Here is a 140950-nt window from a genome sequence, read left to right as displayed (position 1 = left end):
TTCACCTGGATAAGGATTTCAGTATTTAAATAAGAATTTATAAAAAATACAGATGAAAATATTTTTAAACCTTGGAGCAGAGAAACCTTTCCTAAGAAAGCTGGAAAGAAAATTTAGTTTTTTCCATCCTCCTTTTTCCCTCTTTTCTTTTTCCCCTATGATATTGTTCTATAATTTCCATCTTCAGTTGAATCACCTTTCTTGGAAATGGGCGGGCATAAATACGGATCTCTTCCAGTTGGTTGGCCAAGTAGCTGTCTTTCAAATTTCTTGGCATAGACGAGTGAGTACTTCCAGTGCTGCATCTGTTCGTTGAAACATCTCAACTGGTATTCTGTCAATTCCTGGAGCCTTGTTTTTTGCCAGTGCCTTCAGAGCAGCTTGGACCTTTTCCTTCAGTACCATTGGTGCCTGATCATATGCTACCTCCTGAAATGGTTAAATGTTGACCAATTCTTCTTGGTATAGTGAGTCTGTGTATTCCTTCCATCTTCTTTTGATGCTTCCTGAGTTGTTTAATATTTTCCCCATAGATTCCTTCAGTATTGCAACTTGAGGTTAGAACTTTTTCTTCAGTTCTTTTAGCTTGAGAAATCCAGAGTGTGTTATTCCCTCTTGGTTTTCCATCTCCAGGTCTTTGCACATGTAAGTATAATACTTTACTTAGTCTTCTCGAGCCACTCTTTGAAATCTTCTCTTCAACTCTTTTACTTCATTTCTTCCTTTTGTTTTAGCTACTTGATGTTCAAGAGAAAGTTTCAGAGTCTCTTCTGACATCCATTTGGCCTTTTCTTTCACTCCTGTCTTTTTAATGACCTCTTGCTTTCTTCAAGTATGATGTCCTTGATGTCATTCCACAGCTCGTCTGGTCTTTGGTCATTAGTCAGTAGTGTATAGACAGGGAACTGCCAGAAATTCAAGCTGGATTCAGAAGAGGATGTGGACCAGGAATATCATTGCTGATGTGAGATGGATCCTGGCTGAAAGCAGAGAATACCACAAAGTTGTTTACCTGAGTTTTATTGACTATGCAAAGATATTTGACTGTGTGGACTATAACAAATTATGGGTAAGATAGGGAAGAATGGGAATTCCAGAACACTTAATTGTACTCATGAGGAACATGTACATACACCAAGAGGCAGTCCTTCAAACAGAACAAGGAGATACTGAGTGGTCTAAAGTCAGGAAAGGTATGCATCGGTGTTGTATCCTTTCACTATACCTGTTTGATCTGTATGCTGAGCAAATAATCCGAGAATCTGGACTATATAAAGAAGAATGGGGCACCTAACAACAATAAGATGATAAATGTCTATTACTTTTTGTACCAAAGAGTAAGGAAATACACATAGAATGATGGGGACATGTAAGAAGGACACAGAAGCCAGCTTGCAGAGGTTCCCACTGGCCAAATCTAGGAAAAGCTGAGCACAAAAATAATTAATGGTAGTTATGAACTGAAATATTTTGAATAAAATGGGAATCCATAAATTTATGTATATAATATAAATACATGAATAAATACATAAATGAGGGAGAAGAGAAAGCTCTACCTTAAAATAGAAGTCTCAAAATATGACGCCACAAAATCTTTATTAAGAATTTGTTAGTAAATAAATGTTGTTGTTGTTGCCAGGTGCCATCAAGTCAGTTCTGAGTCATAGTGACCCTATGTACAACAGAATGAAACATTGTTGGGTCCTATTGCATTCCCACAATGCTTGCTATATTTGAGTCCATTGTTGCAGCCACTGTGTCAATCCATCTCATTGAGGGTTTTCCTCTCTTCCACCGACCCTCCACTTTACCAAGCGTGATGTCCTTCTCCAGGAACCGGTCCCCTCTGATAACATTTCCGAAGTATGTGAGATGAAGTCTTGCCATTCTCACTTCCAAGGAGCACTCTGGCTGTACTTCTTCCAGGACAGACTTGTTCGTTTTCCTGGCAGTCCATGGTATATTCACTATTCTTCATCAACACCATAATTCAAAGGCATCAATTATTCTTTTGTCTTCCTTAATCATTGCCCAGCTTTTAAATGCACATGAGGCAATTGAAAATATCATGCCTTGGGTCAGGTGCACCTTTAGTCCTCAAAGTGACATCTTTGGTTTTCAACTTATTAAAGAGGTCTTTTGCAGCAGATTGGCCCAATGCAATCCATCATTTAATTTCTTGACTGCTGCTTCCATGGGCATTGGTTGTGGATCCAAGTAAAATGAAATCCTTGACAACTTCAATCTTTTCTCCATTTATCACGGTGTTGCTTATTGGTCCAGTTGTGAGGACTTTTGTTTTCTTTATGTTGAGGTGTGTCATGGATTGAATTGTGCGCCCCCAAAATACCTGTCAACTTGGCCATGCCATGATTTTCAGTATTGTGCCCACCATTTTGTTATCTGAAGTGATTATCCTACGTGTTGTAAATCCTACCTTTATGCTGTTAGTGAGGCAGGATTATAGCCAGTTATGTTAATGAGGTAGGACTCAATCTACGAGATTAGGTTGTGTTTTAAGCCAATCTCTTTTGAGATATAAAAGAGAGAAGCAAGCAGAGAGACACGGGGACCTCATTTCACCAAAAAAGCACCACCAGGAGCACAGCATGTCCTTTGGACCCAGGGTCCTTGTGTTGAGAAGCTCCTAGTCCAGGGGAAGATTGATAACAAAGGACCTTCCTCCAGAGCCAACAGAGAGAGAACCTTCGCCCAGAGCTGGCACCCTGGATTTGGACTTCTGGCCTCCTAAACAGTGAGAGAATAAATTTTTCTTTGCTAAAGCTATCCACTTGTGGTATTTCTGTTATAGCAGCGCTAGATAACTAAGACAAGTTGTAGTCCATACTGAAAGCTGTAGTCTTTAATTTTCATCAGTAAGTGCTTCAAATCCTCTTCACTTTCAGCAAGCAAAGTTATGTCATCTGCATATCGCAGGTTGTTAATGAGTCTTCCTCCAATCCTGATACCCCGATCCTCTTCATATAATCCAGCTTCTTGGATTATCTGCTCAGCATACAGATTAAATAAATACGGTAAAAGGATACAATCCTGATGCACACCTTTCCTGACTTTAAACCACGCAGCATCCCATTGTTCTGTTTGGACTGCTGCCTCTCGGTCTATGTACAGGTTCCTCATGAGCACAATTCAGTGTTCTAGAATTCCCATTCTTCACAATGTAACGCATAATTTGTTATGATCCATCTGACATCAGCAATGATATCCTTCGTTCTATGTCATCTTCTGAATCCAGCTTGAATTTCTGGCAGTTCTCTGTCTTTGTACTGTTGCAGCCACTTTTGAATGATCATCAGCAAAATTTTACTTGTGTGTGATATTAATGATATTGTTCTATACTTTTTGCATTCTGTTGGATCACCTTTCTTTGGAATGCACACAAATATGGATCTCTTCCAGTCAGTCGGTCAGGTAGGTGTCTTCAAAATTTCTTGGCATAGAGGAGTGAGCACTTTCAGGGCTGCATCCGTTTGTTGAAACATCTCAATTGGTATTCTGTCAGTTCCTGAATCCTTGTTTTTTGCCAGTGCCTTCAGTGCAGTTCCTTCAATATTACTGGTTCTTGATCATGTAATATAAATTAAGTTTCCCTCTTTTTTGCTGACCCCACTTTATCAAGCATGATGTCTTTTTCCAGGGATTGGTCCCTCCTGACAACATGCCCAAAGTAAACAAGACAACGTCTCTCCACCCTCGCTTCTAAGGAGCATTCTGACTGTACTTATTCCAAGATAAACCAAAAAACCAAACCCACTGCTGTCAACTTGATTCTGACTCATAGTAACCCTATAGGACAGAGTAGAACTGGCCCATACAGTTTCCAAGGAGCCGTGGTAGATTCGAACTGCCAACCTTTTGGTTAGCAGCAATAGCTCTTAACCACTATGCCACCAGGGTTTCCTATCCCAAGATAGATTTCTTCATTCTTCTGGGAGTCCACGTATATTCTGTATTTTTGGCCAACGCCATAATTCAATTGCATCAATTCTTCTTCGATCTTCCTTTTTCAATTGTCCAGTTTCCACATGCATACAAGGCAATTGAAAATACCATGGCTTGGGTCAGGTGCACCTTAGTCATCAAAGTTACATCTTTCCCCATTTTGCTTTTTAAGATTTTACGGAGGTCTTTTGAAACAGATTTGCCCAATGTAATATGTCATTTGATTTCTTGACTGCTGCTTTCATGATTGTTGATTATTGATTCAAATAAAATGAAATCCATTTATATTATCAAGATTTTAGCCACAGCTTTAAGCTTCTCATCCTCACTCATTTTCTCAGGGAGGAAAATCTTCCCCAGGAACCCCCCGGTAGACCCCTGAGATTCTCATTGGCTAAAGCCGGGTCCCTGGTGGTGCAGTGGTTAAACAGCTTGGCTGCTAACCAAAAAGTAGGCAGTTTGAATCCATCAACCGTTCCTATGGAGAAGTTCTACTCTGTCCTATTGGGTTGCTATGAGTCTGAATCAACTCGATGGCAATGGTTTTTTTTTAATAGCCGGGTCACATGGAGACCCATAAACCAAACACTACAGAAGGAACAGGATCCCGCATTTGGGTGACATCAATTAAGATTTATCCGCTGGATCTGGGCAAGGGCTGTCCTTCTTTTAGCACATTGCCACCCATCTACCTGACAACCAAACCAAATTGGGACTCTATTAGCAAGGAAGAAGAAGGACATAGCTATTTAATAGATAGCCGACAGCATATGCCTTACCCTTCTTCTAATATCACCCAAATTTCCTTTGGAAACTCCTGTACATCAATCTCAGTAGTAGTAGTTCAAGTGGGGGTGACCCCACCCCCCAGGATTCAGGAGTGGACAGGTGTGGCCAACCAGAGTCACAATGATGGTTCAGGGATGAGCATAAAACGCCAAGTCTAGCCAATAAGAGGCATTCTTTCAACTTTTCTGGAATTTACTGGACAAGATACATTTCTTTGTTGAGCTTGCTAAACTACATTATAAGCCTAAAGTTACCATGGTGTTCATTTTTGCCACCACATAGTGGATTCTACCTGAAAATGAAGCCAATGCATAAGACACAGCCAAGAGACGGAGAGAAATGACATTTTTGCTAATATCATATATGCTCCTGGATCCTGCTGTGCCTGATGCCAGTACAGTTCAGATATTTTCAGACATATGAGACAATACTTTCTCTTTTTCACTTAGCCAAGTTTGCATTTGGTTTCTATCACCTACAGTTGAAGAGTCCTGAATAACACAGGAGATAAACAGAGGCCAGATCATGTGAGACTCCTAAGTTTGGACTTCATTCTGGGGTAACTGGGAATGAGGACAATTTTGTTTTGTTTTTTAAAATTGTTACGCACTTTTTTGTGCTAAATATATATAACAAAAAATGTGCCGTGTGAACCATTTTAAGTGTACAATTCAGTGACATTCATTATATTCACCATGTGCAATCCTCACCAATATCCATTTCCAAAAATTTTTCATCGCCCCAAACAGAAACTCCATACCCCTTAAGAAATAACTCCCCATACGCCCTCTTAGAACCCTCCATCCTTGGTAACCATGAATAAACTTACCTCTCTGCATTTGCCTATTCTAGATATTTCCTATAAGTGAGATCATACAATATTTATCTTTTTATACCTGACTTATTTCACTCAATATAATGATTTCAAGGTGCATTCATGTTGTAGCACGTATCAGGACTTTGTTCCTCTTTATGTTTGAATAATATTCCATTGTATGAATATGCCACATTTTATTTATCCATTCATCTGTTGATGGACATGTGGGTTGTTGCCACCTTTTGGCTATGTGAATAATGCTGCAATGAACACTGGTGTACAATTATCTGTTTGAGTCCCTGCTTTCAATTGTTTTGTGTGTATACCTAGGAGTGGAATTGCTAGGTCATATGATAATTCTTTGAATCCTTGGAAACTCTATGGGGCAGTTCGACCCTGTCCTATAGGGTCGCTATGAGTCGGAATCAACTCAACGGCACTGGGTTTTTGTTTGTTTTTTATGATAATTCTATGTTTAGCTTTTTGAGGAACCACCAAACTGTTTCGCACAGTTTACATTCCCACTCATGACAGGTTTTAATCGGGGGAAGACCAACCAGATATATGAGACATGGTCACCTTTGGAGAATTTGGTTTTTTTTTTTTGTACTTTAGATGAAGGCTTACAGAAAAATTAGTTTCTCATTAAACAATTAATACATATATTGTTTTGTGACATTGGTTGCCAACCCCACAATGTGTCAATACTCTCACCTTCTCTACCTTGGGTTCCCCACTACCAGCTTTCCTGTCCCCTCCTGCCTTCTCGTCCTTGCCCCTGGGCTGGTGTGTCCATTTAGTCTCGTTTTGTTTCATTGGCTTTTATAATCTTTGGCTTAAGGGTGAACCTCAGGAGTGACATCAGTACTGAGTTAAAAGGGTGTCCGGGGACCATAGTCTCCGGGTTTCTCCAGTCTACGTCAGATCAGTCAGTCTGGTCTTTTTTTCTGTGAGTTAGAATTTTGTTCTACATTTTTCTCCAACTCATCTGGGAACCTCTTTTGTGATCCTTGTCAGAGCAATTGGTGGTGGTAGCTGGCACCATCTAGTTTTGCTGGACTCAGTCTGGAGGAGGCTCTGGTACTTGCGGTCCATTAGTCCTTTGGATTAATTTTTCCCTTGTGTCTTCGGTTTTCTTCATTCCGAAGACGGGATAAGACTATTGGAGTATCTTAGATGGCCGCTCACAAGCTTTTAAGACCCCAGACGCTACTCACCAAAGTAGGATGTAGAACATTTTCTTTATAACTATGTTACACCATTTGAGCTAGATGTTCCCCGAGACCATGATCCCTAGCCCTCAGCCCAATAATTTGGTCCCTCAGGGAGTTTGGATGTGTCTGTGGACTAAATCTGTGGAAAGAGACCATGTAAAAGATCAATATCATCAGTCAGAACAAGGCCAGGGGCCAACTGCAAAACAGACCATCAGTTGCTCATATGCAAGTTCAAACTGAAACTGAAGGAAATTAGAGAGCCAAAGTACGACCTTGAGTATATCCCACCTGAATTTAGAGACAATCTCAAAAATAGATTTGATGTATTGAACACTAATGACTAAAGACCAGACGAGTTGTGCAAGGACATCAAGGACCTCATACTTGAAGAAAGCAAGAGGTCATTAGAAAGACAGGAGAGAAAGAAAAGACTAAATGGATGTCAGAAGAGACTCTGAAACTTGCTCTTGCACGTCAAGTAGCTAAATCAAAAGGAAGAAATGATGAAGTAAAAGAGTTGAACAGAAAATTTCAAAGGGCAGCTTGAAAAGACAAAGTAAAGTGTTATAATGACATGTGCAAAGACTTGAAGATGGAGAACCTAAGGGGAAGAACATACTTGGCATTTCTCAAGCTGAAAGAACTGAAGAAAAAATTCAAGCCTCGAGTTGCGATATTGAAGGATTCTATGGGAAAACATAAACAATGCAGGAAGCATCAAAAGAAGATGGAAGGAATACACAGAGTCACTATACCAAAAAGAATTGGTCGATGTGCAGTCATTTCAAGAGGTAGCATATGATCAGGAACTGATTGTACTGAGGAAGAAGTCCAAGCTGCACTGAAGGCACTGGCAAAAAACAAGGCTCCAGGAATTGATAGAATACCAACTGAGATGTTTCAACAAACCGATGCACCACTGGAAGTGCTCACTCACCTATGCCAAGAAATTTGGAAGACAGCTACCTGGCCAACCAACTGGAAGAGATCCATATTTACGCCTATTCCCAGAAACCGAATGTAGAAATTATTGAACGATATCATTAATATCACATGCAAGTAAAATTTTAGTGAAAAACATTCAAAAGCAGCTGCAGCTGTATATCCACAGGGAACTGCCAGAAATTCAAACTGGATTCACAAAAGGACATGGAACCAGGGGTATGATTGCTGATGTCAGATGGATCCTGGCTGAAAGCAGAGAATATCAGAAAGATGTTTCCCTGCATTTTATTGACTATGCAAAGGCATTCAACTGTGTGGATCATAACAAATTATGGATAACATTGCATTGAATGGGAATTCCAGAACACTTAATTGTGCTCATGAGGAACGTGTACATAGATCAACAGGCAGTCTTGCAAACAGAACAAGGGGATACTGTGTAGTTTAAAGTCAGGAAAGGTGTGTATCAGGGTTGTATCCTTTCATCACACATTTCAATCTGTATGCTGAGCAAATAATCCAAGAAGCTGACTACACGAAAACGATTGGGGCATCAGGATTGGAGGAAGACTCATTAACAACCTCCGTTATGCAAATGACGCAACCTTGCTTGCAGAAAGGGAAGAGGACTTGAAGCATTTACTGATGAAGGTCAAAGACCACAGCCTTCAGTAGGGATTGCACCTCAACATAAAGAAAACAAAAATCCTCACAACTGGTCCAATAAGCAACATCATGATAAACGGCGAAAGATTGAAGTTGTCAAGGATTTCATTTTACTTGGATCTGCAATCAACACCCGTGAAAGCAGGAGTCAAGAAATCAAAAGACACATTGCATTGGGTAAATCTGCTGCAAAATACCTCTTTAAAATGTTGAAAAGCAAAGATGTCACCTTGAGGACTAAGGTTCACCTGACACAAGCCATGGTGTTTTCAATCGCCTTGTATGCATGTGAAAGCTGGACAATGAATAAGGAAGATGGAAGAAGAAATGACACCTTTGAATTGTGGTACTGGAGAAAAATATTGAATATATCATGTACTGCCAAAAGCATGAACAAATCTGTCTCGGAAGAAGCACGACCAGAATGCTATTTAGAAGCAAGGATGGCGAGACTATGTCTCACATACTTTGGACATGTTGTCAGGAAGGATCAGTCCCTGGAGAAGGACATCATGCTTTGTAAAGTAGAGAGTCAGCAAAAAAGAGGATGATCCTCAATAAGATGAATTGACACAGTGGCTGCAACAATGGGCTTAAGTATAGCAACAATTGTGAAGATGGCACAGGACTCAGCAGTGTTTTGTTCTGTTGTACATGGGGTGCTATGTGTTGGAACTAACTCGACAGCACGTAACAACAAAAACAGGAAGCTTCCATGACTTTGACTTGGTCAAATTTTGCTGGCTTCTCCAGTATTTTGTACTGTCTTATCCTTCACCAAAGTTACCACTTATCTATTGGCTAGTTAGTGTTTTTCTCTACCCACCCCTCCCTGCCCTGGTAACCATCAAAGATTGTTTCTTTTTGTGTGTAAACCTTTTCATGAGTTTTTATACCATACAGTATTTGTCCTTTTGTGATTGGCTTATTTCACTCAGCATAATGCCCTCCAGATTCATCCACGGTGTGAGATGTCTCGAAGATTCATCATTGTTCTTTATCATTGGATAGTATTTAGTTGTGTGTGTGTACCACAGTTTGTTTATTCATTCATCTGTTAATGGGCACTTAGGTTGTTCCTAATTTTTTGGTATTGTGAATAATGCTGCACTGAACGTGGGTGTGCATATGTCTACTCGTGCGACAGCTTTTATTTCTCTCAAGTATATTCCTAGGAGTGGGATTGCTGGATAAGATGGTATTTCTAGTTCTATTTTTAGCTTTCTAAGGAACAGCCATATCGTTTTCCAAGATGGTTACACCATTTTGCATTCCCACCAGCAGTGCATAAGAGTTACAATCTCCCCGCAGCCTCTTCAACATTTGTTATTTTCTTTTTTTGTTTTTGCCAGTAATGTCAGGGTGAGATGGTATCCCATTGTGGTTTTGATTTACACTTCTCTAATGGCTAGTGATCAAGAGCTTTTCTTCATGTATCTGTTAGCCGCCTGTAATTCTTTTTTGGTGAAGTATCCATTCATATCCTTTGCCCATTTTTTAACTGGATTATTTGTCTTTTTGTTGTAGAGGTGTTGGATTTTCCTGTAGAATTTGGAGAGTAGATCTTTGCTGGATTTGTCATAGCCAAATTTTTTTTTTTTTCCCAGTCTGTAGTTTCTCTTTTTTCTCTTTTGGTCAAGTCTTGTTGAGCATAAGTGTTTAATTTTTAAGAAAATTCCAGTTATCTAGCTTATCATCTAGTGTTTGTGTATTGTTAGTTATGGTTTGTATCCTGTTGTATCCTGTTTATGCCACATATTAAGGTCTGTAGCACTGACCCTATTTTTGCTTCTATGATCTTTATAGTTTTGGGTTTTACATTTAGGCCTTTGATCCATTTTGAATTAGTTTTTGTGTATGGTGTGAGGTATGGGTCCTGTTTCATTTTTTTGCAAACTGACATTCAGCTTTGCCAGCACCACTTTTTAAAAAGATTGTCTTCTCCCTGTTTGATAGACTTTGAGCTTTTGTCTAAGATCAGGTGACCATAAGTGGATGGAGCTGCTGTTGAATTTGAGGAGCCCATTCCTCTGCTCTTGGACAGGCCTGAGTCAGATCCACCATATGTTATTCTGTTTGAAGCAGGAAATTCCCCCAACCTCACTACTATCAACTTTACCAGAGGGAGACTAAATCAAAAGAATGTAATGAAAGTTGATACCCCACCCTTGGTAATAAACAAAGCAGCCATTGAAAGCAGGTGTGAATTTATGCTGCCCACAGGCAGTGCGAGAAGGGACTGCTGTCTGAAAAGTCCCCTGGGTGGCACAAGTGGTTTGCATGGGACTCCTAACCTAAAGTTTGGTAATTCAAACCCACCCAGTGGTGGTGGAAAGACCTGAAACCTGTTTGTATAAAGATTACAGCCCAAAAAACTCTGTGGAACACATTTCTACTCTGTAACACATGGTGTCAACATGAGTCAGAATCAACTTCCCAGCAATGTTTTTTTTTTTTTTAATTATTTCTAAAACGTTTTGGGGGTTTTTGAAAGATGTGATTGTTTACGAAGTCACCTAGTAAGGGAACCAGCAGTCCATGAAGCTTTCACTCTCCCAACTGAGATGAAATTGGACGGTCGATCACCCTTCTCCTTGCTCAGGGTTCTAGAGGCCATTCATCCCCCGGAGCTCACCGGGCTGGCAGGAAATGAACATTAGTGTCCTTCTGGCTAAACTCCAGGACCCAGCTCTAGACATAGGATGCAGGAAGGAACCAAGAAGCAAAACGTCCTCCTGTAGAAAGGGGTGGAGTCTTCCTTAGGAAGAGAGGAGTCCTCTTGGAGACCTAAAGAAGGAAGTTCCTGTACCCATGCTGGGTAAACCTGAGGGCACGTGGGTCACATCAGAGGGGGAGCATCTGTGAAGATGCCCTCCTTGAGAATGCCTGAGTCACATGGTGCTTTTCCTTATGGGATGCAAGGGAATGTTCGAATGAGCCAAAATGGTAGCCTCTGGTTCTCTTATGATGTAAATTCCATTTGAGAACCAAAACCAAACCCATTGCCATGGAGTCGATTCCAGCTCATAGTCATGACCGTGTAGGACAGAGAAGAACTGCTCCATAGGGTTTCCAAGGAGCAGCTAGTGATTCAAACTGCCGACCTTTTAGTTAGCAGCTGTAGCTGTTAACCACTTCGCCACCAGGGCTCCACTAATTCAGTGTTTCACAGACTTTAATATGAATGTTGCTGTTGTTAGTTGCTGTCAGGTCAATTCCGACTCATGACGACTCCATGTGTGCAGAGTAGAACTGCTCCATAGGGTTTTCAAGACTGTGACCTTTCAGAAGATCTCAGACTTGTCTTCTGAGTGGCTACTGGGTGAGTTCAGACTGCTGACGATTCCCGCTACCACTCAGGGACCCCTTTTAGCATGCATAGGAATCACCTATAGTGCTTGTTACAAATACAGGTTATTATAACCCTTCTAGAGATTCTAATTCAGTGGAAATGTGGACAGCTGTTGTTTATATCTGTTCAGCATCCTTCACCTCTTCTTTTGCCATTTGTTATGGATGGAATTATGTCCCCCCAAAATATGTATTGGAATCCTAATTCCTATATCTGTGGATGCAAGGAGCCCTGGTAGTGCAATGGTTAAGCACCCAGTTGCTAATCAAAAGGATGGAGGTTCTAACCCACCCAGCAGCTCCATGGGAGAAAGACCAGGCAATCTGCTTCCATAAAGATTACAGCCAAGAAAATTCTTTGGAGCATCCTTGATCTCATTCCACAACTTGTCTGATCTTCAGTCATTAGTGTTGAATGCGTTAAATCTAGTCTCGAGATGGTCTCTAAATTCAGGTGGGATACACTCAACTACCGATCCTTCTTCTTTGTTTCCAACTTTCACATTCCAATTACCAGTAATTATCAATGCATCCTGATTGCATGTTCAATCAATTTCAGACTGCAAGGGCTGATAAAAATCTTCAATTTCTTCATCTTTGGCCTTAGTCGTTGGTGCATAAATTTGAATAATGGTTGTATTGACTGGTCTTCCTTGTAGGTGTATGGATATTATCCTATCACTGACAGCATTGTACTTCAGGATAGATCTTGAAATGTTCTTTTTGACGATGAATGCAACAGCGTTCCTCTTCAAGTTGTCATTCCCAGCATAGTAGACTATATGATTCTCTGATTCAAAATAGCCAGTACCAGTCCATATCAGCTCACTAATGCCTAGGACATTGATGTTTATGTGTTCCATTTCATTTTGGATGATGTCCAATTTTCCTAGATTCAAATTTCTTACATTCTAGGTTCCTATTATTAATGAATGTTTGCAGGTGTTTCTTCTCATTTTGAGTCATGCCACGTCAGCAAATGAAGGTCCTGAAAGCTTTACTCCATTCACATCATTAAGGTTGACTCTACTTTGAGGAGGCAGCTCTCCCCTAGTCGTTTTTTGAGTGCCTTCCAACCTGGGGGGCTCATCCTCCATCACTATATCAGACAGTGTTCCACTGCTATTCATAAGGTTTTCACTGGCTAATTCTTTTCAAAAGTCGACTGCCAGGTCTTTTTTCCTAGTCTGTCTTAGTCTGGAAGCTCAGCTGAAATCTGTCCTCCATGGGTGACCCTGCTGGTATCTGAATACTGGTGACAGAGTTGAACTGCCCCATAGAGTTTCCAAGGAGTCCCTGCTGGATTCGAACTGCCGACCTTTTGGTTAGCAGCTGTAGCTCTTAACCACTATACTACCAGGGATCCATATTTATGCCTATTCCCAAGAAAGGCTATCCAACTGAATGCGGAAATTACTGAACAATGTCATTAATATCACACGCAAGCAAAATTTTGCTGAAGATCATTCAAAAGTGGCTGCAGCAGTATATCAACAAGGAACTGCCAGAAATTCAGGCTGGATTCAGAAGAGGATGTGGAACCAGGGATATCATTACTGATGTCAGATGGATCCTGGCTGAAAGCAGAGAATACCAGAAGGATGTTTACCTGTGTTTTATTGACTATGCAAAGGCATTCGACTGTGTAGATTATAACAAATTATGGATAACATTGAGAAGAATGGGAATTCCAGAACACTTAATTGTGCTCATAAGGAACCTGTACATAAATCAAGAGGAAGTTGTTCGGACAGAACAAGGGGATACTGAGCAGTTTAGAGTCAGGAAAGGTGTGTGTCAGAGTTGTATCCTTTCACGATACCTATTCAATCCGTATGCTGAGCAAATGATCAGAGAGGCTGGACTATATGAAGAAGAACGGGGCATGAAGATTGGACGAAGACTCATTATCAACCTGCATTATGCAGATGACACAACCTTGCTCGCTGACAGTGAAGAGGACCTGAAGCACTTACTGATGAAGATCAAAAACCACAGCCTTCAGTATGGGTTACACCTCAACATAAAGAAAACAAAAATCTTCACAACTGGACCAATAACCATTGTCATGATAAACAGAGAAAATACTGAAGTTGTCAAGGATTTAATTTTACTTGGATTCACAATCAACACCGATGGAAGCAGCAGTCAAGAAATCAAAACACACATCACATTGGGCAAACCTGCAGCAAAGGACCTCTTTAAAGTATTGAAAAGTAAAGATGTAACCTTGAAGACTAAGGTCCACCTGACCCAAGCCATGGTATTTTCTATCGCATTATATGCATGTTAAATCTTGACAATGAATAAGGAAGACTAAAGAATTGATGCCTTTGAATTGTGGTGTTGGCGAAGAATATTAATATACCATGGATTGCCAAAAGAACAAACAAATCTGTCTTGGAAGAAGTACAACCAGGACGCTTCTTAGAAGCAAGGATGCTGAGACTGCGTCTTACATACTTTGGGCATGTTGTCAGGAGGGATCAGTCCCTGAAGAAGGAAATCATGCCTGGTAAAGCACAGGGTCAGCGGAAAAGCAGAAGACCCTCAACAAGATGAATTGACACAGTGGTTGCAGCAATGGGCTCAAGCATAACAACAATTGTAAGGATAGCACAGAACCGGGTAGTGTTTAGTTCTGTGGTACATAGGGTCCTTTTGAGTCGGAACCTATTTTATGGCACCTAATAACAACAACAACTCCTGCATTGAAATCTTTTTTTAATATAATTGATTATATTTTAAATTCTGTTTATAAAAGTAAAAACATCGGACAACACAGAAAAGTTTTTAAAATGTTAATTATCCATATTCCCACCATCCAGTATGTTAAAGAAAGAAACTAAGGACCAAGCCGACAGATTCCTTTGAGTGCAGAGGAAAATTTACAAAGGTCACTAACCATTGTGGAATGTGCCCAAGAAAAGACAAACAGAAATATAGGAGACACAGTGGAGTGGAGACACTGTGACTATAAAATCACGCAAATACCGCCTTGTGACAAAAGTTCTGTTAACCGTAAACATGCTCCAAGTTTACCTTGTGAAAAGAATCCAAGGTAAATATCATACCAAACTTTAGCTGATGTTTAATTTTCAACTCTGTATCTTCCCTTTTCTCTTTAAAAACTCACATATAGAAAGTGCAAGGGACCACAAGTACCTAAAGCAATCTCTGAGAAGGAGGAGGAGAAGGGGAGGAGCAGGAGGAGAAAGAGAAGGAAGAGAAGAAGAAGAAAAAAGTAGGAGAACTCACAGTTCCCTGACTTCAAAACATACTATAAAACCACAGTAATTAAAACAGCCTCTTACTGGTATGGAAACCCTGTGGCATAGTGGTTAAGAGCTATGGCTGCTAACCGAAAGGTTGGCGGTTCAAATCCAGCAGGGGCTCCTTGGAAACTGTATGGGGAAGTTCTACTCTGTTCTATAGGGTCGCCATGAGTCAGAATCGACTTGACAGCAATGGGTTTGGTTTGGTACTGGTATAATAACGGACATTTACACCGGACATATAGACCAATGGAATAGATTTGGGAGTCCAGAAATAAATCCATACATCTGTGGTCAACTAATTTTGGACAAGGGTGAGAATTCCATTCAATGGGGAAGGAAGAGTCTCTTCAATAAATGGTGCTGGGAAAATTGCATTTCCATCTGCATAAGAATAAATCAGGATCCATGTCTCACACCATACACAAAAACCAATTCAAAATGGTTCAAGGAACTAAATGTGAAAACTAAAACCATAAAATTCTTAGAAGAGAATGTAGGGGCAAGGGTGTGGGACCTACCGTTAATTGATAGATTATCAGATATGATAACAAAATCTCCAGAAGCGAAAAGCAAAATAGTTAGATGTGACCTCATATAATTTCAATACTTTCGTACAGCAAAGGGCTTTATCAATAAAGTGAAAAGGCAAACTACAGACCAGGAGAAAAATTTTGAGAACCATGTATCAGCTAAGGGATGTGTAAGGAAATTTTAAAATCTGTGGGACCCTGAGAAAATCTGAACTGGCCGGCTTGAGATTTGAGACGATTCCTTTGTTGCTAGCTCCATTTTCATCCTAGCAACAGCCATCTTCCATGCAGACCTAATCATGAAACAAAGGAATGTCCAGTAATTCTGATGTAACTTCACTGTGACCCCTGCCCTGTCATATACTCTTGTAATTACCATGCTGTAAACAATCTAAGAAAGGTTCACTTAAAGATAATGTTGAAATTAATAGTAACATTGGTCATAAGACTATAATTTGATATAGGAAATGCTGGTGGATCTGAATTTTCACACTCAGGTTGCAGATGGGAATGACATACAACATTCAGTCAAATTGCTGATGCTAGCTACTGAATGGGCTAATTTAATAAATGCATTCTCTTCTCATGCAGTGGAAGATGCCACTGAAAAAAATAGAAAGACAAAAATTAAGTGGACCTTCATGTTGGATAAAATTACCAAGGAAAAAGACCATAAGTATGAAGTAAATCTAATAACATAAGAATAGCTACAATTATAAAGCAAAGTCCACAAAATTCAGCAAAATTCATGGAGTCTTGTTCTGTGATTTTGGGATAAGCTGTTTACCTCAGATGTCATCTGCTTCTGGCCACTAGGGCATTTTAAAGTGAGTTTTAGTTCTCCAGAGGGTCGACAAGTCCACGGGGGTGTCTTGGCCTTCTTTTATTGTTATTGTTAGGTGCTGTCAAGTCTGTTCCAACTCATGGCGACCCTATGTACAGCAGAAGGAAACATTGCTCCGTCCTGTGCCGTCTTCACAATCGTTATTTTGAACCCATTGTTGCAGCCACTGTGTCAATCCATCTTGTTGAGGGTCTTCCTCTTTTTCGCTGACCTTCTACTTTACCAAGCATGATATCCTTCATCAGGGACTTGTCCTTTCTGATAACATGTCCAAAATATATTAGATGAAGTCTTGCCATCCTTGCTTCTAGTGAGGTTTTGGCTGTACTTCTTCCAAGGTAGATTTGTTTGCTTTTCTGGCAGTCCGTGGTATATTCAATATTCTTCACCAACACAATAATTCAAAGGCATCAATTCTTCAGTCTTCCTTATTCGTTGTCCAGTTTTCACATGCATATGAGGCAATTGAAAACGCCATGGCTTGGGTCAGGTGCACCTTAGTCCTTAAAGTGACATCTTTGCTTTTCAATTCTTGAAAGACATTTTTGCAGTAGATTTGCCCAATGCAGTGCATCGTTCAGTTTCTTGACTGCTGTTTCCATGAGCGTTGATTATGGATCCAAGTAAAATGAAATCCTTGACAACTTCAATCTTTTCTCTGTCATGATGTTGCTTACTGGTCCAGTTGTAAGGATTTTGTTTTCTTTGTGTTAAGATGTAATCCATACCAAAGGCTGTAGTCTTCGATCTTCATCAATAAGTGCTTCAAGTCCTCTTCACTTTCAGCAAGCAAGGTTGTGTCACCCGCATATCACAGGTTGTTAATGAGTCTTCCTCCAATCCTGATGCCCCGTTCTTCTTCATATAGTCCAGCTTTTCAGATTATTTGCTCAGCAAACAGATTGAATAAGTATAGTGAAAGGCTACAACCCCAACACACACCTTTCTTGACTTTAAACCACCCAGTAGCCCCTCGTTTTGTTCAAACGACTGCCTCTTGGCCTAAGTACAGGTTCCTCATAAGCACAATTAAGATGGAAGGAAAACACAGAGTCACTGTATCAAAAAAGACTGTTCGACATTCAACCATTTCAAGAGGTAGCATATAATCAAGAACCAATGGTACTAAAGGAAGAGGTCTGAGCTGCACTGTAAGCGTTGGTGAAAGCAAGGATCCAGGAATTGACAGAATACCAATTGAAATGTTTTAACAAACGGGTGCAGCGCTAGAAGTGCTAACTAGTCTATGCAAGAAATTTGGAAGACAGTTGCCTGGCCAACTGACTGGAAGAGATCCATATTTGTACCCATTCCCAAGAAAGGTGATTCAACAGAATGCTGAAATTATCAAACAATATCATTAATATCACACAAAAGTAAAAGTTCGTTGAAGATCGTTCAAAAGCAGTTGCAGGGAACTGCCAGAAATTCAAGCCAGATTCAGAAGAGGACGTGGAACAAGATATATCATTACTGATGTCAGATGGATCATGGCTGAAAGTAGAGAATACCAGAAGGATGTTTGCCTGTGTTTTATTGACTATGCAAAGGCATTCGACTGTGTGGATCATAACAAACTATGGATAACGTTGTGAAGAATGGGTATTCTAGAATACTTAATTGTGCTCATGAGGAACCTGTACTTAGACCAAGTGGCCTTCTTTAGTTGTGACAAATGGATCCAGGTTTTCACTGCCTGTAATTTGGCGGCACCTGAATTAGTAAGGAGAACTAGGTATAGCCATTTCCACTGAGGTTCTACTGAGTCTTTTAGTTGATATCTTTTCCAATACAGTCTCCTGGGACAATGTTAGGCAAGTTTTTGGATTCTAACTTTTGGTCATAAAAGGCTTCTATAACCTGTGGAAAATATTCTTTAGAGTATTGAATTAAAGATTGATGATATTTTCATAATTCACGTTGAACAATGTTAGAGCTGGTAGAGGCAGCATGAGAGAGGGCTATAGGTGTTCCTGTAATTATCTCATATGGAGTAAGTTTATGGTATCCAAATGAGGTAGATCTTAAGCTCAAAAGGACTAAAGGAAAACCTTAATCCAGGATAAATTTAGGGCCTCACAAAGCATGACTGAGTTTTTATTATACCATTAGACCTTTCCACTAGGCCAGGAAATTGAGAGTGATAAGGCAATGTAATCTCTGAAAGATGAGAAAGATTTGACATATTTCTTGAATGACTTGATCAGTGAAATGGATCCTTTTATCACTAGAAAGGGTCTTCAGTGCTCCCCAGGCAGGGATGATGTTTTCAAGAAGTTTCTTAGCTACGTAGGCCACAGTTGCATGGTGGCAGTGGAAAGCCTCCACCCAATATGAAAATCTACAGGTCGTCATTCATACATATTTATAACCATTTGAGGGCAGGAGCTGAATGAAATCTAGCTACCATTCAAGCATAGGCCCAGAAGGCAAGGGATATTGTCCGTGTAGGATTTTAAGATGTTTTCCAGGATTGCAGCAAGGGCAAATGGGTTGATGGGAGGCAACATGTTCAGAAACTTCAAAAAATTTTCACCACCAATATTTCTTTATGGTCTCAATAATTTTATCGTAACCCATGTGGTTCCCTTCATGTAGGGTCAGCATCATAAGAGAATGCAAAAATTTGGGTAGGACACGTTTATGATTAGGCCCTGTCCATAATTTAGTGACAGAATCTTGACAACAATCTGCATTCCTCCATATTTCTACCTCATTTGTTTTGGCTAATAGTGGTGCTTTAAAATTTTTTCTGAAGTTAATTCATAAAGGTTGAGATGATCAATAAACAAGTTCAAGTGTTCATTTTCTTTATTCATCATTAAAAATTAAACTCGTTGCAGTCAAATCAATTCCGACTCATAGCGACTCTACAAGATATTGTAGAACAGCCCCATAGGGCTTCCAAGGAGCAGCTGGTGGATTTGCACTACCAGCCTTTTGGTTAACAGCCAGATGCTTAACCACTGTGCCTCCAGGGCTCCTTATTCATCATTAGGACAATAGTAATTTTAGAAGCAGCTTGTTTGACTGCTCCGTCAGGAAGAGTATTCCCTCTAATCACTTTAGTTTGGGGTACTCCTTTTGTCTTGTGAGCTTGTGTTTTTATTACAGCAATTTCAGATGGGAGTAGCAGAGTATGTAAAAGGTCTGCCACTAAAGTTCCCTTTATCATGGCAGTCCCAGAATAGGTTAAAAATGTTCTTTGTTTCCATAACATGCCAAAATTCTGTATAACCCTCAAATAATACTTAGATCCAGTGTAAATATTAAGACTTTCTTCTAGGGTTTCCAAGGAGCCCTTGGTGGACTCGAACTGTTGACCTTTTGGTTAGCAGCTGAGCTCTTAACTAGTACACCACCAGGGTTCCTTATAAGCTCTAGGTGTTGTTGTTAGGTGCCGTCAAGTCGGTTCCAGCTCATAGCAACCCTGTGTACCACAGAAGGAAACACTGCCCAGTCTTTCACCATGTGCACAATCGCTGTTATGCTTGAGCCCATCTTTGCAGCCACTGTGTCAACCCATCTCATTGATGGTCTTCCTCTTTTCCGCTGACCCGGTACTTTACTAAGCATGATGTTGTTCTCCCTCCTGACAACATGTCCAAAGTATGTGAGACATAATCTCGCCATTCTTGCTTCTAAATAGCATTCTGGTCGTAATTCTTCCGAGACAGATTTGTTGGTGCTTTTGGCAGTCCACGGTATATTCAATATTTTTCTCCAATACCACAAATCAAAGGCATCAATTCTTCTTCCATCTTCCTTATTCATTGTTGAGCTTTCACATGCATATGAAAATATCATGGCCTGGGTCAGGCACACCTTAGTCTTCAAGGTGACATTTTTGCTTTTCAACACTTTAAAGAGGCCTTTTGCAGCAGATTTGCCCAATGCAATGCATCTTTTGATTTCTTGACTACTGCTTCCATTGGTGTTGATACAAGTGAAATGAAATTCTTGACAACTTCAATATTTTCTCCATTTATCATGACATTGCTCATTGGTCCAGTTGTGAGGATTTTTGTTTTCTTCATGTTGAGGTGTAATCCATACTGAAGGCTGTGGCCTTTGGTCTTCATCAGTAAGTGCTTCAAGTCCTCTTCACTTTCAGCAAGCAATGTTGTGTCATCTGCATAACGCAGGTTGTTAATGAATCTTCCTCCTATTCTGATGCCCCATTCTTCTTCATATAGTCCAGTTTCCCGGATTATTTGCTCAGCATACAGATCGAATAGGTATGGTGAAAGGATACAACCCTGACACACACCTTTCCTGACTTTAAACCAAGCAGTATCTCCTTGTTTTGTCCAAACAACTGCCTCTTATTCTGTGTACAGATTCCTCATGAGCACAATTTAGTGTTCTGTAATTCCCATTCTTAGCAATTCATTATGATTCACATAGTCGGATGCCTTTGCACAGTCAATAAAACACAGGTAAACATCCTTCCGGTATTCCCTGCTTTCAGCCAGGATCCATCTGACATCAGCAATGATATCCCACGTCCTCTTCTGAATCCAGCCTAAATTTCTGACAATTCCCTGTCAATATACTGCTGCATCACCTTTTGAATGATCTTCAGCAAAATTTTGCTTTCATGTGATATTAATGATATTGTTCGATTATTTCTGCATTTGGATGGATCACTTTCCTTGGGAATAGACATAAATATGGATCTCTTTCGGTCAGTTGGCCAGGTAGCTGTCTTCCAAATTTCTTGGCATAGATAAGTGAGCACTTGCAGCGCTGCATCTGTTTGTTGAAACACTTCAGTTTATATTCCATCAGTTAATTCAGCTTGCTGGGCAGAAGTAGCTTCAGGAAAAGTCTGACTCTTAAGGACTTTTCAGCAGAAGTTGTGATGACATATATAGCCTGGTAATGACAGCTAGCAGAATTTGGTCTTAAGTAGGAGCTGTTCACAAAAAAAAAACAAAACAAAACAAAACACTAAATCAGGATCAGTTAAAGGAGTTTCTCTTAAATCTTTTCAAGGGTCAAAAGTTGTTCAGTTAAATACAGGCAGTTATGCATAGGGTAATTATTGTGAGTTTCATGGAGAAGGGTTCTGTATTTAAACAAGTCACAGAATGTAGTCTAACATTAGATGCGGTCAGAAGACCTTCATAAGAAGTGAGCCAACTGGCAGAAAGGTGTTGAGTCACAGCAGAATTAAGTATGGCAGATACAGCACAGGGCCCAGAAATATCTAAAAAAATTCCCAGCACTATATCTGCAGTGCTTTCTACCAATTCGGCTGTAGCAGCTACAGCCCGGAGATGGGGGGCGAGGGGAGTGTATCCTTCAGCTCCAAGGTCAAGCTGCAGGCTGTTATAGCCTACAGGTCTTTGATATCCTCCCTGTTTCTGGGTCAACACTCATAAATTGTTTCCAGACACTTTATATATAAATAAAGAAAAATCTAAGTGATAGTTGAGAAAACCTAGAGCAGATGTGTCTTAGTCATCTAGTGCTGGTATAATGGAAATTCCGTAAACGGATGGCTTTAACAAACAGAAGTTTATTTCCTCACAGAAAGTAGGTTAAAAGTCCAAATTCAGGGTGTCAGCACCAGGGGAAGGCTTTCTCTCTCTGTCAGCTTTCTCATCAATCTTCCCCTGGACTAGGAGCTTCTTCATGCAGGGACCCTGAGTCTAAAGGATATGCTCTGTTCCTGGCACTGCTTTCTTGTTGGTATGAGGTCCTCCTGTCTCTCTGCTCGCTTCTTTATATTGCAAGAGATTGCCTCAAGACACAATCCAATCTTGTAGATTGAGTCCTGCCTCACTAACGCAACTGCCAGCCATCCTCCCTCATTAACATCAGAGAGGCAGGCTTCACAACATCTAGGAAAATCACACAATACTGGGAATCATGGCCCAGCCAAATCGATACACACATTTTGGGGGAGACATAATTCAATCCATGACAATGTGTTTCTGTTAAAGCCCCTTTTAATTTATCTATAACCTCCTGATCGTCTGGTGAAATTTGGAATGAATCAGCTTAACAGGCCTTTAAATATTTATATGAGAGTTGGACCAACAAGGAAAAATTAGGCATCCAAGTCCTACAATAATCACAAAGCCCTAAAAACCCTCATAGCTGTTTCTTTGTTCTAGGGGTAGAAAACCAAAAAAAAAAAAAAAAACCAAACCCAGTGCCGTCAGGTCGATGCCGACTCATACCGATCCTATACCCCGGTGGCCTAGTGGTTAAGTGCTACAGTTGCTAACCAAAAGTTTGGCGGTTTAAATCCACTGGGCACTATTCTGTCCTACAGAGTCTCTATGAGCTGGAATCAACTCAACGACAGTGGAGTCTAGGGGTAGGGAAAGCAAAAATGGCCTCTTTTCGTTTAGGGTCGATAGAGATACCTTCTGCAGAATATATGGCCCAAATATTAGAAAGAAGTTCAGGACAATTGTAATTTCTCTATGGAAACTTTATGTCCAACAACAACAAAATGCCTTAGCAAAGCTATGCTATTGTCAATGCAAGCCTGCTGGGAGATTGAGCATACTAATAAATTATCAACATATTGCAGCAATTTGGATGTGTTCAGAAACTGCAAAAGCTGCAAGTCTGCATGGAAAATTTGGGGAAAATAAGTGAGAGATTCAGTAAATCCCCGTGGCATTACAGTCCAGGTAAATTGTTGATTTTCCTAGGTGAAAGCAAACAAATACTTGCTTTTAGGATGCACAGAAATACTTAAAAAAGTGCTGCAAAGATCAACAACTGCAGTATGGGTGACATTTGGAGGGATATCGGAAAGCAGTAAATGAGGGTTTGGTTCTCCTGGAAACCTAGGAATAACAATGTGGCTAACGGCACATAAATCCTGAACAATCTGCTAACCCTTATTATCTGATTTCTTCTTAAGAAGAACAGGGGTGTTGCAAGGGCTGGGACAGGGGACAATCAAGCCTTTAGAAAGGAAATCTTGTGTGGTGGGAGCTACTCCCTTCTTGACTTCTCATTTTAGGGGATACTGAGGAATCTTTCACAAGGGTTTAGATGTATCTATTTGAATTTTTTTTATTTTTTCTTAATTGAACTTCAGATGAAGGTTTACAGAACAAACTAGTTTCTCATCAAACAGTACACACCTTGTTGTATGACATTGGCTAACAACCCCACAACATGTCAACACTCTCCCTACTACCCTAGGTTCCCTATTACCAACTTTCCTGTTCCCTCCTACTTTCCGGTCCCCGCTCCAGGACTGGTGAGCCCCTTTAATCCTGTTTTGTTCTGTGAGCCTCTTCAATCTTTGGCTGAAGAGTGAACCTCAGGAGTGGCCTCATTACTGAGCTGGAAGGGTGTCCAGAGTCCATACTCTCAGGGTTTCACCAGTCTCTGTCAGGCCAGGAAGTCTGGTCTTCCTTTTTGAATTAGAATTTTGCTCTACATTTTTCTTCAGCTCTGTCCAGGACCCTCCATTGTGATCTCTGTCAGAACAGTCAGTTTTCTTCATTCTTCCTTGCTCCCAAAGGGGTGAGGCAAGTGGAGTGTCCTAAACGGCTGCTCACAGGCTTTTAAGACCCCAGACGCTACTCACCAAAGTAGAATGTAGAACATTTTCTTTATAAACTCTTATGCCAATTGAGCTAGATGTTCCCTGAGACCATGGTCCCCACAGCCCTTAGACCAGCAATTCAGTCCCTCAGGGAGTTTGGGTGTGTCTATGGAGCTACCATGGCCCTGCCTTGTACAGGCTAGTACTGTACAAGCATTGTGTACTCTCTTACCCTTCACCAAAGTTACCACTTATCTATTGTCTACTAAGTGTTTTTCCATCCTCACCCTTCCCCACCTTCGTAACCATCAAAGATTGTTTCTTTTTTTATGTAAACCTTTTCATGAGTTTTTACAGTAGGGGTTTCATACAATATTTGTCCTTTTTTGACTGACTTATTTTACTCAGCATAATGTCCTCCAGATGCATCCATGTTATGTGATACTTCACAGATTCATTGCTGTTCTTTAACATTGCGTAATACTCCATTGCATGTATGCACCACAGTTTGTTTATCCATTCATCTGTTGATGGGCGTGTAGATTGTTCCCATCTTTTTGCTATTGTGAACAACGCTGCAATGAACATGGGTGTACGTATATCTATTCACGTGATGACTCTTATCTAGAATATGTTCCTAAGAGTGGAATTCCTGGATCATACAACATTTCTATTTCTAGCTTTCTAAGGAAACACCATATCATTTTCCAAAAATGTTGTGTCATTTTGCATTCCCACCAGCAGCGCATAAGAGTTCTGATCTCCCCGCATCCTCTCCAACATTTGTTATTTTCTGTTTTATTGATTTGTACCAGTAATGCCAGGGTGAGATAGTATCTCATTGTGGTTTCAATTTGCATTTCTCTGATGGCTAGAGATCGTGATCATTTCCTCATGTGTCTGTTGGCCGCTTGAATGCCTCCTTTGGTGAAGTGTCTATTCCTATCCTTTGTCCATTTTTGATTTGGACTATTTGTCTTTTTGTTGTAGAGGTGTTGAATTTTCTTGTAGATTTTAGAGATTAGACCTTTGTCTGATTTGTAATAGCTAAAAATTTTTTCCCAGTCTGTAGGTTCTTTTTTACACCTTTGGTGAAGTCTTTTATGAATGTAAGTGTTTAATCTTTAGAAGATTCCAGTTATCTAGCTTATCCTCTTAAGCTTGTGTGTTGTTGGTTACAATTCATATCCTGTTAATGCCATGTATTAGGGCCTCTAGCATCAATCATATTTTTTCTTCTATGAACTTCATAGTTTTTGGCTTTATATTTAGATCTTTGATCCATTTTGAGTTAGTTTTTGTATATGGTGTGAGGTATGGGTCTTGTTCCATTTTTTTACAGATGAACATCCAGTTTTGACACACCATTTTTTAAAAAGGCTGTCTTTTCCCCATTTGATGAATTTTGGACCCTTGTCAAAGATCAGGTGACCATAGGTGGATGGATTTACATCTGGGTTCCCAATTCTGTTCCATTGGTCAATGTATCTGTCATTGTACCAGTACCAGGCTGTTTTGACTACCATAGCTGTGTAGTAGATTCTGAGGTCAGGTAGTGTGAGTTCTTCTACTTTATTCTTGTTCTTCAGTAGTGCTTTACTTATCCAGGGCCTCTTCCCTTTCTATATAAAGTTAATGATAAGTTTTCCATCTCTTTAAAAAATGTTGGTATTTGGTTTGGTATTGCATTGTATTTGTAAATCGCTTTGGGTAGAATTGTCATTTTCACAATGTTGAGTGCACCTATCCATGAGCATGGTATGCTTTTCCATTTATTTAGATCTCTTTTGGTTTCTCGCAGTAGTGCTTTGCAGTTTTCTTTGCATAGGTCTTTTACATGCCTGGTTAGATTTATTCCCAAGTATTTTATTTTTTTAGGGGCTATTATAAGTGGTATTGTTTTCCTGATTTCCTTTTATTGTTCTTTTTATTGTTGTACAGGAATCCAACTGATTTTTATATGTTGATCTTGTATCCTGCTACTCTGCTGAATCTTTCTATTAGCTCCAGTAATTTTCTCGTGGACTCTTTTGGATTTTCTTAGCATCATCTCATCTGCAAATAGGGAGAGTTTAACTTCTTCATTACCAATTTGGATGCCCTTTATTTCTTTTTCTTGCCTTATTTCTCTAGTTAGGCTTCCAACACAATGTTAAATAGGAGTGGAGATAAAGGACATCCTTGTCTTGTCCCTGTTCTCAAGGGGAATGTTTTCAGCCTTCCTCCATTGAGAATGATGTTGGCCATTTGTTTTGCATAGATGTCCTTTATTACATTGAGAAATTTCCCTTCTATATTTTATTGAGAGTTTTTATCAGGAATGGGTGTTGGACTTTGTCGAATGTCTTTTCTGTGTCAACTGAGATGATCATGTGATTCTTTTCTTTTTATTTATGTGTTGGATTACATTGATTAATTTTTCTAATGTTGAACCATCCTTGCATACCTGGTATGACTCCAGCTTGGTCATGGTGTATTATTTTTTTTTTTATATGATGCTGTATTGGCTAGAATTTTGTTGAGAATTTTTGCATCTATATTCATGAGAGACATTGGTCTGTAATTTTCTTTTTTTTGTGGTGTCTTTGGTTTTGGTATCAGGGTTATGCTGGCTTCATAGAATGAATTCAGAAGTATTGCTTCCTTTTCTATGTTCTGAAAGAGTTTGAGTAGTACTGGTGTAAGCTCTTCTCTCAATGTTTGGTAGAATTCTCCAGTGAAGCCATCTGGGCCAGGGCTTTTTTTGATTGGGAGTTTTTTTTTTATTATTATTATTACCTTTTCTATCTCTTCTTTTCTTATGGATCTGTTCAGGTTTTCAACATCATTTTGTGTTAGTTTGGGTAGGTAGTGTGTATCTAGAAGTTTGTCCATTTCCTCAAGGTTTCCAAATTTGTTGGCATGTCTGTTGTAATGCTCCCCACTTCATTTCTTATTTGGGTTATTTGCGTTCTCTCCTGTTTTTCTTTTGTCAGATTGGCCAGTGACATCGATTATGTTGATCCTTCAAAGAACCGACTTTTGGTTTTGTTGATCAGTTCTATTGTTTTTCTATTCTCTAGTTCATTTATTTCTGTGCTGATCTTTATTATTTCCTTTCTTCTGGTGACCGTGGGCTTCTTTTGCTGCTCTCTTTCTATTTGTTCAAGTTGTATGACTAATGTTTTGATCTTGTCCCTTTCTTCTTCTTTGATGTGTGCATCTAGTGCTATAAATTGACCTCTAAGGACTGCCTTTGCTGTGTTCCAGAGGTTTTGGAATGTGTTTTCATTCTCATTTGATTCTAGAAACTTCTTTTTTTTAATAATTTTTATTGTGCTTTAAGTGAAAGTCTACAAATCAAGTCAGTCTCTCCCATATAAACTTATATACACCTTACTACGTACTCCCATTTACTCTCCCCTTAATGAGTCAGCCCACTCAGTCAGCCTTCCAGTCTTTCATTTCATGACCATTTTGCCAGTTTTAACACCCTCTACCCTCCCATCTCCCCTCCAGACAGGAGATGCCAACATAGTCTCAAGTGTCCACGTGGTGCAAGTAGCTCACTCCTCATCAGCATCTCTCTCCAACCCATTGTCCAGTCCAATCCATGTCTGATGAGTTGGCTTCAGGAATAGTTCCTGTCCTGAGCCAACAGAAGGTTTGGGGACCCTGACCGCTGGGGTCCTTCTAGTCTCAGTCAGACCATTAAGTCTGGTCTTTTCATGAGAATTTGGGATCTGCATCCCACTACTCTCCTGCTCCCTCAGGGGTTCTCTGTTGTGTTCCCTGTCAGGGCAGTCATCAGTTGTAGCCGAGCACCATCTAGTTCTTCAGGTCTGAGGATGATGTAGTTCCTGGATCATGTGGCCCTTTCTGTCTCTTGGGCTCGTAATTACCTTGTGTCCTTGGTGTTCTTCATTCTCCTTTGATCCAGGTGGGTTGAGACTTATTGATGCATCTTAGATGGCTGCTTGCTAGTGTTTAAGACCCCAGACGGCACTCTTCAAAGTGGGACACAGAGTGTTTTCTTAATAGATTTTATTATGCCAATTGACTCAGAGGTCCCCTGAAACCATGGTCTGCAAACCGCTGCCCCTGCTACATTGGCCTTCAAAGCATTCAGTTTATTCAGGAAACTTCTTTGCTTTTGGTTTAGTCCAGTTGTGCTGACCTCCCCTGTATTGTGTGTTGTCTTTCCTTTCACCTAAAGTAGTTCTTATCTATTATCTAATTAGTGAATACCCCTTTCCCACCCTCCCTCCCTCCCCCCTCTCATAACCACAAAAGAATGCTTTCTTCTCAGTTTAAACTATTTCTCAAGTTCTTATAATAGTGGTCTTATACAATATTTGTCCTTTTGCAACTGACTAATTTCACTCAACATAATGTCTTCCAGATTCCTCCATGTTATGAAATGTTTCACAGATTCCTCACTGTTCTTTATCGATGCGTAGTATTCCATTGTGTGAATATACCATAATTTATTTATCCATTCATCCGTTGATGGACACCTTGGTTGCTTCCATGTTTTTGCAATTGTAAACACTGCTGCAATAAACATGGGTGTGCATATATCTGTTTGTGTAAAAGCTCTTATTTCTCTAGGATATATTCCGAGGAGTGGGATTGCTGGGTCGTTAGGTTTTATGGTAGTTCTATTTCTAGGTTTTTAAGGAAACACCAAATCGATTTCCAAAGTGGTTGTACCATTTTACATTCCCACCAGCAGTGGATAAGTGTTCCAATCTCTCCACATCCTCTCCAACACTTACAATTCTGTGTTTTTTGGGTTAATGCCAGCCTTGTTGGAGTGAGATGGAATCTCATTGTAGTTTTAATTTGCATTTCTTGATTCTAGAAATTTTTGATTCCATCTTTGATTTCTTCTATTATCCAGTGGTTTTTAAGCAGGGTGTTTTTCAGTTTCCAAGTAATTGATTTTTTTTCCTTACTCTTCCTGTTATTAATTTCTACTTTGATGACATTGTGGTCAGAGCAGATACTTTGTATTATCTCAATATTTTGGATTTTGTTGAGAGTTGCTCTGTGTCCTAAGACGTGGTCAGTTCTGGAGAACATTCCATGTACTTTGGAAAAGAATGTGTACTTTGCAGCTATTGGGTGGAGTGTTCTATATATGTCCATGAGGTCAAGTTGGCAATTGTGCCCTTTAGCTTTTCTGTATCTTTGTTGAGTTTCTTTCTAGATGTTCTGTCCTTTACTGAGAGTGGTGTGTTGAAGTCTCCTACTGTTATTGTGTGTCACAGATCTAACTGTGTCCCCCCAAAAATATGTGTCAATTTGGTTAGGCCATGATTCCCAGTATTGTGTAGTTGTCCTCCATTTCGTGATTGTAATTTTATGTTAAGAGGATGAGGGTGGAATTGTAACACTGCCCTTACTCAGGTCACCTCCCTGATCCAAGGTAAAGGGAGTTTCCCTGGGGTGTGGCCTGCGCCACCTTTTATCTCTCAAGAGATAAAAAGGAAAGGGAAGCAAGCAGAGAGCTGGGGACCTCATACCACCAGGAAAGCAGCACAAGGAGCACAGCATGTCCTTTGGACACGGGATCCCTGCACCTGAGAAGCTCCTCAACCAGGAGAATATTGAAGACAAGGATCTTCCTCCAGAGCCAACAGAGAGAGAAAGCCTTCCCCTGGAGCTGACGCCCTGAATTTGGACTTGTAACCTACTAGACTGTGAGAAAATAAATTTCTCTTTGCTAAAGCCATCCACTTGTGGCATTTCTGTTATGGCAGCAATAGATGACTAAGACATTGTAGAACTGTCAATTTCTGTTTTCAGTGCTGTTAGAGTTTATGTGTTTTGGAGCCTTGTCAATGGGTGCATAGATGTTTATTACGGTTAAGTCTTGGTGATGGGTCGTCCCTCTAATCATTATATAGTGCCCTTTTTCGTCTTTTATGGTGGATTTTGTTTTAAAGTCTATCTTATCTGAGACTAGTATCGCTACTCCTGCTCTTTTTTGGTAGTTGTTTGTTTGATTTTTTTTTTTTCCATCCTTTGATTTTTAATAAATTTATGTCTTTGTTTCTAAGGTGTGTCTCTTGTAGACGGCATGTTGATGGATCCTGTTTTTTAATCCATTCTGTCACTCTGTGTCTCTTTATGGGTGCATTTAGGCCATTTACATTCAGTGAAATTATTGGTAGGCATGTGTTTATTGCTGTCATTTTGTAGTGCTTTTTTTGTTGTTGTTGTGCTAACATTTTCTTTGTTCCTCTTCCTCTCCTGTGCTGAGTTCCTTTTGTTTGTAGATTTCTTTTTCATTTCTGTTGTTTTTGTAGATTTTGTTTTTATTGAGACTTTATGTTTTTCTTCTTTATTTTGATGAGGTTTGTTAACTTTCTTTGTGGTTACCTTGAAATTTACCCTTATCTTCCTTGGTTTGAACCAGTCTATTATAACTTGTTATCACCTAGCCTTCCTCTCCATTAGAAAGTTCTATACCTATACTGTTTATACCCTGTTTTATTGTTCTGACATTGTTGTCAATTACACGTTAGCCTCTCTGGTTCCCTGTTGCAGTTGTTTTTGCTTTGGATAGTCCTTGAGAGTTCATTTCCTAGGTTAGTATTCGGCTGGTACAATCTTGCCTCCTAGATTCAGGCTGTGGTCTGATGTTGTTTGTTCTCAGACTGAAGGACTCCCTTTAATGATTCTTGTAAGTTTGGTTTTGTTTTTACATATTGTCTTAATTTCTGTTTATCTGGAAATGTCCTAATTTCACCATCATCTTTGAATGAAAGTTTTGCAGGGTATATTATTCTTGGTTGGCAATGTTTTTCTTTCAAAGCTTTATGTATGTCATCCCATTGCCTTTTTGTCTGCATGGTTTCTGCGGAATAATCAGATCTCAGTCGTTTATTTATTTATTTATTTTTGGCTTTAACAAAGAGAAATTTATCTTCTCACAGTCTACTAGGTTACAAGCCCAAATTCAGGGCATCAGCTCCAGGGGAAGGCTTTCTCTCTCTGTCAGCCTTCTCATCAATGTTCCTGCAGATGAGGAGCTTCTTCACGCAGGGACCTCGGGTTTAAAAGACATGCTATGCTCCTGGTGCTTCTTTCTTGGTGGTATAAGATCCCCAACTCTCTGCCTGCTTCCCTTTCCTTTTATCTCTTGAAAGATAAAAGGCCATGCAGGCCACACCCCAGGGAAACTCCTTTTACCTTAGATCAGGGAATGACCTGAGTGAGGGTGGTGTTACAATCCCACCCTAATCCTCTCAACATAAAATTACAATCACAAAATGGAGGACAGCCATACAATACTGGGAATCATGGCCTAACCAAGTTGATACACACATTTTTCGGGGGACATAATTCAATCCATGACATTCCATCCTTTGTCCCCCCAAAAAATCACCTCCTTGTAACATGCAAAACATATTTACCCCGTCATATTATAGCAAAAGTCTTAACTCCAAAATCCAAAAATCCCTCTTCATCTGTGAAATCTAGAATACAAGTTATTTGCTTCCAATGGTACAATGGCAGAACAGGCACAAGCTAGACATTTCCATTACCAAATGGGAGAAACTGAAGGGAAAGGAGGCATAACAGGCACCAGACAAGTCAGCAGAAGACATTACATTAGCCTTCAAAGCTTCGAAGATAATCCTCTGTTCTCTGAGATAATTTACACAATAGCCCTATCCTCCAGCCTCTAGATATTGACCACGCTCTCCAGATTCTGAGTGGAGATCTCTCAGCCCTGGGCTTCATCTCTGCCTTCCAGGCCTACTGGGACTGCAACTATGCTCCCTCAGCTCTAGGCGCACTATTCTCCTAGTCCATCTGAGTGGCAATTCCACCCTTAGAAACACCAGAAGCCATGGCTCCACCCTTTGTGACCCCTGAGGTCACAGCCATACCTTTTGAGACTGAGGTAGCTTGGCTTCTTGTGTTGTCTCTTCAGCTTCTGCTTCCTGGTTTCTTGGTCTCTTGGCTCTTTGGGCCTCACACCCGCCTCTGCCCTGCTGGGGCAAGTGTTCTGAAGCTCTGTAGCTCCACTATGAAGTGCCTAGAGGCACCCCACTCTGCCAGGAAGCCTCCTGCGCACAGGCACTCAGCTCTCTCACTCCGTGGGTCAGCTCCAGTGCCATCTCACGCTGATCTCCTAGTTTTGCTGCTGTTGGTTCTCTGCTGTTGCCGCTTCTCTGCCACCGCAGGTTCTCTGCTGCACTGGTCCTCTGCCACTGTTGCAACTCTATCCATTCACAGTTTCAAAACCAATTCCAGATTTTAGGGATCTGTTAGAGCAGCACTCCACTCTCTCGGTACCAAATTCTGTCTTAGTCATCTAGTGTGGCCATATCAGAAATACCACTTGTGGATGGCTTTAACAAAGAGAAATCTATTTTCTTACAGTCTAGTGGGTTACAAGTCCAAATTCAGGGCATCAGCTCTAGGGGAAGGCTTTCTCTCTCTGTCGGCCTTCTCATCAATGTCGCCCCAGATGAGGAGATTTTTCATGCAGGGACCCCAGGTCTAAAGGACGTGCTGTGCTCCTAGTGCTTCTTTCTTGGTGGTATGAGGTCCCCCAGAGCTTAGACTGATTGTTTCTCCTCTGTATGTCACTTTTTGTTTTTCTCAAGCTGCTCGCAGGATTTTTTCTTTGTCTTTGGTTTTAGCGAGTGTAATTATGACATGCTTTGGCATTTTTCTTTTGGAGTCTATCCTATACAGGGCTTATTGAGCTTCTTGGATGGTCGGCTTTTCATCATTCATAATATTAGGGAAGTTTTCTGTCAGCAATTCTTTGGTGATCTTCTCTGTGTTTTCCATTGTCTCTCCCTGTTCTGGAACTCTGATCACTCGCAAATTTTTGCTTTTGATTGTATCCCACATAATTCTCAGGGTTTCTTCATTTTTCTTCGTTCTTTTTTCTGATTTTTTCCTCAAACAGAATTGTATCCAAGTGTTTGTCCTCAATTTCACTGAATCTGTCTTCCATTGTTTCAAACCTGCTCCTCAGCCCTTCTATGACACTGTCCATTTCTGAAATCTTGTTTATCTTTTAGATTTCTAATTGTTGATTTCGTATGATTTTAGTTGTGAGTTTATTTTGGCATTTTGCTCCTGTATTACTTTCCTAAATTATCCCATTTTTTTTGGTCTGTATTTTCCATGAATTTGTCTGTCTTATCCATAAATTTGTTTATTTTTCTCTGCTTTTTGCTTTAACTCTTGGCTAGCTGTGAATATTAGAGCTTTGCATTCCCTGTCAGGTAGTTCTAGTGCCTTTTCTTCTACTGGAAAGTCATCTGGTGTTTTATTTTGGATGCCTACTGGAACCATCCTGTCCTGTTTTTTTATATGTTTTGATATTGTTTGCTGTCTTTGGGACATTCAGTAGTTATTTTCTTCATTTCTTGATTGTAGATTTATTTGTTTTGTCCTGCTTTTCTGTTTTATTTGGTTATGTCTGAGCAGGTAGGCTATGCCTTCTTTGTTGTTTGCTCATCAGTAGTCACAATACTTTTCATCTACTTGTCCAATGGGCAGGGCCAGTCAATCAGCTATGGTGCTGCAAGGAAGGTCCAGCTGAAGGGGAGGGGCTGGGATGGGTTGTTTGTGACATGTACTAGGGCTGACAAGGCGGGCCAGGAGTCAGTGCTGGGCAGCTTCCAGAAGGCTGTACCTGTGCTTCTTAGGGGTGTGATGTTCAGTGCATGGTGCAGGTAGGCAGGAAAGATGTGTGGCGCTAATAGGGGTATGGGAAAGAAGAGAGAGGAGAGAGAAACAGAAGTGGGTGCTGTCTCCTGCCGGGAACTTCATTAAGCTGCTTTCCCATACTCTCTGGCTGCTGATCTCTGATGTGGGTGGGGCGAATCCAAGCAGCATGGACGCTACACTTCCCGGCCAGCTGAGCCACCACAACCAGCCAGCAAGCTGGGAGGCAGAGCAGCAGGGAGATCATTGGTGGTGGGAAAGTATCACTGGTTACCAGGTGATCTGTCTCCTGTTCGGAGTTCTGCAAAGCTGCTTTCCTGTGCTCCGTGTCTGCCAATCCCCAACAGGAGTCCAAGATGGCAAATCTGTGCTGCATTAGCGATGGGGCCCTCCACACGTATCTCTCCTTGCTCTCTGTCCTCTGTCAGTTTCTTATTCCGTTTCGTGCTTGGTTGAGTTCTTTATCTCTTCATTTGACACTTCAGGTTCCAGGAATGACATTCGTCTCTGTTTCACTTAGTTTTTCAGGTCTTTACTATAGAGGGACAGTGTGATGCTTCTGTCTATGGTGCCATGTTTGCCAGAAGTCTCTCTTTTTGAATCTTGATTGGCTCTGCTGACAAAACACAGCTCACATCAGTAGACGTGGTGGCCCATACAGATTCAGGAATTAATGAAAATACAGCAGGATAAAGAAGGCTAGATCGAGTTGAATCATCATTATGTGTGACCAGTGCTTGGAAGCAGCAAGCAATCTCTTCCTTTTCAATCTATTCTAATTCAAAACACATGTCGGTAAATTTTTGGACATTGGGCAAACTTAATATTTCCCCCTTTACAGTAAATTGCAAATGACAATTCCGTTTACACAAATGATCTTGGCCCAACAAATCGACAGGAGTATCAGGACTAAGTAAAAGTCTTCAGTAGGACCAAGAAATATTGGACTGAGTTGAGAATAAATTTGTGCTTGCTCTTGTTTGGTAACTGCCACTACCTTTGAGATGTTTGTACTCCAGGGCAGGAACTTTTGCAAAACATTGGGGTTAATAGCACATAAGGTGACTCCATTGTTAATAAAAAAAAAACTGGCATGGTTCTCCATTAATGTTTACAATAGTTTCCCCTTGCAGGTTAAGCACACCGTAGGAAAAGTCTCTGTTGTGTCCCCAGAGCCTCTTCATTCCATGTTAGGTTGACAGACTTCTTGTTGCCAAGTTTTCATTTTGTTTTTAAATTTATAACATCCATTTTTCCAATGACCATGTTTCTTACAATAGTGGCAGATGCCAGCTTTGGGGCCATTAGAAGGTTTGGCATTCTTTTGATTTGGGACTGTAATTGCTGAAATTGAAGTGCCATAAATTTCTTAGCCTTTTTGTCCCTTTCAGCCTCAAAAGTCTGGGAAATTTAAAAGCCAAATAACTACATTCCACAATGGGGGCCCTTTCTCAGTCTAATCAGTGCCGCTTAACCAAGGCTGAAATTTCAGGCATTAAAAGCTCCTGTTGCATCCAGAGCAGATAAGGTAAGACCAGAGTGTTCAGAAAACTTTTGAAGCAGTCTGGTTTGATAATCAAAACATTCTCATCTTTATTCTAATTACAGGAATGAATTTTTATCCAATCAGTTATTGGAGGAAAAACCTTGGGAATAGCCTCAAGTAATCTCTTACCCATTGCTCGACAATCCTTAAGCAGCTGTGTTATCTATATTTAAAGCTAAACTATTTTGGGATCTTTCCATTCAGTGTGTTCTAACCATAGCTGAGCTTCTCCAGGCCCAGTTATCATATGTACTAGTTGAAACAAATCTGGGACCCCAAATTGGTAAGCTTCAATAAGAATTTTAAACTCTTTAGCAAACTTGTAAAGCCCTTCAGGAAATTTTGGAAAATATTTCACAATGCCACATAACTCTGAGTAAGTCCAGGGAATAAAGGTAACACGGGGAAATTCCTCAGTGTTCGTAGGATGAATCTTAAAGGGCATTTCGGGTAAAGGCTCTTTGGTTTCTCAGGAAAAAAAGGAAGCTCAGACAGAGTGTTATTGAAGGAATAGGAAGGTAAGGGGAGTATAAAGGACAGATAGCTGGCAAAGGGGCAGATGGATCGGGAGCTGAGTTCTGACATTTTAACTCTTAATTTTGTTTGGTTAATTAAAAACAGTATCCTTCAGGGAAGCAGTTTTGCTAACTTGATGTCTTTGTAGACTTCTAAATACCAATCGAAATAGCCATCCCATTGAGGTTGTTTAATCTGGGAGCCTTTATTTTCTAATTTACTGGTCAGAAATACTAATTTAGATAATTCAAAAGAAGCCCAAAGTGGCCATTGATTTTCCAAACTATCTTTAGTGAGGTCATGCCAACCAGACAAAACACACACGTTAAAGGACCAAAGTGCTTGTTCATGTAGTGGGCAAGAGTCCCACAGGGAGGCTCTGATTTGCCCTTGGAACTGGCATTTCCCATTTTTCTTCTGAAAGATAATAAAAGCTTACTTGCAAGAATAAAAACAAATCCTTAACAAAACTCAAAGAGCTACAGCACAAAGAATTAAACTCAGAAACCCAAATAGCTCAGCTGTTACATGAGCCTGAGTCCTCAACACCTCAGGAGTTGTTGACGGCAATGCATCTTCGAAGTCCTGTTTCTGACAATGAATATGTCAAAGAAGAAAATCTCATACACTGATAGGAGTAAGAACAGAGAGTTTTATTGAGGAATAGCAACTCTAGTTGGGCGGCATATAGTGAAAGTAGAAAGCACTCCGCTGTTCTGAACAAGGGCAGAGTTTTTATACACAGAGTTTAGTGTGACAAATACCACAGACATTAAAAAAAAAAAATCTTTCATTTGATAATCTATTTTCTGACAAACATTTCTTGATAACAGTTTGAGTAAGCAATTTTTGAGAACATTTTCTTTACATGCCTCCTGGAATGTTTTTTTTACGTATTTTCCCAGAAGAACCACTTCTCCTTCATCCCCTCCCTTGTTTGCCCAAGAATGGTTCATGTTAACCCTTTATTGAGAGCCTGCTTCAAACACTGCTATGTTTGAATTTTGCTAACACAATATATACTATATTTGTGGGTTTTCACATTTAACATTTCAGAAATGTTTTTCCAGGTTGTTAGTATCTTTATATCTATCCTTTTTGGTGCTGTCTACCACACCATCATTTAATTAGCCAGTTCCTATTATCAGACAAAATGGTTATTTCTAGTGTTACTACAATTATATTCCTCCATTCAAAAATTTTGATTGCTCTTGAGTGGCTATTTGAGTTTTATCCACCTTCTTTTTCTCCTTCTTCCCTTCCTGTCACGTGGAGCCAGAACAGCTGTTGGCATTTTCCAACTAAGGATAAAATCAGTTCAGTAAGTTTGAGTTCAGTGGTTGTCTTGGTTTCTTAGTGCTGCTGTAACAGGAATACCAAAAGTGGGTGGCCTTATCAAACAGAAATTTATTTTCAGAGGCTGGAAGTCTAAATTCAGAGCACCAGGTCTAAAGGAAGGCTCTCTCTCTGCCCGGTCTGGGGGAAAATCCTTGTCAGAGATAAAAGCTGGCACATGGCACAGTCCAGCGTCATGGGAACAGGACTCTGGTCTTCGGGCTCCCAAGGGCTTGTTGTGTGACCTTCGGTAGGTCACAAACTCTTTGGGCTCGCATTTAAAAAACAGACATTGTAATCGTGGCTGTGGTTTGTATGTGCCCACGTTCCACTCAGCAGCTCTTCAGCTTTGCATTCCCTTCTCCAGAGGGTTCCACAATATTTTTTTAAAGAACGGATATGCTAGGCCAAAGGCCTCAGAAAAATACGTGCTCAAGGTCACAGACCTGGCAAATGAGGAAGAATTCAATCTCCATTTTTTGATGCCACCGCCCTTTCCACTCCCCTGCCTCCCCGCCCCGGATCTCTTCCCGCCCTCGACATCTTCTGGGGTCGGAAGGCTTGTTCTGGGAGAGCCGCAAAAGCGACTCTGACAAAAATTCTGGTGCTGATGATACAAGCGTTTTTAATACCAGCAAACATGCCTGACTGGCATTTCAGAGGAGTACCACCACCCACTGGCTCCGCCAGCTGGTTCTCGACGCCCGCCGCTTGGGAAAGTTTGGAGGCCCTGATCCTCTGAGGCAATTGCACTGCGAGGGGCGACGGACGAACCCGTGCCTTTTCGCCTCCAGCGCGTCCTGAGGATTCTAACAGAGCCGCGCGCGCCGGGGGCGGGGCCAGACCGGAGGGGCGCGCGATTGGCCGCGTGGGCTCGGGGGCGGTGCATGACCGGGGCGGGGGCGGGGCCGGGAGCGGGCGGCGAGCGATTGGTTGCCCGAGTCCTGGGGCGGGCCCGGGGCGGGCTGCGGGCGGGCGCCGACTATGAGCCTCCATAAAAGGGAGCGGCGGCAGACTGGGGCCCCGGATTGAGCCCTCCCCGCCCGGGGTCCCGACGCGCCGCGGTCTCGGGGAGGCCTGGACGCTCCCGCCGCAGGCCGGGCCGCCGAACGACCGCGGCGCGGAGGGGGCTTCGCGGGCGGGAGGCGGCGGCGCCGCGCAGGCCCTTGTGTGGCATCCGGTCACCGCGCTCCCCAGCCACAGCATGGCTCTGAAGGCCGAGGGCGCCGCGCTCGACTGCTTCGAGGTGACGCTCAAGTGCGAGGAAGCGGAGGATGAAGCGGAGGCCGCGGTGGTGGCCGTAATTCCGCGGCCCGAGCCCATGCTCAGAGGTGAGGAGGGGAGGGGGCCCCACTTCCGCGTCGGGGCGGTGGGCCGGGGCCCGGGCGCCCTGTCGCTCCGCCCCCGCCAGGGTTTGGAATCTCGGGCCTCCCCGAATCCTCCCTGCCCCCACCCCCGCCAGGGTCTGGAGCCTTCGATACGTTCCCGGCGCGCTCGGGATCTTCCCGCGCCCGAGCGCCCCTTCGCCCGGCCCAGCGCTGGAGACAGGGTGCCCGGCGGCCCTGGATATCCGCCGCTCCCGGGAGGCGGCGGCAGGCTGGGGGCTAGGCTGTGTTCTGGGCCGAGGGGCCGCAAGGCCTCCAGGCCCGAGACTCGGTGCGGCAGCCTGATGTTCGGAGCTATTAGGAGGATGGAGGCAGGCGTCGCGACAGCCTTCGAAGAGGAGAATTTTAAGGGCCCTTTTTTGCATGTATAAAGCTTTCCTGGCGCCCGAGGCTTCCCATCCCCAAGCTTCCCATCCTCAGACCTTCCGCTTGCATAAGCCACAGGTGTCAGATTCTAGTGCATCGGGGTGAATGGGACAGCACACAACACCCAGTTATGAAAAAGAGGTGCTTGCGGGGGGCGGGGGGGGACGGGGACTCAGCCACCGGAGGAGATTGGCCTTGGGAGAGATTTGAAGAACAATCTGGAAATGCTCGCTTTCCCCTCCCACTCACCATTTCCTTTAGCCCCCAGGACCTCGAAAACCATAACAAAGGGCCACCTTTATGGAAGACTTAATATTCATGAAAATTGAATTATCTTTATATTCTCCAGGCCTTGTGACAGTGGGACAGGAGAGGGGACAGGTTCATTCATTCGTTTAACCACAGATGAATATAACGTCTACTGTGTCTGCACTGCCTTTTCATCCTTTTTGGAATCTGGAGGGTGTAACATAAGCAAGGGAAATAAAGGCCACTATGGGCTGGGTTTTATCCTCCTCAGAGCTTTCAGCCCAACCATGCCCTTAGGGATGGTCTCAGTTAATCCCCTGAATAGCCCTGCAGGAGTGCTTTTATCCCCTCTGAAAGAAATGAGGAAATAGAAGTCCAGAAAGGTTAACTCATTCAGTAAACGTTGGACACCTACTGTGTGCCAGGAAACCCTGGTGGTGTAGTGGTTAAGAGCTACCGCTTCTAACCAAAAGGTTGGCAGTTCAAATCCACCAGGTGCTCCTTGGAAACCCTATGGGGCAATTCTTTTCTGTCCTATAGGGTCGCTATGAGTTGAAATTGACTCAACGGCAATGGGTTTGGGTTTTTTTTTTTTTTTTTTTGGTACTATGTCCCAACAGTCCCGGGTGACACAAACAGTAAGCATTCAATTGCTAGCCAAAAGGTTGGTGGTTTGAATCCACCCAGAAGTGCCTTGGAAGAAAGGCCTGGTGATCTTCTGAAAGGTCACAGCATCGAGAACCCTATGGAGCAGTTCTACTCTGCACGCACAGGGTCACCATGAGTTGAAATCAATTTGACAGCAACAGGTTTGGTTTTTGTTTGTTACGTTTTTTAGTATATGCCAGGCTGCTCTAGGCTGGGGATGCTAATGGCAGTAAACAAAGCAGACAACACCTCAGCCTTGTAGAATATGTGGATACAGACTAATAGCTAAAGACAGACCCAAAACCCACTGCCATCGAACCAATTCTGACTCATAGCGACCCTATAAGACAGAGTAGAACTGTCCCATAGAGTTTCCAAGGAGCGCCTGGAGGATTTGAACTGCCACCCTTTTGGTTAGCAGCCATAGCTCTTAACCACTACGTGACCAGGGTTTCCTAAAGACAGATATTCAGGTAAATATATAGTAGCACAGGTGATGACAAGTGGTTTGGAGAACACTAAAGCAGGGAAAGGAGAAAAGAGAGTGGGACTTGGTTATTTTATTAGGTATATTGAGTGGTCAGAGGTGGCTTCTCTAGTAAGGCGAAGTTTGAGCACAGACATTGGAGACTGAGCACTAACCTTGTAGATAACTGGAGGAAGAGCATTTCAAGCGGAGAGAATAGCAAGTACAAAAGTCCTGAAGCAGAAGCTTCTTGAGAGGTTTGGGGTATCAGAGAAAGGACGAATTCCAGGTTTTTGGCCTGAGCAACTAGAAGGGTAGGTTTCCCATTTACTGAGATGGGGAAGGCTGGGGTGCAGGTTTTGTGGGAGACTGAGGAAGGAAAGTTTGAACGTAGTAAGTGTGAGATGATTATTGCACATCCATGTGGAGACGTCTGGTGGGCAGTTAGATATATGGGTCTAGATTTCATGGAATAGTCTGGCTGGAGATATACACAGGGGAGTTGTCAACAGGCAAGCAATTAGAGACCATCAGAGGAAGGAGGTGGACAGAGAAGTGGTCCAAGCACTGAGTCCTGTAGGACTTCAATGATTACAGGCTGAAGATGGAGTCATTGCCTCATCAAATATTACTGAGGGTCACTGCTCACCAGGCACTGTTCTAGGTGCTAGAGGGGCAAGCGTGAACAAGCCAAAACCCACGTGGTCATGGAGCCTGCGGTGTAGTAAGGAGACACGCTAAAAGTAAAACACGCATTCATTCTGTCAGGTGGTAATATGTGCGGTGGAGGAAGATGAAGCAGCAAAGGGGGATGGATGGGTTTTAGGTGGAGGGAAGTGACAGCTTTCTGTAGGGTGGCAGAAGGCCTCAGTGAGAAGCTGGTTCTCCAACAGTGACCTGGAGGAAGTGAGTGAGCTGCGCAAATAGCTGGGAAGAGATGAAGGAGATGAGTGAGTCATGGCAAAGGTGACTAAGAGCACCAGTGAAGTAAAAGAACCAAGGGAAGGTGGTGCCCTGGAAGCCAAGTGAAAATCAAGGTGGAAGAAGTGATCCATCAAACGAAGTTTAAGAGCTCACCTGCTGGGATTAGCATCAGTGACCTTGACAAAAGCTGTTCGGAAGGAGTGGTGGGGACAAAAGCCCGACTGGAGCTAGGAGGTCAGGCTTACCGTCCGCAGTCCCATAGGTGAACTCAGGTTTGGATCTAGATCTTCTGATTCCAAGCTAGTGCTCACATCCATGTCATACGCCGCCTCTTCCATGTAGCCTTCCCAGACCTTCGCAGTCCTGCTTCCAGGTGTGGGGGCCCCCCTTGTTTGTATTTCATCCCATTCCCTCACTTAAGAGTTTCCTATTGCAGCCGTAAGGGATCATGGTCACTTGGTAGAAGCATTGAGCTGCCAGGCTGCACGTGGGGCTATTTTGCCTCTTGCCAAGCCAGACAGGAACCCTGCCCTGAGGGAGCTTGTGGTTCCTGTGCACAAAGATCAGGAGCCAGACAGACTGGCCTGTGGAGGCAGTACCACAGCTTTGAAGGGAGGCTGGCTCTGACAAGTTGGAGTGGCTTTCAGAAGAGCCTACACAAGTGGAAGAACAGGCAGGCAAGTGCATCGCCTGACCAAAAGCTCGCTGAATGTCTCCTCTCCGATGTGCCAGGCCCTATTGGGATGACAAGATGAGTAAATTTATCTTCCTCACCCTCAAGAAAATGCACACTATGGGCTGGAGGTCAGCTGTGGATACAGTCAACCTCCAGGGGTGGGAAGTCAGGAGGGCTTCACAGAGGCCATGACTTGAGCAGGGCCATGAGGGAAGGTGAGGAAATTTACAGCGGTGTCTGGACAGATGCGTGAAGGCTGTAGACATGCAAGAACATAGCCTAATGAAAAACACATCGACCTGTAGTCCGAGACTAGATCAAGAGAAGGTGTAAGGTAGCAGGATACCAAGAGGTCTGGTGACATAAATGATGAAGCTAACCGAAAAGTTGGCGATCTAAACCCCCCCAGCAGCTCTGCGGGAAAATGACCTGGCAATCTGCTTCTGTACAAGATTACAGCCAAGGAAACCCTACGGGGCAGTTCTCTGTGGCATGGGATCACTATAAGTCGAAATCCATTTGACAGCACCCAACGACAGTAGCAGCAGCAGAATATCAAGGCATATAGACTGTGCTCAATGTGGGCTCCTAGGGAAGGGAGAGAAAGACTTTGGACAGGAATGCCCCGTCCCTCCTAAAGACACACACTCCACCGAGCTCGGGGTATCGTGCTCTAAGTACTATTGGCTGAGGATACTTTTGCTGATGACAGCCCCCTTCTCCCTCCACAGTGGCCCAGCAGGAGAAGACCCCACCACCTAGGCCCAGCCTGCTGGAGGCTGGTGGTGATGGCTATGAGGAGCCCAGGCAGCAAATGTCTTGGGAACAGGAGTTCCTGGTGGGGAACAGCCCAGGAGGCAGCGGGCGGGCACTCTGCATGGTGTGTGGTGCTGAGATCCGCTGCCCCTCGGCCGACACAGCCCGCACGCACATCCTGGAGCAGCATCCACACACCCTGGACCTCAGCCCGTCTGAGAAGAGCAACATCCTGGAGGCCTGGAGTGAGGGGGTGGCCCTTTTGCAAGACGTCCAAGCTGACCAGCCATCCCCACCCAGCTCAGGTAGTTGAGCCCGGAGCGGGGTGGGGAGTAGAACCTGTTGGAGCCCTCGGGGCTCGCTGACACTTGCCCCCTTTAGACTCAGGCCGGGATGTGGATCCAGACCCAGACCCTGATCCGGACCCTGCCGGGATGCCAGCTGAAATTGTTGTTCTCCTTGACTCCGAGGACAACCCATCCCTCCAAGCCCTCCCTAAAAGGACTCGACCCAGGGGACTTCGCCCCCTCGAGTTTCCTGGTCAGTCATCTGGGAAGCTGGTGTGCCTAAGGCAGAATGGGGACCAGGGCAGAGCATAGGCCCTGTGTTCAGGGGCAGAGAAGGGCTTCTGGGCAGGTGTCTTGGAGACCTGGGGTGGGAGGTTCAGGTGTAAGGTGTTTTCTTTTTGCAGCTGCCCCTGCCACAGAACCAGCAAATAAGAAGCCCCGTGGTCAGAGGTGGAAGGAGCCCTCTGGTGAAGAACCTGTCAGAAAGAAAAGAAGCAGACGCGTGACCAAAAATGACCCTGACCCAGGTGAAGGGGAGGCCCAGAGAAGTGCGGCGTGGGCTCCAGCTGCCGCACTCTGTAAGAGGAAAGTGAACCAGGGAGGGGGGCTGGAGCCCAGAAATGGTGCCATGTCTGGCAGCTCACCTGAGGCCTTGGGCTCAGGCATTTGGTTCCTGCCCGAGTGGGGCTGGAAGACCCAGGTGCCTAACCTCACAGTTCTACCCTGCCCTCCCTTCCCAGACCCCCCATCATCTCCTGACTCGCCCATGGAGACCTTCGCAGCCCCAGCTGAGGTACGACACTTCACGGATGGCAGCTTTCCCCCTGGCTTCGTCCTCCAGCTCTTCTCCCACACCCAGCTCAGGGCCTCTGAAAACAAGGACTCACCCAAAGAGGGGAATGTGGCCGAGGGGGGCCTCAGCCAGCTGCAAAGCCCCTCCCCAGGTGAGCTTTTCTGAGAGGAGGACAGGGCAATCAGACAGGCTGCAGAGCCCAGTGTGGAGGGGTGGCTGCTCAGGTTCTCTGGGAGACAGGGCGGAGGTTGGCCAGAAACGTGAGTTTTTCTGAGCCTTATTTGGAAGTTCCCAGAAATGGGTCATCAGGCTGGGCTGGGCTAGTGCTTCCCAAAAGCCTGGCACCTATCTCTGTACACGAGATTGATTGCAGCCAGAGCCCGAGAGGTCCCCTCCTTACCCTGGGGGAGCACAGGCCCGAGGAGGGTGGTCAGGATTTAAACAGTTAACAGGTGTTGAGAGAACAGACCAGTGAAGGACAGGAACCACTGCCTCCTGTGGGAAGCCACTTGATAAATTATCCAGCAATAGTAGTAGTTACTTATGTTTGTGTTGTTTTACTGACTGTAAGAAACTTTTATGTGCAGTTCATTTGGTCCTTAGGAAAAAATAAAAAATAAAAAAACACAGTTGTTACAGTGGGGACCCCTTATGTGCCAGAGTAGAACTGTGCTCCATAGGTAAGTTGTGTGCACGTGTACGTATACACACAGGTCATGAAACTGCTAGGATAAAGACTGCTAGCCATGAGTCGGAATGAGTCGCTGTGAGTCGGATTCGACTCGGCGGCACACTGGCTTAGCTAGTCTGATTGGGTTGCATACACAATGACACTTTACAGAGAGTTGCCACTTGAAAGCTGGCTTTATTATTTGTAGAAGGTAAACAGTAAACAACAGGAACAGATTTCAGGTGAATCAGTCCCCACCACCCCAATGGGTATCCCACTTAACTTCATAGGAAAGGAACCCACTTCTGCCTAAAAGGAGACCTGCCCACCCATCCTAAATTATTCACGTCCATTTCTGGGGAATTTCTGGCTGAAAATGGAGAATACTAAAATGATGTTTGCCTGTGTTTTATTGACTATGCAAAGGCATTCGAGTGTGTGGATCATAAATTATGGATAACATTGCGAAGAATGGGAATTTCAGAGCACTTAATTCTGCTCATGAGGAGCTGTGCTTAGACCAAGAGGCAGTCGTTCAGACAGAACAAGGGGATGCTATGTGGTTTAAAATCAAGAAAGGTGTGCATCAGGGTTGTATCCCTCTCACCATACTTATCCAATCTGTATGCTGAGCAAATAATCGGAGAAGATGGACTATATAAAGAAGAATGCAGCATCGGGATTTAGGAAGACTAACAACCTGTGATAGGCAGTTGACACAACCTTGCTTGCTGAAAGTGAAAAAGACTCGAAGCGCTTACTGATGAAAGATTACATCTTTTGGTATGGATTACACCTCAACATAAAACAAAAATTTCAAAACTGGACCAGTGAGCAACATCATGGTAAACGAAGAAAATATTGAAGTTGTCAAGGATTTCGTTTTTTTTTTTTTTTTGGATCCACAATCAACACCTGTGATGGTTAAGGCTGTATGTCGTCTTGGCTGGGCCGTGATTCTCAATGGGTTGGCAGTTATGTGATGATGTAGTCATCCTCCATGATGTGGTCTGAAGTGATTAGCCAGTTACTTGTAACGGGAGTTTCTCCAGGGGTGTGGCCTGCATCCAGTGTATATGGATGTGCTGGCAGAGCTCTCTTGCTCTAGGTCCTGCATCCACCTCATCATCATCTGACCCCTGGTTCTTGGGGCTCGAGCCAGCGCCCTGCTATCTGCCCTGCCAATCTTGGGCTCGTCAGCTCCTGTGGCTACATGAGTCAGGAGGGGCCTCCAGCCTGACGCCTGACCCACAGACTTGGGACTTGCCGGCCTCTACAACCCTGTAATCCATTATCAATCTCTCTTCCTCTCTCTCTCTCTCTGTTTATATGTATGTATATGTGTGTATTTACATATGTATGTCCATATTTGCATGTATATACGCACACACATACACTTCACTGCTTTTGCTTCTCTAGAGAACCCAACCTAAGACAATGCTCGCTGAAGCAGCAATCAAGAAATCAAACGATGTGTTCCATTGAGCAAATCTGCTACAAAAAAACCTCTTTAAAGTATTAAAATCAAAGATGTCACCTTGAGGACTAAGGTGTGCCTGACCCAAGCCATGGTATTTTCAGTTGCCTCATATGTATGCGAAACTGAACAATGAATAAAGAAGACTGAAAAAGAATTGATGTATTTGAATTGTGGTGTTGACGAAGAATATTGAATATACCATGAATTGCCAGAAGAACAAATCTGTCTTGTAAGAAGTACAGCCAGAATGTTCCATAGAAGCAAGGATGGTGAGATTTCATCTTGCATACTTTGGACATGTTTTCAGGAGGCATTAGTCCCTGGAGAAGGACATCATGCTTGGTAAAGTAGAGGGTCAGGAAAAAGACCCACAATGAGATGGATAGACACGGTGGCTGCAACAGTGGACTCAAACATAGCAACGATAGTGAGAGTGACACAGGGACCAGGCAGTGTTTCATTCTTTTGTACCTAGGGTCGCTATGAGTTGGAACTGGCCCGACAGCACCTGACAACAACAATTTCTGTGTCACTGTGCAGGCATGCCATGGATCAGGTGGCAGCAAGTGTGTGTCTCTGCAGGTGCGTCATCAGCTCAGATCAGGTGCAGCATGAGTGTGATTGTTCTCTCTCCATGGCTTTTCTTGGCTGGGTCTGTCCTCCAGTGCTTCCTGGTCCAGCTCCCAACCAGCAGCTTCAGGACAAGCCTGGGCCAGTGCCAGGGTTAGGCCAGCATTATGACAGCTCTCAAGGTAAAACTTCTATGGAGAACTCCTGTATGGTGTATGCTCAGACCTCTGCAGGCAACCTCTGAACCCCACTCAGGACAGGCCTCTTCTCGGTCCTCCTCTGGACAGGCTTTTTCTCGGCCTCCTCAGGACAAGCCTCTTCTCGGCCTTAGAGTTACCGCCTCAGCACAGCTGGGGCATCTTCTGTTGCCAAAAGCAGGCCGGCTCTGCTCCCATGCTGTCATTTGCTCTGTTTGGACATCTGCCTGCACAGACTGGACTGTAGCTGCCTCTTTATGGGGCACCCTGGTCCGTTCGTGACCTCCTGTCTGGAGGAGATGCCCAGCTCTGTTCCACGGACTGACTTTCACCACCATCATCATCATCTCTGTGGGCCACTCACCCACTGCCTTGTCTGCCAGCCTTGTGGTTCCTGACGCTCACACCACTGCCACCATTTCTTTGCCCTTGGCTCTGCCATGCTTGCCGCCGTTTCTCTTGGTCTTTAGTGTTATCAGCTCAGTACAGCCCTTGACTCGGATCTAGGAGGTTTTCAGCACAGGAACCCCAGATTCAAAGGATGTACTAATCTCCAAGCTGAATTCTCTGCCGTCTTTCCAGCTGCTGTCACTGAACCCCTAGCAAAGGCCAGCCCTTCTGTACTTGCTGTAGCTCATCCCCTCTCACTAACAACACTGGTGCATCAGTTCTCTCTGTTGCACCATCCATTTTTTCCTCTCTTCTGGGTCTTTCCCACCAGCCTACACATAGCAGTTATTTCTCCCTTCTTAACGCCTCACCCCTCTCTCACGACTTTTCCATTTCCTAACCTTTTTCAACAATTCCAGAAAGCATTTTCTATACTAACCAGCTCTCAGCCCTCATCTCTCTGGGTCTGGCCGTCATGAGGGAGCAGTGCTCACCTTTCTTGGAGACACTCTTCTCTTGGCCTCCCAGGCATCTCCTTGCTGGGTTTTTCTGCTGCTTCACTAGCTATTGATTCTCCACTCTCCCAGTTGGAAGCGTCTTGTATTGTTGTCTGTCTTCCATTTTCTGGAACGTAAACTCCTTCAGGTCAGGATGATTGCCTGTTTCATTCATGCCCAGAGTAGGTGCTGCTTATGTACTGTACTTGATGAATTCATGAATGAGTCCCAGCCACAGGCTGGGGTCTGCACTTACTCTCTGGGTGATCTCATCCAGGTTCACAGCTTTAATATGTGCCCACAACTACCTTCTTGAGTCCTCTAACCTGGACCTCTCTCCCCTGAGTTCCAGCCTCTCTTACTAGGCTAGGATACCCGATAAGTCTTAGATGCAAAGGAGTCAGCTGAAGGTAAGGGGAGGAGGGGAAGGGACTGCAGCGCTAAGTATCCATGTGCCAAAGTAAGTGGAGGGCGTCTGGCTTATGTGTGAGGAGCTTTGAGCCTAATTTCCTGGTTAGTGTGGTCCTTGGAGCCCTGGTGGCACAGAGGTTAAGAGACTGGCTACTAACCAAAAGGTTGGCAGTTAGAATCCACCAGCTGTTCCTTGGAAACCCTATGGGGCAGTTCTGCTCTGCCCTACAGGGTCGCTATGAGTTGGGATCAACTTGATGGCATTGAGTGGGTTTGGTTTTTTTCTTTTTTTGGTTTGGACAATAGAGTGATGCCTCCTGCTGTCCTTGGGCTGCCCCCTTGTACCAGTTGCTGGGCTGTGGAGATGAAGGGGCAGTTTCCAAAGGTTCTTGGGACCATCCTCATGGTGGGGTCTGGGAGCCCTGACTCTACTCTCTTCCACCCCTGCCCAGCTCCCCCTCCTGGGCTCCGTGGGACACTGGATCTTCAGGTTATTCGCGTGCGGATGGAGGAGCCACCAGCCGTCAGCCTCCTGCAGGACTGGTCCAAGCATCCCCCGGGCACCAAGGGTGTGAGAGCAGGTGACACCCGGGATTGGCCGGCAGTCCTGTCGGAATCCAGCACCCCTGTTGGGGGGGAGCCCGAGGCAGGGAGTGGTGTGTAAGTGCTTGTTTTCCTGGGAAGGGATGGAGGGAGGAGGCAGTGTCCCCCTTTGGATTAAAACTCAGAGCTGCCCCACTTGGCTGCCTGGTGCAGAGAGTAAAAAGGGTGCCAGGGCAGGATGGAGGAGAGGACAGGGCAGCATCCACTGTTACTTCGGGGAGCTGAGAGCGTCTGCCCCTGGTAAGGCCTTAGCTAGGCCCGGGACAGGCAAGGGTGGCTGGTGCAGTGGTAGGGCATTGGGCCTGTGGAGAACACCCACCCAGTCCTTTTGCTAACCCAGACCTCTCTCTGTCCCCCACAGTGCCCTCCCCCCAGCTTCCTACCATTCTCCCTTGGCACAGTGCCTTACACAAGAGGTGGTCATGGGGTTTGAACTGAGTCCCACTACCTCGGGGGACACCTTTCCTCCCCCACCTGTGCAGGCTCCTTGACCAGGAGGCCTCCATTACCTCTTCCCACTCCATCCCTGCAGGAGGTGAAACAGCCCACCTGGGCTCCACTCACTCCCCTCTCTCCTCTCCCACACGTTCCTGTTGTATATATCTCCTTTGTTGACAATAAATTATTTTTTTTTTTATTAAGAGAGTTCGGTCTGGGCCATCATTGAGGGAAGGAGTTTCCTAGCAGGATATCTGACCTCCTAGAGGGCCTTTGGGAGCCCCGGTGGCGTAGTTCTTAAGAGCTCAGCTTCCAACCAAAAGATCAGCAGTTCACATCCACCAGCCGCTCCTTGGAAACCTGATGGGGCAGTTCTACTCTGTCCCGTAGGGTCTCTATGAGTCGAAACCTAACAACAACAAGAAGAGGTCCCTGGAGGGGCAGAAGGGCTGAAGGATTGCCCTGGGGTGGGGGGCCCAGAAAGCAGCCTGCTGAGAGGGTGGAACAAGGCATTGTTGGGCTGGTGGACTAGGGCTGATTGGGCATCAGACATGGAGGAGCACCTGCCCCCTCCTCTTACGCTTGCTGTCCAGATGGGGTAGCAGACACCTTTCTTTAACGAGGCCTGCTTCTGACTCACCTGGCAGGCCTCTGTCCAGGAGAGGCCACAGTGGGCCATTTACACCCTCAGAGCCGAGAATGAATGGGACCTTTCTAAGTGAAATGTTTGGGACCAGCCTGCAGGTGGGGGAGATGCCTCCCCAAACCACCCCATGATAGAGAGATGCCCACAGGGATCCTAGAGTCAGTGCTGCCTTCTTCACCCTTCCAGCTTTGCCCACTCACCTGTACAACTTCATCCACTCCTCTCCTTGGTTAATTCTGCCCTGTCTTTGCCTGGCTGTCCCTATTTCCTAGACCATAAGTTTGCCCACTCATGTCTCTTCAGTAGATTTCTTACCCTCCTGCACTAACCCATCACAGGCCAAATTGTGTGGGGTTTTCCCACCTTTGGTGTTAATGGAGCTCTGAAGGGGGGCATAGGGAGCTCCTTTCGTGGACCCCCAAACTGCTGTCCCTTTTAGAATCCTGGGACAGGTGTGAGAACAGGGCAGTGTGCCTTAGGCACCTGGGCTCAATTACTGAGCCAAAGAATGCATGGGGGCATGGGGCGCTGGACCGGACTTGGAGGGCAAGTGTTCCCATGCGATACTGACTCTTAGCTAGATGTTTGAGACTGCCCAGAGTTACTCTACATCAGGTGTGGTCTAGGCATGGGCCCAGTGTTCCATGTGCTTCTCTGTGTTGGTGTCGCCTCTGGGCCAGTTACGGGGAAGCCTACAGCTCAGGTGGTTCATGTAAGATAGTCTTTTCCCTTCATATGACTAACTCAGCAAAAGGGGCCCCAACATACGTGGAGCACTTATCCAGGGGAGATTAAGAGGCAGTGATGTTGAACATTTTGGTCAAAGATTCTATAGAAGAATCCTGATCAAAAAGGGGGAAATGTGGAACAGAATTTTGAATTGTCATGGAATCCAGACTTTCTGGAGCCATTGAGGCTGGGTGAACCCCCGAAACTATTGTACTGAGATAATCTAAACCGTAAACCAAAAAATCCCCTAAAACCTTTAAACCAAATGGTAGTTTAGCTTAATTAGTAAAGAATGAGCATTGTGCTCTTTTTTAAGAACTATATATGGAATCAAATCGACAATGGCGACTCAGAAGATTAGATAGGAAACTTAAGGGGTGGTGAGTTTATGTTCATGGAGGAGGAACAATTTGGAAAAGGAGGGTGAAAGTGGTTGTATAATTACATCGAGAAATGTAATCAGTGTCACTGAATTGTATATATAGAAATTGTTCACTGGGTATATGTTCTGCTGTGTATATTCTCAAAACAACAACAAAAAATAAAATAAATTGAAAAGAGAGATGGTGAGGTGTGGTGAACAAGCCCTGGCCAAGGATTCCGGATACTAGTCTGGGGCAGCTCTGCCTCTCTGTGACGTCAGGCAGGCCGTGGGACTGCTCTGCAAACTGGCAAAACTTGTTATCTTGCTTATCAAGGGAGGAAGAAACAATGCTCAAAATCAAAAAGCCCAAATACTACTTATTGCAGGTGATTTCAATGTGGCTGTATCTACACTGATTCCCGTATGCTTTTAAAGCAGCGTGACTGCATTGCTGGGTGTTTCACAACTGAGAAAAGCTTAGGCCAAAGCTCCGCGCAAAATTGAAGTTAAACGTACCTTCGTTGCTGTCAATATGGTTACTGGCTTGGCCCACTAAACTGTACGCTCCTTCCTGGTAAGGCTAGGCTGTGGCACCTTTGAGGTCACGGGGCCTGCCGCATGGTAGGTGCTTGGTAAACATTTGTCAAGCGCCGCCTTGGTGTGTATTTTTCTAATGCAGACTGGTCCCTGAGTGTACTTCTCTGCAGAGGGTGGCTGCCAAGGTGACTGTGGGTGGTGTGAATGTTCCATGACTTTAGCCCTACATTCTGACCAGTGGGAGTCTGCCAGGATCCTAGGGACCATATCAGGGTGTGATTGGGAGCTGCCTGTGGGAGGCACCTCTGGGCTTCCAGTGGGGAGGTAGAGAGGGCAGGGCCAAGGATGGAACTCTAGGAGAGTTTCTGAACTCAAGCATCTGACTACTTAGAACTCTGATGGCAGTGGTGGCAGGCCTCAGAGCACCAGCTCCCCAGGCAACACCAGGGAAGCTCCCCGCGCCAACATGGGGAACCCTGGGGCTGGCGGTGGGGCTTTCTCCAGATTGGTGCTGAGGCCCAGCCACAACTGCCCTGCTATGCTGACTAGGGACTGCCACCCTGCTGGCTGACTCCTGAGCTGCACGCCTGTTCTCCCCAGTACACCTCCTCTTTCTAGTGCAGGCCACCTCCCATCCCTCCCAACTGCCCTCCTGGCGTTGGCATGGGGGGGGTCTTTTTGGATATGGGTAATGAGCTCTCTCCTGTGGGCAAAAAGAGTCCAAGTCAAAAAGCTGCCCCTTCCCTCACTGAAGAGAAACAAACATGTAGGGGTGCTGAGATGTGGCTGGCAAGGGGAACAATAGCTGGGCCCCTTTGCAGCACTCAAGCTGCGTCACTGGTCTGGTCCAGGCTCCACAGCTCCGGAACAGGTGCCCCTCAAATCTGACCCCCCCCCCCTTTCCTCTGTATAAAATGCTGTAGTCAACCCCAACACCCACCCTGGGCTGTTGTATGGCTCAGCAGAGACTCCATGCGTCTGGGGCCCTTTGTACTCCTGTCTAGTCCCGCACGTCCTAAGGTGTGGGGGTCTGGGAATGGCCGAGGGTCTCCAATGGGCTTTCAGCCTTTCTGTGTCCACCACCCCACTAGTGTCTGTTTGAAGGGACTACCCTGCTGACCTCCCTGAGGCAGCATGAGCAGGGAGGCAGCTGTGGCTTGCAGGTGAGGTAACAGGTAAGGTGGCTCTTGCAGCGCCCCGGTGTCCCGAGCCTTCCCACACCACCAGATCTGGGCAGTGTCTCTCTCCTGGTTCATCTTCTACCACCCTTTTCTGGATTATTTTAAAGCAAATCCCAGACATTGTATTATCTTATCTATAAATACTTGTTTTTCCAAGAGATTGGACTCCTTTTAATAAAACATTTTTCCACACTCTAACAATTCCTTAATACCATCTAATATGGAGTCATTGTTCGCACTCCCTGATTGGTCCATGAATATGTTTTTCACAGCTGGTTTGTTTGAATCAGGTCCATGCATTGCATATGGTTGATATGTTTCCTCCCATGTTTAAAAAGGATTTATTGTGGCCAAATATATGCCACCTCAACAGTTTCTCCATGAACAATTTGGTAACATTGATTATGTTCAAGTCCGTACATCCATCCTCACTGTCCTTTTCCAAATAATTCCACCACCATTAACATCCAGTCAACGCCCCCTAAGTATAAACTCCCCCCACCCCGGGTAACCACTAATAACCTTCAGTTTCTATATATTTGCTTATTTCACGTAAGTGAGATCATACAGCATTTGTCTCTTTGCTCAGCATAACGTTTTCAAGGTCTTTCCATTTTTAACAGTTTTTCTTTCCTTTTTTTTTTTTTAAAGAACGGCTGTTTTGTTCTGTGAACAGAATTTCCTATTTCCTGAATTTGGCTAATTACCTCCCCATGGTGTCATTTAGCAGGTTCGTCCATGGAGAGGTGCAGTTTTGCTTTATAATTTTACTTACGTGGTTGTTGCTGTTGAGAATATACACAGCACGACATACACCAATTCAACCGTTGCTACCTGTACAATTCAGTGACCTTGATTACATGCTTTGCATTGTGCAACCTTTCTCACCCTGCTTTTCTGAGTTGTTCCTCCGTTAACATAAACTCATTGCCCCCTAAAGTCCCAATCTAATCTTTTAAGTTGCTGTTGTCAATTCGATCCCATATAGATAGTTCTTAAAAGAGCATGATACTCAAGGCAGACATTTTTTTTAATTTTTATTGTGCTTTAAGTGAAAGTTTACAAATCAAGTCAGCCTCTCACACAAAAACTTATATACATCTTGCTACATACTTCCAATTGCTCTCCCCTCTCAGTAAAAAAAATTTTTTTTTTTTTTAATGAGACAGCCCGCTCCCTCACACTGCTCTCTGTTTTCGTGTCCATTTTGCCAACGTCTAACCCCCTCTACCCTCTCATCTCCCATCCGAGCGGGAGATGCCAACATAGTCTCAAGTGTCCACTTGATCCAAGAAGCTCACACCTCAGCAGCATCCCTCTCCAACCCATTGTCTGCTCCAATCCCTGTCTGAAGAGTTGGCTTTAGGAATGGTTCCTGTCCTGGGCCAACAATAGGTCTGGGGGCCATGACCACCGGGGTACTTCTAGTGTCAGTCAGACCATTAAGTCTGGTCTTTTTACAAGAATTGGGTCTGCATCCCACTGCTCTCCTGCTCCATCAGGGGTTCTCTGTTGTGTTCCCTATCAGGGCAATCATCGGTTGTAGCCGGGCACCATCTTGTTCTTCTGGTCTCAGGCTGATGTAGTCTCTAGTTTATGTGGCTCATAATTACCTTGTGTCCTTGGTGTTCTTCATTCTACTTTGATCCAGGTGGGTTGAGACCAGTTGATGCATCTTAGATGGCCGCTTGCTAGCGTTTAAGACCGCAGACGCCACTCCAAAGTGGGATGCAGAACGTTTTCTTAATAGATTTCATTATGCCAGTTGACTTAGATGTCCCCTGAAACCATGGTCTGCAAACCCCTGCCCCTGCTGCACTGGCTTTCGAAACATTCAGTTTATTCAGGAAACTGCTTTGCGTTTGGTTTAGTCCAGTTGTGCTGAGCTCGCCTGTATTGTGTGTTGTCTTTTCCATCACCTAAAGTAGTTCTTATCTACTATCTAATTAGTGAATACCCCTGTCCCACCCTTCCTCCCTCCCACCTCTGGTAACCATCAAAGAATATTTTCTTCTCAGTTTAAACTATTTTTCAAGTTCTTATAATAGTGGTCTTATATAATATTTGTCCTTTTGCAACTGACTAATTTCACTCAGCATAATGCCTTCCAGATTCCTCCATGTTATGAAATGTTTCACAGATTCCTCACTATTCTTTATCGATGCGTAGTATTCCATTGTGTGAATATACCATAATTTATTTATCTATTCATCCGTTGATGGGCACCTTGGTTGCTTCCATCTTTTTGCTATTGTAAACAGTGCTGCAATGAACATGGTTATGCATATATCTGTTTGTGTAAAGGCTCTTATTTCTCTAGGATATATTCCAAGGAGAGTGATTGCTGGATTGTATGGTAGTTCTACTTCTAGCTTTTTGAGGATGGGCCAAATCGATTTCCAAAGTGGCTGTACCATTTGACATTCCCACCAGCAGTGTATAAGTGTTCCAGTCTCTCCACAGCCTCTCCTACATTTATTATTTTGTGTTTTTTGGGTTAATGCCAGCCTTGTTGGAGTGAGATGAAATCTCATTGCAGTTTTGATATGCATTTGTCTAATGGCTAATGATCGTGAGCATTTCCTCATGTATCTGTTAGCTACCTGAATGTCTTCTTGAGTGAAGTGTCTATTCATATCTTTTGCCCATTTTTTAATTGGGTTATTTGTCTTTTTGCAGTTGAGTTTTTGCAGTATTATGTAGATTTTAGAGATCAGGCGCTGATCAGAAATGTCATAGCTAAAAACTTTTTCCCTGTCTGTAGGTAGTCTTTTTACTCTTTTGGTGAAGTCTTTGATGAGCATAGGTGTTTGATTTTTAGGAGCTCCCAGTTACATAGTTTTTCTTCTGCCTTGTTAGTAATGTTTTGTATACTGTTTATGCCATGTATTAGGGCTCCTAATGTTGTTCCTATTTTTTCTTCCATGATCTTTATCGTTTTAGATTTTATATTTAGGTCTTTGATCCATTTTGAGTTAGTTTTTGTGCCTGGAGTGAGGTATGGGTCTTGTTTCATTTTTTTGCAGATGGATATCCAGTTATGCCAGCACCATTTGTTAAAAAGACTGTCTTTTCCCCATTTAACTGTTCCGGGGCCTTTGTCAAATATCAACTGCTCATATGTGGATGGATTTATGTCTGGATTCTCAATTCTGTTCCATTGGTCTATGTATCTGTTGTTGTACGTGTACCAGGCTGTTTTGACTACGGTGGCGGTATAATAGGTTCTAAATTCAGGTAGAGTAAGGCCTTCCACTTTGTTCTTCTTTTTCAGTAATGCTTTATTTATCTGGGGCCTCTTTCCCTTCCATATGAAGTTGGTGATTCGTTTCTCCATCTCATTTTAAAAATGTCATTGGAATTTGGATCAGAATTGCATTAAGTCTATAGATTGCTTGCGGTACAATAGACATTTTTATAATGTTAAGTCCTCTTATCCATGAGCAAGGTATGTTTTTCCACTTATGTAGGTCTCTCTTGGTTTCTTGCAGAAGTGTTTTGTAGTTTTCTTTGTATAAGTCTTTTAAATCTCTGGTAAGATTTATTCCTAAGTACATTATCTTCTTGGGGGCTACTGTAAATAGTATTGATTTGGTGATTTCCTCTTTGATGTTCTTCTTGTTGGTGTAGAGGAATCCAACTGATTTTTGTATGTTTATCTTGTATCCCGATACTCTGCTGAACTCTTCTATTAGCTTCAGTAGTTTTCTTGAGGTTTCCTTAGAGTTTTCTGTGTATAAGATCATGTCATCTGCAAATAGAGATACTTTTACTTCTTCCTTGCCAATCTGGATGGCCTTTATTTATCTAGCCTAATGGCTAGGACCTCCAGCACAATGTTGAATAAGAGCGGTGATAAAGGGCATCTTTGGTTCCCAATCTCAAGGGGAATGCTTTCAGGCTCTCTCCATTTAGGATGATGGTGGCTATTGGCTTTGTATAAATGCATTTTATCATGTTGAGGAATTTTCCTTCTATTCCTATCTTGCTGAGAGTTTTTATCATGAGTGGGTGTTGAACTTTGTCAAATGCCTTGTCTGTATCAATTGATAAAATCATATGATTCTTGTCTTTTGTTTTCTTTATATGATTAAAAAAACGCAGTAACCCAGTGCCGTCGAGTCGATTCCGACTCATACCGACCCTATAGGACAGAGTAGAACTGCCCCCATAGAGTTTCCAAGGAGCGCCTGGTGGATTTCAACTGCCAACCCTTTGGTTAGCAGCTGTAGCACTTAACCACTGTGCCACCAGGGTTTCCTATTTATATGATGGATTACATTAATAGTTTTCTAATGTTGAACCATCCCTGCATACCTGGTATGAATCCCACTTGGTCATGGTGAATTATTTTTTTGATATGTTGTTAAATTCTGTTGGCTAGAATTTTGTTGAGGATTTTTGCATCTAAGTTTATGAGGAATATAGGATTTTTTTGTGGTGTCCTTACCTGGTTTTGGTATCAGGGATATGCTGGCTTCATAGAATGAGTTTGGGATTATTCCGTCCTTTTCTATGTTCTGAAATACCTTTAGTAGTAGTGGTGTTAGCTCTTCTCTGAAAGTTTGGTAGAACTCTGCAGTGAAGCTTTTTTTTATTGGGAGTTTTTTGATTACCTTTTCAATCTCTTCTTTTGTTATGGGTCTGTTTAGTTGTTCTACCTCTGTTTGTGTTAGTTTAGGTAGGTAGTGTGTTTCTAGAAATTCATCCATTTCTTCTAGGTTTTCAAATTTGTTCGAGTACAATTTTTAATAGTAATCTGATATGATTCTTTTAATTTCAGTTGGGTCTGTTGTAATATCGCCCATCTCATTTCTTCTTCGGGTTATTTGCTTCCTCTCCTGTTTTTCTTTTGTCAGTTTGGCCAATGGTTTATCAATTTTGTTGATTTTTTTCAAAGAACCAGCTTTTGGTCTTGTTAATTCTTTCCATTGTTTTTCTGTTTTCTATTTCATTTAGTTCTGCTCTAAGTTTTATTATTTGTTTTCTTCTGGTGCCTGAGGGTTTCTTTTGTTGTTTTCTTTCTATTTGTTCAGGTTGTAGAGATAATTCTTTGATTTTGGCCCTTTCTTCTTTATGTATGTGTGCATTTATTGATATAAATTGTCCTCTGAGCACCGCTTTTGCTGTGTCCCAAAGGTTCTGATAGGAATTGTTTTCATTCTCATTGGAGTCTATGAATTTCTTTATTCCATCCTTAATGTCTTCTATAATCCAGTCTTTTTTGAGCAGGGTATTGTTCCGTTTCCAAGTGTTTGATTTCTTTTCCTTGCTTTTTCTATTACTGATTTCCACGTTTATGCCCTTATGGTCAGAGAATATGCTTTGTAATATTTCAGTGTTTTGGATTCAAGGCAGACATTTTTTACTAGTTAAGCTAAACTCTTGTTTGGTCTTAAGACTTCAGGGCATATGTTTGGTTTAAGGTTTAAAGTTTATCTCACACCATACTTTCAGGTGTTTATCCAGCCTCCCTGGCTCCAAAAATCTGGAGTCCATGAAAATTTGAAATTCTGGTCTACATTTTCCCCCTTTTGATCAGGATTCTTCCATAGAGTCTTTGATCAGAATATTCAATAATGGTAGCCAGGCATCATCTAGTTCTCCTGGTCTCATGGCAAAAGAGGCAGTTTTTCATGGAGACAATTAGCCACACATTTCATCTCTACCATACCTGACTCTCCTTCCTCTGTTACTCCGGGCAAATACAGACAAACTGTTGTACCTTAGGTGGCCACTTGCAAGCTTTAAGACCGCAGGAACTATGCAAGAAAACCAGGATGTAGAACAGAAGCAGTAAACACATTATTAGGCCTGTTAACTGGAATGACCCTAAACCTCCAAACCAAGGAACCAAATCCTATGCAGTGTTTGATTGTACATAAGCAGCCTCAGCAGCTACTCTTTTTTTTTTTTTCGGTCAGTGCTGTAAATATGTTTATCACACAACTTTTGTCAATTCAACTTTTTACAGGTGTACAACTCATTGATAGCACTTAAAATAATCCGCTGGCAACCTTACCCTTAATCAATGCAATTTTTCTATCACCATAAACCAAAACTCAGTATTCCATATGCAGTAACCCCCCTCCCCTGTCTTTTCCCCTCCCTCCTGCCCTTGGTAACCACAAATAAACTTTGGTCTCTATACATTTGCCTTTTCTTGTTTTTTTTTTTTTTTGTATGTGAGGTCATAAAATGTCCTTTTATGATTGACTTACTTCACTCAGCATAATGTCTTCAAGCTCCCTCCATACTGTAGCATGTATCAGTATCTCCTCTCTGCTACTGGCTGAGTAGTATTCCATTGAATATATGGACCACATTTTGTTTATCCATTCACCTGTCAATGGGCATTTAGGTTGCTTCCACCTTCTGGCTGGAGACGGGTTTTTTGAAGATGTGACATTTGAGATTCCAATGAGGTGAGGGGACAAGCCATGCAGTTTGACCTGTAGAGGGAGTTCCAGGCACAGGGAACAGCAAGTACCAAAGCCCTGAGGCTTCTGTTCCCCCAGGATTTGCAGATAGCCTCCCAGGCACCAGGCGCTGTTCTGAGCACCGAGGACATCGCCATGAACCAATGTCCCTGCTGTCCATGGCTGGCCCACTGGAGGTCAGCCTCCTTAGTGAAGCTGCCTGTGGCCGCTCCAGGCCCTGCGCCCCCTACTCCGCTGAGCTGGTGGCCACTGGGCGTGCAGGGAATGTTTGTGCTTATCCCTGTTGGCAGCATCTGAAGGGATTGGGACACAGAGATGAAGGGGGAACCTGGAAGCCTCGAGCTAGAGGGGCATGCCAGGGACAGAGCTGGAACCTGTCCTCCCCTGGGGATGGGGGGCACTGCAGGCACTGCCCTCACCGGGGAGCATGGCAGGTGAGGGGAGAGGGAGTGTTCTGCCACATACCCTGCCCCCTGGCTTCAGGACCAACTTGCAGCTTTGGGGATGAGGGGACATCATCTTGAGCACCATGGAGTCATCGCCCTGCCTGCCCTGCCTCCTCCAGGAAGCCAGCTGGAGCCCTGGATACCCGCTGGTACCAACTGCCCTCTGCTCACTCTGAAGCTGAGACTGCTGTTTGTCCATTAACAGGCCCACTAGATGGGAACCCCCTGAGGGCTGGTCTCTGTCCCTGCACAAGTTGCTTCCGTTTTGCAAGCCCTTCCTTTCAGCCCTTTGCTCAGCCTTGGGATCAGACCCCGCATCACCTTTTCTAAGAAGCCTTCCTTTCTGCTCCCTCCAGCTTCCTGCTCCCACAGGGCCCTGGGTGGCTTAACTTATCAGCCCTAATCATCTGCTTTAAGTGTTTCCCTGTGAGTCCATGCAAAGCTGCCCGGTTCTGCCTTCTTTGCCTGTCACAGGGCTTCTGCCAGCATGACCACCCTGCTCTCCATCTAGGACGCATGGCCTTCTTGGCCTGGGTGCAGGTGCCAAAACAGTGCCCAAGGAAGTGACCGAGGATGGACTAGTCCAAAGGGCCTCTCCTCCCAGGAGGACACTCTGAGTGTAGGAAGGCAGTCGACCCTACCTGGTGCCCCTGCCCCTCCCCCAGGGTGGACTTGCATGGCCTCCCTGGGCAGCTGGGCCTTCCTACTGTGCGGTAGACAAGGCTGGCAGGGACACTGTCTCCTCCATCACAGGCCTGGTGCCAGGGTCATGGATGAGGAGGGGGAGACAGATGCTGGTGCTGGGTTAGGGTTTTGGAGATGGAAACCCCACAGAAAGCAAACAGTACTCTTCACTGTGCAGAAAAGGAACCTGAGACCCTCAGAGGTGAAGGGAGCTACCTAAGCTCACATGGCCTGTCAGTGACAGAGCTGGGACCTGCATGGGCTCTCTTTCTTCTGATCGAGTGTTGTTCTTCTGGAAAGTGGAGAGGCGATAGCTGGGAAATTTAAGATTAGGGAGTCTGGCCATAACAGCAGTCGATGCAAATCGCTGGCTGTGTATGCGTCAGGCTCTGCCTGAACATGTTCTATATATTAACTCACAAATCAGCTCTAGGAAGTAGGAACTCTCGTTATCCCCATTTAACAGATGGGGAAACTAAGGTACAGAGAGATTACAGGGCTTGCCTAAAATCACATAGTGACTAAGGAGCAGGCACCCTGACTGCAGAGGCCTGTGTGTTTGCTCTACCCTGGCTCTTGAGGGCTGAGGGACCCAAATTCCATTCCCACCCTGTTCCCACCCCCACTAGCAGGGCCTGACCTTCTCTGATCTTCGACTTCCATATCAGTAAACTGGGGGAAACAACAGTGTCTAACTGCTCACTGTGTAAGAATTCACTGTGAAAATGCCCACACAATGCACAGCTCTCAACACATGTTAAAAACGAACAAAGGGGAACAAGACCGGAAGTTCCTAGTGATGGTCGGGGAGGTGGCGGGGGGATAGAGGGGTAGTAAATAAACATTCTATTTCATCTATTCTTAAGACATTTATTTTTACATCCAAACATCTCTGGAATTTGGATGCATCGTACAACTGATGATGTCATAAACTCAGTGGAATATGGTAGATGTCAGTAGTGATATGGATGGAAATTCATACATGGAAATTCAGGGATGTCAAGAACAGGGTAAAGCTTGGCAATGAGAGGGTATCTGATGAGTCAGAGGGCATCATGGGTCTTGCCTCACTCCAGGCATCTGACTCTTGATCGGAAGGCAATTCCAGACTGTCCCCCACTCTCCCCTACAGGCACCTGCCCAGAACCAATGTGCTCTCGGGCTCCGCTGGTTGGGAAAGAAAGAAGAGGAAGAACCACAACATCACGGAGGTGACAATTAAGGATGTCTTCTCCTCCAGCACCTTTAACTCCTCTTGGCTTCTTTCCTCCCTACCTATGGGTACTGGGGGAGAGCTACCCAAAGGACTCTTGTACCCGCAAGAGCTGGAATCCCAGAACTTTTGTGGGCACCGCAGCTGTTCCTGGAGGACTGATCCTATGGCTTGGGCCTGTGGTAGGTGCCTTTACTTTTGTATTTGTTCCGCTAAAAGCTGCTCAGGCTGGAAAACTTGGAATCATCCTCAACTCCTCTCTCTCACGTATCTCAAACCCAACCCATCACAAAGTCCTGTTGGCTCCCCCTTCCAAATAGATCCGAAATTTGACCACTTCTTATTACTTTCATTGCTGCCGCCTGGTCCAAGCCACTGTCACTGCTCACTTGAGTTACTGCAAAACCCTCCTTCCTGGTTCGTTTTCTGTTCTTGCCCTGTCCGTCCCTTCATTCTCAATCTAGCAATCGGTGAGAGCATGGCACTCCAGCAGCTGTCTTAGTCATCTAGTGCTGCTGTAAGAGAAATACCACAAGCGGATGGCCTTAACAAAGAGAAGTTCATTCTCTCACAGTCTAGTAGGCTACAAGTCCAAATTTGGGCATCAGCTCCAGGAGAAAGTTTCTCTTTAGCGGTTCTGGAAGAAGGTACTGGTCATCAATCTTCCCTGGTGGAGGAGCTTCTCAGTGCAGGGACCCCAGGTCCGAAGGACACACAATGCTGCCAGTGCTTCTTTCTTGATGATATGAGGTTCCCAACTCTCTGCTCACTTCTCTTTTCTTTCATCTCTTGTAAAATAAAAGCTGATGCAGGCCACACCCCAGGGAATCTCCTTTATTACACTGGATCAGGAATGTGACCTGAGTAAGGGTGTTACATCCCACCCTAATCCTCTTTAACATAACCCAATCTCACCTCATTAACCACAGCAGAGATTAGGATTTACAACACATAGGAAAATTACATCAATCACAAAAATGGAGGACAATCACACAATACTGGGAATCATGGCCTAACCAAGTTGACACATACTTTTAGAGGTGACAATTCAATTCATGACAGGCTCCCATCTCCCTCTGAGGGAAAGCCAAAGCAACGGCCCTCCAGGGCTGGATCCCCATCACCTCTCTGCCTTCATCTCCTACTACTCATCTCCTTGCTCACCTGCCTCCAGGCTTGTTGGCATCTTTGTTCCTCAAACAGGCCAGGCTAGCTCCTGCCTCAGGGCCTTACCACTGACTGTTCTCTCTCCCTGGGATGCTTTTCCTTGAGACTCACTCCCTCACCTCCTTCAAGTCTTTGCTTAAATGTCACCTTCTGAGTGAAGCCTACACTGACCACCTTAGTACTGCAGCCTGTTTGCCACCCCCTGCTTTCCTGATCCCCCTTACCTGGCTCTCTCTCTCCCCTTCCCCGCCATGGCATTTCCATTATGTTTATCACCTGTCTTCCCTTCTATGGGCAGTGTAAAGCTCCCCGTGGGCAGAGAGCTTTCTCTGTTTTGTTAGCTGGTATACTAGAACAGTGCCTTGCACATAGCAGATGTCAATAGAAATTTATTCAGTAAATGAATTAATCTGCAAATTAGAGAGGGGTAAGTGTGGCAATAATTAATCTTTAAGCAAGGCTAGGTGGCCTCGGGGACTTGAGAAGGTGTCATTTGACCTGGATCTTGGAGTGCATCTGGGAGCTGGGGTCAGTGACATGCAGTCCAGGTGAAGGGATCAGCCTGAACAGGGCAGGAGCAGGGGAGGGGTCAAGTAATCATCCCTAGTTGGAAAGTATATCAGCAAGGTAAGTTGAGGTGAGAGTGTGCAAAGTTTCAAATGCAGGCTAAAGGCTTTATCCTACAGCCAGGACTGGCTACATAATTTGTAGGGTTCAGTGCAAAATGAAAACGCAGGGGGCCCCCTTGTTTAAAATGTCAAGATGATGAAAGCATTAAGCCAAGCACAGGGCCCTTCTAAGAGCAGGGCTTTGTGCAACCGCATAAGTCACACGCCCATGAAGCCAGCCTTGTCTCTAGACCACAGGAGACCTTGCGACGACCTTCTAGCAGGGCAGAGGTGGGACTGGAGCTGGACTGTAGGAAGATTATTTTGGCATGACTGGTGTGGTGTGGTAGGTTGGGAGTCAAGGGAGACCACAGGCAGCTCTGAGCTCAGCCAAAGATGGGGTGGGTGGTGGGAAGGGGGAGGGCTGGCAGTCAGAGGGCAGAGGTGAGGCAGGGGTTACAGCTTGAGTGAGTAGAAGCATAGAGGAGGTAAAATTTACTTAGATGAGCATGGGCCAGGGAGAGACCCTGAGTCCCATTTCCTTTGCTCCTCCAATCCCTTCCTTTTCCTGCCCCAGGCCTGAGAGGTGGTATCTGGCACAGCAATCACCATGTGGTCCCTGTCTCCCTTTGGCCACCAGAGGGCAGATTATTCTCATGAATTTTTTGAGGAAATTAGGGTAGGGGGAGTGGGAGGTAACTCTCTCCTTACCTCTTCCTCTTTTTTCCTCACCTCCCTTTGTGCTTCATCATCAACTTCTTCCCCAATGGCTGGGTGCCTGAATGGAGGTAGGGTGGGGTGTGGAGAGGTGTCCAAGAGTCTCTTGCAATTATTAAGACTGTGGGTTGTACCTGTTGCCTTAGGAAGTATTTTTCACACCCCTCCCGTTGCATCTGTTTGGCTGCCTATTTCTCTAACTTATGTGGCCAAGGGCTCTACTCAGATGCTCCACCTGAGAGTTAAAGTCAAATGTCAGAGGCCCAAGCAGCACCTTTTCCATAACCGCTGGAGCCTCCTCTGCTTCTGTACCTTTGAGGATGTATTGCTTGAGTCTGGTCTCTGGCTCCTGTGAAGCTGCTGGCTCCTGCCCACCTTAAGCGGCTGTTGAGCCCCGGGGCGTGAGGAGGATGGACAAGTTCCAACATGTCCGGAGTATGATGGGTGGGTGCAGCTTGGAGCCAGAGAAATCAGACCTGTCTACAGCCTCTCCTTGGTGAAAAGGTCCAGGGGGAGGCGAGGAGTGGGCTCGGGTTGCCCACATGGGCTTCCTGTTAAGTCAGGGACTCTCCTAAGCTGGGAGGGTCCTCAGAACTCGTGAATCCCATGACCTCACTTTACTGTTGGGGAAATAGGTCCAGACAAAGAAAGGAACTTCTGGTGCCCATTCTTTGTGCCATCCTGAGGAATTCTCATTTTCAACCAGTTTCTCTTTCCCATGAGTTTTCTCTGTCTTAGATGGGATAACTGAAATGTGCATTAGAATGAGAAAGTCTCTCCTACCCAATCTTGCAGTGACGCTTAAAATGGTAAGTAGAATTCAAAGATATTATTTAGAATGTCAATGCTGGAACAAAGGCATGGATTCTCAGTTTACGGATGTGGGGCCAAGCTCAGAGGTGTTACGTGATTTTCCCAAGATCACACAGCAGTTTCACTCTGCAGAGCTCGGGCTGGGGCTCCTGTTTTCTGAGTGTTCTGCTGGGGGGACCTCCGGATCCCCCCGCAGCTGGGTGCGAAGGACGCTGACCTGGTGTCTGCCCGGGACCATGAGGATCCCTGACTAGTTGTGGGGCTAGGTGGATGGATGGATAAATAGAAGCCAAGACAGGCGGATGGCAGGCAGACAGGTAATAGACTAAGGCTGCATCTGGCAGGTGACACACACGTTGATAGATAGGTTGGATGATAAACGCGAAGATGGATCTTAGGAGCTGACTGACAGAGGGACGAACGGACACGCACACGGGCCAATCGCAGGAACGGCTAACAGCTTTATTTCTTCTACTTAGTCAAATAATCGCGCACGGTTGCCCACGCTCCATGTTCAAGCTTTGAAAATACCGGAAAACTGGCGGAAACAAACGAAGAGACAGACTCTGACCACCCCGGGGGACGACCGGACTTTCGCCCCGCCTCGGGTGTTGCCGGAAATGGGCGACGACCGCCCTCGATTACGGGGCGGGGCGGGGGCGTGGCCGACTCACGGCACGCGGAGGTGCTTCGGGTGTTTCCGAAAACTACCGAGAGCCGGTTTGAAGTGGGCGGGGAAAGGCCGGTGGGCGTGGCTGGATGGCTCTGGAGCGCCTGGAGTTTTTTTCGTGGATTTCCGCAAACAGAGTCTAAACCTGGGCTTCGGAGTCGAAGAGGCGCGCGCGCCCCGGGGCTTACCTTCTTCGGGTGTTTCCGGAACTCACCCGTAGTTCGTGGCTGGGAGGAGGAGGCCCGCCCCCCTCCCGTTCCTGGTCGCTTCGGATGTTTCCGGCTGCTGCCGGCGGAAAGAGCCGAGGGCCGGCGGTGGTGGCGGCCATGTTGGGAGCAGCAGGTCCGGCGGCGGCAGCCTGTGTGCCGGGCGCGGAGCAGTGCCGCTGAGGGCAGGGGAGGAGCGAGGCAGGCGGCCGGCTGCGGCGGCAGAGAGTAGGCGGAGCGGCGCGGCCCGGCCGAAAGGCGGCACAGCCCAGCCGGGGGTCGGGGGGGTGCGGTCCGGAGCCGCTCGGAGCCGGCGCGGCCTAGCCCGAGCGGCGCATCCCCGGGCTGGCGTGAGCGGCTGCCCGGCCTCCCCGCACCCCCGGCCGGGGCCCATGCGGCGGGTGCCCCTGCTGTGAGAAGCCCCGCCCGGCCGGGCTCCGCGCCTTTCCTTCCCTCCCTTCCTCCAAGCTTCTCGGTTCCCTCCCCTGAGATACCGGCGCCATGTCCAGCGCCCGGACCCCCCTACCCACGCTGAACGAGAGGGACACGGAGCAGGTAAGGAGCCCCGAGGGCTCCCCGAATTCTCTGGCTGGGCCCCTGCACCTTACGGAGCCTCCTCCCTCCTCTTCCATCCTGCAAGCTCGGCTGCCCTGTCATCTGGCTTCCGGCCCCGCACATCCCCCTTCCGAGTCCTGTCCTGGGACCCACCTCGTCCTGACTGCAGGCTGCACACTTGTCTTTCTGCCAGCCCCCCTCTCCTCTCACCGCCCTCCTGCGCTCTTCCGTGTCACATCCCCAGCTTCCCTTTCTCTTCCTTTTTTTCTCTCAGGGGCCTTTTTGGTCTTTCTCCACCCACGCTTAAAGCAGCCACCCTCCTGCTCCTCGAATAGCACCCCACGATTTGTCACAGATCTTTGTCCACCCCTTCTTCCATCTCCCTAGTCTGGCTTCCCCTCTGCCCTCACCGGTTCTCCCAGTCCCCGGTTCTCTCCCTCAGGGTCCTTGCCCCGGAGTGTGTTCTGATTCCTATCCCCTTTCAGTTCCCCAGCTTTTTCTACCCTGCTTCTTCCTTCTCCAAACTGTGCACTCCCTCTTGCTTGCAACCCACCAGCTCCACCCTCATCACCTTTCCAAGTCGTTCGCCTACTCTTTGCTCATCACTTTCCCTTCTTTTCTCCTGGAGCGCTCTGTTTCCTGGCGCTGGCATTTGTTGCTTCCGTGTTTCCCATACGGCTGCCATGCGCATAGATTTCCCACAGGTTGTCATCGGCGTTCCAGTTATCACTCTCTTGTGAGTCTTTAGATCCCTCGTGTAACCCTCCCTGAGGTCTGACGTTTCTGCCCCTCTGCCTCCTCTTCCTCACTGGCAGTGTTTTACCAGCCTTCTCCCGGGGCTCTTCCTACTGGCGGAAAGGCACTTGCTATTTCAGTCCCACTGTATTAACACAACCTGTTGCTCAGTCCTTTCCGTCCCTCGCTGCATCACTGGCCTTGCCTTGCGTTGTCATAAACAGCAACGCAAACCATGATGCCTTCCTGTCTCGTCCCTCCTGTTTCTGTCCCTTTTCATAGTATCTTACCCTTTGCTTGTGGCTTTCCTGTTTCACTAGTCACTGCATCTTCCTTATTATGCCTCTTAATCAGTATCGCTTTTCATCTCCATGTCAGTCTCTTGCCTTTTTCACATGGTATTTATTTTACCCACATGTGCCTCTCTGCATCCCCTTCCTATTGGCTAATCTTTGTAACTCCCAGTCCAGGAACTTTGCATGCTAGTTTCTTGAGCATGCAAGGACCCCTCAGCCTCAGGACCCCACAGGCTTCCCCTCCTGCTGGCAATCACTGCAGTAGATTGTCACCCAAGCCTTAGCCTTTTCTGTGTCATCACACCTCTGAGCTGAGCGGCGTCCACTTTCCACCCCTCCCCTTTCTTTCACCATCTCCGGTTGCCCTTGCTGACTCCTCTGTGGAGTCCCCTGCCTGTCACACCCTTCTTGGTGGAGAACTTTTACTAGGCCAAAAACTTGACTAGGGAAAGGAGCTCTGCTCCCTGGGGGCTGCAGTGCTTTTTGCATCCTTTCCACTCATCAGCTTCTTAATGGTTCCCTCTTCTCTTCTTTTTTCATATCCTGATAGAACCACTGTTATGTTCTCTTGCCTGTTAACATCTTCCATGGTTTTCATGCTTTTCCTATTTTGTTACCTACCCCCTCACTCTTGTCAACTGGGTAGTTAAGAACTCAAGAGGAGTTCTGGAGTTACAGAGAGGATTTTTTCCTGCAGTGGTTGACGCTTTTATTACTGATGGATTGGTTGCTTTTGGGGGTGAAATAGGGGCTGAGAAGGAGGGATGGTCGGTTTCTATTTCCTCACTGGGTTTGGCAACATGGGACTGAGGGCTTTGGAAACAGAGGGACATGGTTCAGATCTCACAGTTTTTCAACCTTCCCCTGCCTGCCAGCCGTTTCTCTCTGCCTCCTGGGAACTATTCTCTCTAGGCCCTCTCTCACAACTTTGTTTTAGCAGGTTGTCTCTGCTTAACCAGAGAACTTTCCCAGACTGTTGATTATGAGTTGGTAGGAGGCGGCCAAGTGACTGACTGGACTGGCACCCTCAGGCGTGTGGGGAGTGGAGATGGAGTGCCTCCTCTCTCCACAAGGCTGTGGGGCATTGTGTTCAGCAAAGGAGAGTAGCAGACTGCCGCAATGTGGTTTCTTTGTGCTGCATACTAAATGTAAATGTCGTTGCCAGTATTCTTTAAAACAAGAAAAAACATTAGCAGCAGCTCTTCTAGACACAAGGCCAGGGCTGCCAGAAGCATTGGCTTCCCCTGGAATAGATCATGCCACCAGGTAAGAGCAAGAAACCTCTTGGTGCTGTTGCGATTTTAGTTAAAATTGTCATGGAAACTCAGTCTTGTGGTAAGAAGGCTTCCTGTCTCTCCTCGGCCTTAATGTTATGAAATAAAAAGAAAGGGATTTGGTTGGGCTGATTCCTTACCCCAAAGGTCCTCCATCGCCTCATTTAGATTTAAACTACTTAGACTGGTTTCACCAGAAATAGGTAAACACACTCCACCAGTTGTCTTCAAACTCTGGTCTCTTTTCCTGCTCTTCCTTTCCCGCTTTCTTTTAAAAATGTGGCTGAGGAGAAGCTCTTTCCAGGAGCTCTTTGATCACATCTGAATTAAACACACACACACAAAGAAAATGTTAAACCATAAAAATACACCTTGTGTTTCAGGGAGATTGGCTGTTTGCTGTTGACTCTGCTGCTAACAGTGAAAGTATAAGATAAAAGAAAGTCAAGGCCTGTCTTTAAGATATTTTTTTTGACATCTGATTCCAGATATGCTTTTTCATAGCTACAGACTCTTCTTCCTTTTGCAGAAGGGGTGTTCTGACCTGGGGCTGGTAGTTAAGGGGATTCTTGGTCTTTGAGCTGAGCTTTCTGTTTGCTTCTTTTCCAAATGGCTCCACTGGACTGGAAGCTTGGCAGTCGTGAAAGCAATCGGCAAGATGACTGTCCGTCTTCCAGCCAGCAGCAGCAATAGCAGGCAAGTGTGGAGAGGGGCCCGACTTCAAGAGTTTACCTGCTGCTGGCTAGAGTCTGTGTGACACCTGGGAGAGGGATTGCAATGGCTTCAGACCCGCCCACCTCTGGGCCTCAGAAACCACAAGAGAAGAGAGGGCTCCTGGAGAAAGCTGGCCTGTCAACTACCCACCCTGCTTCTGTCACAAGGGGCGAGGGAGAAGGTTGCTACCCTTCTTCTAGAGAGTAGGTGGTATTGTTTATTCTCTCAGCTAGTTTGAGGTAGAGGAATTTGGAAGTCTTGGCAAAAAGAGCAAAGCTAACTTACAGGATTCTGAAGTGAACCATTGAGCACCTCCAAACACACATATCTCTTGGACCTTAGTGATTTCAGTGGAAGTTCCATGCTGAAATTGAGTTGTTTCTGGCTAAATGTTACACTGAATAATTTGTTTTTGCTGTTTTCTGGGTAGATTGACTTGGTTAGCTACCATTTCACTTCTTACAGTGTGAGCTCTGCAGCGCTGTGCTCTGGGTGCTGTTTCCAGCCCTTGACTCTAGCCAGGGGCACCTTGGTGGTGCTGCCTTCTGGTCAGGGGTGTGGTTGAATGTCAGGCCACATGTTCTCACTTTCTGCTTGGCCTTAGAGATTAGGAATGAGGGCCCTGGTGGTGCAGTGGTTAAGAGCCATGGCATGTTACTGCTGCGAACCGAAAAAAAAGGTTGGCAGTTCAAATCTACCCGCTGTTCCTTGGAAACCTATAGAGCAATTCTACTCTGTGCTATAGGGTCACTGTGAGTCGGAATCAACTGGATGCAACGGGTTTTTTGTTGTTGTTAGAGCAGGGCTTTAGGAGTCCCTGGAGTTCATGGGAAGGAGCCCTGGTAGAACAATGGTTAACCACTCAGCTGCTAACTGTAAGGTTGGCAGTTTGAACCCACCAGCCATTCCATGGGACAAAGATGTGGCAGGCTGCTTCTGTAAAAATTGTAGCCTTGGAAACCCTATGGAGCAGTTCAACTCTGTCTTATAGAGTTGTTAGGAGTTGGATTCGACTTGATGGAAACAGGTTTGGCATTTTGGGGGGTTTAAAGTTCGTAGAGTTGCCGTATCATAACCTTTGAACCCAGTGAAAGTAACTGGAGAAATACCTAGTAAATTGTAATAATTTCTCACCAATCTGTGGATTTGGGAAGTAGCTAAAACCGATAGATGCAAAGCAGTTGAAACTTTACCTGCTTCAGGTTCAAATCAAGCTTAGATGGGGATAGCTGAATCTTTCCAGTTGTAACTAAAGATTGGCTGGAGACTTTTTTTCAGCACAAATGCTTTAAGCAGAGTTGATGCCAAGAAGGTAGGAAAAGATTGAGAATTTGTTTGTTGAAGAGGTTGGCATTGTTAGATCTCTTGGGGGTCAAAAAGTTCTCAGACTAGACTTTCCTCTTTGGACAGAACAACCCAATTCTCAGTGAGCGTTTGACTTGAACTAACTCATGCCATCGTGAACTCTTTATCATTGAGCACTTAGGCACCTGGTTGGCATTTCTCTTCTCCCAGGGGCTTCTATGAGGTTCCTACATATGTATTATGTCGACTTGAATGAATATTTTATGCCTAGAGTGCAGCTAAGCCTCCGACTTTGTGGCTCATTATCAACATACAGGGTGGGGGCCGGGCGCCACCTTTGGCCCCGTGATAACAGCTCTGCTAAATGGACTCCCCCGAAGAGCACTTTGAAGCCCATTAATGGATTGGAATGAAGTAACCTCAGCAGATGGAAAGGGTGAGGAGGAGGAGGGGGAGGTCTGCTCTTCCTTCCCTGAGACCTCCTGATGAGCTTTCTTGTGGTAACCAGGACCAGCCCCGGCTCCCTCTGCTTGGTTAAGTTGTAGACTGTGGCTACGAGACCTCTGCTCAGGGCGAAGGTATGGAAAGGGTTTGATTCTGTTTTAGCTGTGATGGTGCTGCCAGGTTGCTGCTTTCCCATCAAAGCAAAAGTTAAGAGGGCTATAGGAAGGGCAGGTGGAGTTTAAACCTGGGTCTTCCTCCTTCATCTGAAGTTCAGCAAAATGACAGGCCAGATCAATGGCTGAGTTTTCTTCCCTTGATGGGAGATTCCAGTATTTGTGCATTTTGCACTTAAAGCTTAGATTCTCCAGGCTTTCTCCAAGCTTTCATCAAACATGGGTGAGTCACTGAAGTCTTATCTATGTATTTTCCTCTTCTGTCTCAGCACAGGGAAGAGTAAGCCTTTTCAAACCTTGTGGGGGAGGAAATCACCCATTTCCCACTTCTGGCATGGGAAGATGCAATGTCTGTCCCCATGTTAACTCAGAAAGCTCTAAATCTTGGAGCAGAATGTCACTACCCCACTACAGCCTTTTTGGAGTAGGCCACTGACTGTCATTACTCATCTTTCAGACATGGAGATGGTACATCTGATTCTGGAACAACACCAAGGGAGAATCTGGACTCTTGGTTTCCAGCTATCTGTCAGAGGAGACAAGATCTAAGGAGCCTTAACTCCCAGATCCTTCTCTTGCCACTAGACCACCTTCTCCTTTTGGGCTAGATCCCTTTATCTGAACGACTGTTTTTGTTTCTTGGTCTCTATGGGAGTTCTCTCCACAGATGTCTGTCTGTGGGTTGGCACTCATTTCCCCCTAAACCCAGCAACCCAGTGCCGTCGAGTTGGCATTTCCCACTACTTGCAGTTTATTCCTTAGATTCACATTGGCCAGTGAGCATAAAGGGGCAAAAATAAATGTTATTTCCTTTTTGGGCGCCAAATGATTTTTAGACTTATAAAGCCATATCCTCACCAGGTTTGGTAGGAGAGAGGGTGAGAGGGACCCTGATATTGGTGGCTAGGTGAATCCCATGGGACAATGGGGGTGAAAGAGAGGAGGGGCGTGTCCAATGACTGGCTTCAAGCCACCTTTTTGGCCTTTTACTTTTTAACAAAAGGAAGGCGGAGCAGACCAGTGGCTTCTCTTTAGAACCAGTCAAGCTGGTTTTGAGCTGCTGTGGCCTATTTTCCTCAGTGCTCTTTGGGAAGTTGGCAATACAAAGATCTGCCTCCTCTGGGATTGTGCTCATTGAGGCATGAGCTTGGAATAGGTCTATAAACAGCCCCCGCCCCCCAAATCCTGAATGAGTCTCTCCACAGAGTGGTCTTCCTACATCCCACACCAAACCTCAAAGCAACTTTGTCTGTTTGCATACTGTTCAGCTGAAGCTCTAAAACACCTCTTTTTCTTGAGCCCCCTCCCCAGTTCACACCCTGGCCAGGAGAAGGGGCTAAGCCTACAGGGGGCTCCCCATTTGTGGGTCTGGAAGGGAAAAGGGGCTTATGACACCTGGCTGCTAAATTGAGCAAGCCCCCAGGCCTTTTGGTTCAGTGCAGTGGGGCAGTCTCTGAAGGCCTGGGGGAAGGAGCAGAGAATAGTGTTTGGTCCCTGGCACCTGGCAGGTGCTCCTCTGTGGAACAGTTTGAGTTTGTCCCTGATTGATAAACCTGAGAAAAGGTGGGGCCCATGAGTTAGTTCCTTGAACAGCAGTGGGCCTGTTGCTCAGGCAGTAGGTCGTGGCAGGATTCTGAGACTCCTGTGACCATCAGTGCTGCTAATGTAGCCTGAGCATTTTCCTAGTCTTTCCACTTAGCAGAAAACTCATAAGGTAAAAGTCTGGTAGTGAGTGAGTAAAGCTACCTGCAGGCAAAGCCCCACCCTGTGCCCTTGTCCATGGGGCAGGCTGTTCCTATTGATGCCACGGTGACCTGCTCCTCACCTCTCCTGAGCACCATTTCCCTAGGGGTTGTCTTTAGTTACTGGTATTCCATGTGCAGGGTGCCTCCCTTTTCCCCCATGTCATCAGAGAGGCTGCCGGCTTCCCTTGCTGCAGCACTGCCCCACCTCCCTTCCACAGATGGCCTTCGCTGTCTTTGCGTGTGGTGTCGAGACACTTGTGGCATGTTGTTTTGTCTTTTTTGCCCCCAAAATTTTGAATTACTGGTTCTCCAGCCACAGGAAGCGGGGCCTCTTAGACCAGCTTCATCAAGCATAGCATTCTCATTGAGTTGAGCTTACGGCAGAGTTGAGAGGAGATCCCAGCCTTTTTTGACTTGCAGTAAGGCCTCGCAGTTAAGAACATACTCTGCGGCTGGAGTCCCTGATTGGAATCTTGGTTCAGCCTCTGCTGTGACCTTGGACTTACTTAATCCTCTGTGTCTATTTGTTCATCTGTAAAATGGGGGTGATAATAATACTTCTCTTATAGGCATAGTTGTTGTGAGGATTAAAAGAGTTAAATCTAGAGCACTTAGAATAGTGTCTGGCGAGTAGTAAGTACACCGTGTAACCATCATTGTCATCACTGTTCCAGCTGAGCAACTTAGAGAGAATTTCTCCGAGCACTGCACAATTCCAGGTCAGTATAAGGGGTACAGCTTGCAATTTCTCTGAAATGAGTTGAAAGAATATTGTTCTCCCTGGCCTCTTTCAGCCATTGGGGTCCCATAGGTGCTTTTTCTAGTGTTTCTGGATTTTTCTTTGTTTACCAATCACCTATCCGAAAGGAAATAGAAGGCTGTTGGAGAGACGCATGCACAGCTAGTTCATTTATTTACAAGACATCAATGTTAGAAGGTTTTATTGATTAAAGGAAAAACACCACCACCTGCAGCCTGCTGGTGTAGGCAGTCCCCGGTTACTAATGTCAGACTTAAGTACAACCTGTAGTTATGAACCAACCCCACAAAGGCTATTGTATTAAAATTTTGAGGTACATATAGTGGTTCACGTTAACAGATGGGTGCTACACTGCAGTACACATCAAACATTACTATTACCCTATTACTGTGTTAAAGATGTTTTCTTGTATCTGGAGGTGTTTCTTTAATGTTTTTTATGCGTAGAAAGATACACTATATACCATATACTAAGACAAACATTTGACAAACTGATGCTAGGTACAAACTGTGCCTGACTGTTCCTAACTCTTCTGACCTGGTACAAATTCGACTTAAACACAGACTTAGGAATGAAAGCTCATAACTCAGGGACTCCCTGTATTCCCATGTTGTGAACGTCGTTGATGGGGTTGTACAGTCTGGGTGGTGGCTGGAAGGCCAGAGACCCACAGGCACCAGAGCAGGGGCTTTTCTGAGTGCTGGTGTCCAGACGTTGCGGAACCTGAGGGTTACTCTCTGTGAGGCATCACCCAGTGTAGGGAGTTCTCCCAAAGATCTTTCCCCCACCAGTGACAGTATTTACCCTTTGGCAACAAGAGAAAGCTCCCTCTTTGTCTGGTAAAGACCACATGGGAATGAAGCAGCAAATGATTTGGGGTTCTTTTCTCACTTGCAGAGGAGCCATCAAGGGCTGGTTGTTATTCCTCTGTTGGCTTCTCTGAGGTGAGAAGAAAGCTCCCCTTTGAGAGGCCTGGAAGGGACACGGCCACTTCTCAGCTGCTCCTGTGCGTTTGTGGACTTTGGGCCTTGGGCTGAGGTTTTGGTCTCGTCTCAGTGAGTCCCTTCTTTATCTTCATCTCTTGCCCCTTTTAGAGTCTGAATGCCTTGTCAATACAGCAAGTAAGTTGCCTGGTTTTTTCACATCGAAACTGTGACCAGGGAGAAAGGTAACAGAGCTTCAGCGCTCATCAGGGAATGTTTCTTTCACTGTGTTTTCCTCTTCCTTTTGACCCTTTTACTAACTTGTCTCACTTCCTTTTTTTTTTTTTGTTTCTTTGAACTCCATTATCACCGACTGTGTTTCTGTCCATCTCAGGTTTTCATCTGCTTGTCCCACTTGCCCTCACCTGTCTCTATGCCTCCTTTGTGGTGTGGCTCAGGAGAGGAGTTCTGATAGTCTGAGATGTTCTTCGTGCATAGAATCCCAGAACCACCCAGTCCTTTCTTTCTCCCCTTCCCCTAATTTCTGTAAAGTTAAGGATTTGTTGCTTTAGAAAACATTTTCTTTTTATGTCCCTGGAGCCACCTTCCTCAGTAAAGCCAGATTTGGCAGCCCGACAGCTTATTAGGGACAGCATCCAGCTTCTCTGGTGACAGGGTCTTAGCTGTTTCCTCTGAACTGTGAGGAATGCCATACGTTCAGACCCTGTCTTGGGAGAGATCTGGGAAGGCACTTTTTAATTTTGGATAGTGAATTTGGTTTTCAAAGTGTGTCCCTAAGGTCCTTTCACCTGGGGCATAAGGTCAGAATTATTTTCATCCAAACACTACCACATTATTTGCCCTTTTCACTCTTACTGTTTCAGAAAAGTGAGTTTTCCGGAGGCTGAATGATGTGTGATGACATCATTGCTCTTTTGGTTTATGAAATGTGTGCTTGTGAACTGTGTTTTCTAGCACTTTTAAGGTCGTACTTTAAGGTACAAGTATGGAAGTTTTCAGTGATGAACTCAGTTTGTTCTCCGTACTTCTGCCGTGCCCTCACTAGCGGTCTCCAGTTATACCTACTTTTATCTCTGTAACCTCATTATTGTCCAATAAATTGTTATTTTGAAGTCCCAGCACTTTCCTGGCGCCAGTGAGGAAACACGACAAGAAGTAAGTACAAACTTAGAAAATTTACTGATAAAAACTTCTAAATTTTTGTATTTTGTTTGCAACTTATTTTAGCATTTAATTCTATTTTATTCTAAAAGAAAACTTATATCTCTTATATTTAAGGGTGCGTAGTTGGCTTTAAAAAGGGAAATTAGAAGACTTCTCAGCCCACAGCTTCAGCCTCTATGTGTAAAGATACTGAAAGTGTCATATCCACAAGCGAAAGGGAGGAAACTACTCCAAAGAAACTGGGGAAAACATAAATAAGAAATGAAAAGAAAAGATAATGAAGTCTGTCTTCCCTCCACTTTATGAATATTGACAGTGCACTTTACTGTGTCTTATGGAGCAGAACATTTTCATGAAGTATTAGGAATGCCAGGTAAGCTGCAGCATCGTTTTGAGACCAATGATTCAGAATTCAAAGAAGACGGCATTGAATATTTTAAGTGTACATGCTGTGAGTTTTTTAAAAACCAAAAATTGTTCCAGCTTTTCAAACTGGAAATGGAAAAGCCCCTGACTTAGACAGGGTAAGTTGTTACATTGCTTTGCCTGAAGAAACCCACACAATAGCTGAGAGACTAGTCAAGTCTTGAACGACTGATATTGCTGAATACCCCCTGGATGAAAAGTCAGTAAAAAAAAATCAGGGCAGTGCCACTTCCAACGTTACTGTGACTTGTGGAACTAAATATCTCGCCGCAAACGTGAAGACAGAGTTCATGTCTTGTTTAGAGAATGTTACCTTCGCCTTACAAACAAGCACATCTATGGACGTGGCTGGACTTGCTGTATCAGCACCAACAATTCTTTGAGGAATATTTTCTCTTATGTGGATGTTCGGCAACAAACAAGTGGTGATAAATATTCAAAGGTCGAATAACTTTTTAGAATCTTCTGGTTTACCCTGGAACAACTTTGTTTACGTTTGTGCTATTGGTGCAAAAGCTGTGGCAGAGAAAACTGTTGGCGTCACAGCATGAATCCAGGAAGTGGCACCCATCAAGTGCTGTAGTCATAGTATCCTTCCTTGCCACATGCTTGTGGTTTAGAAAAAGCCGGTTTCACTTAAGAATGTCCTGGATGACACACTAAAAATGATTGATTTTATTAAAACTCGACTCTCTCATAAACATCTCTTGAATATCCTGAGTGATGAAACGGAAGGTACCCATGAAGTATGACTGCTGCTAACTGTAATATGATTGTCTTGAGGGGAAGCACTTGCGTGACTGAGTTAAACCAGCCGCGTGAAACATCGTTTTTATTTGAGAGAGTGACTGATGGACAAAGTGTGGTTTTCTTGAATATTTTCTTGAAAGTGAACAAAGTGAGCCTGACACCTTTGACAGTTAATAAAGTTCAAGTGTTTGAGCAAAAATCAGAAATTTGAAAAACTTGTAGCTGTCACGGTGAATTTGATACCTTCTGAACACTTAAAAGACATTTCTGATGAGATTGGAGGTAAAATTAATTTTTTTTTTTTTTTAATATACAACATCATATTTGAAAATTCTGGATAATTCAGTGAAGGAATCTTTTCCAAATTGCCAAACGGGCAGAAGAGCCATTCAAAGTGCAAGATGACCACTGGGTTTTAATATAAAAGTATGCAAAAGGTTCATCGATAAGAATCCAGCTTCCACGTTGCAGCTCATCTTTAAAAACTACCACTTGTTGAGTTTTAGTCTGGTATCAAAGAAGGAAATCCTCAGCATCTGAAAGATTATTAAGCTTTATTTTCCAACCGTAGGTCTGTATGAAATGCAATTTTCTTCATCTGCTTCAACCAAAAAGGCGTAACAAAACATGCAGTGTAGAAGCAGTTATGATAAGTCTGCTGTCTTCAGTTTAAGGAAGATATTAAAGAGGTGTGCAAGAATGTAAAACAGTGCAACCGTACTCGTGAAATTTTTTTTTGTTTTGGAAAATCTAGGTTTTTTTAATACATAAAGTAAGTTGTATATACATGTAATGAATTGTTATTTTCCATGAGTTAATAAATGTTTTTAAAATTATAAGATTTAATTTCTAATAAGGTAACTGTTAATAACTATAACCCACATAAAAGATCTTTGAGGTCCTCAGTAATTTTTAAGAGTGTAAAGGATTCTTGAGACTAGAAAGTGAGAAGACCACTGTTGCAGACAAAACTTGGGTTGATTATCCCTGGTCTTGATTGGTTGGTTACTTACTATGACTTCATAAGGAGCCTTTGTTTTGCAATTTTCCGCCCCTTTGTAATCCCCTTCTGGGTTTTAGGAAGATACTTGATGCTTTGGTTTGCAGTCCTGGCTCAGGAAGCTGGTTTTCAATAACCTGAGGGACTTCAGCCAAAGTTAATTTTCTTCTAATACCTATCGCGTTGGCTTTGTTGGTTTTCTGTTTGTATCTGTGGTTGGTTTATGTTATTTTTTCCTTTATTTGTTTGCTTGTTTTACTTTTTATTTTTCTCATTTTTCCTGTATTTTTTATTCTTTCTCTCTCTTTTTAAATTTAGTTTGTTATTACTTGTTTTTGCTTTTAATGTTTGTCTAGCATTGTGTTTTGATCGTAAAAGACCAGTTTTGTTAGGTGGACTTCCTTTGGTATAAAGTTGTGGTTTGATATAGTTTTTTTTTTTTTCCCCCATTAAAAGTAAGTTACTTATTACATGTAATGAGTTTAAATGAATTAATACCCAAAACAATTGCTGACAAGTCGATTCCAACATAGGACAGAGCAGAACTGCCCCATAGGGTTTCCAAGGAGCAGCTGGTGGATTTGAACTGCTGACCTTTTGGTTAGCAGCCAATCTCTTAACCACTGTACCACCAGGGCTGCAATGAATTAATACATATTTAAATCCTTTCTTAATTTATAAGGTAGTAAATATTGACAAATATAATCGGTATGAATAAAGCTTTTTGGGGACTCTATTTTTAAGAATACAAAGGGTTTCTGAAACTGAAAAGTCTAAGAACCACTGTTGGAGACAAAACGTGGGTTGATTGTCCCTGGGTTAGTAGGTTGGTTTCTTGATAACTTCATAAGAAACCTTTGTCTTGCAGTTCCCAGCTCCTGTTTAGTTCTAGCTGGGCCTCAGGGAGATGCTTGCTACCTTGGTTTGCAGTTCTAGCTGAGAAAGCTGGTCCTTCGTGATCCAAGGAACTTGACCGTACTTTTGTTTCCTCCTCCTAATAAATAGCATTGTGAACTTTAAAAAAAAAGTTTTTATTTATTTAATTTTTTATTTTGAGATAGTTTTAAATTTACACAGAAGAGCTGCAAAAATAGCCCAGAGAGTTCCTGTACATTCTTTATCCATCATCCCCTTATATCAACATCTTACACAACTATAGAACATGTGTAAAAACTAAGAATTAATCATGGTATAATACTATTAACCAAAGTACAGAAATTGAGATTTCATCAGTGTTTCCACTAATGTGTTTTTTGGCTCTAGGATCCAATCCAGGATCCCACATTGCATGTAGTTGTCATGTCTCCATTGTCTCCTCCAATCTGTGGCTGTTTCTCAGTCTTTCATGACCTTGGCAATTTTGAAGAGTACTGGCAGTTATTTTATAGAATGTTCCTCAATTGTGGTCTGAAATTTTCTCATGGCCTTGTGCTTTATCATTTTAAAGGTTAGCCTACTTGGACTTCACTGTGATACATACTAAGCTGATATTTTGGAAAATACAGCTATTTTTCATAAAAATTATGTTTACTTGTGATGGATTTAGTAGTAGTATTTTAAATGAATTAATAGATAAATGTTTTCTTGATTTTAAATTCTAACGCGTAGACATCAATAGCTATAACCCCCATCAACAAAAGCTCTTTGAGGCACTTAATAATTAAGAGTGGTAAAGGATTTCCAGACGGAAGATGAGAATCCCTTTTTGACAAATACAGGGGTTGACCCTCCCTGTCCTTGATTGGTTGGTTATTTTCTGTGACCTCATAATGAGCCTTTGTCTTGAATTCCCAGCCCTTATTTAGTCCTTGGAACCCTGGTAGCGCAGTGGTTAAGAGCTTGGCAGCTTGACTCCTAACCAGAAGGTTGGCAGTTTGAATCCACCAGCTGCTCCTTGGAAAACCAATGAGGTGGTTCTGCTCTGTCCTATAGCGGTGCGGTGAGTCAGAATCGACTCAACAGCGACAGGTTTTTTTTTTTTTTTTTAGTTATTTAATCCTGGCTGAACCTCAGGAAGACACTCATTGCCTTGGTTTGCAGTCTTTCTGGCTGAGGAAGCTGGCTCTCAGTGACCTGAGGGACTTTGACCAAACTTGGCTTGTTTCCTCCTAATACATAGCATTGGCCTTTTATTATTATTCTTATTCCATTAAAAAGATCATTTTGTTTATTTGTGTTTCATTAAGACAGTAGGTTTTTTTAAAACCTTATATCTCGGCTGTTGGTCAATTCCGAATTAGAAAACTGCGAAGCTTGCTTAGCCTCTCTCCTGGAAGAACCTTGGTGCCTACAGTAGCTGAAGGGTCTGGTCACTAAGGCCAAAGCATGCAGTAGTCTGTTCCTTGGGAGCCTCTAAGCCTACGTGTTTTATTCCTGTTTCTTTTTTATATCCTTGCTTCTTAATAAAACATGCCTACCAAATTCCACATTTATATCCAGTAAAAACCAGTTGCCGTGGAGCCAACTGCAACTTACGTGATCCCATGTATGTCAGAGTAGAACTGTGCTCCATAGGCTTTTCAGTGACTGCTTTCTCAGAACCAGGCCTTTCTTCCAAGGCACCTCTGGGTGAACTCAAACCTCCAACCTTTCAGTTTTCTTCTAAGCGTTAGGGAGACTTGGTATGCGTTTGAAACAGGGTGAGCTTTGTCTCTGCTTGATGAGTCTTTAAGAGGCAGGTAAAATTGTGGTAGATACGTAGTTTTTAAACTACCCTATAATTCCCTACCTTGTTCTTTTTGCCTGTATTTATCCTCCAATTTCTGAAGCACCTCTAACTTCTAAAAGCTTCCCTTAGTACCACAAATAGTAGACCTTGGCCACCTCTTAATAGTCGCTTGGACCAGCTTTAAGCAGTCTTTTTTGAACTCATGTCATTTGCTCAGGGTCACTTCTTATCAGAATCATTGAAAAACAAAACCTGTTTAATCAAGGGCTTAACATAATTCGATTTGGTTTACATATAGACTTAGTCATCTAGAAATTTATTCCTTCACAGTAAAGTAGGCTAAAAGTAGAAAATCAGGGCGTCAGCTCCAGGGGGAAGACTTTCTCTCCCTTTCAGCTCTGGAGGAAGGTCTTTGTCCTCAATCTTCCCCTGGTCAAGGAGCTTCTCAGGCACAGGGACCCCGGGTCCAAAGAACTCGCACTGCTCCTGGCATTGCTTTCTTGGTGGTATGAGGTCCCCCTGTCTCCCTGGTCGCTTCTTTTATATCTCAAGAGATTGCCTCAAGACACAGTCCAATCTTGTAGGTAGAGTCCTGCCTCACTAACACAACTGCCGTCCATCCTCCCTCATTAACATCATAGAGGCAGGATTTACAACATATAGGAGAATCCCACAATACACACATTTTGGGGGGGACATAATTCAATCCATGACACTCAGGATCACTTCTTATCAGAGTCATTAAAAAACAAAAAGCCTGTTTAATCAAGCGCTTAGCATAATTCAATTTGGTGTACATAAAGATTTGTAGTTTCATTTCTTACCACTCAGCAAGGCCCATAATCCTCTACTTTTTTTTTAATAAAACTTTTTTTTCCTTCAAATAAGCATGTGGCTTTGAATTCAATTCTGTAATTAAACTTGATGTGCTATTTTCTCTCTTTTTGGTCACTGGTCTGTATAGAAAATAAAGATTTTTGCTTTCAAAGATTTGTTCTGTTAAGTAAAGCAACAGCTCAGTAATGGTTGGCCTTGTAAGTACATTACTCTTTTCCAAGTTGTTGGAAAGCTCGATCTTTACAGAGAATAGCCTGAGTACTTGAAGGATAGACAGTGCCCCATCCATTCTCACTAAGCTTGCCAAGGTTTACCTCTGAGGCGATGTCTCTTTAGCCATAGAAATAACAATAGCCAACATCTGAGCACCTACTATGTCCCAAGCACTTGTTTTAGGTGCTTTGCATTCATTAGCTCGTTCATCTTCACAACAGTAATAGTAAGTCATATTATCTTCTCCACTTTACAGAAGAGGAAACAGAGGCCCAGAAATGCTGCATAACTTGTTTCAGGTGGTTTCCAGAGTGTGTGGCAGTGTCAGAACAGCCTTTGGCTGTGGATGGCCCCGTGCCCTTGGCTGTAGTTGTATGTGGCAGTAGGAGATAGGTAATTCTCTTAGAATCACCTCCCAGTCAGCACGAGACAGAAAACGTCTCCCAGATTGGATTCAGAGTCGTGCGTGATCCCCCTCTGCCCCCAAGTGTTTGCTCTGTCCTCTCTAGCCTATTGTAAAAGTGGCAGTAGTGGTGGGCAGGCAGGCAGGTGCACTCTGGTCCTACCTCCCTGCTGATGAGCGCTCCAGCCAAGAGCTATGGGAAACTTTGAAAAAGTTTTTAATTTAATCCTGGCTTCTGAGTCTCTTTGTCACTTCCCACCTTCTTGAATTTCAAGAGCCCCTTTTAGAAAAAACAAAACCCTGGGACCTCAGATTGATGTCCAGTTAGTAAATACCTCATAGCACAGGACAGTTTACATTCCTAGATTCGACTGTCCTGCTCTTTGGCATCCATGAAATACTGGGATTCAGGGACTTTTTTGTAAACCCAACCTCCTGCCCCCAAACAAAAAGAAAACAGCGCTTGTGTGTGGCCCTTAACTGTGTACATTTTATCCCTACGAAACAAGCTGACATTCTCTCTTTACAACCCTCTATGTGCCACTTACCCACGCAGAGGCACAGACTACTTCCTTTTAGCCTTGACTGCCAAGAGCACCAAGCACTGTAGCTGGTAGTGCCAGGCTTCTGCGTGTGTCTGGGACTTGCCAGTTCAGCCGTGCGAGCTGAACTCTGGCTGTCCTGCTACGTCTCCGTCCCATTGCTTGTGTAATGTGCCGCTATTTCCTGCTTGCTCTTGTTTGATCTTTCTTTCGATTTACTTCTCTTTCCTGAAGCCGGTCCCCACAGCTATGCAGGGGGTCCGGGACACCTGCAATTGTTTCTCGTTGAGATTGGCTGCCGTGTGCCCCTCTGTGGAATTGAAATTAACGTGAGTTTAAGTTTATGATTTGATTTACTTGCTTGGATAACTTGGCAGCTGCTTTTTCCTTTATCCCGTTAGCTGAGATTTTGATTTTTATTAGCAGAGTTCTCAAATTTTGAGCCTATTTTACAACGCCAGCATGGGGCAAAGGGGTGAACTGCTGCTCTTGATTCAAGTATTCCTTAGCCGCTTGTGCCCCTCTGGCTGAGGAGGAGGGGGAGTTTGTGTGGTTGTTTGCGCATGTGCTCCAAGCGGCTCCACTTCTCCAAGATCACGATTGTGTGCAATTTCTAAGTGACTTTAGAACCCATTTCTCTTTGTTACAGTGGAAAAACCAAGGTCCAGCTACGGAGCACCTGTGAAGGATTCTACCCCTTGTCTAATGCACATGGCTGTCCCTGAAGAGGTAGCTGTTCACACACAGGTGTTCTGTAGTGACGCGGGCCACTACTTCCTTGGAGAGTGTGTGGCAGTGTTTTCGTTGCTAATGAAAGGGCTGTCATAATGGGTTAGGCCCATAGGGGCTCTAACTTGAATTCCCAGGGAGAAAAATCTCTACCTTAATTACCATCATCAGGCTGGCAGAGAGGTGTGGCTGCTAATTGATTAGATGACAGTCTTTTTGCATTGATGTGGAACAGTTGGGTTTTTTGTTTTTTTTTTTTAAATAAACAGATTTGGGCTAGGCAACTTTATTTTGGAGAGATGATCTGTGTAGGGATTTCCCTTTATTAATCTCATGTCTTTAGTGCTATTTCTGCGTTCTAACTTTTCAACTTGGTAGTAAGAAGCACTAAGTTGGCTTTTCTTGCCATTTTGGTGCAGGTGGTAAATAAGGTCCTTTCCTACCCTGCAGCTCTTGGTGTGCCCCCTTTCTGTTTGGTAGCACCAGATTCCTTTATTTGGTTTGCTTTTCATTCCCTCCTTCTGCCTTGAAATGGTTGAACTCTATTCTGAAATATATTTTTAAGATAGTGTTTAAAAGCAAACACCCTGCCTTTCTTGAAACCACAGAAACTGCTTGTGAAACAGCCGATAGGGCAAGCTGCCAAATCCAGACTGTTAAAACCAATCCCCTAGTGACAGAATGTCAAACACTGGTGTTAAACCTTCATTATGATTGTGGCGTGAGGTTTTTCTCAATAATAAATATTTAGGAGCTGAGCTCCCAGTTTCACGTTCAGAATGCTTACATTCTAAAATTCTTTATGGTAAACCATTACAGAAGAGCCTGTGTAGCTAATCTCATATCTACTAGACAGGAAAGGTTTTAAACCAGTTCCCATTCCCCCTCACCTACTTTTTTTTTTTTTAATTTCAGGAAGTGATTTTCTTTTAAGGTGATTTGGACCAAAGCTCTCACCAGCTTTTGCCGTTTTTAAGATAGGAGAGGAACTAGCTTCAGAATTGGGTCTTTCCCCCAATGGAGGACTTGGGCCTTAGTCTTTATCCCCAGGCCTTGAATTAACTGACTTTCGTTTTTTCAGGTGGCATAGAATCTTCCTTCAGTTTGTCTAGGGACTTTTATTTCTTTCCAAGCACTTCCGGGAAAGAGTATTCCATCCTCCCTACCATCTTCCTGAAGAGCTCTGAAACTGCCATTGGCTTGATGGGTGAGGGTGTAATTTAAAAACTGGTATCGTTGTGAACAGAACGGCAGCACTGGCTAAATGGGAATTAAGAAGGGAGACCAGACTTGACAACCAACAATTGGGAAATAAAAGGAAAAATATATAAATATGCCTTCTCGGTCATAACCGCCACTGAGATGGGGGTTCTGGATTCAGAACTTCAGTAATCCCTTTCAGATCTTTCCCAAAATAACCTCTTGTGTTCCTATTGCTGAGGACTTTTTCTGGCTGCATTTCCATGACCAAGAGTCCCAAGCAACTTTTTTGAGCCTGTGTTTTTTAAGCTCTTTCCGTATCTTTGCTGCTTTATTGGACCTGTCCCTGTTTTCCAGATGGGGATGAAAGAGGAGGAAGGCTAAATGATTGCCCTGTCAGTGTGGCTCCCTGAGTCAGCCTCCTCTTATTCCAGCATTGCACTCCGCTGACACCATGGTTGGACTCAATGGGTGGACATTTCCATCCGCTGAAGCAAATTTATAGATAGATCCCAGCAGGACTCACACTGTCAGCTAGAAGTGAGACCTGGGATCTCCTAATCTCTCTTAGCCCGTGGATATGCTGAAAAATAATTAAGCTGCAGACCTCCAAGAAATGGGGACGGGGGGGAGGCGCTGCCAGACTGTAAATTCATTTCCTGGATTTGGTCCCACACTGGACTGTGTGATTTGTGTTTATCTCTCCTACTAGATTATCAGCTCCTTTGAAGGCTGGCATGTATTTTGTCCTTTCTGTATTCTGTTTCTTTCCTGGAGCCTATTAGAGTGCTTTGCATGTGGTCTCTGTGAATTTGTGAAATAAAAATCAAGAAATTATAATATGGGGTATTGTTCTCCACATTACAACCACCCTTGGGGAAACATGTCCATATGGATTTGTAAATTAGACGTCTGTCTGTATCCAATTCTTTGGCCATATAAAGTCACAAGTCTTAATTAAGTGCAATAATGACTAAAAAGCCCAACTTTTTCAGGATGAGGGGGAAGGTTTACACTATTACTGGATTGCTATAAGAACTCATGCTAGAGAGGAAACCACAGAGAGTGAATGAGCTGCTGAGGAAACCCTGCCTGGCTTCCCGAAGTAGGGACCAGAGCCAGAAAGCCAAGCCCTCCTGGTTTTGCTTATTTCTGTTCTTGCCACTTTACTAAGCATCTCTGGCTCTGTTGTTGCCTCTGGTTAAATTGGCCTCATCCTTCTTTCTGTTTTACAATGGGTGAACAGAAGTACACTGAGCGTTGGGAATTTTGTCCAGAGTTGGTGAGATCATGTGGTCTGTGTCAGGAGGCTGGAGTTATTTATAGTGGAGAAAAGCTCAGGAACATGGCACAGGAAGAACTGATTTCACACCACCTCAGCGCCTGGGGATGGCGAGGGCCTAGAGTTTTCTTTGAGCATCTCAGGGGAGATCATTCACTCTTCTGAATTGACCAAGAGCTGTGGGGAGATCAGGGATCATGTTTTCCAGGACCAATATGGTTGGGCAAGAGTGGAAAAGAGGACCGTTTTCTCTATGATGCCCTGGACTGACGAATCGTGAATGGCGGACTCTTTGTGACTTGGGTTGTAAAAGCTCCACTGGACTTTTGAATCTCCTGTTTTGAAGAATGCATCAGCTGGGTAGGGTGGTGGAAGTCAGGACCTGTTTGACTGGTCTGCTTTTACTTCCCTCAGCTCCCAGTCCTCCCTCTCTCGCCCTCCCTCCCCCCACTCTGGGCAGGGAGACTGAAACTGCTGTTTGCTGGGCTTTGCCAACTCAGTTTCTCCTCATGGATTACCTGCCTATGGCTGGCAGGCGGGCAGCACCCCACCCAGGAGCCCTTAGAGGACCTGGGCTGCTGTGGGGATCACGGCGCGGGCGGGGCAGGTGCCAGGCGTTAGCTGTGCTGCCTACCCTCCTCCCAGGAGCTGTGCTTCCTTGGAGGTGCTTGACCAAGGAAGGCCCTGAGCCCTGGGGCCTGCTGGAAGTAGACTCTGTGGCCAGGCCTTTCCCTGCATGTGTGGTCACATTCATGGTGTTCAGAGAGGCTGGGAGGGGTGAGAAGGACCCTGGTGGTACAGTGGTTACACACTCAGCCGCTAACCAAAAGGTTGGTGGTTGGAACCCACAGCTGCTGCACGGGAGAAAGATGGCAGTCTGACTTACAGCCTTGGAAACCTTACGGGGCAGTTCTCCTCTGAACTATAGGGTTGCTATGAGTTGGAATCTACTGATGGCAGTGGATTTGGTTTGATTTTTGAGAGGGGAGGGGGAAGAGTTTATAAATTGTGGGGAAATGAAGTCTAGGGAGAGAGGATCCTTCCCTCGGGCACACTGAGTTCAGGGTTAAAATGTTTCTAAGTTGTGCTGCTGTTTAGTAGCTTAATTTCTCAAGTTGATCCCCTAGGTTACCTTTCATTTTTTTTCTGCCCAAGGAGAAGAGATTTTCCAGTGTGTGGGCCTGGTGTCCGGGGCCTGTTAGGAGAGGTTTACGTATGGAGGCAGACTTTTCAGCCAGCAGATCGATGTAAGCCAAGGTCAGGAAATGGTCTTCAGGACATGCAAACAATCCTCACTTCCTGCTGACGCGCTCTCCCCAGGGCAGGGCTGAGAAGCTTATGAGCACAGAGCCACCTAGCACCCTTGCCTCCACCCAAGACAGATAGACCCTCAGCACTCCTTTCCAATCCCCCATTTTACAAGTTGGGAAACAGATCCCAAGAGGGTGAATGACTTGCTCAAGGTTATGTAACTTGTTTGGGCAAAGCTGGGTCTAGGATAGATCTCTCTTGGGGCCCTTTGTCCCCTGCCCACGTTGCTTCCACTTCAGAGGCAGGCCTGCTGCTCAGAAGGCCTGTGTGGGGGCTACCTGCCAGACCTCAGGCCGAAGGGAAGCTGGGAAAGGACAAGTGGAAGGGCAGCAGGCTGCACGTCCTGGATTGGAGTTCTGGAATCCTGCCAGGGTTTATGTCCATAAAGGCACCAGAAAGCCCTAGGGGTTGTACTCAAAGCCAGCCCAGGTTGAAGGGATCATTTGGAACAGAGTTGTGCTAAAAGCTGTTGGGGGAGTCACTCAGAAAAAAGCAGGAAGACCCTGGCTCTTAGACTGTTATCTTGGGATAGGAAACGGTTTCTTGAGAGTCTGTTAGATACTGGGAGCCCTGGTGGCACAGTGGTTAAAGCGCTTGGCTGCTAACCAAAAGGTTGGCGGTTTCAACCAGCCAGCCACTCTGCGGGAGAAAGATGTGGCGGTCTGCCACTGTAAAGATTAGAACCATAGAAACCCTGTGGGGCAGTTCTGCTCTGTCCTACAGGGTCACTGTGAGTTGGATTCAACTCTGTGGCAGTGGGTTGGTTTTTTTTGGTTCTTTTAGGTGCTAGGTACTGTGCTTGAGCACAGAGGATACAGAAATAACGTTAAGTCCTGAAAATTTCCCTTTGACCACTCCCAGTCCTGTGTAATGGGGAATGAGACAGGTGACAGGCCACACAGCAAGCTGTGAAAAACTGAGCGACAGGAGGGCTGACCTAGGGAGGTCCTGAAGTACAGGGCAGGGACCCTGTGAAGTTAAAGGGATGCAGCAGGAAGAGCTTCCTGGAGGAAGTGACATCTGAGCTGAGGTTAACAGGAGTGATGGAGGGAAAACAGGACAGGCAGGGAGGGTGGAGCAAAGGCCTGAAAGTTTGAAGACAGGCGGCCGGGCCTGGAGTGATTCTCAAGGTAGGGAGGGGGTGAGGCTGGAGCTACAGTAGTACGTAAAATACAGAAACCATGTGCGTCTAGCCTGCAAAGCAATCTATGTGTATGTGTGTATACCTATGTGTATATATACATAATATGCATATAACCAAAACCAAACTAAACCCAGTGCCATCGAGTCGATTCCGACTCATAGCAACCCTATAGGACAGAGTAGAACTGCCCCATAGAGTTTCCAAGGAGTGCCTGGTGGATTCGAACCACTACGCCACCAGAGTTTCTTAATATGCATATACACATATATAAAAACCAAGCCTATTCCGTCAAGTTGATTCCAACTCGTAGTGACCCTATAGGACAGGGTAGAAGCGCCCCATTGGGTTCCCAAGGCTGTAAATCTTTACAGAAGCAGACTGCCACATCTTTCTCCCGTGACACACACATATATACACATATAAATCAATTTTATGTTTTACAGGGGTGTTTTGACTATGCTGAGATGATTGTTGGTGCCCTTTTGCCTGGGGTGTAGAGTAGAGGGACAGGGTTTCCTTTGTGCAGGGGTTGGTGGAGAGCAGGCTCTCCGAGGCTTCAGTTCTGGTGGGGGGACCTGCTTTAGTGTTGAAGAAGTGCTGGCTGAGGACGCTGTGGAACTTCTTTAGGCCCCAGAGACCAGTTGTCCATTTCTGATGGAGAGAGAATCACAGGCCATTGCCACCACTGGAGGTTCTGCATGCTTTTCAGAGGCAGCCTGTGTGGAGGCTGATGGAGCAGTTGGTGAGAAAGAGGAAGTACCTGGTGGCCATCCCTCCTGCCACTCTCAACAAACATTTCTGTCGCTAAACAGCACCTCTCTGTGGCAGCCTTTGGCTCTGCTGTGGCGAAGGAGGTGCTCTCCCCTCCCCAGGGGAGGAGCCATCATCTGTGGCTTCTGCTCTGCCCTTGGTCACAGACTAGATTGCACAACACCCGTAACCCGTTGCTGTCAGATTTCCTTCCCTCCTGTCATTGCAGCCAGTGGCGCAAGTACTTGGAGTAGCAGACCTTCACTTCAAGGGAATTAGAAAGGACCGTGTCCGACTGCAGGGTTCAGGGCACCACAGGCAAAGCGTGTGAAAATTGCCTGAGTGTTAGAGTGTGTGCCCTCTGGGAAAGGCTTTCTGGGACCTCACTGCACTTCTGACTCCGTATAACCATTGCCGCAGACAGCTGGGCTGTGCCCTCCCCTGCCACGGGGCAGGTTTTGTTCCCATGCTTGTCCGGCTTTTACTGTTTCCCTTCCTGCCTTTTCCCAGAGACCATAAACCTGGCCACCTCCTGTTATGTTCCAGTTCTGATAGGAGTACCATTCAAAGTTCTTGGCAGGAGACCAACCCACTTCTGCCCTCATCGGTTTCCCCTCCTTTCCCCAGCTTGTTTGATTTGCATGTTCCCCAGATTCCTCCTTTTGCAGCTGGAGGGCTCTGTAGTGCCCAGAGATTGGAGCACTCCTGCAACATGAACCCAGCTGCTCCCCTCCCTGGTTTTGGGGGCGGGGCCTGAAAACAGAATCATAATCTCCCTTCCTCTTCCTCCCCTCCCCCCAACTCCCACCCTTGCCAAGCAAACTGGAGTGACCGGCTCAGAGCTGGACTCAGCCCGCCTCACTGCTCTGCATGACAGCAGCGATCTGGAGGAAGATTAATGGACGCGTGAGTATGGGAGCTCAGGAACACATTGCCATCGGGCTCCTGGTGTTAGTAGAGGTGTAGCAGGTGTGGACTCCTGTGGCAGGTGTGAGCTCCTTCTGGCATTAGTGGAGGCCAGGACTCCTCAGGGGAGGCGGTGACCTAGCCAGGTGTGCGTCTGCCCAAGACCACCCTGTTCTCTACTGCTCGGGAAAACGGAAGGCGCTTCTAAACACCCCTGCTCTTCAGAAGAGCTGGGTGGGTGGTTTAGGGAGTTTATTCTTGGAATCCCTTGCAGCACAATATCCTTCCCCCCCCACCCCGCCCCAAGCCAGGTTCTTTGGTTCCTAAGGTGGGTTCTTTCATTTTTAACTTAATACCTTCAGTTTTCTTAGGATGGGTGTATCTTCCCCTGGCTTCAGCAAGACTGGTGGTACATGGAATGTTAGGAAAGTGGTGGCTGCTCCTTTGCTTGGGAAAGGGACCACAGGTTGCCAGCCAGTGTTTCACATGTTCCCCTTTTGGCTGGCTAGGGAAGGGGCACCAGCTTAGCTCTCGTCTGGCAACCTCTCCAGCCAAGGGAGCACCCAGACAGAAACCTCCCCTCACTGCTAAGAGTTGAGTCCCTACAGCGGAGACCAGGCCATGGCAGCTCCAGCGTGCTGAGCGGGGAGGATCAGTTATTTAGGGGCTGTGACAAATGGTTTTGCAGAGAAGCAGGGGAGGAAGAGTCTAATTTCTAAAGCCTAGGGGCCAGTCTCTGCAGCAGAGCTATGGAGGCCTAGACTGCCTGGAACCAAGGGCTCAGGTGCTGACTGTCTCCCCCTCTTCCTTCCTGTGTCTTGTGGCTAGGGACTGTCATTGTCAGATTGACTCTGGCTAGAGAGGGATGACCCTGACCTGGTCTCCAGACTCCCTGCTGCCCGAGCCCCTCTGCCCTGGAACTCTACTTAAAGGTGATTATTTCTTCTACCAGTTCTGACATTGATTAGGGTGAGAAGTGGTCACAGGAAGTTCTGAAGTTCTGTGTTGAAAGCTTGACTTCTGATTGAGAGTTTAGGCATCTGAAAACTAAACTTTGCTTTATCCAAATATACCCCTGAGACATCGCCTCTTTCATAAGCCTATGCATGTATTTCTCGATGGACCAGAAAGGCTTTGCTTAGGTATTAATTTAATTTGGAGCTCTTCAGTGAACCCTGCGTTGCCCACTCCCATAACCTGATGATGACTCATAGCAACTCATGCCTACCCCTGTGGTCCACCCCAAACAAAACAAAAACCCCAACATTAACCTTTCATACAAAGAACATTGGAAAAATTGAGCAGTTTCTCAAGGTCATTTGACCGTGAGTGGTATTTGGCATAGTTAGCTGGTTTGGCATTTGGTGAGAGATTTCTGCTTTATATTTGAGCAAAAGACTTCCTGGCGGGAGGCCTCTATGCTGCGTTCCCAGTGCTCGCCCTGTGCACAAGGTTTGCCCTCTTCCCTCTCCGTCAGGTTCTTTTAATCCTCTTGCCTATAAACAAGTGCAGCAGAACGTGTCGGCCCAGCACACATGACCTTGGTATCTCTTCATGGGATAACCGGCATCAACGTTAGATACCACGGTCACTTGACGTGGTAGAGCTGTCAGGGCAAAGAGGTGCAGACACCAGGGGAAAGCCTGGGCCAGCCAAGGAAGGTAAATGGGGGTGTCTCTGCCTCCTTCATGAGGACCAGGGAAGAAAAGTCAGCTCCTGTGGGCTTGGCCTTCCATCTGTGAGAAGACAGATGAACAGTTTTGTTCCTTCCCGTGCTGCCTTGATCACCCCAGAATTCGTAGTTCTGGCATCTCATTTATCTTTCTCCTGTATCTCAGATCCTGTCTGCTGGGGCCCAGGACATGCAGCTGTTTCAGGAAACTGCCCTTGACACAGATGCTAGTTCATGGGATACAAACCAAACACCTAAAATCCCATCTTCCCAAACCGTGATCCTCTTTGTTGTGTGAGGGACTGCTGGTGACGGAAGTCTGGCTGCCACTCGAGGCTGCTGAGCCTCCAAGCAAGACACACGCAGGAACTGGACCTGTAGCTCGGTTTTTACCGCCCCCCCGCCCCCCTCCAGGTCTCCCTCCTTTGACAACTCCAGAGGCAGAATTCAGCTTGCGGAAGTACATAGGAATGAGGGGCTGTGGCCACACAGTGTGGGTGCCTGCGTGTTTCTTCACTAGTCACATTCCGCATTTTGACTATTGACTTGCAAAGTATCTAGGTTCGTATATCTAGAAAGTCTTGGCAAGGTTGCTGACATTGTGTATCTTAGCTGTGGTGTGTACTCTAGATTTTTCTCCAGTAGGATGTGTGTTTTTAAAGTGCTTTTTATCAGAGGAGAATAGAGTGGCGTTTTAGGGAAGGGATAAAATGGTTGAGCTGCTGGAGCCTTTTCTGGGTCTGTAAGAAGCCCAAGTCCAAGTCTGAGCTGTGAGAGTAGATGGCTGGAACTTGGCTTTCAACTCAGCGCTCTCCTAGGCCAGCTTCAAAAGCTCTCTGTTTTTTGAAGATGCAAAGGCTTTATGGTGAGCACTGGGGAAAGAAGCTCGAGCCGGTGGAATATCTTCTGGCAACCTGTGGGATAAAGTTGGGGAAGCATATGAAAATTATAGTAGTAATCGCTTATATGTTGTGAGTATTTAGTATATGCCAAGCCTTGTTCTAAGTGTTTTGGATGGTGTTGGATCTTTGGTTATTTCTGATTGTATACCTTCTGTTTTCAGGGCTTGGTGGAGAACTGTTTATGCTCGTGGGGTTCTTTGTCTTTGATGGTTAGCATGCACTAGACACGGCAACAGAATGGGCAGCATTGGCCTTGTGCTGTCCAGCTAAATTTTTGCAGAGGTATCCTAGGTGGGTTTTTTCACTCAATCTTCAGGTCTTTGTTTAAGCACCGTGCCTGTTGGCAATTGGCCTGCCCTCTCTGAGTTTGGAGGTGGAGAGCTATAGACTTGGATGCTTGCCTTCTTTAGAATAAACCAGCATTCTCTTGTCTGCAGTCTGTGTGATAGTACATGTAACAGTGCCCAAAATTGCCCTCTTCCTCCCCAGTGCCACCTGTTAATTGGTGGTTCTGATTCCCCAGGGCTTCCACCAGCACATGAGCTAATCTGTACCAGGGTCCCACTCACAGGCGTTACAAAGCTCTGATCCTCAAGTCTGAACCCAGGTCCTCTGCTGCCTGCCAGGGCTAAGCCTACCCTTCTCTGAGCCATGCCCTTCACTTGGAAACCAGTGCATTCAGGCTCTTTTCCCTGGGCTCTGAGAAGGTGAATTAACTATAAAAGGTGTTTTGTTTTTTTTTAACACACACTTGTAATGGTTAATGGGTATCACCTGGTTTACCATACCCCTAGGCCAAATGCACAAGCAGCTAGGGCACCCTGGAGTGGAACTGGCATTGCTGCCAGAGAGTAAGCACAGTGTTTGGCATCGGGAGCATCGCAGGCCCAGTCAGAAGCTGACATGTACGCGGTCTCACTGCGAAACTTGCACTCTCCAGTCTTCCCCACCTAACATCTGACAAGTGACCTCTCCCCCATTTATCTGGCAAGCTAGCCAAGGCACCTGCCCAGGTCCCGGCCACTTAGTAACGGGATCCAGCTGTCTCTGCCCTTGGCCAGGGTTGAGACTGCAGAGGCAGTGGCAAGCCCAGCGAGATAGAGATGAGGCAAATGCCCTGCTTGAGCTGCCTTAGAGCCACTGAGGGGGCATTTCCAAAGAGCGTTTGCCCCCGATTTGTCGGTGCACCATGTCAGGCTCCATTCTCTCTTGTCTCTAGCTGGATCCATCTGTCTGATCTTCCTTGATCACCCTTTCTCCTGTAAGGCAGGACCCATTCAGAATTCTCTTCTTCCAGCCTCATTCCTCATCTCCATCTGGTCCGTATCCTCAGACCTTCTCTCCTGCCCAGCCTTAATTTTCAAGCACCCCAAATGCCCAGGTCTTTACCACCAGTGCTTCGATGCCCCCGTCCTCCCCCCGCGCCACCCCTGGCTCCTGTTTCAAATTCTCTATTTCAAGGCCTCATCCATGGCTTGAAGGTTAGGGAACTGGGGTGGACAGAGAGCAACGGTATGTCCCTGCATCCCAAGTTGGAACTCTGAATTCGTGTTTCTGCCTGGCCTGTGGTTTAGATCTTAAGTATGATTAATAATACTACTTCAGATACAGTGATGGGTCCTCATAGGCTGGCCCGCGAGCACAGCCACCATTTGGAACATGTTTCTATGGAAAAATAGTTCCTCCTTAGAACGGAACTTTTGGTAAGTTGGGGATTTTTGACTAGTGTACTGCAGCAGATTTGCATGTGCCTTGTAGAAGTATCCTCATAACTTTGCAGTCCTAGCAGCATCTATCACGAAGTGAGTTGTCTCTCTGGATGCCAAGTGAGCGTTAAAGACAAAGGAAATACACACACATCACACAACACATGTGCATACACACCCATTCCCACCCAGAAAGTTTGCTAAAGACCTGCGTTCGTTTTCCATGATGACTCTGACGGACAGGTATGTCTGAGTTCTTCATTTCGACTGACTGGCTCATAGTCGGGTAGTCCCAGAAATGGGCACCCCCCATTCCACGGCTCAGTGCCCCCGCCTGCTTGGGTTTTTAGTTGATCTGCTGGACGAGGAAGCTAACCCCTCAGCCTGTCAGCAGGAGCGGCCCAGCACGAGTTTTACTTATGGAAACAGCAGCCAGTTGGATTTTTAATGGTCACTTAAATGGAGCGCAAACCCTTGTGGTGTAGTGGTTAAATGATAGCTGACAAGAAGGTCGGCAGTTCAGATCCACCAGGTGCTCCTTGGAAACCCTGTGGGGCAGTTTTGCTGTGTCCTGTAGAGTCGCTGTGAGTTGGAATCGACTTGAAGGCATCAGGTTGGATTTTTTTTTTTTTTGTTTAAAAGGAGCAGTTGTATTGCAGCCTGGCTAGGTGGGGACAGTTCTGAGACAAGGGTGGCAGTGGGGACCTCAGGTGGTTTCTGTCACTTCTGCTTGAACACTGACCCCTGGCCATGGTGACTTCTAGGGCAAGCAAACTTTGCCCAGTATTTTTTTCTGACATTTCCTCCTCCTCCTTCAACTCCTCCCACCCCAAATGGTTCTTCCCCCATTGAAACTGGAGAACTAGGAAGGCAGCTTTTTTTCTATTTCCAGAGGAAGATGCAGCAGGAAAAGGAACAGTGTCTTGTTCAGCGCCTTCCTGCACCTTCCAGCCCAGGGCTGGAGCCCCTCCTCAGCCTAAAGACCTTTTGAGGGAACCACAGTGGAAAGGGCAGAGCCAAAGGGTTAAATCTGCACCCAGGTAGAAAGACTGTTGCATAAACGCTGAGAGTTCTTTTTTTTAAGATCTCGTGCTTCTTTTTTACTTTGTGTTGGCAAAAACCCCAGGAGAAGATGGGAGATTCTGGGAGGAGTTGATTATGCTGGTGAGTCAACTAAGCTCCCCAGCTGCCGTTTTTAGTTCCTTTGCTTTTCTGTAACAGGAGGCAGTTTGGGGAGGGTGAGGGGTAGGGTGGGGAAATGAGGATTTGTGCAGAAGGACAAGAGGCAGGTGTGTAAGGGTAAATTTTTTGTGACACCCCAGGGTTGACAGGGCTTTATGATTAGGACATTGGTTCAGGCGGGAAATATGAAAGCAGAGCTCTCAATGTGGCAAATGGTAAATACATGTCTCTTACAATTCGTATACAAGTCACTGTCACTTCCCCAGATCAGTAACGCTCAGAATGGCTGGGGCTGCATCGCACGGTTGTAGCAAGACACGGTGTTTTTGATGCCAAAGCAGTGGAGGGACTGAATGTCAAGAGGCAGAGGAAAAACCCTCTTAAAGGGGAGGGCCTAGTGGTTATCAAAGGCAGCAGGAAGTTCGGAGGAGAGGGTTCCCCTCTGTGACAAAAGGAGGCCTCAGGCATGGACTCGTGAGGGTGGCCAGGCCATAGGTGGGATGGCCCCTGCTGTGCCTGGATTTCAAGTCTGCCTCCAGTTCCCCTTGGTAACCACCCTTGCCCCATGCTTTGTGTCAGGAGAGAGCGCCAAGGGCCTTCTCCCCTTCTGAGAAAGCTTGTTAGTGAAACTAACTTTCTGTAGATGCCAACCATCCTTTGGAGGGGACTCTTGTGGCCCATTGCCCCACTTGGATGTCTGCAGGGCACATTGATGTGGGTTATGAGTGGGACTGTCGTGAAGACACCCTGACACATTTTCTTATTTAGTTGTTTGTACATACTTATTCCTTCAGTGCCTTACTGAATGCTCTTGCTATGGCAGAAATGGCCCTTGCTCTGAAGTCCCTCCCTTTGTAGTGTAGTCTAGTGGGAAGGAAGGACAGTAACTCATAACCAACCAACTTCAAGGGTGATGAATGCTTTGAAAGGGGAAATGGGTCTCATGGCAAGAGGTTTTGGTCTTCCTTCTTCTACTCTTGTCTTCCTCTTAAAAATGAAGGCCATTATCTCCTGGGAGCCTTAAGAATCAAAAAGTTGTACTTCTTTTATTCCATAAGTAGTTTAACATGGGTCAGCTAGGTGCCAGGCACTGTTAGGCTCTACGAGCATATGAAGGTGATTGAGACACTGTCCCTGACCTTTCAGAGCTTGTGGGATTAATTAAGGCATGATGACACAGAGTAAAAGAGAGAAACAGGTACAGATAAAGTGCTATGAGCATCCAGAGAACGGAGCAATTACTCCTAGCTAAAAAGGTGTTCTTGGAACAAAAGAATTTGGGATAAACAAGGGATAGGAAGGTTTACTTGTTGAAAACAATGGCGCCAACTGTAAAAATGGCATGATGGCAGCAGCACCTGACCTTCTCTAACTCATGAGGGGCAGAGAGAATCACCATCAGCGTCAGCAGCCCAAAGCTGATGCCTGTGAAGCGGAGGTCAGGCATGCCTCCTCTCTCCAACCTTTTTACCAGTTCTGACACCAGCCGCCACTCCCATGCCACTTTACTTCTCTGCTGGGTTCTATAATTCGCCACAGTGGTCACACACAACTCATAGACCGTATTCACGATTTTGGAGTTTATTAGGGAAGTAACAGGTTACAAATTCCGGATCAGAAATAACACAGTTCTTTGGTCAGGATAGCTTTTCAGCTGTACGTGCAGGCAGGCCTCTCTCATTCCCTTGTCCTGGCCTCTGCGCGGCTTAAGCAAGTGTTGCAAAGCTCTTGAGCTCTGCCAGTAAGTGCCCAGGGACACCTCGCTCCTCCTGGAAGCCTTGGCCTGAAGGCGCTCAGCTCTCTTGCTCTGTGGATTGGCGAGCCTAGCTCTGCCAACAAGTGCCCGGAGGCATCCCACTCTGCCAGCAAGCCTCCCACCTGAGGGTACTCAGCTCTGTCCTGGGTCAGCGCACCTACTGTAACCATCTTACTGTGTCGCTGGGAAGTGCCCTGTGCCATCTCATGCCAGTCTCCTGGCTGCCACTGCTTCTCACCATGTTGGGGCGTCTCTGGGGTTACAGCTCTCTCTGTCTCCTGAGTCTAGGAGGTTCTTGGCACGGAAACTGCAGGTCCAAAGGACATGCTCTGCTCCACACCCGTCTTTTCCCCCTTTTCTGCCTCTGGAATGGCTCATTTTAAGCCTAGCAGGATGGCAAAACTAACCAGTCCCGTTATTAGGGTCCCATATACCTTATTTGCATGATCCCACCCCCACAAGGATGCCATGTGCCTTAATTGCATTATTAGCAAGCTGTCCAAACCCCTTGGTGGGCTACAAGCACCTTATTTGCATAGCGCCACCCAATCATTTGGTGGGCCTTACAAGACCCTGGCGAAAAAGGCCATATAAAAGCAATCCATCACACCACTCCTTGCCTGTATCACTTGAAAAAGGCATTGTATGATCAATGGAGCGCTTATTTTAGTGTGTGTCTGTGCAGCCCTCTATCCACAGTTCCAATCCAGCCCCAACATGGCAGCCAGAGTGGTAGAGCTGGGATCTGACCCCAGGTGTGCCTAACTCTAGAGTGATACTTCACTACCACACCACATACAGCAGCCCTGTAGCTGGTGCTGTGGTGAGCCAACAGTGTGTAATTGAGTATAGAAGCCCAGAGTCTAGAGAATGTGCTAAAAACATAAACTATTAGGCAAAGAAAATGAGGCTAGTGGGGTGCCCAGGCACCTCAACTCCATGGATTAGTATTTACCAGTTCCCCACAGTCCTCTGTAAAGTGAGCCAAACCTTTATGCTGCAGCCTGCCTTCTGCCTACCCCCACCACCCCCATCCTCCGGAGCCCTGGACTGCTGGCAGGCTGCCTCTCCTGTGATATGGAGGAACTTGTTGGTCTCCATGGTTACAGTAACCCACTGGTACGGGAGGAGCAGAATGGAGTGCAAGGCTGGCAGTGTGAGCTTCCCCCAGCCCTTGGCACCGTGTGGTACTGGTATGTCGGCTGTTTCTTTGACCTGTTCTGGGAGGAAGGAGTTAAGGACTGGCCAGGAAGGGAAGGGTCCAGCTAGGACCTGGCAGGACCTCTTTACCCTCCTTGGGCTACCACAGAGGGCAGAGGTGTGGCTGCCTCCTCATTCACCCACTGCTCTCAGCAGGAATGCTTTTCTGTTAGGAAGCGGGGTCTTTGCCTGATAGCCCCACCATGGCAGAAATTTGACTTGTCCTTGTTTCAGAAGGAATACCAGGGGACAAGCCTGGCCCCACCACTACTTATAGACAAGTGCTTAGAGATGACAGCTCTTCTCAGGGCCCAGAGAACCCCTTGAGAGGAGGAAGCAAAGATTCCTACCCACACTTGTGAAGAGAAATCATGGAAAACATTATCAAGTCCTTTCTGTGCTCCAGGCACTATGCTGCTAAGTACTGACATGGATTTTCTCATTTAATCCTTATACTAATCCTGTGAAATGGGTACAGTTGCTATTCCATGTTCCAAATGAGGAAACTGAGACTTAGAGAAGTAATCTGCTGCTGTTCACTCAGCTAATAGGTAGCAAAGGCAGGGCTCAAGCCAGGCCTGACCCCAGAGCTCTGCTGCGCTACCCTGCCTCCCTCACAAAGTAAGCAGACTCTTGTAAGTCTTCCGTATAGTGTCCCTCCTCTGAAGTTTCTAGAGAGCAGGAAATCAGATCTCACTCAACTTTGCAGCTGGCCCTGGCATCAGAGGCAAGGGCTCAGTAAAGATTTGACGAATCAACAACAGTAGGTAGGGCATGAGAGAGAGACCAGGCCCAGTGAGCAGATTCGCGGGGATGAAGCAGGGCTGGAGGTTGCTGAGCTCTGGTTGCTCAGTAGACTCCACCGTGTTAAGAGGAGCCATCGTTTCAAGTGGCTCTAAAGACAGGAAGTTTGTGGGGAGCTCCTTGCATTGTGGCTTCCATGTGTGACAAGAGTGAACTGGAGGTGGCCCTCTGCTCTACTCTCTCTCTCCAGGTCAGCTCTCACCTGCTTATCTTTCCAGGCAGACTCTGGCTTCTGCCATGGCTGCTTTGAGGCCAGCAGGCTCACCTCATGGCCTAACTGTGGTGCTGGTCTCCCTGCCCTGGGATGAGGTTGCCCTGGGATGAGCCCATGGGCAGCCCAGCCAGGGGCCCGTTGGCAGCAGGGGGTAGTGAGCCACCTTGTTTTTGGCTTTGTGCTCAAGTTGCAGGCTCTGCTGGTCTTTTTTGTCAAGGAGGGACCTAACCTGGCTGGAAGAGGGAACAGCCCTTCGACAGCTTTATCCAGCCCCAGACTCTTTCTGCAGCAGAAGGGAAGGTGGGTATTCCTCAGGTGGAGCCATCACAGGCAGTTTTGAAGGGGTGCGGGGAGCAGATGCGCTCTCCACCGGTACGTGCTCTCCAGAGCTTTACGAGCTCTGGCCTCCCTGGGCTGCTTCTCTGGTTTACTGGCTCTTAACAGTTGAGAGTGACCGTTGCTCAGGATGCGAGGTTGCAAGGAAGGCCCTGGATGCTGTCAAGGAGGAAGGGCTGAAAAATAGCAGCTTGTACAGCCAGGTAACTTTCGATTGGATTCCTTCCCATCTCTCCCCAGCCTCTCTTTGTGAGGTCAGGGCTCGAGACTTCCTCAATTTGCAGAACCCCTCACTGCCTCCCACAGATAGGATTTAGGAAACAGTCCTCTGTCTCATTCCAAAACCCTGGGGACTGGAAGGATGGAGCTCTTTGATTCTGCTCTGAACTCTTGACTGCCAGTGAGTGAAGCAGCAGGTAGACCTGGGCAGACGTGAACCTAGACTCCAGAGTAAAACATAACCTCTTCCCCTGAGGTCAGGGTTTTATCACTTTAGGGAGGGTTTGGAGAAGAAGGGGCTGCTATGGGACCATCTGGATAAGGCCCTTAAAACAGCCCCCACCGCTGGTCTTAACGGAACATTGTCATTCCTGTTGACCCCAGCACCTTTCCTGAGTCTTCATGTCTTCCCCCTCCTGGGCTGTGGAGGAAGAGCCAGGGGCTTATCTTCTTGTGGGGGAAATGAGAGCAGGGGATACTGGTAGGGGCACCTGAAAGAGCAGGAAAGTGCTGAACTGAGGGTGAAAGCCCTGGGCTCCAGTCTGGCTCTGCACCTGGAGCCTGTGTGTCTCAACTCAGCCCCCCAGGCCTGCAGTACGGGGAAAACGAGAAGCAAGTGTGAGTGCCGGGCATTTGGTAGCATCAGGAATGTTGAGTCTGTGGGCTAGCTCGTGTGGAAAGCTGGCATTTCCTGGCCGCCCTGAGTAGAGTGGCCTCCCTAGATGCATATGCTTCGGTGCTGTGAGGCACAGAGGATGCGTGGCCTTCCCTGATGGGATATAGCCACCAACAGTGAGAGCTTTAAAGACTCAGTGGGAAACAGCCTAGCCTACAGCTGTGGAATGAATGACAAATAGATCTAAAATCCAGAAGCAAGGCCATGACCAGACAGGCGAGGGGTCCAAGATCTGAAGGAGAGGCTTCTGCTGACAGGAGATAACAACCTGTGGTATGGTCTCAGGCCAGCAACCCCGGACCACAGGGGTTGTGTGGGAGGAGAGCGTGAAGAATGGCTGCCCTGCTGCCCCCACACCCTCCACACTCCTAAAGGAGGCAGTATCGTTTGGGGAAGGGGGTGACTGAGACCTGGAGGTGGGCAGGAACCTGAGGATAGACTCCCAGAATCAGGGCTGGAAGGGACTTATTAGGGACATTTCCCCAAATTAGGACTAAACGGCTCATTCTCTATCCATGACAAAGATTCTTGATCTAGGACCCATAGACCTCAAATGAGCTTCAGAGGGTCCCTGAACGCTCTGAAATTATGTCCCAAATATTTTGTGTGTAAGTGGTAGAAGCATTTTTCTAAGGTGAGACACCGTAGGAAGTGGGAGGCCCGTTTGCCACTGTTGGGTTGCTAGTTTCTGGTTTCTGCTTAACTCCTCAGCTTGCCGCATTCAGTGGGGGGCTTGCTGGCCTGGGCAAGGCCGCCACTCACCTCTGGGTCAGCATATCTGATCCATTCAGGGTCCTCCCAGCTCTATCTGGACCTTTGTTAAAATGCTTTGCCCCTGCCCAGGTTCCACCTGCCACAGGTGAGATAAGGACTTTATGACAGCCCTGGTGGGAGTGAGTCTCCTCACCCTCTCACCAGCTGCTACCCAGTGTGGCACCTTGGGAGGGTGGGGCAGCCCACTTCCGGGGAGGGGGAGGAGGAGGAGAGAAGGAAGTTGCTCTAAACCCGCCTCTTTCTCTCTGGCTCCCTTCCTTCCTGTTCCCTGCCGCCCCCTTCCTCCCACCTTGCTCCCGGTGTAGTGTCCTGGGACTGCATGCCCTTCCTGGCCACCAGGCCCTTGCCTGTGAGGAGAAGCTGCGGGGCTTTGTCCCCGTTGCCCTCCTTGCCAAACCTAGTCTCTCTCCAGTAGTGGTGGTTTCGGTTGCGACACAGTCCAGGTTCCCAGGCAGGAGCCGCTCGGCCTGGCTGCTTTGCTACTTTTCAGCGAGGAGGTGGTGGAAGGTGTCGGCTGAGTAAGGGTGGCTGGCTGAGCCTGAGCCGGCAGCCCCCGCCCTAGGCCTGGCTCTTCCCGGCCCCTGTACTTTGCCCTCGCTGCCTGACAGGTTCTGCTGTGGGCTCTGCTGAATGGAAGTCGCCGGTAATCCTTGTCCCTTTCTCCAGCCGGGTATGTTTTTCCCCTTTTTTACTCTGGGATTGCCCCTCCTCTCTCCCCCTCCCACCCGAAATACAGGATCCTTAAGGAACTGCTAAATGGAGCCAGGCAGTAGCATGGGGTAGCAAAATTCATGGGCAGGATTTCCAAATGTTGAAGAGACATTGACTAGGAAAGAAAGAGGGACAAATACCAGGAGAAGACTCTCCCAGTAGAACAAGTCAGTGGACCCCACAAGACAGGCAGGAACTGGTGGCAGGCAGAGGCCCAGGAGGCAGGTTGTGACCAGGGAGGACTCCAGAGCTACAGTGAGGGGGAACTGGGACCCGGGGCCGGCCCCCAGGGCTAGTGCCCAAGAGACACTGTTCTCCCTCCTCCATTGTGCCCAGGCTTACTTTGCCTCAAGCCAGGGAGTGCCTGCCTACTACCCCTCCCCGCGTGGCCATTCCCAGCCCCGGAGGGGTCTCAGGACACTTCAAGCCAACCTGAATACAGAGCCCTGAAGTGTGAGTTTTTCTAGGGGAGAACTGTCTGTGGGAGCCTCCAACATAGAGCATAGGGAAGGGCCTGCCTACCTGAGTCAGCACCAGGCTCTCGGGTGGAGGCTGTCTTCCGGGCAGGCCTGGCAGCACGCCTCAGACGGGCTCAGAGTTCCCAGGCGGAAGAGCCCTCCTGGGACCCACTATATGACTCTCTCTCTCATCCTTCACGTCCTGCATTCTCTCCTCTCTATTGAGGACCCCAAAGCTGTTCAGGCCCTACTTCTGAATCAGGCCTGCTTAGTAACCTGCTTGGCCTGCCATTCCGTTCCAAATACTGCCTCACAGAGTGACCTGTGACCCCCTTATTCTTTCTGAAGGCTGCCTGAGAGCCCTGAGGTCTACTTTCAACAGACTTCCCAGACCTTCTCTGGAGCTTGCCCTGGGGCGTGATGTCGGCCAGAGCTTGAGAATGTCTGATGTTCACTCCCTAGAGTTCATACTTACTGTAAGCAAGTAGGTTAAAGGTGGAAGGGAGAGCGTGGCTTTAGCCAGACCCTGTTTAGTTGGTGCAGAAGGGCAGTAGTCCTCAGGCCCCACCCTGATGGCTAAATGGACCTAGTCAGAAGCACTGAAGGGAAACTCTCCTCAATAGCCACCCCACCTCCTTACCTCCACTTCACCCTTTAGGGAAGCAGCTGAGTGAAGAAGTTGCCAGGCTTGAGGCTGTGGCCCAAGAAACATTTTCTGTTGAAGACTTGTCCTTTCTCTCCTCCCTCCCAGTGGTCTCTCCTCCCCACCCTATCGAAGGTGCCTGCTGTGGGAAGCATACATAGAAGAGGTGAAGGGGCGGTAAGAGAAGCACTGCGCACCTTGAGTTCTGAGAATTGTGCGGTTCAGTCTTGGACGGGAATTGGTGACTTTTGGAGCAGGGGATCAAAGAGCACATGCCAGTGTGCTCTGCTGCTCCCGGTCCTGAACAAGCAGAGCCTTTTGTTTGATTGTCCTGGGAGGCCAGTGTGGGACCAGCCCTCCACAACTGCCCCATCTGCATTCCTGGCTCCCCTTCTTCCACTCTTGTGAAGGGGAGAAGTGCTGGTGTAGGCCGGCCACTGAGGCCTGTAGGTAGTTGCTCAACCTGGACCTCGCTCTCCAGTGAGGAAGGCCCCCGTATCATCTCTTATGTTGGCCCCCATCTGGGCTGCAGCTGGCTTAGGAGGGTTCAACTTAGGTCTGGAAGGTAGTTCACAGTGGGACTTCTAGTTTTGAGGACAGTAGTATTTGGGGACTAAAAATAATAGCAGTAATGGTTGCCCTTTACTGAGCAATGTGTAATGTGTTCTATATGTGTTCTCTCATCTACTTATGTAAAGTAGGGAATGTTTTCTCACTGCTTTGCAAATAAAGAAACTGAAGCTTAGAGAGGTTGTGTGATGCCAGAGCTGGCAACAAGGGAGCCAGGACTTGAACGTAGTTCTGTCGGACCACAGAGCTCTCCTGCACCCTCTAGACTGCCTTCTGGCACAACAGTGTGGAACACCTACACTGGTCATCTTTTGAGTCGTTTTCTTCTTTCTTTGTAATAATCTCGCCTCCCTCCAGAGAGGCTGTTGATGATAATAAAGTTAAGATGTGGTGGATAAGTGGCAGATTCAGGGTTTGAACCCTGGCAATTTGTCTCCAGCGTCTACAGCCTTAACCACCACTTCTCTACCATGCTGAGGATGAGGGTAAATGATGGAGCCCCTCTGTGGTTGTTGATGTTCCATGAGGTCCAGCATACGGCTGAGTCTTGCGTGGGACGCTGTCCTGCCACGTTACACAGACCAGCCCCCGGAGCCAGAAGTACCAAGACGGATGGCAGAGCAGAGCTCAGGATGGGTAGCAAAGTGCCCAGATTTGGCTGCAGAGAGGCAAAACCAAACGAGTTGCCGTCGAGTCGATTCCAACTCATAGCGACCATGTAGGACGGAATAGAATTGCCCCATAGAGTTTCCAGGGAGCACCTGGTGGATTTGAACTTTCAACTTTTTGGTTAGCAGCCGCAGCACTTAATTAACCACTACATCACCAGGGTTTCCCCAGAGAGGCGAAGGGTACACATTTTCAGGTAGATACTAAAGCCCTGTTGCAAACTTCAAGGACTTGGAGACTGCCGAGCTCCTGTGGCCTTTGGCTTTCTACTGCTGTCTTAACCCCAGGCATAGCCTCAGAAAAGAGGGAGTGATGAGAAACTGAAGAGGTGAAGTAAAGGTCACCAAGGAAACTTTTCCACCCATCCACTTCTCATGGAAGTTGGGTTGGGGTAAGATTTTCCCTCTCCGTGGCCGCTTAGGTGGGTAGGCTGGGTGGCAGCCTGGCGGTAGGGAGGATGGCCTGAGAGGAGGTAGGCCACGGAGGCCAGCCTTCAGGACCTTGCTGGATAGGGTGAGGGGTGCCATTCAGTAGACTAACCCAAATGTTGTAAGGGCCAGCAGAGGCTAGAAATGCTTTTCTTTCCAAGGTGTGTGAACACCAGAGCTCCTTTTGGAGGAAAAAAGCAGGTATTTGAAAATCTGCTTGCCTGGTAAAGACAGTTTGAGAACCAATCAGGCTTAGGCGAGCTACAGGGTATATGGAGAACAGGTGGGAAGAGAGCCCTCTGGCTGGGATGGACAGCAAAGGCTTTAGAGAAAGACTGCATGTAGACATGAAGCCTTGTGAGGAGGTTTAAAGAGACTTCTGGGATTACAGGAGCTTCCCCCTTCAAAGTCTATCACATGCATGGGATCTTTTCTCTTCAAAGGTCCAACCCTATGTGCTTCTGGGATTTGGGTCAAACACTTCATCAAAAAACAGCCAGCAGCTGCTGTGCAGAGAGAGGAAGGACTCATATATGAATGTTCATTGCAGCACTATTCACAATAGCCAAAAGGTAGAAACAACCCAAGTGTCCATCAACAGATCAATGGATAAACTAAGTGTACATACATACATACAATGGGGTATTACTTAGCCTTAAAGAGAAATGAAGTTCTGATACATGCGTGAACCTTGAAAACATTACGTTAAGTGAAATGAGTCAGACACGAAAGGACAAATAGTGTATGATCCCATTTACATGAAATATCTAGAATAGGAAACTGCATAGAGACAAAAGTTAATTAGTGGTTACGGGGGTGATGGGGGGGATTGGGGAATTATTGCCTAAGGGGTACTAAATTGCTGTTTGGGATGATGAAAAAGTTTTAGAAATGGATAGTGGTGATGGTTGGGCAACATGGAAAATGTAATTAATGTCACTGAACTGTATCCTTAAAAATGGTTGAAATGATAAATTTTTTATTATGAATAATTTACCACAATAAAATTTTAAAGAGAGAGAGAAAAAGGAAGACCTTATATCAATACAATGAAGAAGGGAAAAAGTATCAGAGTACAGGCAGTCATCGGATTCCTAACAAGCTCTGTTCCTAAGTCTGTCTGTAAGTTGAGTTAGTACGTAAGTTGGAACGGTTGGGCATGGTTCGTATCATGGCAGTTAGTCAAATGTTTGTTGTAATATAGAGTATATAGTGTACCTTTCTATGCATAAAAAAAACATTAAACACTTCCAGATAAACACTGAAAATTCTTTAACGTAATAATATGGTAATAATAATAATGTCCTGATGTGCATTGCAAAGTAGCGCCTATTTGTTGTTACCAACGATGTATGTAGCTGGAATTTTTAATTTAATAGGCTTTACAGGGGTTGGTAGGTAACTACGGGTTGTGTGTAAATTATATGTTTGTAACCTGGGGACCACCTGTACTTACCTTTTGTTTTACTGCCTGAAAAGCATCTGATTGGTTAAGCAAGCTTCTTGCCAAGGAACCCTGGACATCTTCTAGGGTGATAGCGAGCCATTCCTTTCCTCTGTGGTTTTTGAAGACGTCACTTATGCTGGGAGGGGTTGTGAAAGGAAGAACGTTGACTCACACTTCTCTGGTCACCCTGCTACCTTACCTTCCAGACTGTCTTTGTGAAGTTTCCAAGGCAGCTCTGGCTGGTTTGGGATAAGGTTCTGGCAGCAGCTTTGTGCCAGTATGCTGGAGCGATGGCATCAGGTGTTCCTTGAGAGTCTTAAACTAGGGCTCTAGACAAGAGTTAGACCAGACTGTCTCTTAACAGCTTTATTGAAGCACAATTTGAGATACCATGAAATTCACTTGTTTTAAGTGTACAGTTCAATGAATTTAGTAAATTTATATTGTTGTACAGCCACTGCCAGGATGCAGTTTTAGAGCACCCCCATCACCCCAAAAGTCCGCGTGTGCCTGTTTACAGTCAATCTCCACTCCTACCCCCAGCCTCAAGCAACCATTGGTTTCTTTTCCGTCTCTGTAGTTTTGCCTTTTCTATAACTGTCATATCAGTGTTGTTGTTCGGTTTCATTGAGTCGGTTCTAACTCACAGCGACCCCGTGCACAACAGAACGATACCCTGCCCGGTCCTGCGCCATCCTCACAATCATTGTTGTGCTTGAGCCCATTGTTGCAGCCACTGTGTCAATCATATAATAAGTCATCTTTTGTAGCTGACTTCTTTCATGGAACAGAACGTTTTGAGGTTCTTTCATGTTGTTGCATGTATCCATACTTCATTCCTTTTTTATTGCTGAGTAGTATTCCATTCAAATACAGTTGATAAGATTGTTTCCATTTGGGAGCTTTTATGAATAATGCTGTTATGAGCATACAAGTCTTTTTTTTTTTTTTAACAGCTTTACTGAGAAAATTCACATACCTTACAATTTATCCGTTTAAAGTGTACAATTCAGTAGCTTTTGGTAAATTCACAGAGTTGTGCATCCATCAGTATAATCAGTTTTAGAACATTTTCATTACCCCAAAAAGAAACCCTGCACTTCTTAGTCTTCACCCCTTAATCTCTCCATTCCACCTAGCCCTTGGTAACCACTAATCTACTTTCTGTCTCTCTAGATTTGCTTGTTGTGGACATTTCATATAAATGGAATCATGCAATATGTGGTCCTTTGTGGCTGGCTTCTTTCAGTTAGTGTAATGTTTTCACACGTCATCCATGTTTAGCACATATCAGAACTTCATTTCTTTTTATTGCTGTGTGATGTTCCACTCTATGGGTATATCACACCTTGTTTATCTGTCTCTTCCTCGATGGGCATGAGCTGTTTCTCCTTTTTGGCTGGTGTGAATAATGCTGCTGTGAACATTTAGTATACAAGTTTCTGTGTGGGTGTGTATCTTCATCTCTTTGGGGAATATACCTAGGAATAGAATCGCTAGATCATACAGTAACTATGTTTAACAGTTTGAGGAACGTATGAGTCTTTAATCGACTCGACAGCGATGGGTTTGGTTTTTTTTTTTTTTGGTTCTATGAGTCTTTATATGGACATGTGTTTTCATTTGGAGCAGACCCTTTTTGTATTACGTTTATGTACCTAGTCGGTGTCCGTTGTTGACACTTTCGCTTCTTCGTGCCCTTATTTGAGCTGTGAGGTGTCTGAGGAGGACAGAGTGCTGCTTTGCTGGACCCAGTCATTCAGTTCACTCATAGCACTCATATTCGTTGAGCATCTACCATAAGGCAGTCTCTATTTAGATGCTGGGATGTATCAATAAATAGAGGATATATACTTGCCTTTATGAAGCTTCCATTTTTGTTGGGATAGACAGACAAATAAATGTGGAGAGATCCATAATAAAGGCAAATATAAAGTGTTGGGTGACCATGAGAGCGCTGAAGCAGCTCTGACCGTACTCCTCTTTGACTGAGACCCAGCCTTCTCACAGTGTGAACAAGCAACAGGGAGAAGAGTAGGCGATAGATCTCCCACATGAGGTGAAGGAGCTCTTGAGTTATTAATGGGGGGATTGTATTGCCCTCGTTGGAACAGCGCAGGCCCTGAGCTCAGACTCCCACAGTATCTGGCCCCTGGATCTTATGCTGTGCTCTTTTGAAGGGAAGGCTGGCTCTCTCATACCCGTTTTTTTTTTTTTTGCTCCTGCCTTATGATCCCTTGCGTGCCTACCCATCCCCTGGAGTCTGCCTCTGCATCCCAGCCTCTTACATTTTTTTACAGAGAGCTGAGGGCAGGGTGTGGGGAACTGGAAGGGCAGCATGCCTGAAGGTGCGTCTCTGTTTTGGTCCTGCAGCCCACCTTGGGACACCTTGACTCCAAGCCCAGCAGTAAGTCCAACATGCTGCGGGGCCGCAACTCGGCCACCTCTGCTGACGAGCAGCCCCATATTGGAAACTACCGGCTCCTCAAAACCATTGGCAAGGGTAACTTCGCCAAGGTGAAGTTGGCACGGCACATCCTGACTGGGAAAGAGGTGAGCTCTGGGCTTAGGGACGTGGCAGCATCTCCCAACCCTGTTGTTACCCCAGCAGGTGTCAGTGGGACTACTGCCACAGCTGGTCTCTTATTTTTCAGGCAGAAATAAGACCTGAGCCTGTGGGGCTACTAAGAGTGATGGGGCGAAAAGGAGTAGGAAGAATAAAAGAAAAAGTAGATTAGAGTTGTGAGTTTGGCCTGGTCAAAGAAGTAATCCGGGATTTTTTTTCTCACCTTCAGGTAGCTGTGAAGATCATTGATAAGACTCAGCTGAACTCCTCCAGCCTCCAGAAAGTAAGCTTGAGTACCTCCTCTCTTTTCTAAACCTCTCCAGGGATCAATGATCTACTGGTCCCATTTGGACTTGAGCCCCTTGTTTAAAATCTCTGGTGATCTCGTTGTCCCGCAGACTCCTTCCTGTGGCTCTGGTACCTTTAGGGCTTTGGCTGGCCCCCGATGGGCTTTCTGGCCCTAGGCACTGACTCTTCTGTTGTTATTCTGCCCCACTTGGCCTACCTATCTTACCTATTTCCTGTATCTTATCTTCTGGCCTGTGGCCAGCCTTCTGCAAAAATACATGTTTGTAGACATTACTAGAAACACATGCAACTGCTCCCAAGATCTGGAGTGATCCAGGGGAGTGTCTGTAGAAGTACAAGGGTAAGAGAAGGCAGAGAACCTGCTACTGGGCTCTGTGCCAGCTGCCTTTCGGAGAATGAGTGTCAAAGACTAGGGTCTTTAAGTCGAGTTCCAAGCCTCTGCCAACGTGTGTGTGCAGGTTCAGGACAGAAGCTCCAGCTTTCCTTTCACTTCTAGGCTGCTCTTGGCTAGAGATCACAAAGTCATTTGTGCATAGTCTTCTCTAGATAAGGCTGGACTTTTCCTTCCCTCGTTGTCTCACTGGAAAACTGAAGTCTTACATAGGTGCTAGGACCCTCCCCCTCCCCCTCCGCCCCCCCCCGTAGGAACACCTCCCCGCACATCCAGGAAACTATGAAAAGCTGGTAGAAATGAGCAAAGAAAGAAGGTAGATCATTATTTGCAGAGAGGGAAAGCTTGCCAGTGCTTGTTTATTGTGAAACTAGAAACTCTATGCCTTCTCCTTCCATCCTGGGTGCCAGCAGTTAGGGGAAGGAAGAAATCTCAAAAAAGGCCCCAAAAGGCTGTCCTTCTTCAGGTTAGTCAGATTTCCATTATACCCCCAGACTCCAGGTGGCCCTGGCCCAAATTTTCTGGTCTTGATTAGCCTCCTTGTTTGTTTTCATTTTGTGCAGGTTGGATTTTCCTTTTCTTGAACACATTGTAGTGTCTGAGTTGGGAAGGCATAACCCCATGCTAACAGAGTCAAATACAGTGAGACTGGGAGGCCTGGTATCAGGGGCTGGGTTGTTATTGAGGGAGGTGGTCAGGGAACGAGAGTGTGTGGGTTGGGTTACCCTGACAGTCCGACAGCCAGAACCAAGGCATTTTCTATTTTTTGTTACCCCTGGGATCCCCTCAAGGGTTCTTTTGTTCAAAGGAAATACACTGTCGTCACCAGGACTTCCCTGCTTGGAGCTTTGTGGGAGGAAGGGAAAGAGGGCTGTTCTTGACATGTTGGCTCAGACCCCACAGAGGTAGAAGTCAGCTTGTTGTGGGCCATGTGGTCTTTGGAGCAGTCAACTTGCCGTTGTTAATAATCTCTAGAGTCAACCAAGCCCTCTTATTTCCTGCCTCTTTCTCCTCCCTGACTCTTCCCAGCTGGCTGGAAGGTACTAGCACCAGACACATGTGGCCATTTTGCAAGCTTCAACGCATTCCATTATCAAGGCCAATCTGATTCTGACCAAATCCCTGGTTAAATTTGATCACAGCAGCAGTTCCTAAAAGAAGAGCTTTGAAGAAGCAAGTAACCTCTAGGTTCTAGACCAACCCTAGAAAACTCCGAGCTCTCCCTGGAGAATGCCGCTTCCTGGCCGAGGAATAAATGATACATGCCTGCCTTCCTGAAGCTTCCATTTTTGTTGGGTTAGACAGCCACAAATAAATATAAAGTCGTCAGTAATAAAGGCAAATGTAAAGTGTCAGTGGCCATAAGGGCGCTGAAGCAGTCCTGACCATGCTCTCTTGTGACTGAGATGCAGCCTTCTCATGTCGTGAACAGGAAGAACCCTGACCTCCTGCAGTCACCGCAGCTGCCTCCGGGCCCCACTGCAGTGCTGCTGCCCACTGCTGCCCCCGAGGTGGTGGTCAGGGAAGAAAGCAAGAAAAACCTGGGCTTGTAACAGAGAAGGGAGCCAAGGCATAACTGCGTTTCTGAAGATTAGAAATTCTGTCTCTTCTGCCCCTTTCCAGCTCACAAAAGCTCTGGGAACACATCAAAGGGAGGAGAAGGTGTTTGCTTTTTTCCAAAAGCTAAATCCTAAATTAGGGCTCCAGAGTCTGCACCCCCCCCAAAACCAAACCAAAACAAAACTCTGCTCTTTGTGCAGGTGGTGAGGCCCGGAAGTTACAAAAGCCCCCACCTCCAGTTCTCTGGCCCCCGCAGAGGGGAAGGAGCTCATTTCTGTCATTTTTCTTTATGGAGATGTATGGTTTGGAGCCCCTGATTTTGTTTCACAAAGAGAGCGTGAGTGTGTGGAGGTGGATTTGATTAAAATTGGCATCAGCTATATATAGGATTGGGTTCTTCTGTCACCACCTCAGAGGCCCAGGAGAGGCAGGCTTCTTTCTCCATGAGCGCTGAGCCCACTGACTTCTGTAAGTCGTAAACTGACGGGGTCCCCCTGCAGCATTCTACCACCCTCAGACCAAGCCGGAGTCTGTTCAGTCACTGAACAGGAGAAGCAGCTCAGGTTCCTGCAGAGTCATGTCCATGGGCTCACACTGCTTCCTTCAGAAGCACCCAACCCAAACCCATCTACTCTTTGGGGCCTGAATTTGAGTAGATATGGCAAGGGGCATGGCTGGCTTATCCAGACGCCAAACCTGGGGTGACAGGTCAGTAGAAGAGGTTCCAGCCCAGCTTTCAGCTCTCCACTCACCCTCTGTGTGCTTGCTCAGCAGTCTGGGAGGGGCATGGGTAAGCTGGATAACTGCCCTATTTATTTTTCCTGACTGTTTTTCTTAGAGAAATAATCGTAGCAGTGACTGTGTTTGAAGGGGACCTGAGGAAGCAAGTTGAGCAGGCATGACACCTGGTATTTTCTTTTCCAGCTATTCCGCGAAGTGAGAATAATGAAGGTTTTGAATCATCCCAACATAGGTGAGAACAGTTGTCGTTCCTTCTGTCCTTCCCTCATAGCAAGGCTACACTCTAGCATGTAGTCCTTCCCCCTGAGACACCTTGCCTTCTGGAGTCAGGAGCCTGCGAGGGCCTCAGGGATGCCTTTGGGGCAGCTCTGCTTAAAGGTACACCAGGCGACCCTTGATGAGAGGAACTTGTCCTCAGGAGGGTGGGAGGCAGGAGGGAGGGAACTTCCATCCCTAGGGATGGGCCCTAGAGGTTGGGACTTGATATGTGGCCCCTGCTGCTGCTTTGACTCATAGCTTGGCCGTTCCTCTTGTAGTTAAATTGTTTGAAGTGATTGAGACTGAGAAAACACTCTACCTTGTCATGGAGTATGCTAGCGGAGGTAGGTGTGGAATTGCTTCTTCCTGCCGACTGTGCCCCCCCCGCTTCCCTAGCCCCCAGCAAGCTCTGACCTAGTTCCCTGCCCCTGTCTCTTTCAGGAGAGGTGTTTGATTACCTAGTGGCCCATGGCAGGATGAAGGAAAAAGAGGCTCGGGCCAAATTCCGCCAGGTGAGTGACTCCCTCCATGGAATAGGGACCTGACTCTGCCCTTTGGGCTTTGCTCATCTATGTGGCAGCCTTCAGCTAGGTCCCAGGGTCCCAGCTGAGCCAGCCCTGTGGTCCACCCTGGACTGACTCTTCTTCCTCCCTTTCAGATAGTGTCTGCTGTGCAGTATTGTCACCAGAAGTTTATTGTTCATAGAGACTTAAAGGTAAGGCCTGCTGTTAGCCATTTCTTTCAGTGGGGACAGGGTTGTTCACCCTCCGTTCACCATGACAACCATCAGGTCTCAAGTATGCAAGGAAACTGCAGCCTTTAATTTTTTCAAGATGACGAGGACGCCCCTCGGGCCACTTCTAATAGAGCCTTAGGACTGGATGTAGGATCCCATTCCAGCCCGCGAGCAGAGGGCTTCTGCAATTTCACCTCTTGACACATCGCATTCGGTGCGCTAGGCATGGCAGGAGCCTCCAGGCTTTCCTGGTTCCTCAGGCAGCATGGGGGCTGGCCGAGGGGGGAATGTTGAATGTCCCCACGGCTGTGTAACTAGAGCCTTGCAGGTTTGCGTGCACACACATGCACACACCGTCTCTTTGCTGAGATGTTAAAGTTGGAGGCTACCCATGAGTCTCCTGGCCTCCAAGTCCCTGCAGACATGGCTGTGATTGAGCTGGGCCTGATGCTGAAGTTGTGTACAGTTCATAGCATCTCTGAGCCCTCAGGTCCCAGGGCTTACGTGGCTGCCTGTGTGGCATGGCCTGCACTGCCCTCTCCAGCCCAGCCTGTTCAGATGGAAGCCTGCCCTGAAATGGATTTGGAAAGTTCTAAGACTGCAGATGATTTCCCATGTGTTCTCCCATTCCACCAGGCTCCTACCTGTTCCTTTGCCTTAGTGTGGCCTCCTTGGGTCCATGACATTTTCCATCTTACCTCCCAGGCAGAAAACCTGCTCTTGGATGCTGATATGAACATTAAGATTGCAGACTTCGGCTTCAGCAACGAATTCACCTTTGGGAACAAGCTGGATACTTTCTGTGGCAGTCCCCCTTATGCCGCCCCAGAACTGTTCCAGGGCAAGAAGTACGATGGACCCGAGGTGGATGTGTGGAGCCTTGGAGTCATCTTATATACACTGGTCAGCGGCTCCCTGCCTTTTGATGGACAGAACCTCAAGGTGGGGTGAAGTACCGGCTTAGATCACTGTATCCTCATCCCCTCTCTCAGCCTGTGGTCTTATTCCTGATCTCTCCTTTATCACCTCTCTACACTTCTCCTGAGCCAGAGCTTTAGGGAATGGCTTGCTAAAGGTAGCGGCAGTTAAAAGGTCTTCTGCTTCCAGCATCTTGTTATTTTTGTGCAATTGAGTTGACTCTGACTCACAGCAACCCCATATGACAGACTGGAACTGCCCCACAGGGCTTTTCTAGGCCATAGCAGGGCTTCTGACTGGTTTAGAGTGGCTCGGTAGTTGCTGACTTAAACTGAGGGCAACTGAATGCGTTGCATGGCAACCAGGGCTGTTGCCCAGTGGATTTTGACCTCAGTAGGAAACAAACAGCAGTGCCCCATTCAAAGATGGCAGCCCACCACTCCGTTTTGAATGTGTCACTCTCCCGAGTCCCGCCAATGATCCAGTCTCCCGAATGGATCCTGAAAGTTTCAGGAACCTGATGAGGAAGATGGGATTATCGGCAGGACTGTGGAGAGCGACACATTCAAAGTGGCGTGATCGGCCACCATCTTTGAGTGGGCCACCACTGTTTGTTTCCTACTTGGGTCAAAATCCCACAGGCAACAGATTTGGTTGCTATGGAACGGGTACGCTGCCCTCATTTACGTGGCGATTACTGAACCCTCCTGAACCTACTCAAAGCCTTGTCTTTACGGAAGCAGGTCGCCAGGTCTTTCTCCCACAGAGCGACTGGGTGAGTTTGAACTGCCAGCTTTTCTGTTTGCAGCCAGGCGCTTCCCCGTTACCACCACCAGGGCTCCCAGCATAGTAACCTCAATTCCTTTCAAAAGAGATGGGATAAATTGTGTGTGTTTTCCCCCCCTCCAAGGCACCCTGGGACTGCAGACTTCTGACTGGCCAAGCTATAGGGCACATATTGGATCTCACTGGCTCTCTGGTGAGGTGTATTGTCCCAGGTGGTCTGTCTCCTACCCTGCTCCATTTAGGTCTCCCTGGCCAGTCTTTTTTTTTTTTTTTCCTTTGGGTAGAGAACCAAAATTTTATTATCGCTAAAGTATAGTTAAAGGAGTAGAAACAAAGTTAATTTTACGTACATTTGGTAGGAATGCCAATTTCAAGAAACTAAATTATTTTAAATGGGAAGTGAATCCTAAGAGAGTTCATCCGGTCAGCCCTCGTTTTTACAGCAGAGCAAGCTGGGCTGCCCTAACAGCAGTGCCTCCCCCTGCACTTCGGTACAGAAGGCCGAGACTAGGCCTGAGAGAGCTCCCACCTTTTTAGTCAGGCACCCTTGGCTACCCCCCTGTCTGCCGTCAGCTGATCGAGGAGAGCCGGTGAACGCCACTACGGTGTTTCAGTTGTCCCTACGAGACGTTTAATAGCATTTTCAAAGGTAACCTATGGTTATTAGTCCGCTCCTTCCAACAAAGGTACTTTTGATAAACCATATGCTCAAATTCATATCCTTGTCATCAAATAGATACTAGAGTGTTGTTGCTTTTACTGGCAATTACTTGGTTTTAATGATCAATGCTTGTTTTCTTTTATTACTTTCCACTTTTATAGAAATGTCTATATCTTTGTATTCGACACATTCTAGTTTACTGGTTTCTTTGTTGAGATTTCTAATGAATGCGTGTAAGGCAACACACCTTCTTCTGAGCATAGTTTGACTACCTCACCAAGGTTTTTTCTGTGTCATGCTCCTATTAATTGCTCTAAATAATTTGGGATGTCTATTTTGATTTCCTCTTTCTCCATTCAGCATATTTAAGCACTTGTTATGTTCCAGGCACTGTCATAAGAGTTGCACCGTATCTAAAATTTATTTTTAATGAGTTTAACCGACGTTATTTACATGTATGATTCAAATATCCAGTTTATATAGATTTTCTTTAGTCCCTGGTCAGTCTTAAGCCCTAAGAATCCTGGATGTTAGGTTTCTTCCCTTGGCCTTGGGATGATTTAAGTTTCCTAGCCCTGGAATTCTCCTACAGGAGCTGCGAGAGCGAGTACTAAGGGGAAAATACCGTATTCCGTTCTACATGTCCACGGACTGTGAAAATCTGCTCAAGAAGTTTCTCATCCTCAATCCCAGCAAGAGAGGCACTTTAGAGGTGAGCAGCCTGGAGCCCAGCTGGCTTGAAGGCCCTGGGGTTCCCTAGGAAACCTCCCAACTGAGTTGCCTCCTTCTTTCTCCTTTTCCTTTCCCTTGTCTCTCCAGCAAATCATGAAAGATCGATGGATGAACGTGGGTCATGAAGATGATGAACTAAAGCCTTACGTGGAGCCGCTTCCTGACTATAAGGACCCCCGGCGGACAGGTGAAGCTGTGCTGGGTGGTGGGGTTGGGCTGCCTAGGCGCCAGGACCAGCCTAACTGTGTGTCCCCTCTGTGCAGAGTTGATGGTGTCCATGGGTTACACCCGGGAAGAGATCCAGGACTCGCTGGTGGGCCAGAGGTACAACGAGGTGATGGCCACCTATCTGCTCCTGGGCTACAAGAGCTCTGAGGTGTGTGCCCTCTGCTCCGTCCCTTGGTCTGGCAGCTTCCCTTTTGCACCCCCATGCTTCTAGCACCATTGGGGGCAGAAGCTCATCTCCAAGAAAGTGTGCTTTGCTGGCTAGTTATAAGCCTCAGCTCTGGTGTCTCAGGTTCTCTGGTCCTTGCTTTCGCTCATCTCCATCAGCGAAGGTGTAAGAAGGCTAGAGGGGTCTGGATCTGGGCCTGGGTCTGTGTTTTGATCTGGGCGAGTTGGTCTGGCCCAGTCTATGTTGGTTAGACTGGGCCTAGGTCAGCCTATCTGGGTTAGTCAGCCATTGTTTCTGTTGCCCCTAGGTGTCTATGTATGTTTCCATGTGTTCTTTCTCTCTCTCGGGTTGTATCTGTGTGTCTCCATATCTCCATATCTTTCTTGTAGGAATCTAAGTCTGCATGCTCTTTCTGTCTGGTGCTTGGGTCAGGGTATGTGTGTCTGTGTGTGTGTGTGTACATCCATCCTCCTGTCTGTGGATCCAGAGGATTTGTGGTTGTTCTTCTACCTGTTTGGGTAGCCATGTCTGTCTGTGAGTCCATGGGTGTTTCTGGGAGTGGGGTTTTGTTTACATCTGTGTCTCCCCATATGTACTAACAGCCTTCCACCCTATTCTCCCCAGCGGTATTGGGCTTCTGCTCATGCTTCTTGTCTTAGCCTACTTAAAAGATGATGCTTGGGCTGAGCCCACATTGATGTGGTGGGGGTCTCTGGGTCTGAATGTGTGTTCTTTGGGTGTGTGTCCTTCTTTGAGGGCAGGAATGTGTCTCTGGCTATGGTTATTGGTGTCTGTGTTGGGGCACGAGTGTCTCCAGGGCGAAGGAACGTGTTTAGACACATTTTGGTCCTGTTGGGGGAGCTACGTCTTCTGTGAGCCTTGGGTGCACTTATATCAGCACAGGGTGCTATGTGTCAGTGAGTGTGTCCATCTGTCGGAATCTCTGCATGACTTCTGCCCTCCCTTGATGTCAAGTATCCTGTTGTTGCAGCTGGAGGGCGACACCATCACCTTAAAGCCACGGCCTTCAGCTGATCTGACCAATAGCAATGCCCCATCCCCATCCAACAAGGTACAGCGCAGCGTCTCGGCCAACCCCAAGCAGCGGCGCTTCAGTGATCAGGGTAAGTGCTTTTGGGAGTCCCAGGGAGGAACCAAAGGGCTCGTCCCTCTCCAGAGAGGCTCTGGAAGCTTTGGGTGACACCGCTGAGTTTCAGCCACTTAGTAGTTGCATGGCCTTGGGCCAGTCGCGTGACTTTTCTCTGCCTCTGTGGAATGGGGGTCGTCTCTCCGCCCATGTGGAATGAGGGTTTGCTGGGTTACTGGCAAGGTTATAGGAGAGCACCTCGCACACGATGGGCCTCGCTGGGCCTGGCCTTACACATTCCTGTCGCCCCTCTGGCCCAGCAGCTGGTCCTGCCATAGCCACCTCCAATTCCTACTCTAAGAAGACTCAGAGTAACAACGCAGAAAATAAGCGACCTGAGGAGGACCGGGAGTCAGGGCGGAAGGCCAGCAGCACAGCCAAAGTGCCTGCCAGCCCTCTACCTGGGCTGGAGAGGAAGAAGACCACCCCTACCCCCTCCACGGTGAGTCACACCCAGCCCTACCTCCCATCCAGTGCACCGCAGCCTCCTGCCCTCCTGCATCCTACAGGAGGCCTGCCCTTTAGGCAGCTCTTCCTCCTCCAGACCCACGTCCTTTGGACTGTCTCCACCCCAGCCTTCCCTCCTGGGCCAATTTGGTTTACAGTAGAAAGCCCTATCTGTGAACTGGGGAGAGAACCTGACTGTAAAAGACTTGGGTTTTCTGTCATTCATCTCTCACTCTTTATTTCCCACAGAACAGCGTCCTCTCCACCAGCACAAATCGAAGCAGGAATTCCCCACTTTTGGAGAGGACCAGCCTTGGCCAGGCCTCCATCCAGAATGGCAAAGACAGGTGAGCAGGCCCGGCCGGGCCCAGGGCACAGAGCACTTGCTCACAGCAGTGACATCTGTCGACAGCACCATCTCCTCTCCCGCCAGAGCATCGCTCCCACTCCCGGAGTTCCGTCCCTGCTCTGTTCAGTCCAGCTTTCCACACTCCTGTACTTCTTCCCTGCTTTCCACCATCTGTCCCCCTGCTCCACCCTGTCTCCTCTACCCCGCCCCGCCCCACCCTGCCCTGCCCTGCCCTGCCCTGCCCTGCCCTGCCTGCCTGCCCTTGCAGCATACTCAGAGGGGCTCTCAGTGGTCATCTCAGCTGCCTTCTTGCTTCTCCACTGCAGCCAGGGCACGGCAGCTGCCCTCCTCTGGGCATTGGTGCCCACGGCTGTTTTGGGGCCCCAGCTCAGGGCAGAACCAAGAGGTGTTCATTTGAGGGGTGCACATCAAGGGTGGCCGCAGCTGCGCCCTCTCCCTCTGCCCCTGAGAGCACAGCTTCCCTAACCTGGACAGGCAGTGTGTCCGGGTATGCTGAGTTCCTGACCCCACCTCTGCTGAGCTTCCTAAAGTTGCTTCTTAGCAGCACCCTGCTCTTTCTGTAGAATAAACGTCCTTGTTCTTAGAGTTCCTAGGAGACCGGTGCAGCCTGCAGGCGGTCGCTTCCTGTTGCCTTTCCTCCTCCTGGGCTCCGGCCTACCTCACTGCTTCCTCAGCCTGCCCTGCATCTCCCACCCTGCGCTCCTCAGCTCCGACCCGCATCCCGTTGCTGCTCCCCAGGCCTGACCTGTTGATGCCCCCGGCTCTCTGGCCCTTCCCCTGCCCTTGCTTCCTAACCCAGGCCTCCTGCCCCACCCCCTAACCCAGGCCTCTCCGCTGCTTTTGTCTCCTAGCCTAACCATGCCAGGGTCCCGGGCCTCCACGGCTTCCGCTTCTGCCGCAGTCTCTGCGGCCCGACCCCGCCAGCACCAGAAATCCATGTCGGCCTCCGTGCACCCCAACAAGGGCTCTGGGCTGCCCCCCACGGAGAGTAACTGTGAGGTGCCACGGCCCAGGCAAGTGTGCTGGGGTGGCTGGTGCCCTCCTCTCTACCCCCAACAGTTTCTCCTTTCCACCTGGGGGCTCTGCTCTATTCTTGTCATCTTAGCCACAAGAGGTGACCCTGCCCCCTGCAGCCAGAGAGAACCAAAAACGGCCTTCGTGCCCCTCTTTTCCTTCAGTTCTCCCTCTCAGAACAGATATGTAGGAAGCAGGCCTGAGGCTCCAAAAGGAAGCCTTTTTGTTCTGAGCCTTGCTGGACTCCCTTAGGACCAGCATCACAGGGACTTAGGCCTTGAGATTCCAGTCACCAGGAGCCACTTCTCTCCAACCTATACTGCCTCCCCCATGTTTTCCTCCTCTCCTCCCCCACAACCATCTTTTTCTACACCCCCCTCCATGTCCTCCTTACCGTGTCCTCAGTGGTCACTCTTCCTTTCTGTGTCCTCCGTGATGGCTGCCCGACCTAGCACTCCCCTTCCCTGTTCCACCACAGGGTGCTCAGGTGCTCGCCAATGATGGCGTTTCTGTATGCTGATACGTTCCCTTACCCCCTCTTTCCCCACAGCACAGCCCCCCAGCGTGCCCCTGTCACCTCCCCCTCCGCCCACAACATCAGCAGCAGTGGTGGAGCCCCAGACCGAACCAATTTCCCCCGGGGTGTGTCCAGTCGAAGCACCTTCCACGCTGGGCAGCTCCGACAGGTGCGGGACCAGCAGAATTTGCCCTACGGTGTCACCCCAGCCTCTCCCTCCGGCAACAGCCAGGGCCGGCGGGGTGCCTCTGGGAGCATCTTCAGCAAATTCACCTCCAAGTTTGTACGCAGGTGAGCAGGGAGGTTAGGACGGCAGAGAAGCTGAAGCCAGGCCTTCCTGCACACCTGGGGGTGGGGGTGGGGACACCCAGAACCGGGGCTAGGCCTAGGTTAGGAGAGGCTTGGGAAGCTCAAGAAATGGAGCCCAACCTGGGGGTGGCAGTAGTCTTAGTCAATACCTTCTGTGCCCAGACTCATCCCCTCCTGGGCCTCTCCCCCAACTCTACACACACCCCTTATTCTCCGGCCCCCAGCAGATGGCCGATGCCGCCTCCTCTCTAGGAGAGTGTGAACTCAGATGCTAAAATAAAAGCCCCCCTCTTCCCTCCTGGGTTCCCATGGAAACTTATATTTGGTGACGCAGCTGCAAAGTCATGAGGCATGAGCCAGGCTGGGCCAGCAAGGAACATATGCCTTTTCCTGGTCTCTTGTCTCACCCCCTTTGACCTCTTCCACCTCAATCCGGTGGTTGTGGGTCTTTCAGACAAGGGCAGGGGGCTGGCTGCAGTACATTTCTGGACTGTTCAGGGGTTTCCTGGATGAAGCCTGGAAATGAAATGGCTGGTGAGGGCCCAGGCGGCCCTCCTCCCCCGAGCGCCAGTGAGCTGATATGCTCCTGGGTCAGGATGAGGGTGGGGATTCACACAACTATGATTCTCGGGGTGCACCAAGGAAACGCTGCCTTTTGGGATGCTCCCTGTCTCCTCCACCCACCTGGGAGCAGGGGCTCAGGAAGCAGTAGGTGGCTTTGAGTGAGCAGGCTTGCCTGCCCCTCACTCTGCTGGAAGAACCCAAAGCCGCCGCCCCTTTCCAGCCCTGGCACGCAGGTGCCTGGGTGGCGGGAGGGACGGGGGCAGATCTGGGTGCCTCAGACTCTAGTCTCGCTGAGCGGCTCTTCCAAAATGGAGATGACCCTTAAACCTGTAAAGCCCACTCCCACCTGCTTATCCACATACCGTCTTGTTGGTTGGTTTTTTTTTTTTTATTTCTTTTTTTATTTTGTCTTTTTTTGTTTGTTTTTTTAGAAATCTGTCTTTCAGATTTGCCAGAAGGTAGGCGTTGAGCCCACTGTGTGTGTGTGTCTGTCCTGTGTCCTGCCTCCATCATTAACCCCCCTCTTCTGGCTCTTGCCACCTCCCCCACCTGCTAACCCAGTCCCTGTGGCCCTCCTGTCTCTGCCATCTTAAAGGGATAAAGCCTGCCTCTGATTGGGCCTCTGCCTGCCCTCCCTGCCTCCTACAGATGAGTGGGGTGAGGGGTCACCAGCCCCCAAGAGGGCACATTTGCCTCACAGCGCAAATGGCTTTGAAAATGAGGGGCCTTGGGCCCAGAGTTACGCCTGTCCCCAAGCAAGGGGGACCTTCTCAGGGAATTCTCCCTTTAAGATTGTCCTCGTCTCCCTCCCCCAGAGTTTTGGTCACCAGCATTGGGTTCCTTTTCTGTCCCTTTTCCCTGCTGTGTGCATGCTCTGTGAGGAGTCTCACTGGGGTTAAAAGTACGTCTGGGATCCTGTTTCATTCTGGGCTCTCCTGGACTTCCCTCCTCTGGCCCCTGAACTCCAGGGCTGTGTGACCTCTCCCCCTGTCCTATGGGATGGCAGGACTTTAGAGGTACTACAGGGACAACGGGTGCCAAGGTGGCAGCCTGAGTCATCCAGGCCCAAGGAGCCTTTGCTCACGAATGGAGCACAGCACCCCCTTCTGGCAGCTCCTGCAGAACTAGACCACCCCCTCCCCTCCTGCACACCGCCTGCCTCCAGCAGTGTCTTGTGGATCAGGCCCCCTCTCCTCTGGGATGTGTTCACCTGACATGACCTGAGAGGTTCTAGGGGCATTGTGCCCCAAATCCTGACAGAGTTGAGAGATCCGCTCTCCCTCTGGCATCTCCTTTCCCAGGCTGGGTCCTGGCCTTCCACCTCTGGCCCCGTCCTCGTCCTCTCTTGAGGCCTGGGTGGGCCAGGCCCTGGTTGGGAGTATTGGCTCCCAGAGACTGAGTCGGCCCAGGCCCTCTGCTGGGACTGGGACTCCTGGCGGTCACACTGGTGCCTCACCTGATAGAGAAACTGTCCAGACAGGAATTCCTTTGGACCCTTTCGCCACCCCTCCCCCAGCCTCTCTCTGCATGACTGGCTGTTGCTGCCCTGGGCCCAGTGGGGCCTGCCTTGCAGGGCCCTCCGCCCACACCAGCAGGAGCCAGGCCCTGGGGTGGGGCTGGAGAAAGCAGCTGGGGGCTCCTGCCCTGCGCTGCCAGCCTGCTAGCAGTGCGCTTGTTTGCATTGTGTCTGTTGTGTCTCTGTGTTCTTTTACATGTGCTGCCGCTGCTCCTCTCTTCCTCACGCCCCTGCCCTCTCCACAGTCCCCAATTTCCCGGCTCCAGGCGCCCATCTTCCAGCCAGGCGCTGGAGAAGCCGCTCAGCGGGGCCAGACTTCTTCGCCACCTACCCTTCCAAGGTGTCCACTTGCCCTGCCCTCTGTCCTCTCTCCTGCACAACCAGATGGCCAGCAGGCCGGCAAGTGGGGAGTTAAAGAAGGAGGGGAGGTAGCCTTTCCCTTCCAGCGGCCGGGCCTCATTGCCCTTTTCCTCCCCAGCCCTCAGCAGGCAGATCGGAGGGCTTGGTCCTTGGGGCCTCCTGAGAGAGGCTGCCACACTCTCCCCAGTCCCTTCTCCCGCTAAGATCCACAAAACACACTGCAGCCTCATCCCTCCTAGAGGACTACAGTTCTAAGACCCTGGTATATTGTGCAAAAGACCCCTTCACAGCCCCACCCAGTGCAGACGGTGAGCCCAGCCACCTCGTGCTGCCACCTGTGTGCACATCCAGCCTTCCCCCAGCACGGATCTCTGGGAGTGTGGGGAGGGACAGGCCCATGTGCTGGGCTCCCGGCTGGACAGGGACAGTTGAGCTGCCAGTGTGAGGCGCCGCAGAGCCATGTTGGCCTGCGAGGTGATGGGCAAGTGGCCTGAGAGCTTGGGTCCTGCCCACCCACCGGTGGCACCTGCCAGGACCCACCTCTCCTGGGTCTGTGGCAGTGGAAGGAGCAAGAGGCCCCAGCACTAAACTCTCCCTCGCTCTGTTTTTTGAGGAACCTGAATGAACCTGAAAGCAAAGACCGAGTGGAGACGCTCAGGTGAGAGGGCTGGAGCCAGCAGCGGCCCTGCCCGGGCCACCGGGCTCGCCACAAGCCTCCTGCTCCTCTCTTCCTTCTGCCACTTGGCTCTTCCTCTGGCGGTTCTTCCCTGCCCCCACCCTTCGGGGGCCTCCCTCTCCTCAGCCGGCCTCAGCCCCCAACTACAGTCGTTTTGGGCCCTCCTCTTCAGGTCTGGTGTGTTCTGGAAGGAGGAGCCCCGGGCTGGGCGGTTGGGGCTGCAGATTCCTACTTGATGACTGGCTCACCTTTTTGTGCCTCAGTTTTTTCCTCCTGTGTCGACAAGTCTGTGAACTGCTCAGGGCCACTGAGCACATGCTCCCATTTCTTTCCCAGCCCTCCCCTTGTCACAGGAAAGAAACGGTAACTGCATGGAACTGTCACCCCTCCAGGGGCTGGCTTCTCCTCACCCTCCCTTTGCCCCCTCTGACCAGGTTCTAACTGCTCCCTCTTCCAGCACGGATTGCTCCTGCACACCCTCCCTCTCCTCTGGTCTCAGGGTCTGTCTGCCTGCCTGCCAGGGGGGCTGGCCCGGGGGTGGGGTGCCTCGGCCCCCGCCTGACCCCCGCCTCTGCCCTCCCTCTCCGCAGACCTCACGTGGTGGGCGGTGGAGGAGGCAACGATAAAGAAAAGGAAGACTTCCGAGAGGCCAAGCCTCGCTCGCTGCGCTTCACGTGGAGCATGAAGACCACGAGCTCCATGGAGCCCAACGAGATGATGCGGGAGATCCGCAAGGTGCTGGACGCGAACAGCTGCCAGAGCGAGCTGCACGAGAAGTACATGTTGCTGTGCATGCACGGCACGCCCGGCCATGAGGACTTCGTGCAGTGGGAGATGGAGGTCTGCAAACTGCCTCGGCTCTCCCTTAATGGCGTGCGCTTTAAGCGGATATCGGGCACCTCCATGGCCTTCAAAAACATTGCCTCCAAAATAGCAAACGAGCTTAAGCTTTAACAGGCTGCCAGGAGTGGGGGGAGCCCAAGGCGGCCAGCTGGACTTAGCTGCTGGGGCCGCCACTCCACCCCACGGGTGAGACTGAGACTGCAGACTGGACTCGGTGTGTCTCCCCCTGCTGGCACTTCTCCCTCCCCGCCCGTTTTGGTTCTTATTCCATGTCTGTGGGGACTGGGAGATGGTTCTTCCCCCCGCCCCCTCTACACACACACACACACACACACACACACACAGTCACCCCTGCCCATAAGTCCCCCTTCCCCCCTTTCCCACAGAAGGCAAAGGAAGGGGAGGGAGGGCGGGGGCAGGGCTCCCCCTCGGTACTGCGGTTGCACAGAGTATTTCGCCTAAACCAAGAAATTTTTTATTACCAAAAAGAAAAAAGAAAAAAAAAAAAATCCCAGCAGCCACCATTCCTCCCTGCCCCATTGGGACAGTCGAGACTGGATCTCTGGGGTTTCCTGGGAGGGTGGCTCAGGGCTGGAACACTCTCAGGCAAGAGTGGTGGAGTCCCCTATCAGTCCCTCCGCCAGGCCCACTTTGGGCTTCTCCGCGCTCCTCCCCTCTTTCCCTCCAAGCAAACCACCAGAGGTGGCCTTCCCCTGACCTCAGGCCCGGGGGCTTGAGGCCTGGGCAGCTGTGGACTGGGGTGGGGGTGGGGCCGGTGGCTGCTCTGGGGCTGCGAGGTGAGGCTGAGGGGCACTGGCCTTCCTCCACACTGTATCCTCTGCTCACCCTCCTTCCCCAGAGCTGGGCATTTCCTTCCACAAGCTGCTGTGGGGGCATTTCGTTCCCCTCCTCAAAGTCTGTGCCATCTTCCCCACCCCCTCCCAGGTAGAAGGAGGGGCTGACCCCAGGGCTGGGACAGGGAGGGGATGCAGGGCAGACGGGCTCCTCAGAGTCCCCGGGCACTCACAGGGACTCTGGGTCTTCTCCGTTCTGGGAGAGCCTTTGTCTGGAAGCACACCCCCCTCCCCCGGCTGTTCCTCCCTACCACTTCCCCTTCATTGGCATTAATCTGGGCACCAGCTAGTTCCATAGCAGTGACTTCCCTCACGCTGTCTCATCTCAGCCTCGCCTTTTCTTCCTGACACTGTCGCCCCTCCTCTCAGGAGACACTGCCCAGGGCTTCCCTGGCCGCCTGGTCGGGGGCTGGATGGCAGCAGGGCCGGGAGCGTCAGCCCTCCACGTGGTGGGGACAGCCAGGTGAAGTGGCTCCCAGCCCGCTCACCTCCGCGGCCAGTGTGGGAGTGGGGGGCTATGGGCGCTTGGCTGGTGGCGGCCGCTGCATCCCTTAATTTATTTCTCTGCTGTTTCTGTTCTTGAGAAACTGGGGGAGGGAGTCCTGCACAGAGGCTGCCCCTACCCTCACCTGAGTTGTACATTTTTTTTGTGATGGGTTTTATTTTTTATTTTATTATTTTATTTTTTTGATTTATGATGACTCCACCCCTGTTCATCACCCCCACTCCCAGGCCAGGCTCAGTGACAAGTCGAGCTCTTGGGTCCCAGGAAGGGACCTTGCCAACCTCAGCCCTCCTGTCCCACGCCCCCAATTGCTCCGGCTCAGACCAAGGGCTCCCCCTCCCTTCCTCCCTCCCTCTTCCCACCCTTTGGAACAGCCCGGGTGCTCTGAGGGGGCCAGGAGGGCATGGCTTGGCCCCCAAAGGGGTGGGGGCCAGGGGCACCCAGGCAAGGTGGTCCCTCCCTGCCCAGCCCCCCTCCTGCACTTAGTTTCTCCTCTGGATCAAACACGTAATAAAGAGAATGTTTGGAATCTGAGCTGCTGCCTCCCATTTCTTCTCCCAGCCGGGCAGGGACCCAGTCCCCCGTGGGCAAGTCGCCGCCCTGCCCGCCTGCCTTGCAGGAAAGAGCTGGGGAAGGCCGTAGGCTGGGTGAGCCCAGCCCCCTCCCACTCTTGGGGCTCAGATGGAAGCAAAGCCCAGGGCCCTTACACAGAGGAAAAGAGAACTTGATGAGCTTGGGCATTTTTATTTTTAAAAAACGTTGAAAAATAAACCCAGGTCTGTGTGAAGTTCCCAACCCCCCTTTCTCCAAGCTTGGGCAGTGGTAGAGTGGGCACTCAGGGCTCCTGAGCACTCCACCAAGCCCTGAGTGATTCTCCTCCAGCCCCTGCTGCTGTCAGGCCCTGAGGAACCTCTGCCCACCTCTCCCTGCAAGCCCCCCTCCCCAGCTCACCCCAGATTTATTGCTAAAAGAAGGGAAAGAGGAAGGAGAACAGCCAACACACCAGACGGTCCGCTCCCCCACCCCACCTCCACGCTATGGTCACTAACCCCCACACAAAGGGCAGGGCCCAAAGGCCAAGCCCCAGCAGCCATTGCAGTCCCAGCCCAGAAGCAGAAAGCAGACCTTCAGGCCACCTTAGAAGGCCAGCCCCGGCCCCTGGCTGGGGAGACAGGTTCAGCTGTCAGGATCACATGCAGAGCCTACAGGTCCAGGCTGTGCCCATTGGCAGCTCTGGGTCTTCCTGGCCAGAGCCCTAGTTCCTTCTGTCCTCAGTGACGCTGGAGGTGCCCAGGGATGTCCAGCAAAGGAGCCTCCAGTTGGTGAAGGACCTCAGGGCTCAGAGTGAGGGTGCTGGAGGCTCCAGAGGGGCTCCGATCAGAGTGGGTGGGGGCTGGGGGCCTGAGCGGGCACTGTGGCGGGAGGCAGCCAGAGCAGGGCGGATAAGCGGTGGGGGGGGCTGGTTGGGGGCCAGCCGGGGCTGGAGGAAGCGGCCCTGCTGTAGTGGGGGAGGCTGGCGAAGCAGAGTGGGTGCCGTGGGCAGGGGTGGCCGAAGCAGCGGGGGTGGCTGGGACAGTGAGGTGGGAGGTGGAGGGGGTGGTGGTGCAGGGGGCACCGACCGAGGCACAGACGTGGAGACAGATGTAATCTGGACCTGAGGGGAGAGAAAAGGGTCAGAGAAGCCAGGCTTGCTCACATCCTCAGCCCAGTCTCAGGACTGAGGCCAAGGCCGGGCCTCTCCTCTCTGCTACCTGAAGGGCTTCTCTCATCCCCTTCTCACCTCATCATCTTCCTCTAGGGCTGGGGCTGGCAAGGGAGCCCCTCTCCTAGCCTCTTCCATGGGGACTGGGGCTCCAGGGGCCCCATCCTGCTCGGCCTCCCATTCCTGCAGCACCTCCTCCAGATTGAAGCGGCGCCGGTAGCTCACAAAGAAGGTCTTCACCTGGGTCAGAGTCTTGTTCCCAATCACCTCTGCAATAGCCCCAAAGTCTTTGCCATACCTACGGATGGCTGCAAGGGTCAAAAGGGCAGAGAATGAACACCCCTCAGAACTATCACTTCCCTGATCCTTCCCCTCTACCCTCAGCTCCTTGGAGGATGGGGAAGTAGATTGCTGGGACTGCTGTGTTCTCCCCATGGTCCAACCCACCTTGTACAGCCAAAAGCTGCTCGTCTGTGGTCCAGCGGGAATTGAACTTGGTGTTGGCCTGGAGAGCAAAGGGTATGTCCTTGAGACTCAAAACTATGGAAGTTGAGGCCCCGCTCCCCAAACACGACTGACTCCCCTTTCTGTCTCACCTCCCGAGAGAACTCTGCTCTGCGCCCAAACCTGAAGAGCAGCCTTACCTCAGGGGGGCGGAGGGGATCAATGCCGCCCTCCAGAGCTTGGCGGAGGCTGCTATTGGTCTGTTTCATGCTTTGCACCTGGGAGCACCAGGACAGGAACGCACATCAAACCCGATCCCAGGGAGGCTTCCCTCACCAACCCTCACCAGCACCCTGGGTCCCCTGCAGATACCCCTCCTACTCCCCCCAACAAAGCTCCCTGCTGCCCACCATGCAGCCCACTCCTCCCTCTCAGTGGGGGAGACACTGTGCTTCTCCCCTTTCCACAGACCAGTTTTTTTTAAAAGGCTCAAGAAGAAGAGCAAATTACCCAGAATCCCACAGGATCGGGCAGAGCCGGGCTGGGCACCTGCACCATCTCCCTCATACCTCAGCTGCACCCCCAACCACAAATTTAGTTCCCAGGTCTGACCTCCCTCTCTCTGCAAGGCCCTTCTTTTCTCAACCCCCACCTGGCGCTTGAGGGAGACAAGCTGGGAGTCAAGGCCCCGAAGCGTGAGGTTGGCAAGGTCTGGGCTTCCCGACACAGCAGTGAGGCCCTCGGGGCTCAGGTACATGCCCTTGGGCGGGCGCCGCCGGGTCCGCAGCGGGTGGTGGCGGTACTGGGACACCTGGACCTCCTTCTTTCCAGGGCCTGGGCGGGCATTCAGGGGCCGAGAGGGCAGAGGCTACAGGGAAAGGAGAGGGGGCGGGTGGTGCAGAGCCCAAGGAGGGGCCCGCAGGCAGGCAGTTGGGCAGGGCCAGACAGGCTATAGGACCTCACCTCTCTCTTGGAGTCTCCAGCATCTGGCTCTCCCTCACTCACGGCTCCTCGCCCCTCTTCAAGCTCGTCACTGCTGACACAGGGGCCATGGAGGAAATGAGGCCGGAGCCAGGGCCACCAGGAACTTTGCTTGTCCCCACCGAGCGCTTACCCGTGTCCCCACCTGTCTTCTTTGTCCTTGCGGCCCCCCAGTCGCCGGGCCTGCCTGTCCATCACGCTGGTTCGGCTGCGGGTCTTCTTCCAAGAATAGTAATACTTCACCAGGCTGGGGATCAGTTTGTCAGGCAGCTGGGGGAAGCAACGCCGGTGGTTGGGGTCCACCCAGGCCACTGGGCCCCAGGAGGCTCAGCAGAGGAGGGGCTGAGGCACACTGGCAGACAGAGGGGAGGGGGCTTTACCATCTGTTGGATACGCTGGAAGCACTTGCCGTGGAAGCCAAAGGCCTGTTCAAATAGCACCTTGTCCTCTACCGTCCACTCGTCGGGGAATGGGGTGAAGTTGGCCAGGTCAGCCAGGGATTTCTCCACATCATGTTTGTGCCACAGGAGCATGCCCAGTGCCTGGTCCAGGACACGGGGAGCTCAGTGCAGCTGCCCCACACAGTGCCCTCCCCACACCACAAACCCCTACTCAGCCGCAGCTCACCTGCTCGATGTTGTAACCATGTTTCTCCTTGGCCATTGCAATGTACTTGTCAACTAGAGGGATGGGAGGAAGGAGGTATTGGAGGAGGGAGTTACAAGCCCTGCCCAGAAAGGAGTCTCGCCCTAAGGACCCCACCTCCAAGGTATGTATGGGTTGAATCCTGGCCCCTCAGCCTCCAACCTACTTCCGAGGAGAGCTGGCCACTGGCCAGCATGAACCCAGCTAGTCACCCAGGGCTCTGCCCACTCACGCTTGGCATCTGACACACAGTGGTTGGGCGACCACACCAGCATCCCCTTCAGCTCCTTGTTGCTGTAGCGTGCCGGGCTCTCTGAAAGGTGGTGAGGCAGAAGAAGGGAGGCACTCAGATCAGCCTGTGGTGCTAGCCTGGACCCATGGCAAGAGGGTGGTGGAGCAGTGGGAGCTGGGGAGGTGAGGCCCAGAAGGGAAGGAGGGGCAGAGACCCAGACAGGAAGGCAGAGCAGGAAAAGGAGCTCTGCCACAGGGCCACCCCTGTCCACGCGCCTGTCCTGTGATGGGAGCCAGCCACGGCTCCCCAGGTGGGGCTCTGGGCCAAGCCATGGCCCCTCCACTCTCCTCCCATTGCAGCCTGTCCTGCCACTCACCAGGCTTGCACTCCGGAATTACGGCCTGGTAATTGGTTCCAACGCGGATCATGCTGTCTGTGGAGCCAGGGGGAGGCAGTCAGGACTCCAGAGAGGGCGGGAAGGGGGATGTGGCAGGGGAGGTGGCTGGCCCAGAGCTCTCCTCCCTGACCACCCAGGACCCCCACCTTCCAGGAGGCTCACTTTTCCCTGATCTTCCCCCTCAGCTACCCTCAGCCATAGAAAAATTGGAAGGGTCATACTGGAAGGCATGGGGGTGGGTGAAGGGGTAAGGGGACAGTTTTAGAGCCCAGGCCAAGCAGAACCCTTTGTTCTGGCTGGGGGCTGCGGGATGAACTGCCCCCAGACCTGGATCACAGTCCTTCAGGGAACCCAAGGCTCCTCCCCACCACATGACCCACACAGCTCCTCGTGGAGGTGTCTTTCCAGCCCCTGCCATCAGACCTCAGTCCCCTGTAAGGTGGCACAGTATAAGGGGCCCAATGTGAAGACGGGAGGGATACCTAGGTCTCTCCAGCTCCCAAGAGCAATTGCAGGGACTGTGGGCACAGCCAGTGCGGGCATCACCACCTCCTGGGCAAAGCTAGAGACCCAGCCTGCAGATGCCCTGTGCCCGCGGCCTCAGACTTAGGGAAGAAGCAAGGCAGAGGCTCCAATCAAGGGCAAGGGGGCAGGAACCATCAGTATAATCAGCCCGTGGTAGGAAACTACACCCCCCCTCCCCTGCCGCGCCACCAGGTCCGACGCGCCTTTAACCCTAGGCCTCCGGGCTCACCATGCGAGTGCTCTTCCTCGCTGCTGTCATCTTCCGAGTGAGGCTGTCCACCGTTGGGCGCCGTCTTGGCCCGGCTGCGGGACAGGATCCCGGAGCCCGCGCTCGGCTTCTCCATCACCGAGGGCATTACCCCGCCCAGCTGCCCCGAGGGGCGCGGGAGCCTTTGGAAGGCGACGGAGCTCGCTGCGCTCGCCCCTAGTGCCGTGCCCGGCCCGGCCTGGAGAGGTCGCCACTGAGGTTACGAGAGGCAGGAGGTCAGCGTGGCTGGTGTCCGGCAGGCCGGGCGTGCAGCCGGCAGCTCCAGCTTTCTCCGCGACCCCCACGGGCAAAGCCGTCAGAAAAGTTTGTGCTGAAGTGGGGTAAGCGGGGGATGAGTGCAAGGTCCGGAGCGGCCGCGGTGCGCTCGCTCTATCCGTTCCACGGGCTTGAGAAGGCGGGTGCCCTGCCTTCGGGGCGCACCGGAGCCCACCGCCCGTCAGCCCACGCCGCGAAGTGGGCAGGCGCTACAGCGCAACGTGCGCCCCTGCGGGCTCCGCGCCTCTCGGCTGCGCCCGGGATGCCCCGGTCCCCAGGCAGGAACCCTGTCGGGACCAGCCCCCTGCCCGCGACGGCAGCCGGCGGGGCTCCGGCGGTGGCGGCGGTGCCTGCGGCGGGACGGCGCGCACGGCGCGCACGGCGCGCGGCGCTGAGGCAGAGTTGCAGGGAGGCGGGCGGAACGCAGCCGCGGGCGCCGCCTCGCACCCTCGCCGACGCGCTCTACCCCGCCGCTCGGGCTGCGGCTCGCCGGCCCGCTCCGCCGCCGCTCCTCGCGCACACAATGAAGCTGCTGGCAGGGAAGTAGTGCCGGCTGCGGCCTCAGCACCCCTCCCCCAGCCGATGCCTCCGCCAGCTGAACATCTGGCCCTGGGGTGGGAGGGAGGGCCGGGGGCGGGGCCTGGGCCGGGGCTAGACCTCAGGGGGTGGGGTCAGCACGCGGGTGGGGAGCACTCCCTCTGCGGGCCCCCTTACATCCCGGGGCTCCCAGACGTGCCCCTGGGGGAGACCCCGCTGCCCCCCTAGAGTAGCTGGGGGTCAGCCCCACCCACGCGCACACCGGCCCCACACATCAGTGGGCTCCGATCACCGCCGCTTGCCCTGAGGGCCGTGAGGCCGTCTGCCTGCCTGCCCGCCCGGGTGGAGCCCAGCTTTTCCTTCCATTTCCCTTCCTGCCAAGGAACTCCCTGCCCCCCCTTCCGCAGGGGGACCCCCCTTCATGCGCCCTTGGGGGCCCGAGCGGATGGGAGGCCGGACAGGGCAAGGAATGCATTCCTCCAAGAGCTACCGGGCCAAAGCCTGGCTTCTGTTGGCTCTATGGGTCCCCCGGGCTCACCCCAATTCTCTTTTAACTACTGCAGTCTGTACCCCCAAAACAGTGAACGAGGGGCCGAGGGATGGGGAATGGAAGGTGCAGGGGAAGGGTTGCACCACTGGACTCCTCCCCACTGGGTTCACTGTCACCCCAGCTGGGGAGAGCATCCCCCCCCACACCCAGCACGGGCAGAGTGACAGACAGGGAAGCGGGTAGAGTGGCACAGACGGAGATGGGGGAGGGGGTGGGCAAAGACTTTCAAAGCCAGACCCAACCACCCTGCCAGGCACACAAAGAGCCAGCGCACACACCGGCGGCGGCTCCGAGCATGAGCTGCGCCCGTGCCTGTCCCCGCCGCCTGGGGCACGTGCTGCCGCGCACACAGGCCGAAGCCCCCGCCCGCTGCCCCTCCTAGCCGGGAGCTGGAGCCTCCTAGACACACCTTCACTGGGCACACCCCGTTGTGCCCAGTCGGAACCGAGCCTGCACCCGCGTCTTCTCTCCCTTCCCTTCCCGGCCACTCTGTAATCAGATCCCTAAATTTAGAAGCAGTCCTGGGCCCAGCCAGGGATCCCCGCCCCCACCCGCTGCCTGTGGCCAGCCGGCTGCGGGCTGCGGTTGAGCCGCGACCCGGCGGGGCACCCTGTTCCTGGGGGCTCCTGCGTGTGGCAGGCAAAGTCAAGCACGACCCCACCCAGCTCCGGCGCTGTCAGGCCGCACGGGGCCACCCTCGGGCCACCCAGCCTGCGGCCACGTTGCCCGGCACACCTCGGGCCAGGGCTCCGAGGCCTTTTTCCTCCTCGTAAATCAAGGATTGGGCACGAAGCCCCGGGGTGGGGAGGTCTGGACAAAGGAGGAGAACGAATGGGCCAACGGCAGGTCTGAGCCAAAGGGGGTCTGCTCCAAGGTGACCCCTCCTGAGTGGCAGGGTGCCATCCTCCCACCCCTCAGCAACTCCAGCCCTTAGAAGCTTCCATCTCTGTCCCCTCCTGCCTGGCAGACTGCCATCCCTGCACCACCGCCCTCTCCTAGAATGGAGTCCTCCATCTTGCCCTGGCCCCGGGTTCCCGTGAGGCAAGGCCTCCCTTGCGCGGTCCCCCCTTTCCACACAGATACCTTGGGGCCAGGGCCCAGCCGCCCGGCCCCTCCCCCAGCCTCAGCATCTAGCTCATTTCTTGCTGCCTCCTCCTGGGCGTCCCCGGGACCCCCAGCCTCTCTTGCAAGGACCCCCAGCCACTGGCTTCCCTCCCTCCCAAGCACCCAACCCCCCTCCCGCACCCCCACCCCGTAAGACCCTAACTCTGCTCTCCCTTCTCCCAGAGCCAGATTCTCAGGGCCAGAAGATTCTGCTCTGCAAATGGGGGCGGGGAGGGGAGGTTTATTCCTTTGTGTGGGTGGTTGGGGGGGCAGGAATCCCTAGGCCCTAGTGTGGTGAGGCTTCTGCCGAAGAGGTGAGACACAGAAGGGATGTCCTAGGAGTTTGGGGGCGACTGAAGGGGCCACAGTGTCCAGAGAGGAAGCACGGTCCCATTGAGCAGCCCCCTCCCCAAGGGTAATGGTGCAGGGTTAGGAGGAGGAGAGGCAAGGCCCCACCCCTCCCACCTGCTGCAGCCGCCCCCTCCCCAGCTGGCCCCCTCTTTTGTGCAAAGCCACACAAAGGACAAGGGGCCCCGGCCGGCCTGGCCATCTGCTCCCAGCAGCCTGAAGGCTCTTAAAGGGACAGCACCCCCTCCTTGCCGCCCTGGGGCTGTTGGGCGGGGCCAAGCGGGGCTGCTCCACAGGAGGCGGGCTCAGCGGTACCCTAAATCCCACCCACCTGTCCCTGGCTCCCCAAGCCCCCAGGCCAGGCACCATCCTCCCCCAGGCCTGGGGCGCAGAGGTGCCACGTGGTCAGGAGCAGGGGGGTGTGGCAGGGGAGAGGAGGAGAGGCAGCCTGGGGACCGGCCCTCCTCCCCTCCTGCCCAAGGCAGCTGCAGGGGCCCAGGAACCCCGGTGGCCCGGTCCCGAGAACTGGGGTCCTTCACCCTGGCGTCTCCCTTGGAGCTCTGTGAGAGTGGCTGGTCTCCGGGGAACGCTCTCCAGGTCATGTTCGCGGAGGCGCGCGCCCTTCTCCACAATGAGGGGGCGGCAGGACGGCTCCAGCTTTTTGGGGGCCATGGCCTTGGTGCGGCTGCCTCTCAGCAGCCCCATGCTTGGGATGCATTTGTTTCCTGCGTTTTACAGATGAGGAAACTGAGGCTTTGCCCAGGTGTCTGCAAATCCATGCCCTCTCCTGAAGCCTGCCTCCTTCTCCTGGGCCAGAGGAGGCTCCCCGCCTCGGATCCTCCTGGGAGCCTGCCCTGGCCAGGCCAATTCCCTGCAGTGCCTCTGCAGCGCTGCTCCCGAACATAAATTTGCATTGTGTGAGTGTTTATTTCTTGTCTGTCTCCTCCCTGAGCTGTGAGTTCCATGACTGCCAGGATTGTGTCCACCTTGTTCAGTGCCTGGTATACAGCAGGCACTCGATATTTGTTGAGTGAATGAACGTCAGGAGCCCAAAGGTCCTTTCCCTTCCCCCAGCTCCTCTGCCGTCTACTGGCTGGGCATTTTGCCTCCTCCTCCTCCCTCCTCAAGGTGAGGCAGGAGGGACAAAGGTCAAGCAGGGATGCTGGGAAAGAAAGGAGGGTGACCTTGGGCCTGCCACCAGCCTCCCCTCATGGCTGCCTCCTCCCAAAGGCGGGGGCAGCTCCAGCCAATCCCAGATGGCCAACCCTGCCAGACAGACTGGGACTGTCCTGAGCTCTGGCCCATGGAGGCTGGCCACTGTGGTGTGGTGCCTGGGACCCGGGCCAGGCCCTCAGTGGCCACAGCCAAGGGGCTAAGCTTGGGGAAGGAGGCAGGCCTGCGGGTCCTGGGGTGAGGAAAGGAGGGTGGTGGGATCTCAGCAGAAACCTGGCTGTGCAATAGGGGGACCTTGGGGGGGTGTGCTCCCCTCCATTAGGGGTCTGGGGGGAAGGTAAAGCTGGGGAATGGAAAGGGTGGGCTGCAGTGTGGTCTGAGCCTGGGGAGCTCTCTCCTGGCCCCCACCCCCTCAATCCTGCCCAGTCAGGAATTTGATCCCTCCCTCCCTTCCCTACCTACTGGGGCCCAGTGGCAGGTTTTGTGGCCCCAGGCACTTCCTTCCCCTCTCTGGGCCTTGCTGGTGATCTCCTGGGCCACACTCCCACCCGGGCTTGTGAAGAGGCTGAGAGAAGGTGACAGAGGTGATAACTCTGGTGCTTTGCACCACCTCAGCACTGTGCCTGAGGGAGGAGGGCGCTAATGGAGGGCTGGGGGGAGGGCCAAACAAGGCGGGCCGTTGGCAAGGAGACCCTAGCTTCCTGATACCAGTGCTGAGGAAACCTGACTCCCTGAACAGGCAGGAACTGGGGAGGAAGGGTCAGCCAGGCCTCAGCTGGGAGAGATGGGAAGGGGACAGGGGCTCCCTGACTCCAGCAAGGGTACTTCTGAGGCTCAGGAGCAGCTCAGTTTCTCCGGAAGCCAGGAAAAGGGCTTCCCCTTTCCCTCACCTGGACAACCCTGGACTCCTGAGCCGGTCGGCGCCCTCTGGTGGTGATGGCTTGGACCAAGGGAGTCCCATCTCAGCCTGGGCACAAACGTCCGCCCAGGGAAGCTGAGCCTGGCGCCCTGAGGAGCCCATTATTCTGGGGTGAGCACCTGGGATCACAGTAACATGGGAATACTGAGTCTTAGATCCAGTCCCTAGCAAGTCTCGTTGCTCCCAGAGCCTCGAGAGGAGGTGCCCAGAGCAAAGTCAGAGGAAGCAGAAGCCCCTAGAGAAAGGGCAGAGGAGGCATACAAACAACAGGGAAAGTGCAGGCCAAGGAATCTCAGGTCAGACCGGCAGCCCTAGCATGAGTCCTGGCTATGCCTCTCACTTGCTGTGTGGCCTTAGGTGAGTTACTTGGCCTCTCTGAGCCTCAGTCCCTTCACCTCTTAAAAAAAAAAATTGCCATCAAGTCAATTCCAATTAGTAGTGACCCTATAGGACAGAGTAGAGCTGCCCCATAGGGTTTCCAAGGGTTGCCTGATGGATTTGAACCGCTGACCTATTGGTTAGTAGATGTAGCTCTTAACCAGTATGCCGGCAGGGTTTCCTCATCTCTAAAACAGGACCGTAATCTTGATCTTAGTGGGTTATTAGGAGAATACAGTAACATTTCAAATGGAATGTGGTAGAGCCTCTGCTGATGGTTTCTTTCCAAAGCAGGGGTCCCCTCTTGAGCACCCTCAGCATGGCTAGAAGCCCCCTCTGCCCAGGGCTCATACCCTGTTGACTAGTTCAGGACCATCCCCATCCCAGCCTCTGGGTCTGACCTCTGGTGTGAGAATCTCCTCCTCCCTGACATTTGACACTTGACTTCTGACCTTCAGATCTGATGGAGAGTCCCAGGTTCCTGCCTTCAGTCTGATCCACCACACACGTGTAGCTGGTTACAGGTTATTAGGTAGCACTTTGATCATGTCCCACTCCTGCTCAATAGCCCTCCGTGGTTCCCTATTGCCTGCCAGGCGAAGTCGTAACACCTTCTCCTCTCCCAGCCCAGTTATCGTGGGCTTTCTAGCCTGTGTCTGATCCAGCCAAACAGTGCTGCTCACCATCGGCTGAGCACTGCCTGACACCCCAGAACACTGGGGCGCCCTCCTGCATACCCTGGCCTGGCCCACCCATCTGCGTGCCCCATCCTCAGCCCCTCCCTCTGGACTGCTAGGTCCTGCATGTGAGCTCTGCTCTACCAGGGCACATCCAGGGCTCCCAGCCTGCCAGTGAGCCCCCTTCCTGCTCCCCTTCCCCCCACCCCCTTTCCTATGTGCCTCCTCCATCACCTCACCACCAGTGTGGCTCTTAGCACCTGCTCTTGCCTCTCATTGCCAGAGAAAATAGAGGCCATCTGGGGGGGACCCCCTCCATGGTCTGCCCGGCGCCCACAGACTCAGCTCCTTCCCTGTCACCTCCAGTATAGACATACCTTCCGCCCTTCAGGGGTAACCTCACCCTCACCCCTCCTCGGCATCACTCTCCCACCTCACCTCTTGAGCGCCTTGCTCCTCCCTCCCCTCTCCCCTCTCATTGTCTCTTTCCCTCTGCACAAAAACCTGCTTAAGTCCCTGCATGCTAAAACACCCCCACTTCACACACAAACACCTTCACACACACACACCTCCCTCCATTCATGTTCCCCCTTAGCTAACGCTTTCAACCAGGCAAGGGCTTTTTTTTTTTTTTTTTTTTTTTTAATTGTGGTAGATATGTAGGGAACAAAACTTTTGCCATTACAACAATCTTCTTATGGTCAGTTCAGTGATATTAAATGTGTTTCTTGCATTGTCCAAGCATCACCATTAACCGTTCCTGAATTTTTCCATCACCCTTAACAGAAGCTCCGCGTTCCCATAGGTCTTGAAACTTCCTTTCCCTCTCCCTCCCACCCGCCCCGGTAACCACTAATAAACCTTCATCTCTATACACATGCCTTCTCTAGCTATTTCCTGTAAGTGGGGTCATATAGCATTTGTCCGTTTGTGACTGACTTTGCTGCCCTTTTTTTTTTTTTTTAAATGCTTGGCTTCTTAAAAGAGTCATTCACACTCCTCTATCCATGTCCTCACCTCCCACTCACTCCCCTGCCTGTTTCACCCTCTGTCACCCCACGGAAAGTGTTCTTAACAAGGTCACCAGTGACTTTGTTATCTCCAAACCCAAAGGACTGTTGGCAGGCATCGGCTCTCTCCACCCCCAGGCAAGACTGGTCTCTGAGGGCCACCCCATTCCTGGGTATGAGCTCCCCCTTGGCCTCCTCCTGGCTGGCCTCCTGCCCCTTAGTGTGGATCCTGGGGGCTCAGTCTGTGTCCCCCAATTCCCCAGGGTCTGGTATCAGACCTTGGACTGTGGACACTGCAGTCTCTGTCCCCAGCCTAGACCTCTGCCCTGGGCTCCAGACCCTGCATCCAACCAACTGAACATCTGGGCTCTGCTCCGTCTCAGGCTCCTCAAGCCCTGTCTCTGTACAACCCACCTGGATATCTTGAAGACCTGTATGACTTGCTGCCCCCGCCCCCCATTCCCCTTCCAGCCAGTGCTCTAAGTAGCAGCTTGGGAGTCAAGTCTCTTCCCTCTCCTTCACTTCCATATCCTTCAGATCCCAATTCCTGTCAATCTCCCTTCCCCCTGCCTCACCCCATTACTGAAACAGCCTCCCAAGTGGCCTGCCGTCTCCTCTCTTGCCATCCTCTAATCTGTTCCTTATTCAGCTGCCAGGGTGATCTAAAACCCAATTTGATCAAGTCAACCCTGTGCTTCTCATTGTTCTTGGGTTTATCTCAAACTCTTTAACACGACTTAAAATCTGACAGTCTGATACCCATGACCCCTTCCCCTTTCCCACTTGGGGGTCCGTGTGGTGCTATGGGGCTGATCTCATCCCAATGTCAGCCTTTCCCAAGGCCCTGGACACCATGATTGATTCAGAAGTGGTCTAGAGACCTAAGCTGGCCCAGTCAATTTGTCACGAATGTGGGACAAAGGCCACGAAGCTAAGCCTAGGAGCTCCAACTGTCATCTTTAGACCCTCAAGGAAAGCCATCACTGTAGAGGGCAGAATGAAGAGACAGGAAGAAAAACTGGTTTCTTAGTGACATTATTCAGTCACTAGATCAGATCTCAGCTGAAGCCACCCGACCTTGGAGCTTTTCGGTTACATGAGCCAATACATTTCCTTTATTGTTCGAGCCTGGTCGATTTCAGCTTTCTGTCACTTGCAACCACAACCTCTGAAGCAATTCGTCTCTCGACAGTACCCCACTTGAACGTACGCTTTAGCCACACCCAACAACCTGCAGTCCCCAGAATGCAGAGTTCTCGCTCTTGCCTTGGAGTCCTTACACATGAGATTCAGGACACCTGGAACGCCTGCCCTGCCTTTCCTTCTTAATTAATTATTTGTCTTTCAGGTGTCACCTTGTCCAGGACACCTGCCCCCCCATCTCAGCACCGATCACTCTGTTGTAGCCCGTTTACCTGTGAGCCCAGAGGACAGGCACCTGTCTTATTCACTAGTGCATCTCCAGCTGCACACGCAGCTCCATAGCAGCTGGTACACAGTAGGTGCTCAGTAAATGGCTGCTGAGTGAATCAGCCTCAGTCAGGCCTCCCCAAGCGCCATTTCCTCAGGAAAAAAAAAAAAAAACAGTGGCTGTGGAGTCAGTTCTGACTCACGGCAACCGCACATGTTTCAGAGTAGAACTGTGCTCCACGGGGTTTTTAATGCCTGAGTTTTCAGAAGTACATCTCCAGGCCTTTCTTCCAAGGCACCTTGAACTTCCAGCCTTTCAGTCAGTAGCTGAGCATGTTCACTGTTTGCACCACCCAGGGACTCAAAGGGAAGCCCCCTAGCTGTCTTCCTCTCCTTAGCTGCCCCCAGACCCTCTCACTCTGCTAGGTCTGAGAAGATCACTTCTGCAAAACTCTTTTGATTTTGCAAATTAGGAGTTTCCTGAGGGCAAAGACTTGGAATAGTGACATAAACAATAGCCAATACCTTTGAGTGCCTGCTCTTGATTTTTTCACAGCTACAACCCTAGAGCCTAGAATAGTGCAGATACATATAGTAGGTGCTCAATAACTATTGTTGAATAAAGTACTACATGGGTAAACAAATGAATTAAATGCTTACTAGTTACCAACTACAGTACACAAAATGCTTTACACAAATTATCTCCTTTTCCCCACACAGTAGCCCTGTGAGGCAGGTATTCAAATTGTCTTCATTTTACAGCTGAGGTTTTAGAAGGAATCTGCTTAACACCACATAGCTTGAAAGTGGCGAAGCTGGGATCTGAATCCAATCTTGCTAATGCCAGAGCCCTGTTTTTTATATCCTGTGTCCATACCCTTTCAGTTAGGATGCATTTGGCTGCAAGTAAAGGCAGAGCCAATTCATGGTGGCTTGGAGCCCTGGTGGTGCAATGGTTAAGCATTCGGCTACTAACCAAAAAGGCTGGCAGTTCAAATCCACCAGCTGCTCCTTGGAAACCCTGTGGGACAGTTCTACTCTGTCCTGTAGGTTCGCTGTGAGTTGGAATCGACTCAATGGTAATGGGTTTTTCAACAAGTGAGCAAAACAGACATTTTATTATCTTCCTTAAGAAATAAGGAATTCTCCGGTCTTACTGCCGGATCTCAAAATCGTGCCACAGAACGACAAGAAGGCTAAGAGTTCAACCTGGAACTTTAGTTTGAACCTTACTCATCTAATAGAAGATGGAATTTTTAATTCTGGGAATTTTGAAAAGTTTCTATGGGAGGAAGTTAAAGCCAGTGGAAAAACTGGAAATCTCAGAAATGTTCACACTGAATTCTTCAAGAATGAAATTACAGTTGTTTTTTGAGAAACAGTTCTCTAAAAGGTATTTGAAATGACTTACCAAGAAATACCTTAATAATAATCTTCTCGATTGGCTTCATGTGGTTCCATCTGACAAAGAGACTTACGAACTTCATTACTTCCAGGTTAGTCACGATGAAAATGGATCTGAGCTTGAGGTGAAGCCTCCTTTTTAAGGCTTTGCTTACTAGTAAAACAAATAGAGCATACAAGAGAAAGAGGCTTCTAGAAATGGACTTTTAATTTATTGGTGAATAAAAAACATCGTATTCTGTAAAGAAAAAGTGTGGAGGTTAGGAGTCACCACTGCCAGAATCTCAACTGGATCATCAAGGTCTCAGGTGCTTCTCATCCAACAGCTCTGCCTCCAGCCACACATCAGATTTCCCTCATGGTCACAAAATGGTTGCAGCTGCACCAAGCATCCCATCCTTGGAGGACAATTTCCAGAGTTGGAAGGAAGGAGCATGGGACAGAGGTTATCTCTTTGGCGTCTGTTGTATGTTGAATTATGTCCCCCTCAAAAAAAAAAAAAAAAAAAAGATATGTTGAAGTCTTAACTCCCTGTACCTGTGAATGTGACCCTGTTTGGAAATAGGGTCTTTGATGATGTTATCAGTTAATATGAGGTCACACTGGTGTAGGGTGATGTGGATTGAATTGTGTCCCCTAAAAATATATGTTGTAAAATCCTAACCCCTATACCTGTGGATGTAATCCCATTTGGGAATAGGGTTTTCTCTGTTATGTGTTTTAAGCCAACCACTTTTGACATATAAAAGGAGCAGATTAGGCAGAGAAGCAAGGAAGCATGAATGGGGGAAAAATAGGTACCACATGGAGATCTCCAAGGAATGCCAAGAATGGTAGAGAAGCTGAGACAAGGATTCCCCCCCAGAGCTGACAGAGAGTCTTCCCCCAGAGCAGGTGCCCTGAATTCAGACTTCTAGTCTCCTCAACTGTGAGAAAATAAATATCTA

The 140950-nt window shown here is 48.0% G+C and overlaps 3 protein-coding genes and 1 pseudogene across 15 annotated transcripts; 3 read left to right on the top strand and 1 right to left on the bottom strand.

The window, feature by feature from the left end:
- Window positions 1–38094: 38094 nt before the first annotated feature.
- On the top strand, window positions 38095–49015 carry SPINDOC (spindlin interactor and repressor of chromatin binding). Of its 3 annotated transcripts, XM_003419627.4 has the most exons (6): window positions 38098–38337; window positions 42452–42781; window positions 42858–43016; window positions 43168–43290; window positions 43504–43707; window positions 48224–49015. In XM_003419627.4, the coding sequence occupies exons 1-6, from the start codon at window positions 38211–38213 to the stop codon at window positions 48433–48435; spliced, it is 1155 nt and encodes a 384-aa protein (XP_003419675.1). In that variant the 5' UTR covers window positions 38098–38210; the 3' UTR covers window positions 48436–49015. The 3 variants fall into 3 exon arrangements, with proteins under 3 accessions (XP_023415432.1, XP_023415431.1, XP_003419675.1); XM_023559664.2 differs by lacking the exon at window positions 48224–49015 and adding an exon at window positions 44653–48217 and having other exon boundaries at window positions 38095–38337; window positions 43168–43707; XM_023559663.2 differs by having other exon boundaries at window positions 38096–38337; window positions 43168–43707.
- A 16554-nt stretch (window positions 49016–65569) lies between these two features.
- Window positions 65570–125578, top strand: MARK2 (microtubule affinity regulating kinase 2). Of its 11 annotated transcripts, XM_064287886.1 has the most exons (21): window positions 65796–75333; window positions 75457–82510; window positions 82831–82910; window positions 108244–108423; window positions 108666–108719; window positions 111621–111669; window positions 111974–112039; window positions 112137–112207; window positions 112354–112410; window positions 113137–113373; window positions 115389–115508; window positions 115616–115715; window positions 115792–115904; window positions 116914–117046; window positions 117333–117511; window positions 117766–117863; window positions 118738–118899; window positions 119451–119708; window positions 120722–120748; window positions 122780–122824; window positions 123433–125578. In XM_064287886.1, the coding sequence occupies exons 3-21, from the start codon at window positions 82887–82889 to the stop codon at window positions 123794–123796; spliced, it is 2337 nt and encodes a 778-aa protein (XP_064143956.1). In that variant the 5' UTR covers window positions 65796–75333; window positions 75457–82510; window positions 82831–82886; the 3' UTR covers window positions 123797–125578. The 11 variants fall into 11 exon arrangements, with proteins under 11 accessions (XP_023415423.1, XP_010597390.1, XP_010597395.1 ...); XM_023559655.2 differs by lacking the exons at window positions 65796–75333; window positions 75457–82510; window positions 82831–82910 and adding exons at window positions 65570–65788; window positions 89416–89503; XM_064287887.1 differs by lacking the exon at window positions 82831–82910.
- Window positions 125579–126304: 726 nt separating this feature from the next.
- Window positions 126305–130340, bottom strand: RCOR2 (REST corepressor 2). Its single transcript, XM_003419626.4, has 12 exons — window positions 130200–130340; window positions 129425–129481; window positions 129049–129129; window positions 128799–128851; window positions 128552–128713; window positions 128317–128441; window positions 128154–128223; window positions 127843–128058; window positions 127391–127468; window positions 127194–127251; window positions 126825–127054; window positions 126305–126698 (listed from the first exon to the last, which is right to left on the bottom strand). The coding sequence occupies exons 1-12, from the start codon at window positions 130324–130326 to the stop codon at window positions 126384–126386; spliced, it is 1572 nt and encodes a 523-aa protein (XP_003419674.2). The 5' UTR covers window positions 130327–130340; the 3' UTR covers window positions 126305–126383.
- A 3995-nt stretch (window positions 130341–134335) lies between these two features.
- Window positions 134336–140172, top strand: LOC100665829 (ribosomal protein eL22-like 1; annotated as a pseudogene).
- The last annotated feature ends 778 nt before the right edge of the window (window positions 140173–140950 follow it).

This window comes from Loxodonta africana, chromosome 7 (assembly GCF_030014295.1).
Source record: "Loxodonta africana isolate mLoxAfr1 chromosome 7, mLoxAfr1.hap2, whole genome shotgun sequence".
Taxonomy (NCBI): Eukaryota; Metazoa; Chordata; class Mammalia; order Proboscidea; family Elephantidae; genus Loxodonta; species Loxodonta africana.
The sequence above is the reverse complement of the archived record's forward strand: the minus strand, read 5'-3'. Positions and strand labels throughout refer to the sequence as shown.

Coding starts and splice junctions, on each gene's coding strand:
- SPINDOC (XM_023559663.2), top strand. CDS start 38,211: ATGGCTCTGAAGGCCGAGGGCGCCGCGCTCGACTGCTTCGAGGTGACG. Junction 42,782..42,857: donor GCCATCCCCACCCAGCTCAG/GTAGTTGAGCCC, acceptor TGCCCCCTTTAG/ACTCAGGCCGGGATGTGGAT. Junction 43,708..48,223: donor GCTGCAAAGCCCCTCCCCAG/GTGAGCTTTTCT, acceptor ACCCCTGCCCAG/CTCCCCCTCCTGGGCTCCGT.
- RCOR2 (XM_003419626.4), bottom strand. CDS start 130,326: ATGCCCTCGGTGATGGAGAAGCCGAGCGCGGGCTCCGGGATCCTGTCC. Junction 127,252..127,390: donor ATCCCCTCCGCCCCCCTGAG/GTAAGGCTGCTC, acceptor TTTGCTCTCCAG/GCCAACACCAAGTTCAATTC. Junction 127,055..127,193: donor GCAGCTTTTGGCTGTACAAG/GTGGGTTGGACC, acceptor TGACCCTTGCAG/CCATCCGTAGGTATGGCAAA.
- MARK2 (XM_010599088.3), top strand. CDS start 65,735: ATGTCCAGCGCCCGGACCCCCCTACCCACGCTGAACGAGAGGGACACG. Junction 65,789..108,243: donor ACGAGAGGGACACGGAGCAG/GTAAGGAGCCCC, acceptor TTGGTCCTGCAG/CCCACCTTGGGACACCTTGA. Junction 111,670..111,973: donor TTTGAATCATCCCAACATAG/GTGAGAACAGTT, acceptor TTCCTCTTGTAG/TTAAATTGTTTGAAGTGATT.